Genomic DNA, 144,179 nt, shown 5'->3' with positions numbered 1-144,179 from the left:
GAAGGATTTTTAAAGAATTTATTTGCAAATTATGGTGGAAAATAAGTATTTGGTCACCTCAAGGGCGTATATTTGCTCTGGACATTGGTGGGGACAAAGTTTTTTTTTCTTTTTTTTTTGCTGCCGCCATCCTCACATGTATGTCACCCAACACACCTTCTTGCACGGAAAAAAAAGTGCACTTCATTTGGCGCTGCTTGTATCTGAACGCAGCCATAGGCTCTCACATGATAGCAGGGAAAGGCACAGCCAATCAAAATGTTCATATTTGTTTTGGGGGTGGGAGGACTCAAGGAGAGAACATTATTTATCCCTTTCTGCGTGTCTAGGTTAATGTTGACAGCACAATTTTTTTTAAAGTGGATTAAATTATTGGTGGGGACATTTTAATGGTCGGAGGATATTGTTGGGGACACATCCCCTCTGTCCACCCTAAATCTACGCCCCTGGGTCACCTACAAAGAGGCAAGATTTCTGGCTCTCACTGACCTGTAACTTCTTCTTTAAGAGGTTCCTCTGTCCTCCTCTCGTTACCTGTTTTAATGGCATCTGTTTGAACTTATCAGTATAAAAGCCACCTGTCCACAACCTCAAACAGTCACACTCCAAACTCCACTATGGCCAAGACTAAAGAGCTATCTAAGGACACTAGAAACAAAATTGTAGACCTGCACCAGGCTGGGAAAACAATTGGTAAGCAGCTTGGTGTGAAGAAATCAATGGTGGGAGCAATTATTAGAAAATGGAAGACATATAAGACAACTGATAATCTCCCTCGATCTGGAGCTCCACGCAAGATCTTACCCTGTGGGGTCAAAAAGATACCAAGAACTGTGATACAAGATACAAAGATACTGGGACCTAGCGGCTGACCTGCAGAGAGCTGGGACCAAAGTAACAAAGGCTAGCATCAGTAACACACTGCACCACCAGGGACTTAAATCCTGCAGTGCCAGACGTGTCCCCCTGCTTAAGCCAGTACATGTCCAGGTCCGTCTAAAGTTTGCTAGAGAGCATTTTGATGATCCAGAAGAGGATTAGGAAAATGTCATATAGTCAGATGAAACCAAAATTGAACTTCGTGTTTGGAGGAGAAAGAATGCTGAGTTGCATCCAAAGAACACCATACCTACTGTAAAGCATGGGGGTGGAAACATCATGCTTTGGGGCTGTTTTTCTGCAAAGGCACCAGTCAGGGACGAATGATCCATGTAAAGGAAAGAAAGAATGAGTGATAACCTCCTTCCATCAGCAAGGGCATTGAAGATGAAATGTGGCTGGGTCTTTTAGCATGACAATAATCCCAAACACACCACCCGGGCAAAGAAGAAGTGGTTTCGTAAGAAGCATTTCAAGGTCCTGGAGTGGCCTAGCCAATCTCCAGATCTCAACCCCATAGAAAATCTTTGGAGGGAGTTGAAAGTCCGTGTTGCCCAGCGTCAGCCCCAAAACATTACTGCTCTAGAGGAGATCTGCATGGAGGAATGGGCCAAAATACCAGCAATAGTGTGTGAAAACCTTGTGAAGACTTACAGAAAACATTTAATGTCTGTCATTGCCAACAAAGGGTATATAACAAAGTACTGAGATAAAATTTTTGTTATTGACCAAATACTTATTTTCCACCATAATTTGCAAATAAATTCTTTAAAAATTCTACAATATAATTTTTGTGCGCATTGTTAGACACCGTGCCCCTCCCTTCCTCTTCACACACACACACACACACATTCTAACTGAAACACTGCTCTGTCACGATTCTTTTTAAAGTTTTAAAGTGCAGATTCATTTGTTTTATTTTTACTTTACAGCAGTGATTCCGCTGTGTATGTGTGCTAAAGAGGGTAAATATCCATTTTCTTACTCTTTCTCTCTCAGCCTGCACTGTGTGTGTGTGTGTGTGTGTGTGTGTGTGTGTGTGTGTGCGCGTGTGTGTGAGTGAGATCGCGACAGATTCTCGTTTCCGTTAGTGTGTGTGTGTGTGTATGAGTGAAGGCAAGAGGAGGGGGGAGGGGCACAATGTTTAATGACGCGCACACACACAAACAGTGAAAGCTGAGAGAGAGAGAAAGAATGGATCTTTAACCTCTCTAAAGATGCCTACTTTTGCTTTACACGCGTGCACACATTATAATAAACAGTAGACGCGTGTGTGAAAGGACGCATTTTATATATAATTACACACACACATGCACACAAATACACAAACACAAAATAAAAAATGCTTTACACACACACACATCTGGTCACAGTGTTAATTATTTCAGTAAGAGACGCGCACTTAAACCGAGCAGGGGAGATGATTACCCACAATTCCGAAGCGCAAGAGAGAGAAAAACCATTGTCTCAGTTGTGATCAAGTGATGCTTGGCGTCAAAACAAGAAGCGCATGCATGCCACATTATACTCAATAATACAGTGGGGGAAATACAGTAAGTATTTGATCCCCTACAGATTTTCTAAGTTTGCCCACTTACAAAGAAATGAAGGGTCTATAATTTTTATCATAGGTTTATGGTAAAAGATTAAGACAGAATATCAACCAAAAATCCAGAAAAATGTTATGAATTAAGTTGCATTTCAATGAGGCAAATAAGTATTTATTTCCCAAGCAAAACATGACTTAGTACTTGGTAGAGAAATCTTTTTGAGCTCAACAAAGCAGTTTATCCCAATCTTTCTCTGTTCATTGGCAAACCTCAGAAGGGTCTGTACATGTGTCTTCTTGAGGAGGGAAAGCCTTGCTGCGCTAAAGGATTTCAATCAATGCAGGCGTATTGTGTTACCAATGGTTTGTTTGGTGACTGTGCTCCCAACTGCCTTGAGATCATTCACAAGCTCCTCCTGTGTAATCTTGTTCCTGACTTGCTTTGACAGCTCTTTGGTCTTGCCGATGGTGGTGAGGTTTGAATGGAAGATAGAGATCTCGTGGACAGGTGGCTTTTATACACATACCACATTGTTGTTAGTAGCACCTTCTTAAATTACCATGTCTACCACAAGAGCACATAACCTTAAGTCTTTTGAGAGGCAGAATTGTTGTTGGTTGGTAGGGGATCAAATACTTATTTCCCTCATTGAAATGCAACTTAATTCATAACATTTGTATCATGTGCTTTTTCTGAAATTTTGGTTGATATTCTGTCTCAATCCTTTACCATAAACCTATGATAAAAATTATAGACCCTTCATTTCTTTGTAAGTAGGCAAACTTAGAAAATCTGTAGGAAATCAAATACTTATTTCCCCCACTATAATTGTTATTATTATTACAATTTTTTGCTCGTTTTGTGGAACACTCACAAACCAAGTTACAGTACTCACAATCCAAGATTCCAAAATAAAGTGACCTGAGGATATAAACTCTTAATGAACATCTACAGTGTCCTTAATAGTTTATTTAAAAGAAGCAATAATGTGATATTGGAGTGGGGGCACAGAATGATCACAGTATTTAGTATGTATCTAAAATACAGTGTAGCATAATATTAAATATTTATACTGATATAAATATTTCCATTAGGATTTCCTTCATATACATAATTTACTGATTCATTTAACACCTTTAACACATTTAACTTCTGTTAATCAATCCTCATGACCTTCTTTATCCATTTTCACATGCTTGTTTTTTAGAATATGCTACAAAGTCCACCACAATACACACACACATGCACATTTCATATATAATTCATTAATTTCAATAATTTTCTTTTGATTCAGTAAAGCTGCTTTGTGAAAATGACCATTGATAAAAGTGCTATACAAATACAATTGAATTGAACTGAATTAAATTGAACATACTGCATATGAAAATTGATTATTTTAGCTCATTCAGTGCTTTTACACTTCATAAAATGATGTGCAGGTATAATTAACTGACATTTAAAGATTTTTAATTAATTACAAATTATTAATTAATTGGAAATTCTAATTAATTTGCAAACTTTTCTGGGGTTGAATCCCAAATAGTGTAATATTGAGGGTTAGTGAACTATGTAGGATGTGCAATATTCTACAAGACGGATTTAGATTGTAAAAGGTTAGCATTGTAGTTTGTGTTAGATATGAAACAGAACATGGGAAGTTTAGAGGCAATTCAGAAACTTAGAAACAACTACACTATGTAGACAGAATGTAGTGGCTGGTTTTGTATGTGGGCTTTGGCACTAGCATCTGGTAAGTTACATCCATTTTGCCAAAAAGACGTGGACGGACCATGTTGGCAAGACATTGTGACATCAGGTGCAAAAGGCCTGTATTAAACTAAAAAGCTAAAAGGCACTTTTTCACTCTTGTGTCCTGACACTTCAGAGATTTTCAAAACTGAAAGCTATAAGACTGTTAAACAGAAATATTCAAGCCACTAAAAACTGCTCTTATATATATAGTTTTTCAATTCATAGGTAAATCTCATGTTTAGTTAAATATTGTCATCTCACAAATACCAACTACAGGAAAATCACATGGATAATCAGCCCAGGTTGACATGTTAGATTTAGCTTTGCTATATCCTGTTATAACACAGTCCTCATTCTTATTATAATCATTGGGTTCTTCTCCTTTCCACCAGAACCTGAAAACACAAAAAATATTTTATATATATATAAGATTTCACACTTAGAGAAAAACTGCATAATGAGTAAATTTCAGTGCAGCAATATCTCACGCAGTGGTCAGTGGTGAACCGTCTATCCAATTAAAGGTGCCTTCTGTGGCTCTGTCAGTCAGACCAATCCAAGATTCAGTATCACCATAATATGTACTAATGAACTCCTGTAAGTGCAACAGCGTTACCTTATGGTAGATTATTTTTTTATTTGCTCTCTCTCTCTCTCTCTCCCTCTCTCTCTCTCTCACTCACACACACACACACACACACACACACACACACACACACACACACACACACACACCTGTTCTTCTGTGCTGTTTATAATCACCAGGTCTGCTCCTCTTGCTTTGCATTCATTTCTGCTCTCATCCCAGTACATCTTCTTAGTAAGATTGTAGTAAACATTTGAGTTGAAAACTCTACATCCTTGTAAAGTATTTGTACATATTGTTAATATTGATGCACTGACATAAATGCCTGTTAATAAAATTTTAATTGTTTCATAGTAGTTCAGAGATTTAATTGTATTATCAACAATTATTTTCATGAGACATGCTGCTTAATCTTGTTAATGTCACTTGTTATTCGATCAATTACTTAGAATGTTTTTGAGACCTAATTAAATTCAAATTCATATGTTAAAAAGAGTTTTAGTAGAAAAGAATTAATAAGCAGTTTTCACATACCAAGTTTCAAAATCACGTTCTGCAGTAGTGATGTCTTTTTCTGTAACTGGTCTCTTTGAAATTTTAACCGTTGTCTCTCATTTTTCATGCTGTTATAACTGACCTGTAAACGGTCTTTCTCTAGATTTAGATTGTTGTTAATGGCCTGTAACTGGTCTTTTTCTTCATTCAGGTTATTAAATTTGACCCACAGCACTATAACAGCAACCAGCAGGAGAACACACTGTAGCACCACACACACTGCACTCAGTCTGTAACACCTGCTCCATGCAGTGCCACCTGTTAGAAATACACAGACAGAAATGAGCATTTATTTTAGTCTCATTTTCACTAAACAATCAAAACAAAGGTATGTCTCAACTTGATTTTACATTTACACTGAGATCATTCTCCGGCTGCCCTTATGTAGGAGGTCTCACAGCTTAGACATAGAGGCTATATAAAACTGCTGAGAAATGATAATTACTGAAATGAAACTGATTTTAGAGGTAAATTCATGGCAACCTTGTCACACTGTACAATGAAATCTAATTCTACCCCAGAGTGTGTAATCACATGTTCTTGTCGCGTGAATGCCGATCTGTCTATTCCCATTTAAGTCACATGAACACTTATCGGATATATATCCTGTTTAGGAACACATACAAAAGTGACTCAGATCATACCTGAAATACATGGCGTTCAGCCAGGCCTAAAAAAATCTGTGTCACATTAGGGTAAAAATCTAAATGAAGTCACTTCAGGCTACTAAAGTCTGTGATGTGAACTGTGACTGAATATACAGTATGCTGTAAAAGTGATATGATTTTTTATGAAAACTAATTCTGATCAAAAATCACTTGGAGTAAACAAGCCTTAGGTATATTTTTCCTACAGCATGGACCAGAATCTCAATAAAAATTAATTAAATAAATAAAAATAGAATCCATAGCATGAAACATGTAGTGGTGTAGTGGTTAGCACTATCGCCTTGCACCTCCAAGGCATAGTGAATTTCATAGTGAATTTCACAATTTCTGAAGACATAGTGAGTTTGCATGTTCTCTCTGTGCTTGGTGAGTTTCCTTGGGGTACTCCAGTTTCCTCCCACAGTCCAAAGATATGCAGGTTAGGCTAATTGGTGTTCACAAATTGCCTGTAGTATGTAAATGAGTGTGTGTATGTGCCCTGCAATGGATTGGCACCCAGTCCAGGGTGTGCCCTGCCTTGTGCCCTAAGTCTTCTGGCATAGGCTTCAGGTCCCCGTGACCCTGAATGCAGGAAAAAGCGGTATAGAAGATGAGTGAGTGAGCATGAAATATTTAGGTAGTTCTGAAAGCAAAATGCAAGCACAATGAAACTAAGAGATTAAAGTCTCATTGTTTTTTTCCCCCGATTCTCCTCTCCTTCCTCTTTTTAACAGAGGATTTAACCGTAAACAATTTAATACTTCAGCTTTTTCTCATTGCTTAAAACTTTGGTTAGCAGCTGATAGTTTTTTCAAAACATGTGTGGCAAAACATTATTTATTTGTTATCTAGTTTATGTTACCTCTTTATAATAATGCACTGATGTCTTCATCTAGATGCTATATTAAATGCCATTTCAAGAATTCTGTTATATTTTTCTTTTACAGTACAGTATAACTAACTTACTTTAGTAGTCTAACTATTGTTGCTTTATTTGCACTCATTTATATGTCGAAGCTTCATGCAAAACTGACTGGGCAGAATTTAATGCAACTTTGAGTGTACTTAGGTTGCCCGAAGTTAAAACTGCAAACTGCCTAATGTAAACAAACATTTCATGCATGAAAAGATATTAATTAGAAAAGCTAAACTGAATATTTTTCCTTGGATTAGTTCATTTTTTCACCACTTAAATATCAGTGCTGGAGTGGTATAAGTGAATTTTAACATATCTACTTTTTCGACTACTCTTCTGTGATTAAAATAAGATAAAATAAGTACTACTTAGCGTAAACAGGGCATAAGATATATACGCGAGGCTACCTATCCTTACAAAACTTTATTTCTTTTTTTAATATAATTTTTTTTTTAAATACAGTTGTGTGCAAAATAATAGCAGTCCAACATCACTAACCTGATCTGTCACTGTTTTTGGTAGAAATTATATTTCTAAATGGCAAATAATTTACTAGTAAATGTAGTAGAGTAATAAAAAAAAATCAACAGACCCAACAGTCATGACATGCATGCTGCTGATTTTGTGTAATTAAATCATTAATTGAAAGAGGCATTTGTAAAATAATAACAGTGTGGAATTCTATCCGTGAGGTCATTCATTCTGATTAAAAAATTGTCATATAGTTTTCCATTTTTACTGACGCAGGCAGCACATGTGGTACATGCTGGTTATATGGCGTTTCTCTGTAAAAATCTGACCATAATGGGTCATTTTGAATATTATTGAGAAGAACAGCGTACTTTGTTTAAAAAACTTGATTGGAGAAGGAAAAACATACAAATAAAAGCAAAAAATGATAGCCTGTTCAGCTAAAATGACATCTATGATACTAATGCCTTACTGCTGTTTTCTTTAACTAGGTGCAAAAACAAGGTCTAGAGTGCAGCAGCAAGAGTCCACACTAGAACCAGAAGATACAAGCACATCACCCCTATCTTATCCACATTGCATTAGCTCCCTGTGAAATTTCACATCGATTTTAAAATACTACTTTTGATGTATAAAGCATTAAATGGTCTCGTGCTACAATACCTGAGTGAACTGCTAGCGTTCTACGATCCACCACGCCTACTTTGATCAAAGGATACAGGCTGCTTGTCAGTACCTCTCATTATGAAAATTATAGCAGGGGGCGGAGCTTTATCTTACAAAGTCCCAAAGATATGGAATAGTCTTCCCATTAATATTCGGGACTCTTACTTAAGTCTAAGCTAAAAACCTATTCATTTCGTCAAGAGTTTTTGTAAATAGATTAAAGGAGGAGATAAGGGGGACTCATGAACGTAGAGTATCATGGTGAACCGGTATGTTTAGATTCTGCCTTCCTCATTAATCACTAAGGTTTGTTGACAGTGAGGTGATTGGTTGGTTACATCTCAGGGAGCCCTCATGTCTGTGTTTCCTTTTGGCTCTCTCTTTTAGTTATGCTGTGATAGTTAGTCCTGCTGGAGTCCCTGCTTACACTCTAAATAAATGTTCACCATATACATCACATGACTGTTACCATACCTAACTGTTATCTCTGCTTTTCTTCTGCACTGCCTTCTCTTCCCTTCTCTTTTCTTTCTCGCTTTCTATTTATCTTACTCCTTCTCCTTCATGTCACTCCTGAGCTGCCAGTGATCCAAACCCCTTTATGCCCTCTGGACCTGTCTGACCCATCCAGGTGCTCCTCTTCTGGTTGTAGATGTCATTGCACGTAGTCATCTGGGGATGTGAGTGGGGATGGTTCCACTTTACCATGAAGACGGTTCTGGCTTCGGCTGATGCAGAAAGCTGTACTCTAAGGACTTGTGACTGGATAGTTTAGGTCGGAGTTTCATACATTTTACCTGAGCCTCTAATAACAAACTGGACTCCATATTAACTTAGACATCAAATGATATTAAACTTCTAGCCACCTTATACACTTTATTATAGTATGACTGCAGATTAATTCCTGCTATCTGTTATCACCCAAATGAGGATGGGTTTACTGTTGAGTCTGGTTCCTCTCAAGATTTCTTTCTCTTGCCATCTTAGGGAGTTTTTCCTTGCCACTGTTACTGGCAGCTTGCTTATCAGAGACAATCTGATCTTTTTTTGTTTTACACAAATTCCCATATTTTCTTTTGATTGTGTAAAGCTGCTTTGCAACAATAACAATTGTTAAAAGCGCTATACAAATAAAAATTTATTCAAAAATCTGTTTTTTTGAGTCACATTAAAGACACATTTAAAAAGAATGTTCCCTTTCAAAAGATACACTCGATGCTGCGTGAAAACGCTATGGGAACATCTTTCTGTGTTGCCGGTTGTGAAGCATGTGTGTATCAAACACGCCAAATCTTGGCATATATAACCTTGGTCAGGCGACGTCATCTGATGAAGCGCACCTGCAGGTTATAATAAAGGAGTGAACCGGAAACATTTCTCAGATCTTTTTGTCTTCAGGACCGAATTGTGATTGCGTGTGATGTGTGCAAGCGAATTTAAAAGTATTAACTCACCGATATGGTGGAGTTTGTTAGGAGATCTGTACCTCCACCCTTTTGGAGCGTGATTTCCACACCGTTGTTCCGGAAGGGGAGGAGCCTCAGCAGCGCTCTCTCTCCCTTCCTCCTTGGCAACCTTTATGACGAATTCATTTTTTCATGGAATAGCCTTATTTATCCTGTGTTTTTCGTGTGATCAACTTTGATTTATTCGAATATTGTTGATGCGAAGGCGCGGTTATATGATGATGTCCCAGATAGAAGAGATGCTTGTGGCTATCTCTCTACTGGGACATCATCCTCCCTGAAAAAGCCCTCCAATGCCGCACTGCTTGCGTGACCGACCGTCCTTTCAGACAAAATTGATCTGAGAAATGTTTCCGGTTCACTCCTGTTTATAACCTGCAGGTGCGCTTCATCAGATGACGTCACCTGACCTAGGTTATATATGCCAAGATTTGGCATGTTTGATACACACATGCTTCACAACCAGCAACACAGAAAGATGTTCCCATAGCGTTTTCACGCAGCATCTTGTCCCGCTTTTTTAGGGAACAGAGTTACAGCAAAGTAACCCGAGACGAATCGTTCATGAACGACCCATCACTATTCTGCAGAGTATTTTCATGCGGTTCTGCCCTTTGTAAGACCTGAGTTGTTACAAATACAACTAAAAATTGGTTCAGTAATTTACAAGTAAGCTAAATCTTCAAGCATTTTTAATTAATACAGTAAAGAAGAGACACAGGTACTTTTTTATAACAGTCTAATATTATTTTTTCTTTACTTTTGTAAAGATTTTGTGCTTTACTCACTTTATTAAATACACTGCTAATATTTTGAACACAACTGTATTTACTTACTGACTGTGATGGCGCTTACAGTGGAAACTTCTTACAAAAACTGTTAACTGTTAGTTAATCATTTACTTCCCTAAATATTTCCTTGGTGGGCCAACAGCAAAAAAAAACAAACAAACAAACAAAAAAAAAAACTTATGATTAAGATTTTGCTTTCTGATTAGACACAATTAAGAGGTCAACAGCATTGTGGAATAATATTCATTATTTGACTTATGTAAGCTTACACTAAATAAGCTACCTAATAGCTTGCTAAACAAGCCTTGTGGTGAATTCATCATTTATCATCTAATTACTTCATGTAACATTTAATTAAAACATACTGTCTTTGTCCTCATCTTCTTATTATTATTAATAAAACATTCATACCTGTGTGTTCATTCTGTTGTTTTTTCCTTACAGCAGTGACTTTAGATTCTTCTTTAAGCTCGTGAATTCTGAAAGATTCCGCATTGTTGTAAATTTCCACCACCCTTTCTATGCGCTCTCCTCTCTTCTCAGCGTAGTTCACATAATCAGAAACCACCCCAGACATCTTTGTTTTATACAAACCTGAAGTATAGTGTCTCTGTCTGTATCTATCAACCTCCACTATGTATGTGTGTAGGTGGTTGTGACACAGGTTACTTTTTGTAGTTGGTGTATGGGGAAATCACTATTGTGTGAACAGGAAATAAAGCAAGCACCACACACCAGTAGTGTAGAACACTACTGTTAAAATTAATCTCCCATGGAACACAGAATACATATTGTGGCTCATATCAAGGTTTAAGAGTACAGTACATTAAGTCCAGTACTGGTTCTTTACAAGGTTTTGGTCACTTTAGGGATTTCTGCCTTGCCAAAGTTGCCTCTTGTTTGTTCAACAGAGACAGGAATTTAAATCTATAACCAGATTAGTTGGGAGCTGCTTTGTGACCATATCAATAAGAAAATCTGTACTTTCTCTCAGATTTTATTATTTATATGGTCTCGAGGAGGTTCTTTTGACATTTCTATGTTATCTACAGTAGCACAAGGATGAAATCCTCAGTTGATAGTAAATAAGGAACGACTTCCCTTTTTCCCTGAAGCAATGTAACGATCAGATAATTTAATTACCGGGATACACTAACGTGGGAACTTTGATCTAATCCCTGATGTAGTGTAAATTATCATTGCCAGTTATTTTAACAATAAAGTCTGCAATAAAGGTATTATTAGTAAATCTGACAATAAATCTGTACAGCTATGCAAGCTGCAAGCTGTCTCGAATTCCTGGCTGATTACTCCAGCACTTAAGCACAGGCGGGACTCTACTTAAATGCTCGATTATTATGTTTCTTTGCCTTAGTTCTCTCGCGTTTCATGGTTTTCACATTGCCGAATTCGCCTATTTTCCCCTAGTTTCTTGTTTCACACTCCTTGTATCGAATTGTTGCTTTGCTTTTTAAATTTCCGGCTTTGAACTCGCACTTCCTCTTTTTTTGACCACAGCTTTTGTTTCATGTTTTTTGGATAGTTGCCTTGCTGATTTCCTAGTTTTGATCTTCTTGCGCTTCTTCTTCTGACTCTTTTGGCTCTGTCACCTCGCTGACTGGTTTCTCCGTTTTTTAATCCTTGCTTCTGTTTTTGACCACGCCCTTGACTAACGTTGCAATCATTTATCTACGCTTGTTTATTCAACTTGTTCTGCTTTGCCGCTTGATAGAATAATTCAGCCAGCGATATGAATCCAGCAGATTTCAAGGCGCCCTTCTCGGAGCACACCAGCAGGAGCTGCTTAGCACCAAGCAAGCCCTCGCTGATGTTACGACCCAGGTCGAATGGCTCCAGTTCTCTCTGGTGAAACTCCTACATACAACACAAAACACGTCTCTCCGCCCGACCCCCCTGTGTGAAAAAGTGATTGCCCCCCTTGTTAAAAAATAACTTAACTGTGGTTTATTACACCTGAGTTCAATTTCTGTAGTCACCCCCAGGCCTGATTACTGCCGCACCTGTTTCAATCAAGAAATCACTTAAATAGGAGCTACCTGACACAGAGAAGTAGACCAAAAGCACCTAAAAAGCTAGACATCATGCCAAGATCCAAAGAAATTCAGGAACAAATGAGAACAAAAGTAATTGAGATCTATCAATCTGGTAAAGGTTATAAAGCCATTTCTAAAGCTTTGGGACTCCAGCGAACCACAGTGAGAGCCATTATCCACAAATGGCAAAAACATGGAACAGTGGTGAACCAAAATTACCCCAAGAGCGCAGAGACAACTCATCCGAGAGGCCACAAAAGACCCCAGGACAACATTTAAAAAACTGCAGGCCTCACTTGCCTCAATTAAGGTCAGTGTTCACGACTCCACCATAAGAAAGAGACTGGGCAAAAATGGCCTGCATGGCAGATTTCCAAGGCGCAAACCACTTTTAAGCAAAAAGAACATTAAGGCTCGTGTCAATTTTGCTAAAAAACATCTCAATGATTGCCAAGACTTTTGGGAAAATACCTTGTGGACCGACGAGACAAAAGTTGAACTTTTTGGAAGGTGCGTGTCCCATTACATCTGGCGTAAAAGTAACACAGCATTTCAGAAAAAGTACATCATACCAACAGTAAAATATGGTGGTGGTAGTGTGATGGTCTGGGGTTGTTTTGCTGCTTCAGGACCTGGAAGGCTTGCTGTGATAGATGGAACCATGAATTCTACTGTCTACCAAAAAATCCTGAAGGAGAATGCCCGGCCATCTGTTTGTCAACTCAAGCTGAAGTGATCTTGAGTGCTGCAGCAGGACAATGACCCAAAACACACCAGCAAATCCATCTCTAAATGGCTGAAGAAAAACAAAATGAAGACTTTGGGGTGGCCTAGTCAAAGTCCTGACCTGAATCCTATTGAGATGTTTTCACACAGGGCCATGTAGGTTTAGATTTTTTTCCTCCCTAAATAATAAAAACCATCATTTAAAAACTGCATTTTGTGTTTACTTGTGTTATCTTTGACTAATAGTTAAATGTGTTTGATGATCAGAAACATTTTGTGTGACAAACATGCAAAAGAATAAGAAATCAGGAAGGGGGCAAATAGTTTTTCACACCACTGTATATATATATATATATATATATATATATATATATATATATATGCTTCCATGAAACATCGACAATTCGCCATTCAGTCTGGCGTTGACGTGTGTGTGTGTCACAAACTGGGTAGCGGCGTTTGCATGGCATAACTGCAGAGGCAGAGATGACGGTTTTCAATATGCTCTTTATTTACAACGTAAAACAAAACTAAAACAAACTTCACTTCTAGATCTTTAAAATATTATATCTATATATATAATCATTAACATAATTACTTTCCTTGGTTTAGGGGAGTGCTTACCTCATCTGACCGAGGTGCAGTCTGGGACATGAAGTTTCCAGTTCAACTAAAACACAAAAAAACCACAACATAAACCAGTCTTTGGCCGCTTTGCCACCCTCTAGGGGTCAACCCTTACAGTAACCCTCAACCCCTCCTTAAAAACGCTCCTCTGGAGCGCCAACAGAGGTCCAGGGCGCCCACCCCAATGTTCTGAGTCTGGCTTCTGGATCTTAAGGCTGTAGATTTGATCTGAGTTGGGCTGCGTTACCTGCCTAACAGAGTCCCTGAAGTCCAATGGCTGCTGAGCAGGCACGGGGCCAATGACCCTGAAGCTGGGTGACGGCACTAGTGTTGGAGCTTTAGAGCTAAAGTTTTCAGAATTCGGTTGCGGAACGCGCACGACGATCGCGGAGCTTGGCAGCGGAGGAGATGACACGACGATCGCGGCATTTGCCGGCTGAGGGGCTGACGTGATGTCTGCGGAGCTTGGCTGCTGAGGAGCTGGCACGATGTCTTCGGAGTTTGGCTGCTAAGGAGCTGATGCGACGCCCTCGGAAAGGTTGAGGAGGAGGAAACATGATGTCCTCTTTTTCCAATGGCGGCGGAGGAGGAAATGCTCTTTATTTACAATGTAAAACAAAACTAAAACAAACATCACTTCGAGCACTTCGAGATCTTCGATACCAGAACAACAACCACAACTAGTGCTAGACGCTTGACTGACTTTCAGTCAAGCTATTTATAATTATTAACATAATTACTTTTCCCAGTTCAGGTGAGCGCTTACCTCACCTGACCGAGGTGCATTCTGGGACCTGAAGTTTCCCGTCCAACGAAAAAACACAAAGAAAACACAACATAAACCAGTCTTTGGGTGCTTTGCCGCCCTCTAGGGGACAACCCTTACAGTGTGTGTATAATGGAGGTCGGCTCTATTCAGGGGCAAGAGGGGGCAGCGCAGTAACAAAAAGTACAAGAAGGAACAGTTTGGTCTGTATTATATATATATATATATATATATATATATATATATATATATAAAATACTTTTTCAAATAAAATTGCTATTACTTGACCCTGAAGTTTAGTTTAGCACACAAAAAACTGAAAAGTCCTTTCTGGTAAATCAACTGCATATGTAGTTTATTTATAGTAATTCATGAAAAAAATAATATACATTGTACAGTACAAGGTAAACACAAGAAAGATGAAAAAACAAACAGTGTCTACTTTATAGACAGCTTAGTATTCTGTGCGTTGAGATGCTGAAATCCCTTGCATGTTGCCCCTCAATTTTGTGCTTCCATTTCAAGTGGAGAGATATTTGACCGACAGCTTAGAACAAAAGAACTGTAGGTGTGATCACAACCCCCCTCCGAACGACCGTGTCATCAATCACTGACCTCAGAAGTTCCCTGCAATGTATGCTGATGTTTTGCAAGTATTTTTGCTAAAATATGGCACTCTCTTGAGAAGTGGTTGGAAGGTGTTATTTATTAATTATTCTCTACAAGGGCACTAATTACACAGACCAAACTGTTACCTTCTTGTACTGTTATAAAAATTCTAAATATAAACAAACAAAATACAGCTTTTTTTCTCAGAGGTAAACAGAAAAGTGAAGTTGTTCAGCTGTTTAGTGTCACTATGTCATAAACAGTGAAACAACGTGGACTCATCGCTGTGCTTGTTGTAACTGAAAAAAACGCTGCAACTGCTTCAAAGTCTTTCCACTCCATGACCGCTGAAATCCGACACGACATTACGTTAGGCTACGCCTTGACTCATTTGTATACAGACGGTGATTGGATGTTTACCGAGAGCTCAGGGGAGGTGTGTGTGTGTGTGTGTGTGTGTGCGCGTACTTCTTGTACTGTTATAAAAATTCTAAATGTAAACAAAAAAAATACAGCTTTTTTTTTCAGAGGTAAACGGAAAAGTGAAGTTGTTCAGCTGTTTAGAGTCACTATGCAGATGTTACACTCAATGTAGTTACCAAAATTTTTGGTTTAGTTTAGTAATTGAGAGCCACTTCCACATTTCCCTCGCTTTTATTACATGATTCTTATGTGAGCATAAACAGTGAAACATTCCGCAGGTTTATAATACACCGCGGCCAAGTGAACCACGTTCCCGCCGATTAGGTGCGTGGTCCGTTGCCTAGCTGCACTGAACGAAATGATGAATTGCAGTGTTTGCTTCTTTTATAGCAATAGTTTATTATCTACTGTGGTAGATCTGATTTATTCAAATTCAATATTGTTTTAGCGATAATTTCACAGAAGCGAGTTCAGAACTAAATTGCTGCTCCTGCTCAATCCGAGACGTTCAGAAGTTTCAAATAGAATGAAAAAACGAATACATTTACTAATAAAATTGAGTAGAGATTTTCTTTTTGTAGCACTCTGTGCCCCTAGATGAACAAAGGAGGAGAAAAACGGCAAAAAAAAGTTATGCCAAAAAATTTGGGTAATAATGCAAAACATGACTTTTTTTTTTCTTCTGCCATTTTTTTCCTCTTTTTGTCCCCTTAGAGACTCTGTAGTAGGTTTTCTCAGTTAAATATGAAAAAAAATACCGCTGATTATCAACCCGGGAATAAATGGTGCATTCTCCAAGTGCAAGTTGATCTTGGAGCTAAACTATTTGCTTTGGGTGAAAGCGCCATCTGGCATTCATTGTGTGTCAGCAACAGCTTCCCATTCAAAACAATAGGCGGTCAAATGACCGCTGAACCGCGTTATAAGTAGGTGACACTGGCGCGGCGCTTCTACCGTTAAGGGGCTGTCAGAAGAACTTAAAGATGAATTAGTCTCCAGAGAACTCCCCTCCTTGCTCCAAGAGCTCATGGATCTGCCCAGCTAAGTGGATTCAAGTCTTAGTGGCTAAGTGGAGGAGGCATGTTTCTACTGTACAGCAAAAAGTCTGGTCACCAACTCAAGAACTATCAAGTAAAGAGATGAAACCCTTAAGTTCAGTGGGGAGTACTAGAAGGCGCGACTTAAAAAAAAAAAATCCCAGACCAGCATCGGCTCCACCCTGTTTTCCTCATCCACAAGCAACAGTCCCACCTGGTGCAGGCATTAATCAACTCAGGCTCAGACCATAATCTTATCAATGCAGCTTCACCCACGGCCCTGAATATTCCCTTTACTTTCCTAGCCCACTTTCCTTTACCACTCACAGAAGCCCTGTTCTAGACATGAGGGCAATCATTCTGTGTAGTCCTCGCTATTCATCATGAAAGGATCCCAGGCCAGGGTTGTCCTCGGCCTGCCTTGTTTAATCTGCCAAAACCCGCACGTCAGTTGGTCTAAGAACACAATCACAGCCTGGAGCCCATCATGTTCCACAACCTGCTTATGAGCTGCCGCCACACCACGCCTCAATTCTTTTGCTATAGACAAATCGCCGGATCTCACCCACCTACCCACAGAATATCATAACCTGTTTAGCAAATCCCATGCTGTTTGGATCCCATGCTGTTTGGAAGAAGTTTCAGTGTGCAGACGCAGCAGGTGCAGAGAGAAGAGAGGCTATGTGTGTGAGTGAGCAGGATGAATGGGGGAATTCCCTTTGACAAGAGAGAAGGCGGGGTAATTAGTTAGGGAGGTGTTATTTCCTTAGCTAAAATCATGATTAGGATGTTCATGACTGATCTGGATGGCTCGTGACATCCCCACATCATGCTGGCTATGATGGGCCAATTTAATTTGCATTCTCATTAGCATGTTTTTTAAAAAGACTGATTATGATCAAGTCTATAAGTTACCGAAAGTTCGGCCAAATGCACCTGTGGAATCCCATTGAAATTTGTTTAGTAGTGTTAACGTGGTGCGTGCACAAACAGACAAGCAAAATTTTCAAAAAACATCTACATGTGCTCTATTACTCATCTTATCTTTAATGTTTACAGTTTAAACAACCTGCGATAATAAAAAAAATAAATAAAAAAAATAAACTGTATGTTTTACTTTTTTTTTTTTTCATGTCACTGAAATGTAAGTAGATTTACTGTACTAATACTGTACAAATGTTTTTACAGGAGCCAGTGTGATAAATAAAAGGTAAAAAGTAATAAAGTCAGCGGTGTTTGTATAAAGTACGTCAATGTGTTGTTGCTGCATTCTGGGCACGGTTCCATTTTACAGTACTGATTTTTTAAATTGCAGTAGTAGCAATAATAATAATAATAATAATAATAATAGTTGTAGAAGAGTCAAAGCAAACATCACTTTCTTGAGCCTATATGTTTATTAGAGGACTAAGGGAATTGTGGGTGCCTCAAATTATGGCTCTAGCACCCAAACTTTCCCAAATGTTATAAAACAAAAATCACTGGCTTTATCAGCTCACTTATAAACACAGTCCCACACCATAGATAACTCAAAGAAATTTTATTAATAGAACTCAACAGATTCATGCTTTTAAGAAGTTTCTCAGATGGCTGTAATTTCTCTGGACAACAGATCCAAATAACTCACTGATCTCACACTATGAAACATTATGAAGCAGAAATGGATTGCCCTTTCCATAGATCTCAACATAAGACAATATTCATTTTACATGACATGACCAGAGAATACAAGAACAATAACTAATTGTACACATATAATAATATTTTTTTAGTACTTTTCTCTAAGTACTAAGAAGCAACTTTTGTTCACATATCCATAAGTTCTTGTGTGAACATGGCTTGTCATTCCATTTTCTCCAGTTTTCTGAACCCACAACCTCAGCACAGTCCTCATCACCTGCATTATTTGGTTCACCATCACCCCAGTAGCTGAACCAAAGAGAATTGAAATTAGACTCAGATCAGAAATAGACTTAGATAAAATTAGATATTTGGAAAGAAATAGAGAATTGATTTCAGTTTCTTACGCAGTGGTCAGTCGTGTACCATCCACCCATTTCCACTCTCCCTCTCTGTCTCTGTCACTGAGACCAATCCATGCCTGCCTGCTGCCGAGCAGTTTAAGGATAAACTCCTGCAAATGACAGCACAAGGTCAAAATATATATGGGATGGATCTCTCTCTCTCTCTCTCTCTCTCTCTCTTACACACACACACACACACACCTGTTTCTCTCTGCTGTTTATGATCACCAGGTCTGTTCCTTTACTTGTGCAGTCCTGTCTGCTCTCACTCCAGGTTTTTGTCTCAGTAGAGATCAAGTAAAACGCAGAGCCAGAATATGTCCAACCCACTTTTACATGTGAATTTGATTAGAAAGGAGGACACATCATCTTTAGTGTACTTCCATATAAAGCAATAATATTGTATTTTAAGAAGAATGACATTTTGTTCTTCTATCCATGTTATTTATTTTTTTGGTTACATTTGATGCAATCAGACAATCAGGCATTAGATACTTGGTAATAACAGATGCTAAATGCAAATGTTCTCACATTAATCAAAGACATTTTTCTTTGTTAAATAAACAATTTTTTTTATCTGGTTATTATTGTTCCACAGGAACAAGAACGTGTTAGTCAGTTATATTAATTAATACGTTCTAACCAAATAGACTAAAAATCAACAATAACAAAGTTTTAAATTCATGCATACTCTTTGCAGTTAATTAATTGAGTTGCTCACCTGCAGAATCCAACTTCCTCTGAAAGCCATCTTTTTCCATCTGTAACGCATCATGCTGGTTCTTCATGTCATCATAACTAGCTTGTAAAATTACCATTTTGTTTGAAAGTTCCTTCAGTTTGGCTTCTTGTTGATCTTTTTTTTTATTCAGTTCATAATTAGTAGACTGCAACTGGTCTCTCTCTATAGTCAGGCTGTTGTATCTTGTCTGTAACTGGTCTCTCTCTATAGTCAGGTTGTTGTATCTGGTCTGTAACTGGTCTCCCTTTATAGCCAGGTTGTTGTATCTGGTCTGTAACTGGTCTCTCTCTATAGTCAGGTTGTTGTATGTGGTCTGTTGGTTGTTTTCTGTATTTAGTAATTTGATCCCCAGTAATGTAACTGCAGTCAGCAGGAGAAGCACCACACACACTGCAGTCATTCTGTAACACGCACTATTGGTTCCTATGACACAGAGAAATCTAATGACATTATATTTACTCAACCTCTCTTCCATGCTGCATCATTTAAAATGAAATGATGAATAGATAATAAATAGATTTTAAAAAATGACAGGAGGAGAAAACAAAAAAAGAACAATGAAAGAAAGATTCTGTGAAGAACTCTGAAGTAAAAGAGAGAAATGTTTAATAAAATATCACATTTCACCTGAAAAATTGTTTGTGTGTGTGTGTGTGTGTTTGACTGTGTGCATACCCAAGATTTTCCTGATCCTGTTAATGCCCCGGTCATCTTCTGCTATTCCATTCCTCTTGCCATTATGAAAATCAGTTAGTATGTCCTTACTGTCCTGACAATCAAACGTATTCTCAGTAATATAACTTGAATTGGCATATGTGTGCACTCCAGTCTCCATTTTGCCTTAATTGGAAATTTAATTTTGTTTGTATATTTCCTATTAGCTTTGACCCACGTATTAGTCTTTCTAACTGCCTCAGAACTTTTAAGTCAGTCAGTCTGTCTATATACCTATTTAAGTTTTGTTTCTCTGAATGAGGAAATCATGATGCTTTTGTACTTTCAGAAATCAAGGAAATTGCAGAGTCAGTAGAAACAAAGTGACCTGAGGAAATACACTCTGAATAAACATCCGTACAGTGTCATTAACAGTTCATTTGAAAAAAGCAGTAATACTGTATGATATTGGGTTGGGGTTAAAAAGTCACAAAATGTTTAAAGTATTTCGTATTTATCTAAAATGCAGCAAAATGTAGCATATTATTAAAGACAAATATTTTCCTTCATAGACATCATTTACTGCTTTAATTAACATTAATATATAATGCACAAGTTATTTAAAAATACTAATTAAAACAAGTGCTGAGTGCCGTTACAAAAACAGTATGATAAAGCGATATGACATGTCTGTCACCTAGTTACTAGTACCGTTATGTAGAACATTTTAACAATGCTTTTTTTTTTTTTTTTTTTTTCAAATCCCTGCCATTTTTTTATTGTGGGGAAGTGCTGTGTCTTATCTTAAGTATGCCTACTGATTTAAAACAATTATTTGTTTTTACAGAGATAACTGAGGGGTACAACACATTTTGCTGAATGTGCACTTCAATATCCTATGAGGCTGCATGTAATTTGCATGGGTAAGCACATACTTTGTGGAAAAGATCACAGACACACACTTTCATATTTGTTGCAATCACCAGTCAAAAATTTAAGATTTTTTTGCAACAGGAATCACTGAGTTCATTAACCTTTAATGCAGACTTCTCCTATTCTATTTCCCCCCCAATCATCCACTGTAAATACAAAACACCCTAAACGCTATTGGTTGTGCCAAACAAAATTAAAATCAAGCTTCCTGATTTGCTGGTTGGAATAGTCCTTTGATCTTCTGTGCAATTTGTGCCACATGATTAAAAACATGAAAGAGTAAATCCCTAATCGACCCACCTATCAGTCTTCCTAACTGCCACATAAATTTTTTTATCATTCAAGCTACTAATTACAACATTTCAATTTTGATAGCTGACTCAATATTTCCATCTCACAAATACAAACTACAAGAAAGTCAAATGGATAATCAGCCCAGGTCGACATGCTAGATTTAGCCTGGCTATATTGTGTTATAACACAATCCTCCTTGCCTCTACTGTATAACCGTTGGGTTCTTTTTACCACCAGAACTTAAAAACGCAGGAGAAGTCATAATGTCTGCTATTTTACATATGAAGCTTTAGACTGAGAAAAAAAAACCTGCATTACATGTCGTATGCAGTGATCAGTGATGAATTATCCCCTCCATTTAAAGGTATTGTCTGTGACAATTAGACCAATCCAAGCTTCAATACTGAGAAAATATTTACTGATGAACTCCTGCAAGTGTAAAACTGTTAACTAAATGTTGTCATGCCCTAGCCCGGAGAACCGGTCACCCTTCCTCATTTCACTACAGGTTTTCACTCAGTGTCAAATTTATTTCCTATCTGCATCTTTCCACCGACTTTCTGTTCCCTTTCAAAGGCTACACTCGATGCTGCGTGAAAACGCTATGGGAATATCTTTTCGTGTTGCCGGTTGTGAAGCATGTGTGTACCAAACACGCCAAATTTTGGCTTATATAACCTCGGTCAGGTGACTTCATCTGATTAGATGCACCTGCAGGTTATAAATAGGAGTAAGCCGGCAACATTCCTCAGATGTTTTTCTTCACCGCATTGTGCGCGTGTGTGTGTCAGCAAGCATAACAAAAATACAAAATAAGCAGAATTAAATCTCATAAAACTCACCAGATAGTATGGCGGAGTTTAGAACTAGATGTCCCCCTCCTTGTGAAAATTTCCTTTCGGAGGGCGATATGCACACATTCTGCTTTGAATGTTTGGGTGAAAAGCACGCTCTCAAAGGGCTTAATGGAGAGTGTGAGCACTGTGATATTCTCTCCATTAAGCTGCTGCTTCCCCTTTCGGAGAAACTGGCAGCGTGGAAGCTACTGCCAGGCATATCTCCCTGGGTGCTAAAGACTGTAGAGAAAGGCTACAGGATTCAGTTTGCTCATCGCTCTCCGCGTTTTAACGGCATGGTCCACACTTCCGTAATACCGGAGAGAGCGCATCTGCTAAACTCCGAACTCCAGGCGTTGCTGGAGAAGGGAGCCATAGAACAGGTTCCTCCTCCAGACAGGGAGTCAGGCTACTACAGTCGCTACTTTCTGGTTCCCAAGAAAGGCGGGGGGCTGCGTCCGATTTTGGATCTTCGCGGGTTGAACCGCTATCTCAAAAAGTACAGATTCAAGATGTTAACCATCAATATGATTGTCTCGCAAATCCAACCAGAAGATTGGTTCGTGATGATAGATTTAAATGACGCATACTTCCACATAAAAGTTTTGCCACAACACAGGAAGTTCCTGAGGTTCGCTTTTGGGGGAGAAGCTTACCAGTATCAGGTCCTTCCATTCGGTCTAGCTCTGTCACCCCGCACATATACAAAATGTATGGATGCTGTCCTGGCTCCCTTGCGACTCCAGGGCATCCGTATTCTCAATTACATAGACGACTGGCTAATCCTGGCCCAGTCTCAGCAGCTAGCGCTCCGACATCGCGATGTCATCCTAGCTCATCTCCATTCGCGGGGATTGAGACTCAACGCTACCAAAAGAGTTCTCGTTCCGGCTCAGAGGACAACATATTTGGGTGTCAGATGGGATTCGATCACTATGCGGGCACAATTGTCTCCCGCTCGTGTCGAATCCATCCTCAGCGCCCATCCTCAGGAAATCAGACTAGACCAGGAAGTGACTATCACTTTCAAAAATGTTTAGGCCTCATGGCAGCTGCATCCACGGTGATACCTTTGGGCCTTCTGCACATGAGAGCTTTTCAGTTGTGGCTAAGAGCCAGGGGATTTCATACAAGGGCCAATCCCCGAAGGTGAATAAGGGTTACCTTCGGGTGCGGTCTTGGATGGCCGTCCAGCTCAAGGGTGCTGGAGAGGTCATCTTCTCGCATGGCACATCAATTGCCTTGAAATGATGGCTCTATTTTCGAACGAGCTAGCGCATCAGGTTCTGCTCTGGGCACAGGACAAGTTCCTGTCCCTCAGGGCGATTTACATTCCAGAGCACATGAATGTGGGAGCAGATTTACTGTCCAGACAAGCTGTGACACACGGGGAATGGAAACTCCACCCCGACATAGTCAGCCAAATCTGGGAAAGATTCTTTACAGCAGAGGTGGACCTCTTTGCCTCCCAAGAGACAGCACAATGTCCTCTCTACTACTCTCTGACTCATCCAGCTCCCCTGGGTCTGGACGCGATGGCCCATACGTGGCCCAATTTACGCCTTTATGCATTTCCGCCAATATCTCTGCTTCCGAGAGTCCTGGCGAGGGTCTGTCAACACGGTTGGCGCCTCTTACTGATAGCGCCCTGTTGGCCGGCCAGAGTATGGTTCTCGGATCTAATATCTCTCCTCGATGGCTCACCTTGGATGATTCCAGTGAGGAGGGATCTTCTGTCTCAGGCGCAGGGGACAATATTTCATCCCCGACCGGAGCTTTGGAACCTTCACGTTTGGCCCCTGAACGGGACCAACTAAGTCAAGCTGGTCTCCAAGCCAGCGTTATTGACACTATTTTAGCCGCTAGAGCTCCCTCCACTAGGAAAGCTTAGGCCCTCAAATGGAATGTTTTCAAAAGTTGGTGCATGACGAAGCAGGTAGACCCAGTCCACTGCCAAATTGTTTCAGTGCTAAAGTTCCTGCAAGATAAGTTGTCCTCGGGCTTGTGCCCTAGCACCCTTAGGACATACGTGGCCGCTATCTCAGCCTGCCACGTTCCAGTCGAGGGGATTACTGTGGGAAAACACCCTTTAGTTGCCCGTTTTATTCGTGGAGCTAAATGGTTGAGGCCACCCACTAGAGCCATGACCCCTTCATGGGATTTATCTATCGTGCTCGAAGGTCTAATTGACACTCCTTTCGAACCGCTAGAGTCAGCGCCTGACAGGCTTCTGACTCTTAAGATGGTTTTTCTTATGGCCATTACCTCTCTTAAGAGGATTGGGGATCTGCGCGCCTTGTCAGTCTCCCCATCCTGCCTGGACTTTGCCCCTGGGCTATTCAAGGCCATTCTGCATCCTCACCCGAACTATCTTCCGAAAGTTCCATTTTCAAACATGCACCCTGTTGTTCTTGAAGCCTTCTGTCCTCCGCCTTTTACAGCTTCGGAGCAGGAGAAACTTCACCTATTATGTCCAGTACGTGCTCTTCGGATTTACGTCCACCGCACCTGCCAGTGGCGTAAATCAGAGCAGCTCTTTATTTGCTATGGAGGCCGCAACCGGGGGGCGGCCGCTACTACGCAGACCATGTCACATTGGGTGAGAGATGCTATTGCTCTCTCCTATGAGGCGCGTGGGCTCACTTCGCCTCTAGGAATCAGGGCTCATTCAACCAGGGGGATTGCTTCATCTATTGCACTAGCAAGAGGTATTTCCCTACAACAAGTGTGTGATGCGGGGGCTGGACCTCTCCGCACACATTTATTAGATTTTATAGTCTGGATGTTCCTGTCACTCCGGCCTCACGAGTCTTTGAGTCAGCTTCCCAGACATAGTTCTGAGACCTCTCAGCCTTGTGCGCACACGCTACACAATGCAGGGTCCAGACACTCGCAGTGCGGCGACGTTGGTACTCTCGTTCCCATAGCGTTTTCACGCAGCATCGAGTGTAGCCTATGAAAGGGAACTTTGTTGTAACCCTGTTTCCTGAAAAGGCGGGAACGAGATGCTGCGTCCCAATGCCGCACTGCCCACGTGACTGGACGTCCGTTCAGACAATCAATCTGAGGAATGTTGCCGGCTTACTCCTATTTATAACCTGCAGGTGCATCTAATCAGATGACGTCACCTGACCGGGGTTATATAAGCCAAAATTTGGCGTCTTTGGTACAGACATGCTTCACAACCGGCAACACGAAAAGATATTCCCATAGCGTTTTCACGCAGCATCTCATTCCCGCCTTTTCAGGGAACAGGGTTACAACAAAGTAACCCGAGACGTTTTCCAATCAGACAGAAATGAGGATTCTGGTAAATCTAAAGGTGGAGAAGTGTGCTTGATGAACAACAACAAATGTCTCTATCTTGTCTTAGTCCTGTTCCCCTGACCCCAAGCACATCTTTACTGTTTGGCGGCCTTTTTATTTGCCCTGCGAGTTTTCATTAGTCATTACTGTTGTTGTTTATACTATGGCACTGTGACAGCTTTAACAATACTCCATAATATAATGAGTAAACTGGATTTACCTGGATGCAGTCCTCATTGTGGGTGGGGATTTTAACAAAGCTAATCTGAAGATAGTGTTGCCGAGATTTCAACAACATATGCAACACTCATCATTAGGAAGAACAGTTACCTGTATAAAGCCGTCTCCTTACTAGCTTTTGGAAAATCAGGCCATGCCACCATTTTTCTTATACCGGAATATGAACTGAGAATAATACAGGAAGTGCCAATCATCAGAAAGGTCAGATGCTGGACTGACCAATCAGAAGCTATGCTGCAGTCAGCACTTAATGATGTTGACTGGGACATGTTCTGGGTCAGCTCTGATGATGTCAGCGTGTTTTATGGAAGTAGTGATGTACTTTATTGCTAAAATAACTGATGATATTGTACTCATGGTGTTTGTGAAAGTCTTTTCTAATCAGAAACTGTGTGTAAACAGATCAGTCCACAAGGCGCTGAATGACCGCACTGCTAATTACAAGACTGGGCTCATCACGTGTGATATAAGCACGTACAAAGCAGATTTATACAACCTCCGAAGGATAAAAGAGGCAAAATGGAATAAAGTGGAGACACAGCTTGACCATCGGACAGCAGAGATGTGTGGCCAGGGCTAAAGATAATTACGAAATACAAAGATTCTGCTATTGTTAATGGCTTAAATTCCTTCTGAGTGTGCTTCAAGGACAAGCTAACAAAAGCTTCAGCCCTCATGAGTGATGTTGAGGACTACCCATTCAGTGTCTCAGAGCATGATGTAAGGAGAGCTCTGAAAAGAGTGAACAGCAGGATGTCTGCAGGTCCTGGTGGAAAAAAGCTTGTGCAGATCATTTGGCCTCATTGTTGACCTCAGTATTAAGTAGGTCTTTGTTCTGTCCACAGTGCCTACATGCTTTTAGAAATCCTTCCCTTCCATCACAACCATCATTAATTATTCCATATCATCTGGTCATGTTCCTGCTGCTTTTAAGAAGGAAAGGTTTATTCCCATCATCAAGAAACCCTGCCTAGATCCAGCAGATGTCAGCAACTACAGTTGTATGAAAAAGTGTTTGCCCTTTTTTTTTTTTCATTTGATCCCCTGCACTGTGACTGCAGTCCACAGGAGAATGGAATGACAAATTGATACAAGGGGAAAAACAACAAGAAGAATAATTCGTGCCATTTACAGTTTACTTAAACAAATTATTAAACTACATCATGAGCCATGTTTATTTGTGATTGATTTCCATATTGTTGTCAAACAGAAAAGAGGACTTATTGTGAACTGGTATGTTAAAAAGATCCTAAAAAAAATGAAGATTTAAACAAAACTGAAGCAAAAGAGAGAAATTGTAGATAAAATTTCATATTTCACCTTACAAATATGAACTCTGGTTTATAATTTCAGTAGACTGTTAACTGCGTGTGTGTGTGTGTGTGTGTGTGTGTGTGTGGGTGTGGGTGTGCAAACAAGTAGGTTGATGGGTGGTTTTGTGCATACCCAAGATTTTCCCGAATCTGTAAGTGCATTGGTAATCTTCCTTTCATCTATTCCTCTTTCCATCAAACAGATACTTACTGACAATTCATATACCGTCCTGACAATTAAACGTATTCTCAGTAGTATAACCTGATTTGGCAGTTTCTATTCCTTTATTGGGAATTAGTTTTGTTCCTGTCAGCTTTAACCCATGTATTACAGTTCCTAACTGCCACAGAACATTTATGTAAGCCTGAATGTGGAAAATCATGATGTTTTGGTATTTTTAAGAATTAAGAAAAAAAAATTTAAATAGGTAAAAGTGACCTGAGGACATAAACTCTAAATGGAAAACTATACACTGTCCTTAATGGTTCATTTAAAGGAAGTACTGATATGTATAAAATATTGGGTTGGGGTTAAAGATTCACAGAATGTTTACAGTATTACAGTAGTTGATCAATTGGAATGGTTATTACCGTCGCGCTCACCGCCGCGTAAAAACGTCAGCGGCCAAAATAAATCATTCGTCATTCGTAAAATGGCCGCCAGGTGGCGCAAAGTGACATTTTCGCTCATTGCCGTAAATACAACAGTGACCGTTATACAGCGTATCTCTGTATCTGTTTATTGTTATTTAAGTTCTGGATTATTTCAGGTACTTTAAACACATTGTTGGGTTGCTCATGTTGGCTCATATGAGATGTAGTTTACAAATGAACACCTGGTTGGGTTATTTTGACCCAACAACTGGTTTATTCATTATTCTTTCCTTTCTCCAAATATCAGCCTGCAGAATGTTTGAAATATTACTGTTTATTGTGTTACAGGTGTAGTTTTAAGAGTTGTTTAGGCAGGAATGCGTGTGTATACAGCTCAAAACCTCCATCAGTTATTAAAGATAGCGGCTATTTAGAAAACATGCCCAGTGATTTCTGAGCTTCAGGAAATCTCCCGGCGCTCTGCGCATAACACCAGCCCAATGTCGGAAAGAATTTATAAACGGTTTCTAAACGTGGGCTTTTGTTTTTTTACTTATAATATTTGTTAATTTAATTTAAATGAGGTTTGGGCTCAGGACTTCGACTCGGCATCGTGATTCTCCTCTTTAATTTACTCCATAGTTTTAATCAGCGCTCAGCCGCATGCATGGAGTTTTCCAGAGCGCACCGGCAGAAGTAGACTAATGAATATGAACGCGTCGGGAAAACAGCAAGCAGACTGACTCTGACCATTTAAAAAAACGTTTGAGTTCATTTTCTGACGCGCTGAAAGTTCACCAAAAACAATACAGAGCAGCGCAGCTTACAACACTAACAAAATCACAACACTTACAAAATCACAAAGTTTTTTCGTTATTGTGAGTGCGCTTAAATAAAAGTTGATTCTTATAAAGGCATGTAGTCTTATATAGTTTTATTATATAGTTTTTGCACATTAATCTGACAGTTTTTTCAGCCTGTCACGGCGTGCGCCCAAATCAATATCGCTCCTCGCTCACTAGTTAGGCGTCCTCCCCTTCAGACATGCGAAGCAGCGGGACCGCAGAATTACACATGACTGGTGAGCTATCGTTGCTATCGTTGCCCGGGCTTGCACCCCGCGCTATCAAATACTCGGGGTTTGTTGGGCTACAGTGGATTTTACTACGCGCTGTGTATGCAGCGCGCGTGCAACAACGCGGAAGTGCGGCATGCAAGCAAGGCAAATGGAACGCGCCCCAGTAACTTCAAAGGAGCGAGAGGTGGGAGGGGGGCGGTCCGGCCATCCGCGGAGAGCAGAGTCAGCGCGAGCAGACGGATGGCCATTGCACTCACACCGCGTAGTAAAATCCACTGTAACCCAACAAACCCCAATCATCACCAGCCGTGCCTTATTCCGTCATGTCATGTGGGCATTATAAGCTTTGTATTGAAAACTTCTAACTAAAAAGTGGCAGCTGGCACGCCTTATTTTGTTAATAGTCTAAATAAAAACCCTCCGATTTAATTTCCTATAGTCTAACCAGCGCTCAACCGCACGCATAGTTTTCCCGAGCGCGAGGAATTTTTTTGTGCTAAATAATGTTTATGCAGTATAAGAATTCCTATTAATCCTGGGTTGTTCTTTTAGTGTCACTATAGTGCTTTACAATGCCAGACAACATTCAAATACAAATGATTCACCCTCCCCAGGTGTGAATCGGCTGTTCTCACCTATACATTCAGAGGAACTGAAATGCATTTCTCCCCACTTTAAAAACCTCTTGAATCTGAGGCTCTTCTGGAGACTTTCAGTGATTTCAATTTGTGTAATTTTAATCTCCTGGATTCTAGATTCTAAAGTTGACATTGTTACCTTTTTTAATCATTGGAATGGAAGAACTTGTTATTTTCCTTATGATAGCATAAATTGCATTGTTTTTAATCAGTCTATACACAATAATATTCTTTGGTATTTATTTATTTTATTTTATTTTTTTAACGGGTATGGGGGCTATCTTGGTTCATTAATCTCCGTGCCTGGTTTAGGTTTAGTATTCAGTGCGCATCTGTTATATTACAACTATCATAATACTCAAATACCTTTTATTGGGGGTTAAGTGACTGATGTGCCTAACATTTTTCAGCTGAGCCTTTGTTTCACTGAAAACGACCGCGACACCCCTCTCTCTCTCACACACACACACACAGAGCCGACCAAATCATTAGCACGTCCCTCCCCCAAACAGCACAGACATTTACCTTCTATCCATTCACTTACACCTGAACTGAGTTGTTTGAGTAACATGGGTCGAACCCGTTACAAATCATAACAGTCTACTGCATTTCATTCTTATAATAACGCAAAAACACAAGCGGGGCTGAAAGACCGACATCTGCTGACGCAGTAGAACGTCCTAACACTGTTTTAATTTTATGGTAATTTATTTCAGTTAATAAATCTACTATAAATTTAAAGAACACAATAAATAAGATGACACAAATCCATACACGCTTTTTTTCTAATTACAAGTGATAAAATCAAAAGGCTCACTGCCTCACTGGCTGACACATTTATTGTGCTTAAATTTGATCCTAATAAGATTTGATTTAATTTGAATTTTAGAACAGTGGCAGCTGGAACACCTAAAACAGATGCAGGATTATTTTTTTATAATCTAAATAAAAATGCTTTTTTAAACGTGGGCTATTGTTATTTACATGCAATATTTGTTAATTTAATTTAAATGGGGTTTGGTCTCCGGAATGTTGAGCATCAGGATCCTCTTCTTTACTTTCCTATGTAGAATCAGCGCTTAATCGCACGTATAAAGTTTTGTAAATTCGTTTAATGTTAAATAGTAAATAATGACCCCCGTTGCGCTGTACCACCGCTCGGAAAACCTTATGAAATACAAGTTTAGGACAATTATGATGATCTGCCACGGCGTGCGCGTGTGATGGGTGTACGCCCAAATCTACTATAACTACTCCCTCACTCCGTAGGCTCCCTGAATAGGCACCAAAGGGACGGGGCCGCTTATTTGTGCCGGCTGGCGATAATTAACGTTAATATGATCTCGGGCTTGCTCCGCATTATAAAAGCAAGGCGCGGAGGTTTGTCTGAGGTCTGGGAAGTACGTGATGTAATGGAGAATATGAAAGAAGCATGTCAGTGGGGAGATGTGACGCGGCCAGGCACTTTAAACAAGGACACTAGAATTCCGCCCTTTGATCTCCGCGCTGAGGACAGCGCGAGAAAGAGCTGCGCGAGCTCCCGCGGCACCTTCACTCCCGCACCGTGCCCGCCCTCGCAGCCCCGCTGCCGAAGAGGAAAAGGCTGCGAGGACGTTTGTGTTAAGTTTTTTTTACGTCAGCGAGGACTCGCGCTGGCCATCGACAGCGGGAGAAGCGCTGCCTCCGCGTGCTCAGTTCTGCCACTCCGTGCACCAACACTTATCGTCAGCTGTGTGCCCGCATGCCAGTGTGGCACAGCCCTCGGAACTGCACATGCACAATCTTTATCCCTTTCTTTCCTTTCTCCCTCCTTCAACACTTTCCTTCCCCATTTTACCTAAATAAATTACCCTTTTCCCGTAAGACCTCGCCTCGTGTCCGTGCTTTATGGTGCCGCCCGTGCAACATGGGTCGAATCCGTTTACAGGTCATAACAGTCTACTGCATTTCATTCTTATAATAACGCACAAACACAAGCGGGGCTGAATGACCAACATTAGCTGATGCAGTAGAACGTCCTGACAATGTTATAATTTTTATGGTCATTTATTTTAGTTAATAAATCTACTATAAATTTAAAGAACAAATTTAAAGCGTCTTTTCTAATTACACGTGATAAAATTTAAAGGCTCACTGTGTTAACATTTATTTTGTTTAAATTTGATCCTAATAAGATTTAATTTAATTTAAATTCTACATTTGTATCGTCATTTTAGTTCTGTGATTATAAATTTGTTTAACTACAATGTTTTACTTGATTTTATCCGCTACTACGTGCAGTTCTAAAACTCTGTGTCTCATTAATCCAGCAGAGAATGAACTAAGGCACGAGGCGTCAGCCTGTAGTTATATAGCGCCACTCAATGGTAAAAGCCAGCAAACGCACAAAGCCAAACGGTACCGCCGAGCGCGGCGACGGTAGGACCTACATTCCGATTGATTAACCACTGTAGTATAAGACTTCCTTCATATGCATCGTTTACTGCTTTACTTAACACCAATATAGCATGAAGAAGTTATATAAAAGTACAAATTAAAACACTTAAGGGACTGCCGTTGCAATTATTTATCATTAAGCAGTATGACATGGCTGACATGAAGTTACTGAAACCATTATACATTGTATTTTAGTATTTAAAAAATTTATTATCTGTTTTTAACAATCACATTTAAACAATGGGTTTTCTGTATGTAACATATATATATACACACACACAAATTCACAGTCTTTACATTACAGCGTTACTAAAAAAAAAAAAAAAAAAGTACTTTTCCGTTGCAGAAAATGAAAAATGATTCCTCATGTATGTTGTTTTCGGCAAGACTTTTATATAGGCAAGACTTTTATATTTTACTATCACTCAGCAAAGTTTGGCACATAATCTGTTAACTACTAATAAAGTGGAACCTTGGATTACGAGCAAAATTCTTTCCGGAAGTGGGCTCTTATTCAAGGCGCTGTGTGTGTGTTACACATTAACGGAGAGACTGTTTCATCGAAAAAATTAGCAAGGAACATTGCTAGTGAGTAATGCATGAGCGCATACTAATGGAATCACTGCTGTAACAAAGTAAGAAAATAAATAAATAAAATGAACCGGCACTTTACCTTTGAAAAAAATCGCGACAGATTTCACAGTGTTATAGTAAACAGTACACTTGTGTACTGTTATTATACCAGTGAAAGCCGAGCACTAAGATCCAGCAGGGTAGACGATGACCTACAATTCTGCAGCGCAAAAGAGAGAAAAACCGTTGGGTCAGTTGTGATCACGTGACGCTCGGCGTCAAAAACAAAAAGCGCATGCGTGATACACAATATTCGGTGCACGAAAACCAAGACAATGCTTGTTTTGCTCGACAAAGTCAAAATTTATTAAAGATCTTGTAAACCGCGTTACTCGTAATCCGAGGTTCTATTCTCACCACACAGCCCTGACCTTGTACGTAATTCCTTCCCTATTTTGTCTTTGGAGAAGTGTCTAGTATCAAATATGTACAATTATTTAAACCAAAATTGTTTGTAAGTGTAAAAAGTTTATCACAAAGAACAGTATTTGACATCTCTTCTAACAGGAATCATTAAATCAGTAACTTTTAATGCAAACATCTCCAGTTCTCTTTTATACCCAATTATACATTATAAACACAAAACACAATAAGCACTATTGTTTGTGTCAAACATGATAAAATCAAACTTCCTGAGCTAGTTGACATTTGATTCTTTGTACACATTATGAAAAATTAAAAGTTAGTGCTCTCTCTCTCTCATATATATATATATAAAGTAAATATTGATGCACTGACATAATTGACCTTGTTTCATAATGGTTCAGTGATTTAATTTTCTTTTCTCGCTGCTGTGAAATGCCCATGCTTTTTGTGCTGAATGATATCTGTTGGCACCTTACTTATACACAGATGCATTAATTAATAAAATCGCAATAAAAAATTATTCCAAACTGCCCATTCTTATCCAAATCAAATGGCCACTTATCTAATATTTATCCAATCTCACATACAAAGGTGACTCATACCCAACCTGAAAAACCTGAGATATGTGCATTCAGACAGATTCAAACCAGAATCAATAGCATAAGTTGTTCTGAAAGCAAAATTAGGTCCTTATATTCATTATTGGTATTGTTCCTTATTAGGTGGAGTGTATAATGTTGCTTAATCAAAACATGACCAATTTGTTACTATTTAAACTTAAATTGTCAGATTAAAATGAAACTATAAGACTTCTTCTTCCTCTTTTTAAAAGGGTATTTAACCTTAAGCAATTAAATAGTTTAACATAGTACTTCTTTTTTTCACTGCTTGAAACTTGGTTAGTGCAAATTTCTCAAAATATGTGTTATTTTGTGTCATCTAGTTTATATTTGTAAAGATATTTCATGTACTGTTTAGTCTAGATTTTATATCAAATGCATTTTCAAAAAGTAAACACTATTTATGTACAGTATACTCTCTATATATATTTTTAAATATTATTAAATTATTAAATTCTGTCATATTTTTAATATTTTTTCTTTAAGGCACAACTAACTTACTTTAGTAGCCTAACTTTTATCGCTTGCTAACTTTTGTTGCTCAAAGATATAAAAGTTAATGCAGTGCTTAAATCATAAACACTAAAACGAGTCTCACTTCTGTAGGGTTTACATAATAATGACAATGAATTACTGTCACATTCTTCACCATTAATATGTATTGTTAGAGTGTGGTCAGAGTTGTCACTAATCTTTAACGATTAGGGTTATTTTAATTAACTAAATAAAAATTTACAATGTACACTTAATCGACTACCTGTCCAGCGTTTAGCACAATTTAATGTATCTTATCAGTTCTGTTTATTAAGTGGCCAACGATGATAACGCAAAATCTAGTATTTAGCAATTATGAGCAAGGTAACAAGATCTGGGCAAATGTTTAGACTTTAAAATACATGACCAAGACAACAGTTCTTTATAAAGAAATTAGAATTTATTGGACTAATCTACGATACATGAAGAACTGCTACTTAAACGCATGCGTGCACACACACACACACACACACACACACATATATACCAATTGTTCGGAAGTGAAAATTCTAATACTGTTTACTAGATCAACGAAAGTCACAAGAGCAGAGTCTTGGGTTTAATCTTATGGTTTAGTTATGAAACGAGCGCCAACTTCAGCAAGGTATGCAGCTTTGTTTGTTTACTTGCGTTACATTTTGTTCTCATCCATTGGTTCGCCTCCAGTGAAGGGCATCATCGCATTGTGATTGGTTGGTGCACTGTTGTACAGATGACATCTTTCGGTCAAGCCCTTCAGTGAGGCATATTGATGCCTGGTGCCTGGTTACTTTGAGCGGTGCCTGCGCTCTGGAACTTCTCCTGAGGGTTTCTTCTTTGCAGGACTTTGCAGTTCTGGCACAAAGTTTCGTTGAGAGTTCTTGGAGAGCGGATGATGCCAGCAGTGGCGGCGTAGCACCCGGAAGGGCAGAAGCCTGAGCTGCTTGGAAGAGGTTGTTAGAGGTTGTATGTTGTAGTAGTTCTTTTGGTTATTCTGCCTCAAATGTGGTTATGGGGCTTAGCCATGCCTCACGTGGTTTCCCTCTTTTGTGCATACATTGGCCCGGTGTTTCAGCTGTCATGAGGGCTTATCCAGTTGGAGTTTTTATACCTTTGATAAAGTAATTTTGCATGAGCTCTGTTCATGCTACCAATTTTCTGTGTTCACCAAAGTTCTTCAAATCAAGCCAGATTGATATCAAACATTACATATCTTACCCACTTATTCCTCCTTAATCTAATAAAAGGGGTTTGTAAATGCTGATTACACCTTTTAAGTTATGCAGAATAACCAAACATACATACAGGAATAAAACATACTGAGTATATATATGTACAGTGGTGTGAAAAACTTTTTGCCCCCTTCCTGATTTCTTATTCTTTTGCATGTTTGTCACACTTAAATGTTTCTGATTATCAAACACATTTAACTATTAGTCAAAGATAACACAAATAAACACAAAATGCAGTTTTTAAATGATGTTTTTTATTATTTAGGGAGAAAAAAAATCCAAACCTACATGGTCCTGTGTGAAAAAGTAATTGCCCCCTGAACCTAATAACTGGCTGGGCCACCCTTAGCAGCAATAACTGCAATTAAGCGTTTGCGATAACTTGCAACAAGTCTTTTACAGCGCTCTGGAGGAATTTTGGCCCACTCATCTTTGCAGAATTGTTGTAATTCAGCTTTATTTGAGGGTTTTCTAGCATGAACCGCCTTTTTAAGGTCATGCCACAACATCTCAATAGGATTCAGGTCAGGATTTTGACTAGGCCACTCCAAAGTCTTCATTTTGTTTTTCTTCAGCCATTCAGAGGTGGATTTGCTGGTGTGTTTTGGGTCATTGTCCTGCTGCAGCACCCAAGATCGCTTCAGCTTGAGTTGATGAACAGATGGCCGGACATTCTCCTTCAGGATTTTTTAGTAGACAGTAGAATTCATGGTTCCATCTATCACAGCAAGCCTTCCAGGTCCTGAAGCAGCAAAACAACCCCAGACCATCACACTACCACCACCATATTTTACTGTTGGTATGATGTTCTTTTTCTGAAATGCTGTGTTACTTTTACGCCAGATGTAACGGGACACGCACCTTCCAAAAAGTTCTACTTTTGTCTCGTCGGTCCACAAGGTATTTTCCCAAAAGTCTTGGCAATCATTGAGATGTTTTTTGGCAAAATTGAGACAAGCCTTAATGTTCTTTTTGCTTAAAAGTGGTTTGCGCCTTGGAAATCTGCCCTGCAGGCTGTTTTTGCCCAGTCTCTTTCTTATGGTGGAGTCGTGAACACTGACCTTAATTGAGGCAAGTGAGGCCTGCAGTTCTTTACATGTTGTCCTGGGGGCCTTTTGTGGCCTCTCAGATGAGTTGTCTCTGCGCTCTTGGGGTAATTTTGATTGGCCGGCCACTCCTGGGAAGGTTCACCACTGTTCCATGTTTTTTCCATTTGTGGATAATGGCTCTCACTGTGGTTCGCTGAAGTCCCAAAGCTTTAGAAATGGCTTTATAACCTTTACCAGACTGATAGATCTCAATTACTTTTGTTTTCATTTGTTCCTGAATTTCTTTAGATCTTGGCATGATGTCTAGCTTTTGAGGTGCTTTTGGTCCACTTTTCTGTGTCAGGTAGCTCCTATTTAAGTGATTTTTTTGACTGAAACAGGTGTGGCAGTAATCAGGCCTGGGGGTGACTACAGAAATTGAACTCAGGTGTGATAAACCACAGTTAAACTATTTTTTAACAAGGGGGGCAATCACTTTTTCACACAGGGCCATGTAGATTTGGATTTTTTTTTCTCCCTTAATAACGTAAACCTTCATTTAAAAACTGCATTTTGTGTTCAATTATGTTATCTTTGACTAATAGTTAACGGTTTTTGATGAACAGAAACATTTAAGTGTGACAAACATGCAAACGAATAAGGAATCAGGAAGGGGCAAATAGTTTTTCACACCACTGTATATACGTTTTGCACTACTAGTACACTTTAAAGATGGTTTAAAATAGTGTCCATGCCATATGCCTCTTTGTTCATTGAAAGGCATGTGCTCTGGAGGTCAATGAGAGTGTTAAAGTGTGATTTGGTGGTTCCCTCCAAACTCAGGGTGAAGCTGTAAAACTCTCTGCTTTGTTTACCGGCTTGCCAATTTACACCCTTGTTTTTAGGTTTCTTTCGAGGCATCTGGTCTTAGCGTCGCTCCAGACACAGCAAAATTCCTGTCCCATGTCTTGTGAAGTTTCCTGCAGCTTCGTTTTACAGACGCTCCTTTATGTATATTGTGTAAAAAAGGCACCAAATGAAGAAGGCACCACACACCAATGGAACATAACACTACTGTAGTAATTAAGCAAGTAAATCAAGTAAATTACAAACTGCATGTAATGTAAAATATAAATAAAACAGTATTAGACACAAATATATGATATGGTAGTATATTAAATGAAAAAGCTCAGTGAGTGCTCAAATGTCAAGCAAACGCAAATATTAATGTATTGTTTATATTAAACTCTATTCAGCCGTTTAAAAAATAAAAATTCTAAAAAAATTTCTACCAGCTCACTATTATTTTCTGTTCAAATTTAAAGATGACCGTGCGTATGTACAAAAAGACGAATACAAAGAATACAAAAGTGAATAATCTTTAATAAAGTTAGCCTAATACAATATTGTTTCCAATGCTGAAGCAAACATGATTTAGTTTTAGTCTATTCGCTGAATACAACGCTTCGAGGTGACACCCAGAACCCCCAGTTCCTGTAATCCCTTCTAATCACCTTTCATTCATGATACGTGTGAAGTTATCAAACCGGTTTCGCTGATGGGAGAATTCAGAGAATTGAGGAGTTTAAAACAATTTAACAAGATTGAGCAGACGTCTCTGCATAAAATGTATTTCGCCAGCAAAACATTCTCCTTATTTATTATTGCTTCCGGAACATTGTTGTCCAAAGGTTGTATGTATATGGAAAACAGTGAAACCTAAGCACAAACAGAAAGGATGAATAAAGCAATGTACGAAACATTAACACCTTTACCGTGTTCAAATGAATAAAGAGTTACTGCATTATGTTTCAAGACATCCTTAATTTACATTTTTCTCCTAATTGAGGTGCGGTGTGAAGATCGGCACCAAGAGATTACTTATTATAAGAGCCCTGACGCAGGGCTTTAGAGGGGGTCAGTGAAATAGGAGTTGTGATCAAGGCCAGCTCTGCACAGGGGCAAGAGCGGGGAAGCGCCCCCTCAAATAAAATTTTTGAAATGTTAAGAAATTACTTGTTAATATACTCACAAAATGAATATATTGCAAGTTAATAAAATGATCTGTGGTAGCGGAAAAATTGGACGAAAAAGGGACACTACATAATACAGTATTAGATTTCCCTCATGTCTCCGCTGCGTGTATTTATTCACAGACTGCAGCGCACGCACAGGGGAATAGGAGACTGTTGTTTTTGAGTGGATTGGAAAGAAGAGAGCTGTTTATTTACTATAAAAAAAAATAACAAAAAAAATATATTTTTAAAAAGCCTATCTGCTTTAACCTAGTTTTATTTATTATTCATAAGACAACCTTTCAGTTTTTTAAATATTCTATAATGTGTTAAGTCTTATTTTAGGTTAAGCGTTTTTGGAAATTAGACCATCCAGCTAAGATAAACGTTGATTGATAAAATCTGGATTAAGGACATTTTATTTTATTTTGTTTTATTTATTTATTTTTATTTTTCAGTCCCCCCTGAGGGATTGCCACCTTATTGTGGTCAGGGGGTTTGTGTGCCTCAGTGACACTAAGATCTATACCAGCAGGAGCTTAGTCTTCAAGTGGGACACCCAAGTTGGACAGGTCTGAAGGTAGAGGCCTGACAAAGTGCATTCCACTTCTCCAGGCTTCTGATGCAGCTAACAACACAATTCACCAAGGACAATACTGTTACTATAAGCACAGGGAAAAACAGTGCTCGAACATGATGTGTACACATGATGCCCCCTTCACATTTCTCACTGCCCCCCATACAGTATGTGCCTGTCTAGAACCGGCCCTGGCTGTGAGTGCTTATGACAGACACGGGAAGACATTTTCGTTTGGAGATAGCGTGGGATTATTAATTAAGAAACTTAAAAGGAAACCAAAAGAAAACTGAAAACACAAAATAACCATAGCTCCGCCATCTACACAAGAATGGATGGGATTCTGGAAACTAAAACAAAAAACTAAAGATGTTCTCGGAGCTTATGCCCTTACCAAGGATTTATAGGAAGAGAGAGAGTAGAGTTTGTGCTGTGTGCGCTTTAACCCGAGAGCGCGCCTAACTGATGCGAATCCCTCACTTTCTCGCCGGTGTCTTAGACAGACAGGCTTCGGCTTTGCCTGTGTCTTCTTCAGCGTGCTTTGTCTTTGGCCCTGACACCTTTTAAGGGTGTGACCGAATGATCACACAAAGTGTCGCGGTATCACGACCCGGCTTGTTCTAAACAGTTAATGCGCGGCTCTGCCCCTCGCGCGAGCCCGTCGTTACATACATATCCACAAATATTTTAACAACATACACTTATCATAAATTGCATTTTATATGAATGTTACATGTGAGACGCGCGCACAAACACATACTTATATATATATAGTTCATTTATGTCTTCTGATGATGGCAAAAAATTTTTAAGTTTTAAATAAGATATGTTGGCATATTCACAAATCAGGACATTTGAATAGTTAACACTATTAGACAGCCTACTATCAGGAAATTAAATTAATTTTAATACCATTTAAACCGAGGCATTGCCATGTCTTTCATTGTTTTGTCCCTGTTAAGACATTACAAAAACTATATAAGAAACTTTTAAAGCACGAATTTGGGCATCTCATTTCATCATTATAAAAATAATATGAAGCACATATACACATGTTCATTATGAAATATCTGTTGTAAAACAAAATAAATGTAATGTTTGCTTTAGCACTGGAAACAATATTGTTTTAATCTAACTAATTATACACAATTAACCATTGTACTTGGTCCGGCTTTTAGATAAAGTCCTTCCATGCCCCATCTGGCGGATATTCAGTAAAGCACAACACATTTATTTAAATTCCCGAATGTTGTTTGCAGCAAGGTCTCTCCTGTCTCTGGTTTGTCTCGTCTTTAGTTTGTCTTGTCATTGTTTAGCTTCAGCTCCATGTTTGTTTTGTAAAGCTCTCAGCCTTGGTTAAGCACTGCACCGGTGTTTCGCTTAAGAGCCTGTGTATTGCTCAATGTCTATGTCTATTTAAAGAGCCTGTGTACCGCTCTTCCTGTGTTCAGTTAAAGAGTTCTATGTTTACATTTTTGTGGTTTTTTTTGCTTCATTATTCTGTTTTGTTAATAAAGACTTTTTTTTCCATCATCCCCTCTGTGTCTATGCCTGCCCATTTAAGCCCCAGGCAATAACATCAGCCAATACCACCTAATATCATGACAAGAGCCACTATAATATAAATAAGAACCGGAACTAACTTGTTTATCAGATGACCTACGACATTCAACATTACCTTGTACAGCTATAAAAAAAAATAAAAATAAAAAACACGTGGAGACTACTTCAATATTTAAAAATAAGGGTCATGCTTATTAAACTTTTTAGGCTAAACAGTGCATATTACAGAAAATAGAGATCATAGATTGACAGCAAAGCAAAATGTTTTTACTTGTTGAAAGCACAGCATCTTAACATACACACTAGAGGAACAAGATACAGGATGTTGTGCTCTTTTCTTATTAAGGCTTATCGGGTATCATAATAGAATTGTATTATAGTTTTAAACACAAGTGAGCATTATCATTAGAAGGTCATAAAGTATATCAAAGAACATGGACAGGGGTGAGGATTCAGCCAAAGTTCAGAAACACACAATTTACTTAGCAAGTCTGTAAGGAATCACCACTAGAGGGTACTGTTTAGTTTTTGTAGTTTTAGTTTGACAGACTCAGTTTCCCAGGAGACACCTCGGTCAGGTGATGCGAGAGCTCACTAAACCTAGGCAGGTCATTAAATCTTCCATAAATAGCTGGTTAGTCTGGGAAACTGGGTCGAGCATTGAATGTTTGTTTGTATGGACTGTCTCTGTGGGCAATTTGCTTTGTATTTTGGTTTTGTTTATTTTATATTGTTTTCCTTGATTTAACCTGTACGTCTGTAGGTCTTTTGTGTTTAAATGTGTATGTCTTGTGTGCGTATCTCCAGATTGTGTAAGTCTCCCTGTGTCTCTATTCTCTAGTGTCGCCGTAGTCCTTTTGAATGTTTAGGTATCTGGTAGGTGTAGCTATGTGATTTGTTAGGCAAAAGACATGTTTAGCTAAATTAATGTTTAGCTAATTGCCATGTTTAGTTGACTGCCATGGCTTTAGCCCTAGTCCTGTCTCTAGCCTCTGTGTCTCCCTAGTTTCCCTGTGTCTCTCGGTGTCCCGTCTCCATGATTAGCTTGTCCGTAACGTCCTGTGTGTTCGTCTGTAAGCCTGTGTTTCACTATAGGGCTTATCTTCTGTGTACCAGGTACTGTATTAGAGCCGGTGTTCTCGTCTTTAAGCTTGTGTTTGACCTACTGCATGTGTCTTGCCCTAGTGCCTTGATGTCTAATGCAGGTTATGATGTGCAAGTGTTCGTTATGTTTCTTTGTTACATAGTTTGTTATTAAAAGACCTTTTTTGGTTAAAACACCCCTCTGAGCCTATGCCTGCCTTTTATGCCCACGGCAACACCATCAGCCATTTACCACCCCAACATGACAAAGTCAAATAAACAAATGCACAAAAAACTAACTCAGACCTATAACCCATGAGGAAGACAACCGATTTCAAGATACATTAGAAAGGCCCACAAAATGGTGAAAATATAATTGTGTTCAAATCTATTTATATATATATTTTTGCCCAGCTTGTACATTAATGTTTTTTTTTTATAACATTACTAATTATTAATTAGAAAAAGAATTCAATTTAATATATTGGAAATAATATTAACATGTACACAATAATTAAAAGAAGAAGTGATATGTATGATGATGATGATGATGATATGAACCATGTAAGGGCTCACCCTTCCTGGAGTGATGTGGAGCTCAGGAACTGTAGTCATTCTAATGACATGCTGCCCCCTGCTTTTCATCTAGAAAAACTCATTTGTGTTCAACATGGTAAACTCAGATCCCTGGAATCCTCCAGCTTGAAAAACCTGGAATGCTTGCACCTGCCAGAGAGGGCCATTGAGTTTGAGGCAGGCCTTCATCACACCTTTTGAGAGGTGTGACAGGTTTGGTATGTGTGACTTTGCACAAGGGAAACTTAAAATGGAAGGGGAAAAAAAACAAGAAATTCAAATTCTTTTGTTTCAGTATGCCATTTTGTCATGGGGAGCAGCTATGTCTAATCAAATATGTATCTAATTTGAATACTTTCAAGTCCAGGTCATGTTCAGTCTGCATGGATCAGTTTAATTCTGTAAAGCTACTTTGCGACAATGACCATTGTTAAACATAATGATCGTGAAATGAAGTCTCATTTACTGTATGTGTCTAGGCTAGAAATGGGACGTACTGTGCCGATGCTTCGTAGCGTGTGTTGAAAATTCCAGGAACTACTGTATTTAGTGAAACGCGTTTTGAGGCTGGTATTGTTTTCAGCGATTGATGTCATAAATGACTTTTGAAGCCACGCTGCGATTGATGGTTTAGAAAGTGGTTCGAATCTTACCGCCATCTATTGACGGATATAAAGCCAAGGAATCTCTGCACAATATATAGGTAGTATTGTTTTTAAATAAAAGTTAATAAAGTGTCGTCCCCCCACCTCACAACCACCAGTTGCACAAACACATGCACTGCCCTTCTCTTCTTTCCACTTTTCAGTAACACTGCCTCAGTTTAAAGAGATTATGACATCCTGGTGGACTCACATCCACTAAGCACCTATAATGTCTTCTTCTTATTATTACTATTTCATCTTCTTAGTAACATTGGAAAACATCAATGTCCCTCTGTCATATGATCTAAATTATGAAATATTCATGTAATATAAGAGGGTCACTTTTGGTATGTGTGCTACTACAGTACCATGGAACATTGATGAAAATGTAACAGACATGAAAATCTTATACACCGTATTTAGAAACAAGCACATCAATAAGAGGAGACAACAAAAGGTTTAAATGGACTATTATCTTCTGTTCACAATAGAAAAATGCGTAGTTGAATAAAAATCATGTATTATTCCCATGCCCAACCTAGGAAAAGAGAGCTATAAGAGGATCACATACAGATAAAATGATTACGAACACATCTGCTTGTATTCATCAGTGACAGGTTTTGTGTGAGTTGTGTGTGTACATGTTATTTGAAATTTACTTTAAAGCCTATTATGAACATGAATAGCAAGCTACTGTTTAAAATCTTTGAACAGAATATATAGATTTGCCAGTTAGTGTAAAGAATTTGATATGCAAGTCAACGATTAAAACGCATAATAAAGAAAATTTAATTAAGGAGGGAAAGAAAAGGGAAAAAAAAATATATTTACAATAACACTTGATTTTAAGATAGATTGAGGTCATTAATACAAACCAAATGTTTTTTGTGCATTTTTCTTCTTCATAAATTGGATAAGAAGGAAATGTAAAGATAATTGTGAAATGCAAAAAAAAAAATAGTTTCCTGAATCTTGAGAGAAATCTTCAACATAATGAATCACAACAGTGAGACATCCATGTGCACAAGCCTTTACTTAAACCAGTTATAGCACCAAACGAGTCAAACTGTGATTCTGGCAAACGCGAGGCCTCGTTTGTTTTTGGTCTCTATGATGTTGTAATTTTAAGTGTTTTCTTTTTTTTTAATACCGGAGATTGCTGACCACTAATACAACTCAACTATGTCTTATTCAATTTAACTCACCGGTTAGTTGAATAAGATTTTAGCTTTAGCCAATAATGAAGGTATCATTCATTTCTAGTTCTCATTCATAGTAAAGACAAAACTCAATAAACGCTCTCATTTGTGTCAAACATGATCAGGTGGTGCCCTGTTGTATACTTTACTTGCTAAAAATAAAAATGGACAGACTGTGGTCTGGCTCATTAGTCCAAAAACATTTTGTGGGTTTTTAAACCCACAATTCACTTTTAAAATTGTGCAAATTGTAAAACTGCTATACAAAATCATCAAAGCTACTGATAGCTGCTGTTGTATACTGTAAATACACAGTAAAGAAACACAGACTCAAGCTTAACAGTTTTCAACTTAATCCCAGTTTTAGTCACTGACTCCCATGTGCTGTAAATATTTTTATTTCACAAATGCCGACTACACTACGCTGACAAGAATAATCAGCCCAGGTTGTGAGGTTGGATCCAGCATGTCTATATCCTGTTATAACACAGTCCTCGTTCCCATTATAATCGTTGGGTTCTTGTCCTTTCCACCAGAACCTGAAAACACAGAGAGAGACTGAAATGTTTGCTATTTTACATCCAAAGGATCAGACTGAGAGAAAAACTAAATAATGAGTAAATTTCAGTGAAGGGATGTCTTACGCAGTGGTCAGTGAAGAATTGTCCACCCATTTAAAAGTGCCTTCTGTGTATGTGTCAGTCAGACCAATCCAAGCTTCAGTATCACCATAATATTTACTGATGAACTCCTGTAAGTTTAATAGGGCAATATAAATATATACACACTTATTTATTTTCTCTCTTTCTCTCGTTTACACACGCACGCACACACACACACACACACACACACACCTGTTCTTCTGTGCTGTTTATGGTCACCAGGTCTGCTCCTTTCTTTTTGCAGTCTTCTCTGCTCTTTTCCCAGACGCTTTCGTTTTCAGTAGATATGTAAATCTTTGAGTTGAAAACTTTCCATCCTTTTATGTGAGTATATACATAAACACAGACATAGTCATAACAATGTAGAAATAATATAACAATACATAAAGCTTCAGAAATTCTGCAATTTCCATATAAACCCCTTGATTGACAGCACTATCATTAAGTCAGGCTGCTTAATTTGGTTAAAAAGATTTGCAATGAATACCAGCCAATGTTTATAAAGAGTTTATCTGGTTCAGTTTCTAAATCAAAAAAACTTTATCTAAATCAAGGCAAGACAATACAGGTTGAAGTAATTTGTAATATCTTATCAATATTTATTTATTCATTCATTTATTGATTTACTTGCATTTATTACATGCTTAATTAAATCAACTACAAAACAAAACAAAACACATGCTGTAGGGAATATTTGATTTTAAGTGTGTTTTATGACATTCTGTGTGCATTTCATTTTCAATGAACACATTCTATAGTAGTTTGTGTTAAAGGTCGTAAAACTGGTAAACGCTCGTAAATGCAGAGCTACTCATAAATTTATGTTCTTCTTCACCTTATCTTTTATAAACATTCCAGACCAGATGTAAACAATCCTGCAGCGTGTATATATACTACTGTCTCCCACAAAAACTTTGAACGGCTCACTGAGCACTGACTTGTGTGTATCATTGAGGGGTTCCCTGGATCCAGGCGGGACAGACAGAATACAGGCTGAGCACTCAGTAGACAAAAGGAGGTCTACCAAAATTCAAAAAATCCTTGCACATGCATTTAAACATTCAATTGTCAGAACTATCATTTGATCCTCAACTTGTTTTTCATTTGGGGAGAATTATAAGGGTATATAAGGGTAGAATAAAAATTGACATAAATATTGGTCATTAAATAATTTAATTTAATAGTATTGTAGTTTTGTATGACTACGCACCTCTCTCTCTCTCTCTCTCTCTCTCTTTCTCGCTCGTTTTCACACACGCACAAAAATCATCAAATTACTATTATGGCATTAAAAATTCAATATTTTACCCTTTTGTACCCCAGAGTCCGAACAACACATCTTGTATAATCATTAAAGCTGCCAGTCATTTAGAAAATTCCTGTACTAAATCGAATCCTTTGTTTTTATCGTGTCTCCGTTGAGAGGATTTGTGCGTATGTATCATACCTTCAGTTCTCGTCTTTTTGAAATATGTAAAAAGCTGTGCTTGAATTGTTGTTTTAGCTATTGTGAAAATGCAAGCAGCGAGAAATTATCAAATGAAATGATCTAAAGATTTAAAGATCTAAAGAAAAATTTCACTTTCATGACAAATTTTACAAAATACTCAGCATTATAAATATAAAGGGTATGGTTAGGGGGATAGTGCTTTTACAGAGGGGATGGTTTTTGTAATTTTTTTTCAACAGGGGGGAGCCCCCCCCCTCCCTCCTTAAATCGAGCAGCAATGAAATAAGTGTAAAAAATAAAAGTACAAAATCCAACTAAATATAAATCCTTATAAAATGTTGAATGAATTAATATTGCATTGTTGGTTCAACTTCTTACAGGTGGTATTTGATGAGACAAGTGGTAACATTGTGTTCTTAAACTTTGGAGACACAGACTGAATAAACAAAAAAACCCCAAATATAGTTAGTTATTAAACTTTAAATTAAGAAACCTGACCTCAACCCCTGCCAGCTGTCCAATTACAGGCCAATATCAAAACTTCAATTTATTGTTATCTTCAAGATTCTGGAAAAGGCACACCAGCTCTTTTCATATCTACATAGAAACAGCCTAAACAAACTGTATCTGTCAGGATTTAGGCCTCATCCTAACACAGAAACAGCCCTTGTTAAAGTAGTAAATTACCTCCTTTTGGCCTCTAATCAGGGTCGCGTTACTATGCTTGAGTTACTTGACCTCAGTGCCGCTTTTGACACTAGTGATTATTGATCAATCTCCTCCATAGATTAGAAAATGTAGTAGAAATGAAGGGAACAGTCCCCGTTTGGCTTAGATCTTATTTGACTGATCAATATCAGTTTGTAGATTTAAATGGTACTTATTCTGCATGTTCTCAAGTGGAGTTTGGTGTTCCACAGGGTTTGGATTTTTGGCCCACATGCAGCTAGAAGCAATATTTTTGATCTCACAGTAACTTCTTTTTCATCAAATGCAACTGTTAAAGACCTCAGTGTGATTATAGATTCCAGTCTTTCATTTGAAGGTAAAGTGGTATGTTTAGGTGCTGTTTTCCCTCCTCTTTTATTGGTTACTCTGGTTTGTTGATGGTGAAGTGATTGGTAGCTTTATATCTCAGTTAGTCCCTGCTTGCTTTTCATTATATATACATTATATCTCTCCTCTTCTTCTCCTCTCTCACCATCTCTCTCTCTCTCTCTCTCTCTCTCTCTCTCTCTCGGTCAGTGCATAGGTTGATTATCTTGGTTACTGTAAAGGGCCCGATGAAACGTGGAGAGAGCTTGCATGAAAGTGTCTTGAGGGGGATGTCCCTGTTGGGAAGCATGACTCCTACGTAATACCTGGAGTTCTTGGAGCGATGGCGGTCCGCTTGTCTCTTGTATGAAGCAATGGCTCGTAACAGGGTTCGTCTTGCTCGTAGCCATGTTTGTTTACAGCTGCGAATGAATTGTTGGGCTGAAGGGACCTACGCCTCTAATTCATTCATTTCCTCTGTTTGTCTGTTGGACTGAGGATGGAACCCGGACGTTAGGCTGGGAGTTATTCCTGACGAGCTTGAAGAACGGGCCCCTAAAACGAGAGGTGAACTGAGGGCCCCGATTCAAAACGACGTCCGTTGGAAGACCATAAAGGCAGAATACATAAAGGACTAGTTGCTCTGTGGTCTCCTTGGCAGAGGGCAGCTTAGAAAGGGAAACGAGATGCACCAACTTCGAAAAGCGGTCAACTATGGTCATGACGCAGGTGTTGCCATCAGACGGGGACAGGCTAGTAACAAAGTCAATGGAGATATGGGACCAAGGACGGTGAGGCACCCATAGGGGTCTGGGAAGGCTCGGTGATGGTTGGTTGTCAACCTTAAAACAGGCGCAGATGTTGCAGGATAACCTGGAACCGTGGGACCATTCCAAGACCTGTAAGCGTAAACAAAAGGGGACCAAGAAGCAATTTGGTCTTCTGGGTCTGCTGAACCTTGGTCTCAATGTCTAACCTCAAGGCTGCGATGAGACAATGGGATGGCAAAATAGTGTCGCATGGCATAGGATCCTGGGAAGAGGGGAACTGGCGTGAGAGGGCAACTGGCTTGGTATTCTTCTGGCCTGGCTGATAGGACAGAACAAAGTTAAATTGTGGAAAAAACAATGACCACCGTGCTTGATGTGCATTGGGTCTCTTGGCGGTGCTTAGATCTCATCGTGAGGTTGAAGTGGGCCACTTGGAGACTGCCTGGACCTTGGCTGGTTTCATCTTAAGCATGGAAGGGGAAATAACAAAGCCCAAGAACGTGGTGGAGGATGTGCGAAACTCGCATTTCTCTGCCTTGACATAGAGGTTATTCTCTAAGAGCCTCTGTAGGACCTGACATACATAGTGCTCCTCCAGGCCTTGAGAGGAAATTAAAATATCGTCCAAGTAGACGAACATGAAAGAATTGAGGAAATCATGCAGGACATCATTAATGAGGGATTGGAAGATAGAGGGAGCGTTGGCCAGACCAAAGAGGACCACCAAATATTCATAATGCCTCGTAGAGGTGTTGAAGCCTGTCTTCCATTCGTCACCCTCTCTGATACGAACAAGGTGCTAAGCATTTCATAGATCCAGTTTTGTAAAGAGCAATTCAAAGTCGGTGGCCATGAGTGGAAGTGGGTAGTGGTTCCTGACAGTGATGTCCCTATAATCACAACAGGGGCATAGGGACCCATCTGTTTTCTTCACAAATAAGAACCTTGCCCCAGCAGGGGAGGAGGGCTTCTGTGATGTATGTGTTTATGACAACTCTCTCTTGGTGTGTTAAGGAGTATAGTCGCCCTTTTGGTGGGGAAGTGCCTGGGAGGAGGTACATAGAGCAGTCATATGGTCGATATGGTAAGAGTGACATGGCCTGGTCTTACTGAAGACCTCCTTCAGATTGTGGTACTTAGTGGAAACATTGGAGATATCCGGAGTCTCCTCAGGCTTGGATGGAGTGGGGAGTGAGTGAATACAGTGTAAAGGCATGCTGTGGCATAGGAGAGGCTCCAACCCGTAATGACCAGCTTGGTCCAGTCAATCTGGGGGCCATGGAGAATTAACCAGGGGAGACCAAGTAGACGAACATGAAAGAATTGAGGAAATCATGCAGGACATTATTAATGAGGGATTGGAAGATGGAAGGAGCGTTGGCCAGACCAAAGGGGACCACCAAATATTCATAATGCCCCGTAGAGGTGTTGAAGTCTGTCTTCCATTCGTCACCCTCTCTGATACGAACAAGGTGCTAAGCATTTTGTAGATCCAGTTTTGTAAAGAGCAGTTCAAAGTCGGTGGCCATGAGTGGAAGTGGGTAGTGGTTCCAGACAGTGATGTCGGTAATCCCCCTATAATCCAGACAAGGGTGTAGGGACCCGTCTGTTTTCTTTACAAAATAGGAACCCTGCCCCCGCAGGAGAGGAGGTCTTTTGTGATTTATTTGTTCATGACAACTCTCTCTTGGTGTGTTAAGGAGTATAGTCGACCTTTTGGTGGGGAAGTGCCTGGGAGGAGGTACATAGAGCAGTCATATGGTCGATGTGGTAGGAGTCACATGGCCTGGGTCTTACTGGATGGAGTGGGGAGTGAGTGAAGTACAGAGTAAAGGCATGCTGTGGCACAGAAGAGGCTCCAACCCGTAATGACCAGCTTGGTCCAGTCAATCTGGGGGCCATGGAGAATTAACCAGGGGAGACCAAGGACCAAGGCGGCATGTGATTTATTTATAACAAAGAGACAAATCTCTTCAGAATGATTGCCCAATGACATGAGTTCTGTGTGTAATGGACAGCAAGGAGCGATGTTCTGGAAATGTCGGGAGGAGCGCCCTCTAGATCTCCCAGCCTGACTAGAGGGTGTCTCCCCTTACCGGGCAGTCCTTGAGCATATGACCTGGGCCCCCACACTAGAAGCAGGCCCTCTCCAGGCAGTGGCAGCGTCTCTCCTCCTCGAAGATGTGGGTCCTGTCCAGCTGCATGGGCTCCTCCTGATTGCTCTGAGACGGCGCGGTGTCCTGAGGGGGTGATCTCCTGGCGGGGGGTGACCTAGAACAAAAACGTGAGTCAATCCTTCCCCGCGAGATCCATAAGTTCGTGAAGGTCAAAGGGGAGGCTCCCAAGCGATTAGCTTATCTTGTCGAAGGCACAGTAGTCTGGTCCCGGCCTCCCTGCCAACGTGAGATTGGTCAAAGACCCTCTGCATCTCTCCAGAAAAGTCTTCAAAGCTCTCGCAACATGGGTCATGAGTGTCCCAGGGGGCCGTACTCTACTTCCGGGCTCTACTGGTGAGGAACGTGATCACATACGCCCCCCCGGGATTTTTTCGAGGATAATGTGGAGGCTTAAAGCTCAAAAATCAGAGAACATTGGGATAAGAAAGATCTACATGTTCCTGGTTCTCTTCTGTAGGTGGGGGACTGGTAGGTGTGGCTCTTGCGGGAGTTCTTTGGGTTGTGTTTAGAGCTGTAGGCACCTGAAGCGCTGCATCTGGACAGTGACATTAGCGATGTGACGAGTTCCTCCTGGTGTTTTCCAAGGCGCGATCAAGCTCAGTAAAAGCGTGGCCGTTTAAGCAGGTGTGCGAGCTTGGAGCCGTGAATTCGTCAATGCTGGATCCGTGCCAAGATTGGGGAGCAGAGTCGTAGAAGACTTGTGGAGAGCGTGCAGGGTCGGTGTCGTGAAATCCGTCAGCGTGGCGTTGGTATAATAGCTTGGAGATAAGCCATAATTGAAAGAGCGTGAGCGTGGGTCAGAGCCGTAAATCTGTCAGCGAAGTCGTGAATCAAAAGAGGAAACAAGAAATGAGGAAAGCTTAGCAACGTGATAACATTTGAAATAAATGTGAGAGAATCTGCTCGGGGCACTCAATAATCTGGTGAAGAAGTCGCGTGCTGCACTTCCTTATAAACTCAAAGAAATCAGTGCCGAGAAAAACAGTGTGCAGGCGGGGCGGTCCAGGGCATAGAATGTGACACGACAGCATGGGAAAACAAGCCCATGTGGTGAAGATCATGACAGCGTGCACTCTAAAAAATGATTCTGTGGCCTTGTAAATTTCACAGTTATAAAAAAGTTATGTTACCTTAATAAAATCTCTAAAAGTCACATACATGATTGTTTAAGTTAAACAAATCAAAATAAATGCCTAAAAAAACAATTATTTATTTTGTATTAAATTCACACTATAATTTAAGTTTACTTCACTAGTAAAAATCAGTATTTGACTAACTGAATTATATTTTTAACATGCACTTAATATTTTTTGATACATTTCAATCAAAATATCTGTTAATGGAGTAATTGTACTGATTAGTTTCAAGGACTACAATTATAAATTATTCCAACTCAATATTCTTTATTTTTAACAACAAAAACTTAAATAATTGAGTAAATTGCCCTGTGCAAGTGCTCATGGGAAGTCTGGTGTAACATCAGAGACCAGAAGGCTGTGAGGATGTGAGAATGGACATGAAGCATCTGGAACATTCTGGAACACTCCTTATAAATCCTGGTGAGTAAACAGCTAACACAAGTTATTGTAATAATGACTCTGTCTGCCTGCACACACAACTTTATAGTGTGTGAGTTACTGTTCTGAATCCTGTCACAGCCGAGCTCCAGAGCTAACGATAGCTAGCAACAGGCCAGTCCTGGGGTTCAGTGTGATTTAGCTTGTTTGTTCCAACCACCGAACTGCTCAGCTAAAGCGCGTTTAATACAGACACTTAAACTCTGGTGTAAAAGGAGAGATTTAACACCGAGCAGCGGCGCGTGCATGTCCGGGTTTCTTCCGGGTTTCTCGGTGTATACGGCGGCGGTTGTGCTGCAATATTTGAATTTCTCCCGCCAAATGCCATTATCGCCATTATCGAGTGAAGCATGGTACTGTTGGTCATGGATATTTAGTGTCCTGTCTTCATTTAGACTGTCATTGCTTCTTTAAGACCTGAGAAGGTCTGCACACACATTTGTATGGATCCCACAGTTTGCAGGAAACTGAAGTGTGAAGGTGTGCAATCTTTCAGATGTAAAATGTGACTCATTAGATTCTAATACAAAAGTCTACTTTCCATGTGTTAACTGTATAATACTTGTGGCAGGAGTATTGTTTCTGAAACTAATAACTAATAACATAAATTCAGCTCTTTGTTTATGATCTTGTTACATGTCATTTGCAAAGTAAACCAGGTTGAGTTTAGACTTCATGTCTTGTCAAATTTGGCAAATAAATGTTTAATTAAAATGAAAATGTGTGTATTGTTTCTTTCATTCAGTTAAAATATTTAGTAAATGTAGCACATTTGTTTATTAAATAATAGTATAATTTTCAGTATCTTCTACCTTCCATTTCAATTATATCTACTCAATTATTTTACTCATTTTCACTTTTCCTTAACTTCAAATTTTCATTACATTTACTCAATTTTGTACATCATTGTACTAAATATAGTTATTCAGGTCTACTTAATTTTTTTACTGACTTGTACTCAATTCATGAAGTATATTTTACATGATTTTTATATTTTTTTTATATTTACTCAATATTTTTAAGTGTAAAAATGTTTCACCAAAAAAATTGAGTACAGCACAGTTTTATTTTTTAGAGTGTGGGAACTTAAATGTCCAGAGGCGGAAGCGGTCTTTGATGGACGTAAAAGCGCTGGGAGCATGATTTTTTATTTATTTTTTATTTGCCATCTTGACCCCAATTTTACATCCAGCAAAATAATAGCCTCCTCTCTCAAACAATCCATAAATCTCTAGCACTAACAATCCTTAAGATATTTGACTTACAAACAGCACAATCATAATTTGCAAGTATGGCCTATGCAAATGAGCTGGGGATGGATGGGTAGGAGAAAAAAATGCTTAATGCTTAAGGTTGCTTGTGTTTGGGGGAAAAACAACAACTTTTAGTTCACATTCATTCCTTTTTTTGTGTGCAGAAGTTTTTCCTATGATAGGGTTTTAACTGCAAAAAAATCAAAACGGTCCTTTATTTGTTTTTAAAAATATACATAAAAAAAGGTTATATATAGGATGTCCCAAAAAATTTGACATCATTTTGACATCATTTTTAACAAAATAGCAAATTCTCACACAAATTATCTTAAATTGTGGCGTGATGTGTAAAAACTAACTAAGGTTAATGTTTTAAACTTAAGCCTTACTAATCACAAGATATGCTACAGCATGTTTGCCAGGAGCTGGACTACCGTGCCGTGTCACTGGCAGTGCACATATTAACATTCACTTTTACAGCTTTGTGATATCGTTGTTATACAATCTATATCTGTTTAAATATGTTTTCACCTACCAAGTTTTAAAATCATACTGTGCAGTTCAGAATTCTCCTGCTTAAACTGGTCTCTCTGTAACTGTAATTGATCTGCCATTATGGTAAGGTTCTTGCATTTGATCCACAGCACTGTAACAGCAGTCAGCATTAGAACACACAGCAGCAGCATACACACAGCAGTCAGCCTGTAACACCTGCTCCATGCAGTGTCTTCAACTAGAGGTAAATGAACACAAGTACACACACATGGAAAGAACCTATATGAGGATATATGCGCATATATGAAACCTATATGCAGTATATATGCACATATATCCTGACCTATATGAGGATATATGCGCATATATGAAGGCCTATATGCAGTATATATGCGCATTTATCCTCACCTATATGCAGTATATATGCACATATATCCTGACCTACATGAGGATATATGCGCATATATGAAGCCTATATGCAGTATATATGCGCATATATCCTCACCTATATGAGGATATATGCGCATATATCCTCACCTATATGCGGTATATATGCACATATATCCTGACCTATATGAGGATATATGCGCATATATGAAGGCCTATATGCAGTATATATGCGCATTTATCCTCACCTATATGCAGTATATATGCACATATATCCTGACCTACATGAGGATATATGCGCATATATGAAGCCTATATGCAGTATATATGAAGGCCTATATGCAGTATATATGCGCATATATCCTCACCTATATGCAGTATATATGCACATATATCCTGACCTACATGAGGATATATGCGCATATATACAGCCTATATGCAGTATATATGCATATATATGATAATATATATGCTGCATATAGGCAAAATTGAGGTGCATATATGTGCATATACAGGCCATATAGGTCTCCTGTATTGCTTCTTTATATCCACATATAAGCCCTATATGTACATACAAGATATGTCTCCTATATAGCTCATGGCAGGATCTGGTCATTTTAGCTCATATCTCACTTTGGCAACTGTCAAACATGATGCGCTCATATTTTTCTCATAGTTAAGGCAATAACTAAGAACTAACTAAATAAAAAACACATTTTAGAATTTCTGTCGCATTATCTGCTAATGACCAGAGGCAGGACACGCCCACACGCCAATCACACGGAAATCAGTCCGGCTAATTTACATACTAGGCCACGCCCCCGGACAAGGCAACTCTTCAGAATGTTCTGGAAAGTGGGAGGAGTTTACATTTACCTCAGAAGACGACTGTGTGGCCCTGACGACGAACGGGAGCATTTTGAAGAGAGAATCCAGGAGGACACACTGGGTAAGTTATTAAGTCTTATATAACTCTTATTCTGATAATATTAAACTAATATTAGTAAATATTTTCCTCACTTCAGCTAGCTCTTGTCAGCTTGTGTGACACATTGGCTTTCAATGCCATTTACATAGTTTAGGTAAATCATGCTAACATGCTGCCTTTCTGTATGTAGCACAAACATGATATTTCCCGGTGGCTAAGCTAATGCCTTATGGAGTTTACAGATGTTTATAAACGTTTTAATAAATAATTATTTATTATTATTATACTGTCTTATTATTTTTGTCCTTTCTAGATGCTACATTGAAGAAGTGGCCGGCAGCCACCCGAGGGCAGACAGGCACATCTATCAATTCAAAGCTCACGAAGCTGAGAAGGTCCTCAAAATATATATAGGTTTTCTTCCTTTTGAGTTTTTTTGTCTTATTTTTGTTCTTTTACTATTTGATTGTTCTTAAAAAAATAAAAAAATAAAAATTTCTACATTTTGGGCTTTTATTTATGTTGTCTAACAGCTATGGATTTTAATAATTTTACTAATATCTAGGTAAAAATATACACACATACACACATCTAGGTACATATATGCACATATATATGTACACATATATGTACATATAATATAGGAAAACGGCCAATTTTATATATGTCACATATATGTCTATAGGTACATATATGCACGCATATATGCACGCACGCATATATGTACGCATATATGTACATATATGTACATATAATATAGGAAAACGGCCAATTTTATATATGTCACCTATATTAAAAACCTATATCAAACCTATATTAAAACATATATGTTTTATATAGGTTTTTTCCGTGTGGGAAATATTTAGCTGCTCTCTTTAAGAGGTCGACCACATTGGATTATCCGATTCACACACAACTTTGAAACAGGTTATATAGTATATATTACAGTATATCCCAGGTAAATACCAAAAGTAATGAGCTTGCATGAACTCACAGTAGCCTTTAAGTCATAATACAATATTCTCTCTTTTTCTCTCACAGAAACACTCCTGCCCTACATTTCTGATTTGCTGCTGCTACTACATGTTTGCATGTTTCACTTTTAACTTTCTCTTTGACTTTAAAAAAACAAAAGGGAAATTACAGCTAGTCATGATGCAAGAAGCTGTAATGCAAAATTCAATATATCTCACAACATAAATGTTGAGGATGGGGTGGAGAGGTTTCATGTTCCTTTATGACTGTGGAAAAATTTTACCATACCAACCTTTTTTTCTTAAATATTAATATCTTTAATCCATTTATTTAGCCTTAGATAATGTAGACCAACCATCATACAAATTATTTTATTGAGTTTTTACTATATCTTATAACCAGTTATACTGGTATACTGAGAAAGTATCTAGCTACAGTAGTTGATCAATTGGAATGGTTATTACCGTCGCGCTCACCGCCGCGTAAAAACGTCAGCGGCCAAAATAAATCAGTTGCATTTCAAAGTCATTCGTAAAATGGCCGCCAGGTGGCGCAAAGTGACATTTTCGCTCGTTGCCGTAAATACAACAGTGACCGTTATACAGCGTATCTCTGTATCGGTTTATTGTTATTTAAGTTCTGGATTATTTCAGGTACTTTAAACACATTGTTGGGTTGCTCATGTTGGCTCATATGAGATGTAGTTTACAAATGAACACCTGGTTGGGTTATTTTGACCCAACAACTGGTTTATTCATTATTCTTTCCTTTCTCCAAATATCAGCCTGCAGAATGTTTGAAATATTACTGTTATTGTGTCACAGGTGTAGTTTTAAGAGTTGTTTAGGCAGGAATGCGTGTGTATACAGCTCAAAACCTCCATCAGTTATTAAAGATAGCGGCTATTTAGAAAACATGCCCAGTGATTTCTGAGCTTCAGGAAATCTCCCGGCGCTCTGCGCATTACACCGGGCCAACTCATGTCGGAAAGAATTTATAAACGGTTTCTAAACATGGGCTATTGTTTTTTTACTTATAATATTTGTTAATTTAATTTAAATGAGGTTTGGGCTCAGGACTTCGACTCGGCATCGTGATTCTCCTCTTTAATTTACTCCATAGTTTTAATCAGCGCTCAGCCGCATACATGGAGTTTTCCACAGCGCACCGGCAGAAGTAGACTAATGATTATGAACGCGTCGGGAAAACAGCAAGCAGACTGACTCTGACCATTTAAAAAAACGTTTGCGTTCATTTTCTGACGCGCTCAAGTTCACCAAAAACAATACAGAACAGCGCAGCTTACAACACTTACAAAATCACAACGTTTTTTCGTTATTGTGAGTGCGCTTAAATAAAAGTTGAGTCTTATAAAGGCATGTAGTCTTATATAGTTTTATTATATAGTTTTTGCACATTAATCTGACACAGTTTTTTCAGCCTGTCACGGCGTGCGCCCAAATCAATATCGCTCCTCGCTCACTAGTTAGGCGGCCTCCCCTTCAGACATGCGAAGCAGCGGGACCGCAGAATTACACATGACTGGTGAGCTATCGTTGCTATCGTTGCCCGGGCTTGCACCTCGCGCTATAAAATACTCGGGGTTTGTTGGGCTACAGTGGATTTTATCACGCGCTGTGTATGCAGCGCGCGTGCAACAACGCGGAAGTGCGGCATGCAAGCAGGGCAAATGGAACGTGCCCCACGGACTTCAAAGGAGCGAGAGGTGGGAGGGGCCGGTACGGCCATCCGCGGAGAGCAGAGTCAGCGCGAGCAGACGGATGGCCATTGCACTCACACCGCGTAGTAAAATCCACTGTAACCCAACAAACCCCAATCATCACCAGCCGTGCCTTATTCCGTCATGTCATGTGGGCATTATAAGCTTTGTATTGAAAACTTCTAACTAAAAAGTGGCAGCTGGCACGCCTAAAAATAGACGCAGGTTATTTTTTTAATAGTCTAAAAAAAACCCTCCGATTTAATTTCCTATAGTCTAACCAGCGCTCAACCGCACGCATAGTTTTCCCGAGCGCGAGGAATTTTTTTGTGCTAAATAATGTTTATGCAGTATAAGAATTCCTATTAATCCTGGGTTGTTCTTTTAGTGTCACTATAGTGCTTTACAATGCCAGACAACATTCAAATACAAATTATTCACCCTCCCCAGGTGTGAATCGGCTGTTCTCACCTATACATTCAGAGGAACTGAAATGCACTTCTCCCCACTTTAAAAACCTCTTGAATCTGAGGCTGACTTTCAGTGATTTCAATTTGTGTAATTTTAATCTCCTGGATTCTAGATTCTAAAGTTGACATTGTTACCTTTTTTAATCATTGGAATGGAAGAACTTGTTATTTTCCTTATGATAGCATAAATTGCATTGTTTTTAATCAGTCTATACACAATAATATTCTTTGGTATTTTTTTTATTTTTTTAAACGGGTATGGGGGCTATCTTGGTTCAATAATCTCCGTGCCTGGTTTAGGTTTAGTATTCAGTGCGCATCTGTTATATTACAACTATCATAACACTCAAATACCTTTTATTGGGGGTTAAGTGACTGATGTGCCTAACATTTTTCAGCTGAGCCTTTGTTTCACTGAAAACGACCGCGACACCCCTCTCTCTCTCTCTCACACACACACACACACACACAGAGCCGACCAAACCATTAGCACGTCCCTCCCCCAAACAGCACAGACATTTACTTACACCTGAACTGAGTTGTTTGAGTAACATGGGTCGAAGCCGTTACAAATCATAACAGTCTACTGCATTTCATTCTTATAATAACGCAAAAACACAAGACCGACATCTGCGGACGCAGTAGAACGTCCTAACACTGTTTTTATTTTATGGTAATTTATTTCAGTTAATAAATCTACTATAAATTTAAAGAACACAAGAAATAAGATGACACAAATCCATACACGCTTTTTTTGTAATTACAAGTGATAAAATCAAAAGGCTCACTGCCTCACTGGCTCACACAATTATTGTGCTTAAATTTGATCCTAATAAGATTTGATTTAATTTGAATTTTAGAACAGTGGCAGCTGGAACACCTAAAACAGATGCAGGATTATTTTTTTATAATCTAAATAAAAAATGCTTTTTTAAACGTGGGCTATTGTTATTTACATGCAATATTTGTTAATTTAATTTAAATGGGGTTTGGTCTCCGGAATGTTGAGCATCAGGATCCTCTTCTTTACTTTCCTACGTAGAATCAGCGCTTATTTGCACGCATTAAGTTTTGTAAATTCGTTTAATGTTTAATAGTAAATAATGACCCCCGTTGCGCTGTACCACCGCTCGGAAAACCTTATGAAATACAAGTTTAGGACAATTATGATGATCTGCCACGGCGTGCGCGTGTCATGGGTGTACGCCCAAATCTACTATAACTACTCCCTCACTCCGTAGGCTCCCTGAATAGGCAGCTAAAGGGACGGAGCCGCCTATTTGTGCCGGCTGGCGATAATTAACGTTAATATGATCTCGGGCTTGCTCCGCATTATAAAAGCAAGGCGCGGAGGTTTGTCTGAGGTCTGGGAAGTACGTGATGTAATGGAGAATATAAAAAAGCATGTCAGTGGGGAGATGTGACGCGCCCCAGGGACTTTAAACAAGGACATTAGAATTCCGCCCTTTGATCTCCGCGCTGAGGACAGCGCGAGAAAGAGCTGCGCGAGCTCCCGCGGCATCTTCACTCCCGCACCGTGCCCGCCCTCGCAGCCCCGCTGCCGAAGAGGAAAAGTGTGGTTAGGTTTTTGCGTCAGCGAGAACTCGCGCCGGCCATCGACAGCGGGAGAAGCGCCGTCACGAGGGAGCGTGCAGGAGCGCTGCCTCCGCGTGCTTAGTTCTGCCACTCGCACCAACACTTATCGTCAGCTGTGTGCCCGCATGCCAGTGTGGCACAGCCCCCGGAACTGCACATGCACAACCTTTATCCCTTTCTTTCCTTTCTCCCTCCTTCAACACTTTCCTTCCCCATTTTGCCTAAATAAATTACCCTTTTCCCGTAAGACCTCGCCTCGTGTCCGTGCTTTATGGTGCCGCCCGTGCAACATGGGTCGAACCCGTTACAGATCATAACAGTCTGCTGCATTTCATTCTTATAATAACGCACAAACACAAGCGGGGCTGAATGACCAACATCAGCTGACGCAGTAGAACGTCCTGACAATGTTATAATTTTTATGGTCATTTATTTTAGTTAATAAATCTACTATAAATTTAAAGAACACAAGATATAAGACGACACAAAACCCTACACGCGTTTTTTTCTAATTACACGTGATAAAATTTAAAGGCTCACTGTGTTAACATTTATTTTGTTTAAATTTGATCCTAATAATATTTAATTTAAATTCTACATTTGTATCGTCATTTTAGTTCTGTGATTATAAATTTGTTTAACTACAATGTTTTACTTGATTTTATCCGCTACTACGTGCAGTTCTAAAACTCTGTGTCTCATTAATCCAATGAACTAAGGCATGAGGCGTCAGCCTGTAGTTATATAGCGCCACTCAACGGTAAAAGCCAGCAAACGCACAAAGCCAAACGGTACCGCCGAGCGCCGCGACGGTAGGACCTACAGTCCGATTGATTAACCACTGTAATAGCCAGCTGTTTTAGACTTCAGAATCTATGCCTTACTTATCACTATGGAATATACACTTTTTAAAACCTGCCTACCTGTATGTTTAGTCTGTAGGCTTTTCTTAAAGTCAGTAGCTGCTTCCTTAAGGTTATGACCTGTAGTACCATCCATGCTGTCATAGATTTCCACCACCCTCTCAATGTGGTCTTCTCTCTTCTCAGTGTAGTTCACATATTCAGACATGATATTAGACATCTGTGATCTCTGAAGTATAGTGTCTACATCCAGCTTCTTCCACTTTGTGTGTGAGAGTTTTATGACACAGTATTGTGGTTAATAAGTAGAGAAATAATAATTGTGTAATCCAATTGCATGCTAACTTCCTCATTTATCAGCCAAATGCATTCAAACCCTATTGCTGAATCCAGTCCTTTTAAATAAACTTGTATGTACTGGATGGAGTTAGAAAAATAATTATTTATTCCTAGCAGATTTTGTAAATATGCTCACTTACAAAGAAATTAAGGATCTATACGTTTTATCAAAGGTTAAAGGATAGAGACAGAATATCAACTAAAATAAAAAAAAAACACAACACAAATTTTAAAAAGTACATTTGCATTTTAATGAGGAAAATAATTATTTGATCCCTAAGCACAACAGGACTTAGTAAAAATAAAACATTGTTGGGAAGCACAGAGGTAAGACATTGCATGTATTTTATTATCTCAGGAGGGAGGGATTTTGGTCCACTATTGTTTGCAGATTTCCTCTAAGTTATTTAAAACTTTCCTCCATGTCTATTGGCAACTCAAAGTTTCATCTTTCTTCATATTTTTTTGTAGGATTAAGATCTGAAGACTGGCTAGGCTACGGCATAACCTTAATGTGCTTCTTATTGAGCCACTCCTCTGTGGCCTTGGCAGTATGTTTTGGGTCATTGTCATGCAGTAATACCTGCCCATGACCCATTTTAAGGAGGTTCTCATCCAAAACTATAATAAATATAATAATTATTTTATATGAAGTCAGCCTGTACCTTCAGCAGTGAAACAGCCCCAAACCATGATGTTTCCTCCTGTGTGTTGACTCTAAGAATAGTGTTTTTAGGATCATAGTCAACTTTTTTTTTTTCTTCAAATATGGTGAATCAATTTGATGACAAAGAGCTCTATTTTGGTCTCATCTGACCACACCACTTTCTTTAGATTCTTCTTTGTTCATTGGCAAATTTCAGGCTGGCTTGTAAGTGTGCCTTCTTGAGGAGGAGGATCTTTCAGTGCAAAGGACTTTTAATCAATTACAGCATGATTGTGTTACCAGTGGTTTGTTTGGTGACTGTGGGTGCAACTACCTGGAAATCATTTACAAGCTCCTTCCATGTAGTTCTGGACTAATCCCTCACTTTTCTCATGATTATCCTTACCCCATGAGATGAAGTCCTGCATAGTGCTCCAGAACTAGAGTGATTGATGATTATTTTGTATTGCTCCTGTTTGTGAATAATTGCTCCAACAATTGTTTCTTTCTAGTAACGCATTCCAGCCTTGTGTAGGTCTACAGTCCCTGATGTCCTTTGACAGCTGTAGGTTGGTAGGGTATCAATTTCTTATTTTTCCCACTGTATATACTATATATAAAGAGTCAGGCAAACTAATTTATACACACATTAGAAATATAAAATCTTGTATAAATATTTTAATAAGATATTTATTTATTGATGTATATATTTTTCTCAAAAAAATGTAGCAGAAGCGTGCTTGTATATTTAAACACTCAAATTGTATATTAAAGTCAATTTCCCAGTGCATGCAGTAGCTAGTTGTATGGGGTGTAGGACCTTGGGTTTTGGGCTACTTTTGGAGGCTATTTTTGTATGCCTTACAGTAACATAAACTCAGACAGTATAGTCTTCATTAACCACACATAAGGCAGGAAACAAAGACACACAAAAGAGGTAACAAAAATATATTTACTTGTTTCCTGGATGTTCCACTACGCCAAAGGTTACTAATAAATGGTGCATCAGTATGTAATCATTTTTAAAGCATTGGAATTATTTTCAATTTGATGTAGTGTAAAGGGAACAAAACTTCAGGAGATGTTACGATTAAATAATGACCTTTATTATGCAGAGTAGGGGTACATCATACTTTTTATTGTTGATTATTTTCCCATAACAACGTGCATTTTTTCACTATTCTGTAAATCTATTTACAAAAATGAGAAAAATCATGACTGATATAATCAATTGGGGTGTAATAAGATATTTAAATTTGTGTTGTTCTTTGATTAATGAAGGTATTTCTTCACAGTTCTGCTGGTGATTTCCCTTTTTCGCCATCAATGGTGCAATATTGAGTTCTGTTTTTATAGCTGCATCAGTAAAAAAAAAAAAAACAGCTTACGCAATCAAAATGGCATATTACAAAGAGTTAAGTCCTCACTTTCAACATTTTAAAGTTTTTATCTTCTTCTTCTTCTGCTTTTTATTCTTCTTCCCCTTTTTAAATGAAAAAAAGTCTCAATGTGTCTCAGTCTCCTAATATATACAGATTTATTACATTGTGGGTTTTTAGTGAAAGAAAATAAGATAAATGACAGAATATATACTGCTTAAAAAATTAAGGAAACAAAAAATTTTCAATGTCAAACAAGAACTTTTCACTTCTTTAATTTTTAAGCAGTATATACCGTATAATACAACATACAGTAACTTTTGCTTTTGGCTGCTCCCGTCAAGGGGTCGCCACAGCGGAGAATCCAATGCACACACATCTTGGCACAGGTTTTACGCTAGATGCTTTGTCTGATGCAACCCTCCCATTTTATTCAGGCTTGGAACTGGCATTGCATGCAGTGACTGGGTGGTATAGGGTGTGGCAACAAACCAAGATCAGGGTTCAGAACCTCAGATTCTCAAACCAACAACCTAGCCTTTGCCGCCTGAGCCACCACAACCCTATCTATTATATATCACAGCTTAATTAGACATCTGAATATAACTTGTATTATTAAGTACCCCTAGTAACCCAGTGTAAGTATTTATTCAGTGACGGAAACTTCTAAGCATTTTTGTAAGTTGCTCTGGATAAGAGCATCAACCAAATACCTAAATGTAAATTTACAGGAATTTTTCGAGGTACCTGAGATTGTTGTTAATTAGTTTTTAACCTAATGTAGCTACACTGTAAAAAAGTGCTACACTCACAAAGTAGGTTTTATATACTTTAAATATTTGTAATTTAGTTTATTTTATTTGTTTTGTTTTTTACTAAAAAGTCTTAATATACGCCCTCTTTACTTAAAATATATCAGTTTTTTTTATATAACCATATATTGTTAATAAAACAATTGCAATTTATTTAGGTGGTTATTTGTATGTGTTTTTTGTGTACAAGAAATGTTACAAAAGTGAGTTGACATTCACAATTTATTAAAGCAGCTGCCGGTGTGGCAGGTGTTTTCATTAAATGTAAATATTTTAAAATTATTTTAAGTTGGCATTGTCCTTTTTTCACTGCCGAGAACTTTCACAGGCAGATGCAGCATTTTGCTCGGCTTTTGTTCACTGCAGCGGATCTGAATTTCAGGGACTAGTTAACACGGTAAGTTGAGCAATTTAGCAAAATGATTGGTGATGTAAAGTCAGGCGAAATTGCTTACATCACTAGGGAGCTGAGGTTAGGTCTGCAAATTGTACTGTATCGCTAGCTGTCCTAAGCTAAGCTAAGATGGCTGCACAGTGTAGAAGCAGCGTGGTCTTGTAGGCAACGTTTGGCAGACATCGGCAGTTGAGACTGTGTTGTTAATATGAAGTTAAAAACGTGCTGTGATCATGTCTACTATGTGTTTTTCCAATAATACTTTTATTCATACTGTAAGTTAGCGTTACTTTAAACTAGTGTAGAACTAATGTCAACGTGTTTTGTCTAGGACGTTTGCCTTACCGTTTAATGTCAACTATTAGTTTAAGCTAACGCTAACTAAAAAGTAAAAATAATATGATTGTTTAAATCCAAAGTAGCCTTAAAACACATTTGTTTAATTTCATATTAATGGTCTCATCATCGCCACTGTTACAACTTTTAGGACGTTTAGACGTGTTTGAAAATGCAGATACGTAGGTAATAAGTTGCACAAATGTCCTCAGTTTTATTTTTAGATTGCACAAATTTAACGTAATTTAAGCAAAACGAGCTGGAATTTGACAAGATTCTGGAATCAAAGATCATGTTAGTACACTTCTGCATTACTAAAGCAGATGCACAGATTTGACTTTAGAGATGTGTGCTTCGTAGTCTGTCTGATTTTAGAGATTTGATTCGTTTTTAATGCTGCATAGTCAATTAATGATATATAGTTGTTTGAAAAAACCCTAAAACCATTTCAAACCTTTTGCCTAAATAAGTTAAATTTACCACATATTTTTAATCTTATTCTAACATGCATTTACCTGATCTTTAGATACCCAAGCACTTTTGTTACCTGGGGTCTTTAAGCTTCACATTCAGGTAAGAAAAAATTCAGAATAGATACAGTTACAGTTATTCCCAGGTAAGTACAACTTAAGTAAACTTGCAAACAATAGTGTGGGCTCCATACAATTAGGCAGATATATGATCAGCTTTTTGTCTTTTCCTCCCCACAACAAAAAGTAAAAAACACCTAATAGAGCAGTTACTTGCCATCAGTCATTCTTTCTCTGGGGCAGTTTGGTAAGCTGTCAGTTCCCACTAACATTTACTCGAAATTTTTTCTGTGATAATTTAAGATCCTGACATGTGATGACTAAAATCCCTAATCAAGTTAAATATACTGTACAACTAAAAACTAACAGGCTTTAAAAAGTGTATCATAAAAATTTAACTAGAGAAAAAGTCCATTAAATGTGGCTTCAGCAGACAACCACAACACTGATGCCTGCATGTAGGGGATGCTATAATTGACAGGTGACCAAAATGCAATGGACCATTACATTGAATAAAATGACAGATTTCTTTAAAATTTTATCTTGTTGAAAACAGTTGGAATAATGTATATACACAGCTCATAGTATATAACTGTTTTTTTGTAGACATTTTAAAACAAAAAGTTACATATTGTTTTAAATTATTAATGTAGTCATGGCATGAGCCTGAGGGATTTCATTCTTGTATCATTCTTATCCTTAACATTTGTAAACAAATGGTGTGCCTTCACTATTGTAACTGCAAAGTTTTGGTGATCAGTGGTGTATGTATAGTACATACATAGGACCTTTAACAGCAATCTGACATCAGGCTGTGAATTTTGATCAGATTTTACTTTTTAACAGGATCCATCTGCCTCTGTGGAGAAAAGGAGAGAAGTGGTCCTGAGATGCCTGATTGAGTACATGGGGGAGAGACAGATAGACCTCATCAGTGTCCACCACGTATGTATTGCGCTTAAAGATACTTGTCTATTTTTCTGTTTGTATGTATTCATACGTATTTTGTCTCCACCAATAGAGTCATGATGAAACAGATGTGCACGCTGAGCTTGGCAGTTGCCCACTGAAAATTTACATGTGCCATCAGCCCGACACGATTGGGATCATCATAGAAGGACAGCCCGGAGTCAGAGGTGTGGCAAACCTGTCGAAAGCATGCTGGCTCCTATTTGGACTTACCTATGCCCTCGAACTCAAGTATCCCTCAAAAATGGTGTATACTTTTGAGGCTCTTTGTGGGATTGGCCCCCATACGTCCTAAGCCATCATCCAAGTATGCAAACCTCCTTACCAAGTTGTCTTAGATTATTTCTCAGTGGCATTTGGCATTGTTTGCCATCATTTGAAAAAATGCAATCACTTTGGTAGGTGAGTTTGCTAAATGCCAACATAAACGTACTGTAAATCAGATAATTTGATAATCTTCTTACCAGTATTTTGATTTGAAATAATTAGTCTTACAGATTTCTTTTGTTTGTTTTTGACCTTAAGACTCATTTGACAGATACAAGTTGCTCAGGTAATATACTTTACATGGTTATGTTCCTTTTTTTTTCATTGTTTAGTGCCTTAATTAATGTGGACTTTGGCCTGTGTTCGGTGCCAATTATTACCTCAAATACTTAAGTGTGGTGTGCACAATTTAGAAGTTTTTAAATAATAGTTGGTAAAAATATAGAAATACTGTAATCATTTTTGAAATTGCAGTTCCACTGTGGTACTCGCAAACCAAGACTTACTTGTTTTTCAACGGAACACTCGCAAACCGCGTTACTCACAATCTAAGGTTTTACTGTATCACTATGTTTCACACTTGTTCTAATTACTTTGTCAGTCTCCTGCATGGCTGAAAGTACGTCTATAGGGTCCTCAGTACTGAAAAAAGGGGAGATCAGCTGCCTGCCAAACCTTACGTTTAAAACCAGTCACAGAAGCACTGAGTGAAAAAAAAAAACACATCTATTAACATTGTCATCTTAAAGAACAGTTTATGTTCTTTGTAGCTGCTTCTAAGTCATTCCAAATTGACTCTTAACTGTGTGTTGTACCTGTCATAAGTACCATGATCTACAAAGATAATTTTTAACACAAGCCTAAATCCAAAATCCCTCTCTAATTCTGATCAGTGGCATTTCTTGGGGTGTGAGATGAGGGATTGTATATCCTATTGTATAGTGCACTAGCTTTCAATTTAATGCTATTTGGGATTCAACCCCGGAACTTGGAAGTTAGCTGATATTCTAAAGTGCAATAAGTGGAAATATAAAGGTCTCAGGACTGCCAACCACCTACAGTATATAGTTTATTCTCTGCACCCTTTGGTTTCATACTTTCACCCCTGGTAATTACACTGATTGCCAGTCACTAATTGATGGTCGCCAGTTCCACTTGTCTCGGTTAGTTAGTTCTGCAGGGGGTGGAATAATATGTGTTGGCAAAGCCAAATAATTGATTAAATAATAATAAAAAAAAAAAATCTTCAAACTCAGGTTTAATATTGTTTAATTATAATATATTTTTTTACATTTATTATTTCATATGTTTATTAGTTTAGGCATAAATCAAGAAATTGTATTGCAGATTAATTGCAGATCTACTGTATATAAGTATTAAAATGAAATACTTAATTTATAAAGTAAAAAAAAAAAAGAACTTTCAGCTATAGAGTATGAGGTTTTATGCTTTGATGATCCTTTGCTGTGATCCTTATTTTAGTTCATTAGGCATCAAGCAGAATCCTGCATTCTGTATATTTTTCTGACTGTTGGTGGTGCTGTTGTGCTGAGTTTTACAGCATTTAAAATAATCCACATTAAAATATTTTACTTAAAGCAAATAATGCTTTAAGTAAAAGTAAAGTGTTAATCTGTAAAAGACAGGGGTTGCTTTAACTCATCTAGCCCATTTATACCCGCTACTTCTGATGAAATATGATTAAAATATTTCGTTATAAAAAGAATTTAATTAAGAGAAATTCAGTTAAATAAAGTGGACTGTTACATAGGCAGCACAGTGGCTTAGTGGTTAGCATTGTAGTTTTGCACCCCCAAGGTCGAGTTTCTGAATCCTGCACCGGGTCTTTGTGCATGGAATTTACATGTTCTACCCGTGCTTGGTGGGTTTCCTCTGGATACTCTGGTTTCCTCCCACAGTCCAAAGGTATGCAGATTAGCCCAATTAGCGTACTCCAATTGCCCGTGGTGTATTAGTGAGTGTGTGTATGTGGGTGCCATATGATGGCATACACATTTTACTGTCCAGGGTGTACCCCACCTCGTGCCCTAAGTCTCCTGGGATAGGCTCCAGGCCCCCCGCAACCCTGGATACAGTATAAAGTGGTATAGATGTGGGTAAATTTGACACAAAAGACATGGGAATAGCACAGCTGGTGGAGTAGTTGAGTTGTAAAAGGTAATAATCACAGACCAGTGATTATTAATGTTCTGTATTCTGCATACAATATTTAATATTCTAAAGTTCTTAGCACAGCTGATGATAACACATATGATAACAGGAGCTTGTGTGGCTGACCTTCACAACATTACATCCAGCTCTGAACAGAGTCCTTTTCTGTTTAAGCTGGAAACTTCTAAGGTTTAAAAATATATTAAAAAAGAGGATATCATTGGAAAATAATTAACTTCAAAATACATCACACCACTATGTCTTTAAAGGTTAAAGGTAATTGACAGTAATGAAAGTAATAAACACTAGTAGACACAAACAAGAATAATTTCACACTACAAGCAAGAGTGAAAAAGTATTCTTCCTGAATTCTTTTTTTTTTTTTGCATATCTGTCACACTTAAATAATTAAGATCATCAAACAAATTTTTGTGTTACACAAAGATAATCTGAGTAAATGCAAAATGGATTTTTAAATGATGATTTCATTTATTAAAGGTAAAAAAGCTGTACAAACCTACCTGGCATAGAAAAAAAAATACCCCTAAACCTAATAACTAGTTGTGCCTGGTGACAACAACAGCAATTAAATGTTTGTGATAACTGGTCATCGGATCTCAATCGAGCTTAAGCCTTTGATCAGGCTTCTTCAAAACAATTTTTTATTTTTATTTTTTTTACTGTTGTATACAGTACCCAAGTGCGCTTGAGGTCATGAACTGATGACCAGACATTCTCCTTCAGGATTTTCTGATAAAGCACAGAATTTATGGTTTCATTTAATTGTGGCAAGTCATCCAGGTCCTAAAGAGCTGAAAAGCTCCAGACCATCACACTATCATCACCATGTTTGACTGGTGGTATAACGTTCTTTCTCTGAAACACTGTGTTGGTGCCATTTTTGCCCTGTCTCTTTCTTATTGTTGAATCATGAATACTGACCTTAACTGAGCAAGTGAGGCTTGCAGTTCTTTGGATGTTGTTTAGATGTGTTCTTTTATGAGTTGTCGTTGTGCTGTTGGAGTAATTTTGATAAGGCAGCCAATTGTGTAAAGGTTCACCACTGTACCAAGTTTTTTTCATTTGTGGATAATGACTTTGTGTAACTGTGGTTTTCTGGAGTCCCAAAGCCTTAGAAATGGCTTGGTAACCATGCATGATACATGTCAACTACTTTGTTTTTCATCTGTTATTAAATTTCTTCTGATTGCAGCAAGATGTGCTGCTTTTTGAGATTTTTTAGCTTGTTTCACTTTGTCAGACAGGTTCTATTTCTCTGCTTAAACAGGTCTGGGAGTAATAAGGCCTGGATGTGGAAGATTTAAATGACCCTTTCAATAAGAGCAAGGTAGGCTTTTTTCCCTTAATAATTGATAAATAATAATAAAAAAAAAATGCATTTTGTATTTGTAATTTATACATAAAAAAGAAAGCAAATACTTTTTACAGCACTGTAACCTGTCAAACATCTCAAGCAGTAAGATGTTTCACATTAGGTTGCTGTGGTCATGTGACTTTTTGGAAGTTAGGGAGAAAGGGTGACATTAATATTATCCCAGTTTACTAGCAGAAGCAGTACTGTAATAATGTTACTGTGCGCAGTAAAAGTTCTTTCTTGAAGACATGGTTAGAATTCATTACAAAAGATGAATATATTTAGCTTGACTTATTTGTAAATGTTTTTAGTATTTTACTTCACTGCTATTAGATTCAACACGCTTCTCACAGATCCAGCCTTGTTTATGAGAGCATGGTCTGTCATTCAAGTCCTGTTTATCTGGAAAGCCAATCTCAGCACAGTCCTCTTCATTGAAATTATCTGGTTGACCTGGACCCCAGTTCCTAAAATTGAGATAATCTGATTAGGTATTCCCGTCAGTTCCACAACTTTAACTCAATGATCTTAGTCTGTGTTATCTAAGACAAATAAGATAATTTAACAGGACATAACATTTTTCGAGCTTTATTCATCTTATACAGGCTTAAATGTACAAGAAATAAATGATTGTTGATCTACACATGTGGTCTTACCCAGAGGTCAGTGGTGTACCGTCCACCCATTTCCACTCTCCCTCTTTGTCTCTGTCACTCAGACCAATCCAAGTCCGACTTCCTTTCAGCTGTTCAACAATGAACTCCTGTCAATTTGATAGTCGAATAAGAGAACATGAACTCTTCCTCTTTCAAACACACACACACACACACACACACACACACACACACACACACACACACACACACACACATACACACACCTGTTTCTCTTTGCTGTTTATGATCACCAGGTCTGCTCCTCTCTCCCTACAGTCCTGTCTGCTCTCATCCCAGTTCTTCATCTCAGAGAAGTAATAAAGACTGGAGCTTAGGTTTTTCCATCTCAGCTTGTCCTGCATATCTGATCACACAGTATGACATGTGATATAACATTTAACAAATTTACATCAAGTAATTAGTGTATTCCGATAAGCATTCAAAATTTCTTTGAAATGAAAGCATAAAAACTGACATTTATAGAAGACCCCAAGCACATTACTGCGATTAGACTTTAAGCTGTACACCCGTGAATGAAGTGGCTTGCAACCTACTGCAGTCATTGCCAAGAACAGTTAGCAAACGGAACAACTGATCATTAAAAATCAATGGATAACTTGTGAGCAACTTACATAAGAGATGCTTCAGTCTTTATGCACACCATTATATACCAACAGCATTTGCACATTACATTTGCAGTTATTGCCACATCCCTAGTACAGTCCTGACTACGCTCCAAACCATTTCCACATGTTTGAGCCATTAAAGGAGTTCCTGGGAGCCCAGCATTTCAGGAAGTCTAATCATGACTTGGGTCTACTGAGAAAATCTTCCACCTTGATGCTATCTGTCACGGCATGCGCCTGTGATGGGCATGCACCCAAATCTAATATCGTTCCTAGCTCACTCCTCGCTCAGGCACGGCTGGTGAGCCATCTATGCCAATGATCCCGGGCTTCTCTTCTTCTTCTTCTTCTTCTTTGTCTTTCGGCTGTTCCCTTTCAGGGGTCGCCACAGAGAATCATATGCCTCCATCTAACCCTATCCTCTGCATCCTCTTCTCTCACACCAACTAACTTCATGTCCTCTCTCACCGCATCCATAAATCTCCTCTTTGGTCTTCCTCTAGACCTCCTGCCTGGCAGTTCCAACCTCAGCATCCTTCTACCGATATACTCACAATCTCTCCTCTGGACATGGCCAAACCACCTCAATCTGGCCTCTCTGACTTTATCTCACAAACATCTAATGTGGGTTGTCCCTCTGATAAACTCATTCTTGATCCTATCCATCCTTGTCACTCTCAAAGAGAACCTCAACATCTTCCGCTCTGCTACCTCCAACTCTGCCTCCTGTCTTTTCTTTAGCGCCACTGTCTCTAAGCCGTAGAGCATCGCTGGTCTCACCACTGTCCTGTACACCTTTTCTTTCATTCTCGCTGATACTCTTTTATCGCACAACACACCTGACACTTTTCTCCACCCATTTCAACCTTCCTGTACCCGCCTCTTCACCTCCTTTGAACACTCTCCGTTGCTCTGGACCGTTGACCCTAAGTACTTAAAATCATGCACCTTCTTTACCTCTGCTCCCTGTAGCCTCACCGATCCTCCTGGGTCCCTCTCATTTACACACATGTATTCCGTCTTGCTGCGGCTAACCTTCATTCCTCTGCTTTCCAGAGCATACCTCCACCTCTCCAAATTTTCCTCCACCTGTTCCCTGCTCTCGCTACAAAGCACAATGTCATCTGCAAACATCATAGTCCATGGGGACTCCTGTCTTACCTCAGCTGTCATCCTGTCCATTACCAGAGCAAACAAAAAGGGGCTTAGAGCCGATCCTTGATGCAGACCCACCTCCACCTTGAACTCTTCTGTCACACCTACAGCACATCTTACCACTGTCTTACAGCTCTCATACATGTCCTGCACCACTCTAACATACTTCTCTGCCACTCCAGACCTTCTCATACAATACCACAGATCCTCTCTCGGCACCCTGTCATGCGCTTTCTCTAAATCTAAAAAGACACAATGCAACTCCCTGTTACCTTCTCTGTACTTCTCCCTGCCAGCATCCTCAAAGCAAATACTGCATCTGATGTACTCTTTCTAGGCATAAAACCATATTGCTGCTCACAGATGCACACCTCTCCCCTTAACCTAGCTTCCACTACTCTTTCCCACAGCTTCATTGTCTGGCTCATTAGCTTTATACCTCTATAACTGCCACAGCTTTGCACATCTCCCTTGTTCTTAAAAATTGGCACCAATACACTTCTCCTCCATTCCTCTGGAATCCTCTCACTCTCCAAGATCTTGTTAAACAAACTTGTCAGAAACTCTACTGCCACCTCTCCTAAGCACTTCCATACCTCCACAGGTATGTCATCAGGACCAACAGCCTTTCCACTCTTCATCCTCTTCAACGCCCTTCTCACCTCACTTCTACTAATATTTGCTACTTCCTGTTCCACAACAGTCACCTCTTCTACTCTTTGTTCTCTTCCATTTTCCTCATTCATCAACTCCTTAAAGTACTCCTTCCATCTTCCCATCACCCTCCTGGCATCTGTCAGTACATTCCATCTCTATCTTTAATCACTCTAACCTGCTGCACATCATTCCCATCTCTATCTCTCTGCCTTACCAACCTGTACAGATCCACCTCTCCCTCCCTACTGTCTAGCCTAGCATACAAGTCCTCATATGCTCTTTGTTTGGCCTTTGCCACCTTTACCTACACCTTCCTCTGCATCTCCCTGTACTCCTGTCTACTCTCTTCAGTCCTCTCAGTGTCCCACTTCTTCTTAGCTCGCCTCTTTCCCTGTATACACTCCTGGACTTCCTCATTCCACCACCAAGTCTCCTTGTCCACTTTCCCCTTACCTGATGATACACCAAGTAGCCTCCTACCTGTCTCCCTGATCACATTGGCTGTAGTTGTCCAGTCAACTGAAAGCCCCTCCTGACCACCCATAGCCTGTCTCATCTCCTCCCTAAAGACTTCACAACATTCTTCCTTTCTCAGCTTCCTCCTTTTTGTCCTCTGCTTTGCCTTTGTCCTCTTCGCCTTCCTCACCACCAGGGTTATTTTACACACCACCATTCTGTGTTGTCTGGCTACACTCTCCCCTACCAACACTTTGCAGTCACTGATCTCTTTCAGGTTACAACGTCGACACAAGATGTAGTCGACCTGAGTGCTTCTGCCTCCACTCTTATATGTCACCCTATGTTCCTGCCTCTTCTGGAAGAAAGTATTTACTTCTGCCATTTCCATCCTCTTTGCAAAGTCCACCACCATCTGTCCTTCTGCATTTCTGTCCTGAAGACAATACCTGCCCATCACATTTTCATCACCTTTGTTCCCTTCCCCAACTTGTCCATTGAAGTCTGCACCAATCACCACTCTTTCACCTCTGGGGATGCTCTGCATCACTTCATCTAAATCACTCCAGAATTTCTCCTTCTCTTTTAACTCACATCCTACCTGTGGGGCATAGCCACTAACAACATTGAACATTATCCCTTCAATTTCCAGCTTCAGACTCATCACCCTATCTGATACTCTCTTCACCTCTAGAACATTCCTTACAAACTCCTCTTTCAGAATAACTCCTACTCTATTTCTTTTCCTATCCACACCATGGTAAAACAATTTGAACCCTGATCCTAAGCTTCTAGCCTTGCTACCTTTCCACCTGGTCTCCTGGACACACAGTATATCCACCTTCCTTCTCTGCATCATATCAACTAACTCTCTTCCCTTCCCTGTCATGGTCCCAACATTCAAAGTCCCTACCATCACTCCTAAACTCTTGCCTTTCCTCTTCCCTCTCTGCTTTCGAACACGCCTTCCTCCTCTCCTTCTTCGACCAACAGTAGCCCAATTTCCACCAGCACCCTGTAGGTCAACAACACCAGTGCCGGTCGTTGTTAACCCGGGCCACAACCGATCCGGTATGGGATTTATATTCGTGATTCGCATTATTGATTTGGCAAATGTTTTACGTCGGATGCCCTTCCTGACACAACCCTCTGCATTTATCCAGACTTGGGACTGGCACAAGAAGACACTGGATTGCCCCCCCCGCTTCTCTCCACGCTAAAAAACACTGCGTGGAGTGTAGCTCAGGGTCTGTTGGGATACTGGACTTTCTGGAGCGGAAAGTGCCACACGCAAGCTACAACACGGAAGAGCGGCAAGCAAGTGGGGCAATGAAACAAGCCCCAGGGAATTCAAAGAGGCAAGTACGCCTTTGTTCTCCGCAGCAAGGACAGCCGCAAGCTCACTGCCGGAGCTCCCGCGGCTCTTCAGCTCTCTATGGAGCCGGATATCATGACCCTGCCACCGAGGAGGAAAAGGCCACAAGGAGGATCACGTCATGGCTCCTGTTCCCGGCCGAGGAAAGCCGCCCAGCCACCAGATGTCAGAGAGGACTCCAATCTGAGGCCGCGCCCTCAGAGAGAGCTCCCCCGAGAGGAGAGGCAGTGCAAGTGAACTACGCAGGAGCAGCTGTCCACGCTGCCACTCTGCCCGCTGTCCACCACTCACCAGCCTGTGCCCGCATGCCTGTAGGGCACTGCCCACCAGACTTGCACGTGCACAACATTCCTTCCCTTTCTTTTTGTCCTCGCTCCTTTAAGCCATTTATTCTTCATTTATTCCTTAATAAACAGGGTGTTATATAAAGGGAGCTTTAACTTTCATAACTGTGCTTTATTATTCTGCATAATCAAAAGTCCTGGATTGAGTTGAACACCCCTCATTGTCAATTAATTAAGACTGTAAAATTTTATTCTTTATTATTTTACAAAATCAATGCTCTGATATTAATGGATTCATGCACTTTTGTCCCAGCTTACAATATTTGCTCACCTAAAGCATCCAACGTTTTCTGGAGTTCATCTGTCTTTTGCTGTAATTGTTTGTTTAGGTGTCGTTCTGTAATGAATTTGAATGACAGCACTGTGATGGCAGTCAGCAAAAGAACAAACAGCAGCACCACACACACCGCTTTCAGTCTGTAACAGCCTAGGAGGAAAATTAATTACTTCAGGTATGCCTTTAAAACTTATAATGCAACTTAACATGTGGAATAATTGTCCACAAAATTTCTTAATTTCTTCAAAACATCTGACAAATAAATTTTAAAGATCCACTCATCACAGGCTTATTTTGAGCTTATTGCACGTTTAAGCCTTTTTTTCCTTTCCCGATTTATTTATTTATTGCCACTTTCCAGGAAAACACTGCATAGTTACTTTTTTTTCTAAAAAAAATATATCCTGCATATGGCTCTGTATATACTGTAGCAAATATAACATGCTCTAAATTGGGCTTGGTAAAGTCTTTGAGAAAACTTGCTTAAATAGATAATGCATTTATTATGAAAATTCTCCAAAGCAAAATAAACATATTCAATTACATAAACTAAAAAAAAACTTGTTGCAATAAAATGTTTCTGCATTGCAATTTTATCTGAATTCGAACAATCCTCACAGCATTTCTAATGCTTGAAATTTTTGCCACTGCAATTTATTGTGGTTGCATATTTCAAATGAAAATGTAACTCGAGCATTTAAAATTCATTATTGATACAAAACATTTGAATATTAAAATATTGAACATTTTTAAATTGCTGCTAACAATATTTACAAGTGTTGAATTTCATCTTCATTATTTTTCAACCACACAAATTCTGGCTGCCATAATTCAGTTAAAAAATCCAGGATGACAAAATTCAGGTATTAAAATTCAGGTTAAAAAAAAATCCAGGTCTTTACAGGGATATTACAGGAAGAGCAATGGATTGCCAATTGTAAGGAAAAGAAAAACTATTGCTCTTGCATTTGAATGAAAGAGCGCACCGGCTTTGCTTCGAATAACGATTACGGCGGCGATGGGATTTTAGCATGTCACACCATTTATTTAGCCAGTTAAGTTAGAAGTGCTGCATTCTGATCAGCAAATAGTACCTTGCACTACCTGGGATATAACACGTTTTTGTTCAGTTCATGTAATTCAACATGCTATTTTACATGAGTACAATGAGTTCTAAAACTATAAAGAAATGAACATATTAAAGCCACAATAATAAACGACCCAATTACAATGCAGGCAAATGTCTAATATTTTTGGCTTGCCATAGTCAACAGTCTAGTCTGCTGATCCAGAACATGGCATGAAAAAGATTCTATGGTGAGTGTACAGGTGGTATGTCGTATATGTGGCATGATGGTAGTGGACCCTGACAGTATCCTCAGAAGAATTTTGAAAAATGTGCTGACCACTATTTTTTATGTCAATGATGCTGTATGTTATCTTTAACATGCTTTAAACCGCCCCTGCAGCTGAACTGAACATTTCCTGTCCTTACCTTTATGCTGACTCATTAACAGTCTTGTATAAATTATTAGCAAGTAATACTTCAGTAAAAGTAGTATCTTACCAAGTACCAGCTGAAAAGTAGTTACCTTTTGGAATATTACAGGAATAAAACTCTTAAAGTAACTGATATTTACTGTATTTAAGTTTCAAAAGTAATTATTTGATATTACATTTACTAACAGAAACAAGTCACCATAGCTTAGATTATGAACTTTATTGTAGGTAAAGTAAAACACATCAGGGTTCCCAAGCCTTGGTGTCAATGATGTCAGTAATTGTCATAAATTAATAATGTAGGTGAAAATATGCCTGTATGCTAATCAGTTATGTATGCGAAGTTAGTTATCACATTTTAGCCTGGCCATGATATTTGCTAGATATCTGAACAGGCTTATATTATTAACTACCTAAATAACTAAGATTAATTGAAATGTAAATGTAAAAGACTTTTAAGAACAAGGGAGATGTGCAGAGCTGTGGCAATTACAGAGGCATAAAGCTAATGAGCCATACAAAGAAGCTGTGGGAAAGAGTAGTGGAAGCTAGGTTAAGGGTGGAGGTGAGCATTTGTGAGCAGCAATATGGTTTCATACCTAGAAAGAGTACATCAGATGCAGTATTTGCTTTGAAGATGCTGGTGGAGAAGTACAGACAAGGTAATAGAGTTGCATTGTGTCTTTGTAGATTTAAAGGAAGCGTACGACAGGAGCTGTGATGTTGTATGAGGAAGTCTGGAGTGGCAGAGAAGTATGTTAGAGTGGTGCAGGACATGTATGAGAGCTGTAAGACAGTGGTGAGATGTGCTGTAGGTGTGACAGAAGAGTTTAAGGTGGAGGTGGGTCTGCATCAAGGATCAGCTCTAAGCCCCTTTTTGTATTCTCTGGTGATGGACAGGATGACAGATGAGGTTAGACAGGAGTCTCTATGGACTATAATGTTAGCAGATGACATTGTGCTTTGTAGCGAGAGCAGCGAACAGGTGGAAGAAAAAAAAGAGGAGATTTATAGATGCAGTGAGAGAGGACATGAAGTTAGTTGGTGTGAGAGAAGAGGATGCAGAGGATAGGGTTAGATGGACGCAGATGATTCACTGTGGCGACCCCTGAAAGGTAACAGCCGAAAGACAAAGAAGAAGAAGACTGTATATGATAATATTATGATAATATTATGATAATAATAATATTATTAATACTATATTAATCTAATATACAGTGGAACCTTGGATTGTAAGTAACCCGGTTTGCAAGCGTTCTGCTAGACGAGTAAAAAAATTTTAAATAAATTTTGACTTAAAAAATGAGTGTGCCTTGGTTTAGTGTTATCAAGCATCATGCAGCACGCATGATACTCGATGACACTGCATCGCTTTTGGTTTTGTGCGCAGACATACGCGTGTTATAATAAACATATGGGCAAAGTAAAAGCAAGTATCATTAGAGAGGTTAAAGTTCCATTTTCTCTCTCTCTCTCTATCAGACTGCACTGATTCCGTTAGTGTGCGTGAGCGTGTGTCATTAGACATTGTGTCCCTTCTTTTCTCCTCTCGCCTTGACACTCACTCACACACACACACACACACACACACACACACACACACACACACACACTCACTCTAACGGAAGCACTTCTTTGTTGCGATTTTTTTTTTAAAGGTAATGTGCAGGTAAATTTGTTTTATTTCCACTTTACAGCAGTGATTCCGTTAGTATGTTCACGCACTTAAGTATCATTGGAGATTTTTCTTGTGAATTTTCCCCATAAAAATGTCTCAGGTAACTTTGCTGTAACCCTTTTCCCTGAAAAATGCGGAAAAAAGATGCTGCGCGAAAACGCTATGGGAACATTTTTCTGTGTTGCCAGGTGTGAAGCATGTGTGTATCAAACATGCCAAATCTTGGCATATATAACCTCGGTCAGGTGGTTAGGACGTCCAGTCACGCAAGCAGTTGAACGCAGCATCTAGTTCCCGTTTTTTCAGGGAACAGGATTACAACAAAGTAACCTGAGATGTTTCCTTTCAAAAGCAACACTCGATGCTGCGTGAAAAAGCTATGGGAACGAGAATACTAATGCCGCTGCACTGCAAGTGTCTGGACCCCCAAGGCTGTGTAGCGTGTGCACACAAAGGCCAAGGAGGTTTTAGAGCTAGCTTTGGGAGGTTGACTCGAGGACCCATTAGCCTGGAGTAGCATGAACATTCAAACTATAGAATCTCACAAATGTGTGTGGAGAGGACCAACCTACCGCATACACACTTGCTGCAGGGGAACACCTCTTGCCAGCGCAATATATGAGGCAATCCTCCTGAATGAATGAGTGCTGTATCCTAGAGGCGAAGTGTGACCACGCGCCTCATAGGCTAGGGCAATAGCATCTCCCACCCGATATGACAGTGTTTGGCATAAAAAAGACTGCTCTGACTTACGCCACTGGCTAGTGCGGTGCACTTCAATCTGAAGACAGTAAGTGAAACCTTTCCTGCTCCGCAGCTGTAAAGGCAGAGGAAAGAGGCTTCGAGGAAGACTGGGTGCATGGGCAAGACTGAAAATAGTTTGGGTAAGAATGCAGAATAGCTCTGACTAGCCCAGGGGCAAAGTCTAGGCAGGACGGGAGGCCTGCATATCTTAAGTTCTCTTGAAAGAAGTAACTATAAGAAAAACTCTCTTAAGAGTCAGAAGCCAGACAGGCACTCTAGTGGTTTGGAAGGGTTGTCTACCAGACCCCATCAGCCAGAACATGACAAGTCGAAATAGCGGCTATGTACATTCTGAGGGTACTAGGGCATAAGCCCGAGGACAACTTTTTTCGTTTTGCCATGCACCACTTTCAAATACCCTCACCCTGAGGGCATAGTGCGTAAAGGTTCCAGGGCTCCCATCTTCATATGCCCTGGAATGTAAATTGCCTTGAGGGACAGGAACTCTTCCTGTGCCCAAAGCAGAATCTGGTAGGTTATTCTAGCGGTGCGAGCACAGTCCGCTCTGGCGATTATATACGAGGCTACCGTAGTGTTGTCCAATCGTACTAGGACATGGTATTTCAGCAGGTGATCAACATCCTGAAACATGGCAGGAAATAACAGAAAAACTAACATTTCTTGGAGAGTGTCCGAAACACCAGTGGTGGCGGAGCAAGAACACTGACCTCCTGGGGGTGCCAGGGAGAACACTTCATCCTTGAGAGGAATTCTATGCCAGCCACAGTCCTGGGGGAATAAGCCTCAGGACTTCTTCTTGACTTCTACGTAAGTCTGACTTCTTTGAGGCGAGTTGCGAAGCGTAGCACCAGTCTTACGAGGGGGTGCCCGGCTCATAACACTCTCTCTCTGTGCTTCACGCCTCGTGAGAGTCAGACCCTGTCGGGACTGGGTGGCTAACAATCCCGACTCTTGAGCACTGCGGGGAAGAAATTTCCCGAAGGCTTGTTCATATAATTTTACCTCCCCAACCTAGTGGCGATGTTAACGGTGTCACCAAACAGGCCAGAGGGCGGGATGGGGGTATTAAGGAGGAACGCACGATCCTTATCCTTGATTCCCGTGAGATTTAGCCACAGGCTACTCTCCGCTGAGCACCATCGCAGCCATAAAAACAGACGATAGCGCAGGCCGTCTGCTTTGTTGCACGAAAAGACAGGTCTGTGGCTCGACATAATTCCAGGAACGCCATTAAGGAGCCCCGCCAATGCTCAAGTCATTTAGCAGGTCAGCCTGGTAAGCCTGCAAAACCGCCATGGTGTGCAGTAGAGCACCAGCCTGATCAGCTGCCCGAAAGCTTTTCCCCACCAGGCAAAATGTCCGTCTACGCAGCTTGGTGGGAAGTGTGTGCTTTTTCAGGAAGGATAATATCCCAGGAGAGAGATAGCCCACAAGTGTCTCTTCTATCTGGGACATCATCATATAACCGCGCCTTCGTATCAACAATATTTAAATAAATCGAGGTTGATGGCATGAAAACCACGGGATGAATAAGGCTATTACATAAGAGAGAGAGAGAGAGAGAGAGAGAGAGAGAGAAAGAGAGCCATATCGGTGAGTTAATACTTTTAAATTCGCTTGCACACATCACACGCAAACACAATACGGTCCTGAAGACAAATAGATCTAAAGAATGTTTTTAGGTTCACTCCTATTTATAACCTGCAGGTGTGCTTCATCAAATGACGTCACCTGACTGAGGTTATATATGCCAAGATTTGGAGTTTTTGATACACACATGCTTCACAACGGGCAACACAGCAATATGCTCCCATAGCGTTTTTGCGCAGCATCAAGTGTAGCTTTCGAAAGGGAACAGTGTTTCCATTAGTGTGTGTGTAAAAGTCAGGACGCGTAGTAGGGCTTCTCTGTAAAATTGGGGGGGAGGGGGGCGGGGGGTCATTCCTCCTCTTGTCTTACTTTAGCTTCACACACACAGCACCTGTGCACATAAACACACTAATGCAAACACTTATCTCTTACTCAATACCATGCTGCATTTAGACAGACCCTGCATTCAAGGTCACGGGGGCCTAAAGTCTATCCCAGGAGACTTAGGGCACAAGGCAGGGTACACCCTGGAGAGGGTGCCAATCCATCGAAGGGCACATACACACTTACACACTACAGGCAATTTGGGAATACCAATTAGCCTAATCTGCAAGTCTTTGGACTGTGGAAGGAAACCCACCAATCATAGGGAGAACATGCAAACTCCATGCACACAGAGACAGGAATCAAGCCTGGCTGGGAATCGAACCCAGACCCTAGAGGTGCAAGGCGACAGTGCTAACCACTACACCACTGTGCCGCCCAAACACTTATCTGTCTGAATTTATTTTTTAATTTTTTAAAGGTTTTAAAGTTGAGATTAAAGGTTAATTTGTTTTATTTTTACTTTATATTTTGTATGAATTCTTTTTATATATTTCATTTCATTTTGGGTTGTGGAATGAATAATCTAAGTTTTCATTGTTTCTTATGGGGGAGTGTTTTGATGTACAAGAACTCTTCCGGAACTAATTATGCTCGTAATCCAAGGTTCTACCGTACATTATGCTATTTTTCCTTTAATAAAGTGTGTGTATATTTTTTTTCTCTGTATGTACAGTTCCGACATGCACCTGTGATGGGCATGCGCGTAATCTGTTATCGCTCTTCGCTCACTACGTCCCTATGCAGACGGCCCCCCTCCTGCAGATGCGCAAAGGGGGTGGGGTTGCCAGGCCAGGCCGGCTGGTGATAATTAACATTTAATGGACCTTTGGCTTTCTCCGCATTATAAAAGCGAAGCGCAAAGTTTAGTCCGGGGACCGAAAGCACAGCAAAGTCGCGCGGTGAATTTGTTAAAGAGAGTGGCACGCAGACATAATATACACACATTTGTGCATGCTTCTTAAATATGTTTACCATGTCACCTATTTCTTTTCTTTTACATTATTCATTTTGTATATTGTATGCATATAAGTCTTAACTGATTTTTGAAGCCAAATTTATAGAGTTGCCACATTTCATTTCACTTGCACCATTGTACCAGTTGCATATCTGTATGTAACAAAAATAAAAATAAAAAATAAAAAGGTTGGTCTGGTCTCAGTAACTTAATTGGTTCTCTTTGCTACAGTACAATGCTGGGAAAAGTGTTGTCATGGTTTAGAAATATAGTCATATTCTTATATAAAACCACACATTTATAGAACTGGGGCATTATAACTATTCAGTTCTGTTTCAATGGAATAATTAAACTTTATATTCAGGGTATTAATCTACCCATAACTCCCCATAAAGCAAATTTATTTTAAATTTATGAACAGTAGCAAGCAATTGTTCAGCTGTCCTCTGACTGTGGTTCATGCTGTATGTTCTATTAAAGGCATTGTGGTTTAAAATGCCTGTCAGATGTCTGTCTAAAAAAACCTCAAAGTTAAAAAGGCCCAGTTTTAAAATAACAAGGAAATGTGGGAAAGGGGAAGTGAACTTTTTAACAAAAAGACAAGGGTTCTAAAAAAATTAAAGCACGATTGAGACATGGGCTTTAGCCATCGGTTACTACATCTTTCAAAGATGGTCAGCATTTTTCTACTGATATATTAACAATCTTTTATCTGAACATGTCCAAACCACCTCAATCAGGCCTCTCCAAAACACCTAACATGGGTTGCATCTAATGGACTCATTCTTGATCCTATCCATCCTTGTCACTCCCAAAGAGAACCGCAACATCTACTATACTGAATATTATCCATAAACATAAGCACAGATATTTAAAATTATCATTGGAATGAAGCTAAGAAACGCTCATACAGGAATGATGAAAGGTAAGGAATGCTCTACAAGAGGCCTAGATGTGTACAAAAAGAGCTTGGCAAGAGCATCACGAGTAAGGCAGGAGGGAATGATGGTAGCACTTAATTATTGTTAGAAGTGTAATTAATTAAAACAATTACATTATTTTCTAGATTCATGATGTTTAGTAATAAGAGGCTACAAACTGCAAATTTCACACTTGGATTATTTTCCTGATTTCAGGCCATTTCAGACTTGAGTTTGGCACAATTGTAAAGAGTGAACAATTGTTGTATGAGGGTGGCAGAGGAGTATGTAAGAGTGGTGCAGGACATGTATGACAGCTGTTAGGGAACAGGTGGAAGAAAATTTGCAGAGGTGGAGGTATGCTCTGGAAAGCAAAGGAATGAAGGTTAGCCGCATTAAGATGGAATACATGTGAGTGAATGACAGCAACCCAAGAGGAACAGTGTTGAGCAGAGTTAAAGAAGGTGCAGAACTTTAAGTACTTAGGGTCAACGGTCCAGAGCAACGGAGAGTGTGGAAAGAAGGTGAAGAGGTGGGTACAGGCAGGGTTAAAATGGGTGAAGAAAAGTTTCAGGTCTGTTGTGCCATAAAAGTGTATTAGCGAGAATGAAAGAAAAGGTGTACAGGACAGTGGTAAGACCAGCGATGCTCTACGGCTTAGAGACTGTGGCACTGAAGGAAAGACAGGAGGCAGAGTTGGAGGTAGCAGAGCTGAAGATGTTGAGGTTCACCTTGGGAGTGACAAGGATGAATAGGATCAAGAATGAGTTCATCCAACCCATGTTAGATGTTTTGGAGATAAAGTTAGAGAGGCCAGATTGAGGTGGTTTGGACATGTTCAAAGGAGAGATTGTGAATATATCGGTAGAAGGGTGCTAAGGTTTGAACTGCCAGGCAGGAGGTCTAGAGAAAGACCAAAGAGGAGATTTATGGATGCAGTGATAGAGGACATGAAGTTAGTTGGTGTGACAGAAGAGGATGCAGAGAATAGGGTTAGATGGAGGCAGATGATTCGCTGTGGCGACCTCTGAAAGGGAACAGCCAAAAGACAAAGAAGAAGAAGTAAAGAGTGAACAATGTTTTCGAGTCCAAAAAAAAAAGGTTTGTGATGTTAGTTTTGGCTTAAAAAATATTTTTTTAAAAGTTGCAACTTGACGCCTGCCATTTAGCTTGTTTTAAAAAGATGGGACTTCTGGATTGTGTTTGGTGTCTGTCATGAGGATGTTATCAGTAGATCCTATGGGTGCTGTTGATTGCAGCGTGGTGCGTCAAGATGTTTGATCAGATTGAGATTTAGCGAATTTGAAGGCTGGATCAACAACCTCGAACTGTTCCCTGTGGTGCACTTGGTGTCCTGGTGGTGGTGCTAGTGTTGTGATTGAGCAATTTATATAATTCTTATTATGATACATTATGTAATACATCAGTCAACACCAACAGTTCAATGTTTTGCTATTCATGTATATGAAAATTAATATTATACAGCTAGAGAGAACGCAGACATCTACTTGGTGCTTTGAATTCAATACCAGAATACAGTATAACATATTGATAATTCTTTACAAGGTGACATTTAAAAAAAAGCTATTAAAGTGACTTTTGTAGACAATAGCAGTAAATGTACAGTATAATGTGTGCACATGTATGTGAGTGTGTGTACCTGAGGTCGTAGTTTCCTTATGGCACCTGGTCACCTGAGTCTCAGGAACGGCTTCATTCACATAAATGTCTTCATATGAGTCTTTTGAGGCAACTGATCTATTGTCTGTTCCTGAGTTTGCATAAACATTTTCATTCATTTGTTTCATTTTCCCTGAATAGCCTACAGTCTGTGTAATGCTCAGGTCTGTTCAGTCTCTGCTGCAACTCTCAGAGTGACTCTGTCTGTGTAGTTGTGCCGTTGGTAAAAGTCTGTCTCTGTTCTCAGGAGAGGAAGTTATGTCACAGCCAATAGAACCATGCAGTGCTTTCAGAAGCCTATTTCTGTACATGCTTACGTCAGTGGGTCACTGTTTAAGAATAAGATCCAACTTTTCTTAACAGGTTCTGATGTATGTGTGGCTGTGCCCAGTCTGTTAATGTTCATGTCCTGTGTCTGAAGATCATGGTCTTTAAAAGGGTTATTTCACCATTTCTTCTCTTCTATGAATCCTAAATGGTGAACACATCCATGTTACAGTTCAAGTTTTATAGATAGATAAATGATCCCGAAGGAAATTCCAGAAGAATACATATGTGGAACAAGAATATATGTTATTTACTCCTAATGGTGATTATACCCCCTATGTTGCTCGCTTTCTGTCAGTGACACAATTATCATTGTGGTAAAAAAGAAACTGAAACTCAGTGTGGTTTTCTTTGTAAGGTAATACTGGCCCATCACACATGCACGCGCGCATGTGTGCAAGCATACACATACACATGCGAGCAAGCATGCGTTCACACGCCGCACTCACACTTTACGTTATCTTTCATTGGATGATAAAAATTACACTAAGTTAATACAGCTGGATAAAACAAAAACTTTTTCTTCATTTCAGGCTGCAAAAAATGTGATTATTTTAAAGGAGGGTGATTATTTTCGCATGCTTAATGTTAATGTTAAATATAAATATATTTGCCACCCAAGGGTCACCTATGCTTGGAGGGATCAAAGGCCAGACTGTCTGGTCTGATCCCACAGAAAAGCCAATTAAGCCAAGCACAAATCATCAAAAAAGTAAACTTTGGTCATGATCAAAAGGCACCAGTTGCACAAATTTTTTCTTAATATACATGCTTCCCTTGGGTAACAATATCAGAAAACATCGGATTAGTTTACATTGTTATGCTGATGATACCCAATTATATATCTCAACTAAACCAGATGAAATACGTAAATTGTCTAGACCCGAGGTGCCCAACCAGTCGATCCCGATCACAGACTGCTTTCCAGACAATCGTGAAAGTAAACTGCCTATCTCTTTCTTCACTGTGATCTTAAATACATAAAATATTAACATTAGCCGGAGCGCCATTTCAAAACTGTGCACAAAAGCTGCGATGCAGATTTTCCGGCTAAATCAGCTCTACGCACCCGAAAAGTCCAGGAATTAAAGAGACACTTAGCAGCACAGCAGTCCATTTTCACCAGGCCAAACACCAAGGGTAATGCTGCATCTATAGCATCTTATCGCGTCAGTCACATTCTTGCAAAACACAGGAAGTCTTTTAAGGATGGCGAACTTGTGAAAGAAGCTTTTGTCAAGACTGCAGACATACTATTTGGTGACTTCAAGAATAAAAGTGATATCATAGCTGCCGTTAAGGACGTCCAATTATCCCGTGGCACTGTTACATGGCGATGTGAGGGAATGGCAGAGGATGTCGAGGCGCAGTTAAGGAAGGATATTGAAGGATATTGAACAGTGTGAATGTTTTTCTCTTCACGTCTCTTCAATTTGATCTCTATCACAACGGATGGTGCTCCAGCAGTGGTGGGCCGTACTAATGGGTTCATTGAATTGTGCAAACAGAATGAATATTTCCCAGACTTCCTTAATTATTACTGTATAATCCACCAGCAGGCATTGTGTGGTAAGAGTTTAAACATAAAAGAAGTGATGGATGTTGCAATGAAGATTGTGTGTTCCGTTTGGGCCAGAAGTCTACAGAGAAGGTTATTCCGTAATCATTTGAAGAAGACCGGTGCAGAACACACAGACCTGCTGCTGCAAACGGATGTTAGATGGCTGAGTAGGGGTAAATTTTTAGCGAGTGTAGGGTTTTATAACATTGTAAGACACTGTAATCTAATAAAAGAAGATTCCTGTGCTCTAAGATCAGACCTCTCACTGTGCTTCCTCATGCCTTCTGTGGTAACACCTTCTATATCCTGTATCCAGACAAGGATACATCCAAATAGCTCTTGTCCTCTAGAACCCTTTTGTTTAATCAGGAGAATGCAAATGTATCTCCTCTCACCTGTCTGTCTCCAGGTCCCTCTATGACTGACATGTTAACGACTGGTTCTTTTAATGTTCGGGACATAGCACCGTTTAAATGTGCTCTCTTTGCTGAGAATAAACAGAGATCTTCAGACATCATGCCTGCGTGTGTGTGTGTGTGTGTGTTTGTCTCTCCTTTTCGATCGGGCCTGGACCGCTAAGTGTATCAAGGTGCGGCGGACACAACAAGAAATAATTCTCCTTCTCTTAGCTTAAAACTTAGCTCGGACACAACCAGTGTTGCCAACTTAGCGACTTTGTCGCTATATTTAGCGACTTTTCAAATCCCTCTAGCAACAATTTTTTTAAAAAGCGACTAGCGACAAATCTGGCGACTTTTTCTTGTGTTACTGGAGACTTTTGGAGACTCTGATGTGTCTGTACTGACTCTTCTCAACTTGCCACAGCAGCTGCCGCCGCCGGCCCCTCCCCCGTCCCAAAGCACTCACAGACAGGCCTGTCCTCTCGCAGAAGTCCCCCCCCCCCCAGCTGCTGTTACAGCAGGAGATGCTCACTCCTACGAGTCTCGACTGCAAATGAATTGCTCATGCGCGAATCCGCCGTTAAGTGATCCCGTCCTGGCTTGTAAGCGGGATGTAAATTCAAAATATCCTGTTCCGATGCATATTAAAAAATGTTCTTTGTCTAAAATAAATTGCTGCACAAGAATAAATCGCTGCATTTGACTTAAACAGCCTCATTACTTACCTCATCCACTGTGTGTGTGCTTCTCTGTGATTTTAGCATAAACATATAGCTCGCTAGTTCATCATGTCTCATTCAAAACTATACTCTCAGAAATTCAGAAAGGAGTGGGAATCAAATCCTGGATGGTTGAAGCCTTTTATTAGAGATAATACACGGGCATACTGCCTGTATTGCAAGACAGATTTTTATGCCAAACTATGCAATATAAAAAACACATGTCAACTCAGAAACATACACAAAAGGCAAAGCCTTACAATAGTTTCACACAAAACAAACTGCAATTTATGGTAAAAAAAAATGACTCTTCAAAAAAAGCTGAAGCCACCATGGCATTAGTTATCGCTGAACACTGTTCTATGCTGGCATGTGATCACATTGGAGAAGCATGTAAAGCTGCTTTTTTACACTGTGCAGCGTGCATTATGCAAATTACGTGATGATGTAATCATCTAGCGACTACTAGCGACTTCTACGACAGCCAATAGCTACTTTCCTTACTGACGAGTTGGCAACACTGGACACAACTTCATTATCATTTTAAATTTAAAGCGGTCATACAGGCCTACATGCACTTTTTTAAGCTGTTTGGACTGAACTGTGTGTTAGGAGAGTGCGTACACAACCACTCTACGATGATAAAGAGCCGCCCAGTGGTTTTCTTTTCATTTATTACAATAACATGCCCCTTCTGAAAATCAGGCCAATCGCAAATGCCTGTTGATGTGACGCCACACCACAAGAGGGCGTTCCTACACAAGTTGATTGACACTGGTGTTTTAGCAAAGACCCGCCCCGAGTGAGAAGACGCTGTCGGCCATTGTTTTTCGCCGCTGGAGCAAAATGGCGCCTAAGCGAGTGTTGTGTACAGTTGTTGGGTGTAATAGCAAACACAGCAGTCGTCATTCACTACCTAGGGTTAGTGACCTAGGGTACCTACCTAGGGTTAGGTATCTGAGCCACTGAGGACGCTGTGGCTGTATTTAGTTTTTAAAGCTAACGTCCCCGCCGATTTACCTAAATGCGTTCATGTTTGCGATAATCATTTTTCACCAGACTGCTTTATAAACGCGGGTCAATATAAAGCAGGTTTTACTAGGAAGCTGCTCCTAAAAAATCGGATCTGTACTAACGCTTTGTGTTCCTGCTTCATCTTCACCAGGCTCGGTGAGTGTGATTCCTGTTACTATGACTCTTTGCAGATCGCCTTTTCTAATAATCACGATGAATGCGGAGTGTAAGTTAACTTATACTCTAATAGAACATGGTTATGGCTTCTTCTCTATGTACATCCGTCTCTATATAATCCCTAATCGCCCGTTTATAATAAACAATGCATTAAGGTGATTGTCTAGTTGCAAACTGTGTACGTAGTCGGCAAACTATATTATGCTTACCTTTGTTACGTTAGATGGTTTATAACGATGTCTGTTGAAGATTAAGAAGTCATGTAAACACATCAGTAAACACATCGCGTCCGTATCTCTCTCAGTAAGCTTCTCCGCTTTATGTTGTTGTTGCTCGCGGCAGCGTAACAGCCGTTAATTCATGCACATGCAGTGATGAGAAAGACAAATCGAGTCGATGCATGTCCATTCTTTTAATTTCTGCGTTGTCAGGCGATATTAAAAACTTCCGCGTAGGTTCCGTACTTAAATCAAACCAAAAACGACTGAAGAAAACAGGCTCGGGCTCTATATTCCAGCTTTTTCCAGTTTGGACTGCATTACCCACAAAGCACTGCATTGTGAACGTTAGGGGCGGGCTCATCAGAGTTTATGAGCATTTAAAGGAACATGCACTGAAATAGGTTGCTGGGAACAGAGCTCGTTTTTACCAGGTAAAAGTAGTGTTTTTTTTACACAATCCTTTTGAATTTTTAATTAACGTACAATACAAACTTTTCATTAGGACCCTAAAGATCATATTAACATTTAATGAAAAATGGGATGTGTAGGACCGTTAACAATTTGGGGGCTCAGTCCAGTCTTCCCTCTCAGAGGAAAAAGTAAGTGTTTATTTTGCTCTTTTTGATTTTTTCCTCGGTCAGGGAAGATTTTGTTCTCCTGAGATTTGGATAAAATAAAGTTTAATTCACATTATGTTTTATAAATAAGTTTTGTTTACCGTAATTAATTCTAATCGTGTTGTCTGAAAGGTTTTGTTTTCTGGAGCAAGTTTTATATAACTTTTGTCACGTCATGTTTAAAGAAACATCCGCTGTGTTTTAAATTAAAAACCTTAATTGTGGTGTCATTTTCGCCGTGTTTTATACAGTAGAACCGTTGTTTATTTTTAAACTAAATTCGTTCAGAGTTTCGAGTTGCGCTTTAAACAACTCTTTCAGTCTTTTGGTAAAAACAATTAAAATGGATATAGTATTTGCAAATGTTTATGACAAACAGGCGAACTACCCTGTTATTTACAACAGCTCAGTACTTAGTGAAATAGAAACATTACAACGCTTCTGTCACTAACTTACGTCATCAACCCGCGTCCATGGTTGCTATGGGTTACTAGACGCGGGCGCTGACCTGCTGTCTGTGTTATTTAACTGTAGGCGCTGTAACGTGCTCAGAATGCCGAAATAGGCAAATTTACATTCAGATGTGCAGTTGTTTTTCATTAAAATATTCATGATAACTGTTGGCTTGCTTGTAGTTAGCTTTGGCATTATTCCATGTTTTATTTCCATCAGGCACTGAATGCAACATTTGGATCTATTGTAGTATTATTTAATTGTAGGGTTGTATTACTGACAGTAAGTGTGCTTGTATTGTTTTGTTGCCATGCAATGTCACTGCTGGAGCAACATCTGTCTGTTAAGGGTATAATCTACAAGTGTACATGGAGGATATATACTACATGCAAGTTGAGTTTTAAAACAACGGTCATTAACAGGGACTGTTAATGCAGAGTGTGTGGATTGTCACTTTGATAGTTGTTTGGCTGGTTATATCTGGAGGGCTTCGCTCATTGATACTCGTAACCAGTAGGTGGCAGTGTTCCAGTGTGGTGCTTTGTTCCTGGTACTAACTTGGCCTAGCTACTGTAATGCTGTACAATGTTGTCACTTATTTGGAATGTTACAACCTGAAATCTGGAGTGACACTAAAGATGGTGCAATTTGCTTCGAGAGAGACCAGAATGGACAGGATTTGGCATGTGTATATTGGAGGAACAGTGCAAGTAGGGCAGTTTAAAAACAAAGTTAGAAAGGCCAGATTAAGATGCTGTGGACATGTGCATAGAACGGATAATGACTTTATCCAGAAGTGACTGTTAGAGATGGAGTACAGGCAGAAAGAAGATTTTGAACAGTTTTGTGTACATACATTTCAACAGTTTTTGAACAAGTTCTCCATCTAAATTGGGCATCACTAGACACAAAGTCTAGCCACATAACATTTCAATTTGTTTTAAGGTTCAATAGATTCTGATCCTCAAAAAAAAAAAAAATACATAAAAGTGAATAAATACATTAATAATATTAATAAATTAATAATAGATAACTATTTTTGTTCATGGTCATGGTCATGGTTTGGTCATGGTTTCCATGTGGAGAGAAGGAATGGAGATGCAGGGTGAATGAAAATATGTTTGTTTAATGAAAAAAAATAGGTCAAATGATTGAGCAAAACATGGAAAAAACTGAAAACAGAGAACCCAAATGGCTTGCCACTTCACCAGGCTGGGTCTGCAGGCGGGTTTTCTTAAAGAAATAACAAACAAACAAAACCAAAGTTCAGGGACGAAGTAGGGGCTGCTATTCTTTCAACCTACCCTTGACCTTGAGGACTACCTTCCACGCAAAACCGCCTCGCCTGCAGATACCACTCAGTGGTGGGAGAGAAATAAACACATAGTTTTAGTGCAAGTCACGACAATGGTACACAAACAGTGAACAGACGAAGTGATACGGGTTCGGCTGGAATAAATAGGGAGACACACGGGGTCGACACAGGTGAACTTGATTTGGTGCTAGTGAAGTTTAATGGTGAACAACACACATGCAGACACACTAGGGGAGACAAAGCTTCGGCTCAGTAATCTGAAGAGCCAGATTTTACTCCCCAGGGCTGAGGAGGCTCAGATGTGACACTATACCTGAAATTTAAGAAGTCGCGTTTATTAGTTTCCGTTCCTTTCATAGAATAGTCAAATTAATTTAAATTCTCTTCGGTAATTCGGGGCATATGTGGCGAATGTATTCATACCATTTGTAGGGAATATTTAATTTCTAGTGTGTTTCATGATATTATGTGTGAATGAAAACAGAGTGCTTTCTTTCTTTGACCTTGACATGCTGCACTACCAGCAAACACATTCCTAAGTATAATCTATGTTCAGGTCATAAAACCATTGGAGGCTCCTAACTAAGAACAACTCCTAAGCTCCTGTTCTTTTCTATGTTATCTTTTATAAACATTCTGGACCAGATGCAACCGCTCCTGTGACCTCCTTTTTGGTTCTTTGTGTGTGTGTGTGTGTGTGTGTGTGCATATATATACTTCTGACTACCCTGGCATAGCGGCACGTAGGTAACAAATTAAATATTAATTAATTTATTAAAATATCTATATTCCTTAGAGTGCGGACTTTGGAACAGGGAGCGGCGTGCAGTTGCAGTTATACACTTACGATGTGCATAATTTAATTTTTTGGCGGGTATTGCTCTCCTTGTCGTAGTTACGTGCGAGATCAGCCAGGTGCAACCGAGGCTCGTTTCACTGAGCAGGTGTTCTCAGGAACAAGACAAAATGGTTAGGGACTGCTGAATGCTTTGTTAATTCACAGTAGTTGCATTCTAAATTGCAATACTAGTTTTGGATAAATATGTAAATCCCCACCTTGGTTAGAGGACATGGACTTAGTGTAAGGCTAAGATCCATTTCCAGGAACGGAATTGGACTCTTTCAACAAGGTGTTGGAGAAGAGAACATTGTCCAAAATAAGGTCAATACTTGACACTCCTTCACACCCACTACACTATATGATAAGCAGCCACAGGAGCTCATTTAGCAACAGGCTAAAACTACCACGCTGCACTACTGAGAGACACAGGAAATCATTCCTGCCGGTCGCAATAAAACTATTTAACTCGCATACCTGATCACACCAAACCATAAACCACACACATATGCACAATTCACCTTAATAACCATGTATACTGTGTATACGTCTGTTGATAATAACAATGTCAATATAATTTAATGTCCATATAATTGCTGCTATAGGTTTTACTTTTATTGGTTATTGCTGCTATAGGTTTTACTTTTATTGGTTATTGCTGCTATAGGTTTTACTTTTATTGGTTATTGCTGCTATAGGTTTTACTTTTATTGGTTATTTGACTATTTTTTTTTATTATTTTTATTTTTATTTTTATGTTTATATTATTCTATTTTTATTTGTAATATTTTTATTTTAATTACTTTATTGTTTTATTTTTATTTAAATCTTCTCTACCATCTTTACATGTCTTCTTAAATCTTTATTTTCATCAGGAGTTTGTTCTGTAATGAAAGAGAATTTCCCCACGGGGATCAATAAAGTAATTCTGATTCTGAGCATTTCTCAGGAACAAGGTGTGGTTGTAAGGGTCCACCACCAGAGGTCACTGTTTTTTATTTTGTAGTTTTTGTTGGCTGACTCAGTTTCCCAGCAGGCACCTCGGTCAGGTGATGCGAGTGCACACCTGAGCCGAGGTAGCCATTAAGCCATCTATAAAAAGCTGTTTAGTCTGGGAAACTGAGTCGAGCATTTTTGGTGTCACCACTGTCACTTGTGTGGGCATTTAGTTTCAGTTTGTTTCAGTTTGTTTTTGTTCAGTTTATATTTTGATTTAAGTTGTGTTGACTTGGGCTCTCTTTTTGGCAATGCTTCTGTGTATGTTCTGTGTCTGTGTTAGTGAAGCTGATTCAGTCCTGTCCTAGGTGTATGTGAGTACTGTGGTTGTTGTCCTCAGGTGTTCTTGTGTGTTTAGCTAGAGTCAGGTAAGTAGGTAGGTGTGTGTTTGGCTAGGAGCGTGTTTAGCTAAAATCAATGTTGAGTTACAGTAACTAGCATGCTTCTAGCCATAGCCCCTTTGTGTCTCTAGCTGTCCTGTGCTTCCTCTCCCCCTAGTGTCCCAGTGTGCCTAGCTTTAGGGTGCCACCCCTCCTAGCTTTGGAGTACCGATTAGCTTGTTAGTGCCGCCTCGCTTAGCCTTGGAGGGCCGCCTCGCCTAGCCACTGGGTATCCTCTGTCTGTGTTTCTGTGCCCCCCAATTCCCTAGTGTGTGTTGAGCTATTAGGTAAGTGTAGCTTGGTGCATGTTGGGGCTGAAGACATGTTTAGCTAGGTGTATGTGTAGCTGACTGCCATGGTTAAGAGCAATCTTAACCATGTTTAGCTAAAAGCCATGCCTAGCTGACTGCCATGTCTTTAGCCCTCGTCCCGTCTCCCTCTAGCCTCCAGTTTCAACTCCACGCATAGTTTGTGTGTCCTGTTATGTGTTTGTCCTCCCTCTGCCTGTGTCCTGCCAGAGAGTCCTTGTTACTACAGAGTTCAGTATTGTTTGTTTGGTTCCTTTGTGTCTTTATTTATACTTTGTGTTGACTGTTCATTAAAGACTTTTTTTTTTTTTTTTTAATTACACAACCCCTCTGCCTCTATGCCTGCTCTCTCGGCCCACGGCGATCAACACCTGCCTTTACACCCAGTTCGTGACGGTGGTGTGTAAATTACAGTATTTTATTTTATATATATATACACACATGAACACTTTAAGCTTGTTTCATTAAATTATTCCAAAATATATATTCTGTAAATATTCTTAAAGTGTCTGTAATTAAACTGACCATCTCAAAGTGTCCGCCTAACTTTGATATACTACAATTTACCAACAATCAAAGCATGCTTATGAAATTATTAAATTTGTGCACACAATGTAACTACTGCAGTAACAAAAATAAGTAAGCAAATAGATCAATTCTTGATTAAGAAATAACTAACTATTGGCACAAGTTGGTTACCAAATTATGCAGCGTTGAGCTCCGCTGCTCTAAATTAAGCACAAGACTCAACTTGGGAGCTCATGACAGAGCGGCATGCACTCCTGACACAGACAAAGAACTGACTGACTTTAACTAATATTCAAACTAACACAACTAACTTGACAAACATTTGTACAGATTCTATGTGACAAAGATTCATGTCTTTCATGTTGTATGTGACTGCGCTCTTGTTTACCCATAACTATATTGCTTTTACAGAAAAACAGCAGCAGCAAAATTTAATCCTAGTTTCCTTAACAGAGCAAAAGTACACTGGAAGGAAGCAGCAGCATAACAAATCGTTATAATGTGTGAGGCCATTGAACAACCGTCTCTTTTATTTCAGAAAACGGAGATCGAAGAAGAGATCGGCTTGGAAGACGACTTGGATGTTTTGGACACTGATTTTCCTCACCTTACCTTATTCACATATAGTAAACACTGCTGTATTAGTCTGAAAACACACATGGCAGAATTGTACACACATTACAGATTGTATTTAGGTATGATTGGCACATGTTCCATCTGATGTACAGGTAGTTTAGTCAGACTTGAAGTCTTTTACTCTTTCCTAGTCAATTGTGGAGAGAGATGTTTGGCTTCATGCTTTGGGGAACTGGTTTTGAATGGAGTCTATTGATAAAAGACCAGAAGGGCTGGAGATGGCCGGCTGAATTATTAAACGGAGGTTTGAAGTTCAGGGCTCTGTCTCTAGAATTAAATATTACACTCACAGAGAGGAAGTTCATTATCAGTTCCTGTAGCTTAATAGAACCACAGGCATCATGAGGACACCACAAAAGGGGGCATATCTTCTCATTCTTTACACAGGCACAGGGTTTTGATTAGTTACATTTTTTAAATTTGATTTTGTTAATCTCTTCCATGCCATAAATTGTAGTAAATTCTGTTAGAATTTAAGGGGGCACTGTAAGGTTTTATAACATTGTAAGACACTGTAATCTAATAAGAAGATTCCTGTGCCTTGAGATCAGACCCCTCACTTTGCTTCCTCATGCCTTCTGTGGTAACACCTTTTATATCCTGTATCCAGACGAGGATACATCCAAATGGCTCCTGTCTGCTAGAACCCTTTTGTTTAATCAGGAGAATGCAAATGTATCTCTTCTCACCTGTCTGTCTCCGGGTCCCTCTATGACTGATATGTTAATGACTGGTCCTTTTGATCTTTGGGGCGTAGCACCGTTTAAATGTGCTCTTTCTGCTGAGAATAAACAGAGATCTTCAGACATCATGCCTGCGTGTGTGTTTTTCTCTCCCGGTCGATCGGGACCGGTAAGTGTATCAAGGTGCGGCAGACACAAGAGAGAATTTTTCTTCTCTTAGCTTAAAACTTAGCTTGGACACAACTTCATTATCATTTCAAACTTAACAGCAAGATTCCGGGAGTTTCTGCCTGACATGATTTCCTGAAACTTTCAAAACATGCAGAATACGCCCAGCTAGAGGACCACCAGTGGCTATTGGATTTAGCATTCCTGAACGATCTCACTGACCTGCTGAATGATTTTAATTTGGAGCTGCAGGGTAAAACCAAACATTTAATCAACATGATCAGTTCAGTAAACACATTTAAAAGCAAGCTACAACTTTCAAGTAGGCTGCAACACTGTGACCTGCGAAACTTTCCTCACATGCAGGCAGAACTTCGGTGTCAGGGCAAAGACTTTGCGCAGCTCGACAGTGCACGTTATGAAGAGCAAGTTCAGAGCATCTTGTTAGAATTTGAGAGGGGCTTTATAGATTTTGCATTTATTGAGCCTGTTGCCAGCTATCTGTGTTTTCCATTTGGTCCAAGTATTGATGTGATTAGTATTGCCTCAAAAATTGTATTACTGTTTAACTTAGATAACTCTGCTGTTGGGGGCTACGGTTCGGAAGATCCCAGGTTCAAACCCCACAACCACCAAGTTGCCACTGTTGGGCCCTTGAGCAAGGCCCTTAACCCTCAACTGCTCAGATGTATAATGAGATAAAAAAAAATATGTAAGTCACTCTGGATAAGAGCATCTGCCAAATGCCTAAATGTAAATATAAATGTAAACTGGCTCTCTGTTTGGACTGGTAGATCTCGGCACACTGACAAATTAAAAAGTAGATCTTTGTTCAAAAAAGGTTGGGCACCCCTGGTCTAGACTAACTGAGTTCGTCCAGGATATAAAAGATTGGATGACTGATAACTTTTCTTTACTAAATTCAGATAAGACAGAGATATTTCGTATTGGCCCCAAAACCAGTACACTACAGCTTTCACAATTCAGCCTGCGTTTGAAAGGATGTACTGTAACTACCAGCTCGACAGAAAAAGACCTGGGCGTAATATTAGACAACAAACTTGTCATTTGAAAATCATATTTCCAATATCACAAAAACAGCCTTTTTCCATCTTAGAAATATTGCCAAGCTTAGGAGCATCTTATCTGTATCTCATGCAAAAAAAGCTGGTTCATGCATTCATGACCTCCAGACTGGACTATTGTAATGCATTACTAGGTGGTTGTCCTGCATCCTTAATAAACAAGCTTCAGTTAGTCCAAAATGCAGCCGCCAGGGTTTTCACTAAGCCAGAAAATATGATCATATAACTCCAATATTATCATCACTGCACTGGCTACTAGAGCTGGGCGGTATGACCAAAAATTTATATCACGTTTTTTTCAAAATGATATCGATGTCACGGTATTTGACGGTATTTTTTTTTCCCATGCATGATTAGGTGTTAACCCCATTTCCTAATAAATTAGTAAATAATTACTTCAGGATATTGGCTTACATTGACCGGACTAGTATTAACCCAGGTTTGATTGGTCTCACAAAATGCTGCTGTTCACAAAGAGGGGACAGTGGCACTCATAATTGTAATGAGGTGAAGAAATCAGAATTCATGACTTGCGGTCAAAATACACAACACTTTATTGTGCAAGTTTTGCAACTTGAAAACATCTTTAAGCTGCTACAATGTAAACAATATGTCCCCATAACTGCAAAAGGAAAACCTTATTCACTGCACTTTTATTAAGGCAAATGACCTGAAACGGGTAAATACAAAAGGAGTGAAACTTTTCACTTTGTGAAACATTAATAATACTGTATTACTTCAGTATTAATATTATTAGAGTATTAAGCGGTACCATGTCTTTAGCTAAGTGGAAAGAAATAGCGCTGGTAATATCGTTCCACCATTTGCTTTTCTTGTCGTAGGCTGTCCCCTTGGTAAACGCGTCTTTGAGTGACGTCTGAGTCGCGTTTTGTGTTGCAGTGCCAACTTTATCATCACCTGCAGATGTGGAAGAGGATGCAGATCTTAAGTTTCATTCTTCATATTCCAGGACATGTTTGTAACAGAGGTGGTGAAGCAAATTGCTTGTGTTGCCTCCTGCGGCTACAACTTTAGCCCGACAACATTTACATACGATGGTTGTTTAATCAACGTCAGATTTTTTAAAGCCGAAGTATTTCCACATAACCGACATGGCTCCTCTTTTCGGAAGAAGTTTTTCTTTGTCTGTGACATTTCTTCGTCAGTGCTGTTCACCGCTCAACACACAAAGGCCGTGCTTCCACCGCTCTCATGCTCACGCTCTCTCAGACGCATACGGTTTGTTTGGTACCACTGCACAACAATCCCCCTCTCAAACAATGTCCCGCGGCGGGACGTTCCACCGCTCTGTGTTCCCGACGCTTTTTACACACACTCACCGGTATTGGGGTATATGAAAAATTTATATCATTTAAAAAAAAAACACCGGTATTCGGTATGAAAAGTTATACCGCCCAGCCCTACTGGCTACCTGTTTAGTTTAAAATTAATTACAAAATATTACTACTTACATACAAGGCTGTAAATGGTTTAGCTCCCACAAACCTAACCAGTCTTTTGATATGCTACAATCCACCATGTTCCTTAAGATCACAAAACTCCGGACTTCGGGTAGTTCCCAGAATTTTAAAATCTACAAAAGGGGGTAGGGCATTTTTACATTTGGCTCCAAAGCTTTGGAATAGCCTTCCAGACAGTGTTCAGGGGAGCAGACACAGTTTCCCAGTTTAAAAGTAGACTCAGTACTACCTCATACTCCAGTACATCTATCCTGAATGGCAACTATGCTAATTCTTTTAATCTGTTCTTTATTTTTTTACCCATCCCGAGGCACCCGAAATTGTGCCACCTTCAGTAGACAAAGGCCAACCCTGCGAGGATCCTGAGGCATCCAGAGAAGGACCAGCTCCAGCGGGATCCTGCTTTATGATGGTTGGAGCTACTAGCGCATTATAATCTGCCACATCTGCTTTGCTCAAAAGATGCAAGCTGCTTGTTTCTCCTTTTCTGCCCTCCCCTCTCCTATTCTCTCTCCCCTCTTCTGTTCTCTCTCCCCCTCTCTCTTCTTCCCTCTCTTTCTGTCAAGCTACACATGTCGTTCCTGAGCTGCCATTGATCCAGACTCCCTCTGCCCTCTGGACCTGTCTGACTCATCCTGGTGCCCCGCTCCTGGTTGGAGATCTCGTCACATGGATGCCCCGTGTGTCTCTTTGGGATGCATCTGGTGTCTGGGGACGGTTTCACTCTACCATGAAGACGGTTCTGGCCTCAACTGATGACTTAGCCCCACCAATTAGCCAACGTTGGGCCAATAGACAAATGACATTGGGCCAACCACTGATGCCAACATTTGCCTAATGTATGCCCTGCCATTGGCCCAGCGTAGGTTTTGTGCTTGCTCTCTCTACATCTATCTATCTATCTATCTATCTATCTATCTATCTATCTATCTATCTATCTATCTGGCTTACACTCACTTACTCACTTACTCACTTAATCACAGACACACACACACACACACACACACACACACACACATGTACTTAAATTTTTGCATAAATAAAATTCAACTATCCTTACATAATCAGTGGCATGTGAGAACATGGCCACTTACAAAAGAACGGCAACATCACAAGATGTTTTCTCTGTAATACTTGCTGCTCTAGATTTCCTGTGTTCATGTATTGTGTATAATTGTGCTTTCCTCTTACTTTGATCCTCATAATGAACATTTTATTTATAAGAATATCTTGACATTGACACTTTATTTTATTTGACCGCTTCATCACTTGCTGTTCGTTTTGTGTCTGTTTGTTCATTGGTGATTTAATGCATCTAACACTGTTTATAAATTTTTAATTCATTTATTTAAATTAAGGTCATAACCTAATTGACGTAGATGGACCAAATACATTTTGTGGTGTCTTGTAGTATTTCCTGCAACTATTTTTTTACATTGACAAGTTAACATTTGTGGCACTTCTCTATTTAGAAAAATATGCAAGAAAAAACGTTGTAACTTTTTTCTTATTTATTGCACTTTTAACTAATTTATTTAGTTACTCGCCATTTATTACATAAATATTCTAGAATTTCAGGGTGTGAGGATTGCAATGATATGAAAACGCTTCAAAAACTAACACTTCTGCATTTAAAAATATAAGGATACACTCTGGTGGAGCTGTTCTGTTGCATTTCTTAAAGTGGTAACTCACACTACAAGCTAAGATGCATCTTGTGGTCCAGGTGCATACATTATGGTGTACAGGTACAGACACGGCAGTTACTGGGATGTGATGACAAGACAGACATTTTTAAACAATATCAAATATTAAATATTTATTCCTGTTGATGGACATAAAAAAAATAAATAAATCTTTAGATAAGATGGAGACAGTGTAGCAGTATGAAGAGATGAGACTGAGAGAAGTACGACCTGGCTGTAATCGTGTGTAAATCCGAGGAGACCAGCGATTTTGCTAATACTTAAATCAGTCCATCTGGAGTCCATCTCATGCCATGATTAAAGTCACAGAAATCACACCACATTTGATGATTTACACCATGGTTGATGCAGAAACATTGAGTTTTTGCACCAAAATATTTACATACAGTGGTGTGAAAAACTATTTGCCCCCTTCCTGATTTCTTATTCTTTTGCATGTTTGTCACACTTAAATGTTTCTGCTCATCAAAAACCGTTAACTATTAGTTAAAGATAACATAATTGAACACAAAATGCAGTTTTTGAATGGAGGTTTACGTTATTAAGGGAGAAAAAAAACTCCAAATCTACATGGCCCTGTGTGAAAAAGTGATTGCCCCCCTTGTTAAAAAATAACTTAACTGTGGTTTATCACACCTAAGTTCAATTTCTGTAGTCACCCCCAGGCTTGATTACTGCCACACCTGTTTCAATCAAGAAATCACTTAAATAGGAGCTACCTGACACAGAGAAGTAGACCAAAAGCACCTCAAAAGCTAGACATCATGCCAAGATCCAAAGAAATTCAGGAACAAATGAGAACAAAAGTAATTGAGATCTATCAGTCTGGTAAAGGTTATAAAGCCATTTCTAAAGCTTTGGGACTCCAGCGAACCACAGTGAGAGCCATTATCCACAAATGGCAAAAACATGGAACAGTGGTGAACCTTCCCAGGAGTGGCCGGCCGACCAAAATTACCCCAAGAGCACAGAGACAACTCATCCGAGAGGCCACAAAACACCACAGGACAACATCTAAAGAACTGCAGGCCTCACTTGCCTCAATTAAGGTCAGTGTTCACGACTCCACCATAAGAAAGAGACTGGGCAAAAACGGCCTGCATGGCAGATTTCCAAGGCGCAAACCACTTTTAAGCAAAAAGAACATTAAGGCTCGTCTCAATTTTGCTAAAAAAACATCTCAGTGATTGCCAAGACTTTTGGGAAAGTACCTTGTGGACCAACTAAACAAAAGTTGAACTTTTTGGAAGAGGCGTGTCCCGTTACATCTGGCGTAAAAGTAACACAGCATTTAAAAAAAAAAAGAGCATCATACCAACAGTAAAATATGGTGGTGGTAGTGTGATGGTCTGGGGTTGTTTTGCTGCTTCAGGACCTGGACCTGGTGCTGCAGCAGGACAATGACCCAAAACACACCAGCAAATCCACCTCTGAATGGCTGAAGAAAAACAAAATCAAGACTTTGGAGTGGCCTAGTCAAAGTCCTGACCTGTGAATCCTATTGAGATGTTGTGGCATGACCTTAAAAAGGCGGTTCATGCTAGAAAACCCTCAAATAAAGCTGAATTACAACAATTCTGCAAAGATGAGTGGGCCAAAATTCCTTCAGAGCGCTGTAAAAGACTCGTTGCAAGTTATCGCAAATGCTTGATTGCAGTTATTGCTGCTAAGGGTGGCCCAACCAATTATTAGGTTCAGGGGGCAATTACCTTTTCACACAGGGCCATGAAGGTTTGGATTTTTTTTCTCCCTAAATAATAGTCATCATTTAAAAACTGCATTTTGTGTTCACTTGTGTTATCTTTGACTAATAGTTAAATGTGTTTGATTATCAGAAACATTTTGTGTGACAAACATGCAAAAGAATAAGAAATCAGGAAGAGGACAAATAGTTTTTCACACCACTGTATGTTGTAAAATATGTTAAAAGACTTTATTTTATTTGTAAAAGACCTGGAGGGTCAGTGATCAGAGTTTATTTAAGCTTCAGATTAAATATTATGTACACAGTGGTTATACTTATATAATTCTAAAAAACTAATTATTCTTCTTGGTAAGCCACTCAAATGTTGATCAAGGTGTGATTAATATTATTGCAAGATTTTGGAATATACCCTATTACTTTGCTTTCTCGGACAGTAAAATATTTCACGATAAATTCTGGTGTATATAGATAAATAGTCAGGCCATTAGGCAATAAGGTATCTGGGTTATAGCTGTGGCAGCAAGAGGAACTGAGGAGGTAGGAGAAGCCCAAAGGAAGCATGTAATGCAGTGGGCCTAAAACTGAATCATCAACATTAAACTCCACTTGAGAACATGCAGAATAGACACCATTTAAATGTAAAATCTGATAATAATCAATCAAATAGGATCTGAGCCAGGAGACTGTCTAATCTATGAAGGAGATTTTCAATCTCCTTTTTGAATCTATAAAGAAGACTACTATGATCAACAGTGATGCGTTAGAGTACTTGGATTACTTTTTTGATGTAACGAGTAATCGTATGCGTTAAGTCCGCCATTTACAGTAAGTACTTTACTCACAGTAAGTTATTTAGTTATATTTTCAAAAATGTAATTCGTTATTTAGACTATTTATGTAATCCATAAGCGAGGCAGCGGTTATTCCCAAACTGTTATTGTGTGTGTGTGTGTGTGTGTGTGTGTGTGTGTGTGTGTGTGTGTAAAAGTCGTCTTACAGGAACTGCCCCTGACAACCCGCCCTCCTCTGTTATTTCTGCTGTTATACCCCTATCTCACCTATGCGGTTTAACTATGCCAAGACCGACACACAGCACCAAGACTCTAGTATTATTATATAGTATTATTATATAGGGGTATTAGTAATTAAGAGATTATGGGCCAAACTTCACTGAGTGATGATAAATAATTAAGTAAAATAATTATGAAAGTCTTGACTAAAACAACATGCATGTGAAATCACAAAGGAGTTTTTATTTTCTGCAAAGGAATATTACTCTAATATTACTCGTTACTTGTATCAGAAAGCAACGCTGTAATGTAACATTGGAAAGCAGAAATGGATCGCCTTTACTGAAGATCTCTACATTAAATAAGAGTTTTAAATGACCCAACAAGAACAACGACTAATTGTAAACGTTTTATAATTTTACTGTATTTTACTTAAAGTACTAAAAAGTATTTAAAGAAAAGTATTTTAATTAATAATTATTTCACATATCCATAACTCTTTGTTCGAGCACGGCCTGTCATTCCATTTCCTCCAATTGGGAAAACCCAGGATCTCAGCACAGTCCTCGTCACCTCTATTATTCGGTTCACCATGATGCCAGTACCTTAAACAAAGAGAATCAGAATTAGACTCAGACCCATACAGTAGCTTTAGCAAAATCTAAAATTTCTGCTGGTGATTCCTGAAATTTTTTTATATTTTTAAAAAAGAAAAGAAAATTGATTTCAGTTTCTTACGCAGTGGTCAGTCGTGTACCATCCACCCATTTCCACTCTCCCTCTCTCTCTCTGTCAGTCAGACCAATCCATGCACGCCTGCTGCCGAGCAGTTTAATGATGAACTCCTACAAATGACAGCACAATATATGTTGGTTTGAGCGCTCTTTCTTGCTCTCTCTCTCACTTACGCGCACACAAACACACCCACACCCACCTGTTCCTCACTGCTGTTTATGATCACCAGGTCTGATCCTTTACTTCTGCAGTCCTGTCTGCTCTCACTCCAGGTTTTTGTCTCGGTGGAGATCAAATAAAATGCAGAGCCAGAATATGTCCATCCCACTTTTATATGTAAATTCAATCACAAAGTAGAAAACATCATCTTTAGTGTACTTCCAAAAAACACAATGATGATGATGTGATTTAGGAAAAATGACATTTTGTTTTTCTGTCCAATTTATTATTATTTTTTGGTTACATTCAATGCAATCAAATACTAATAGGAAATTTACTAACTATTACAAAGTGATGACATTACCTAAGTAAATATTAAATACACATCTCCTCACAGAGCTTATCAATGCTGAGACATTTTTCTTTATTAAATAATTTTTTGTTTATTATTGTTCCACGGAAACAAGAACTTATGAAATTAATCAACATCTTCTAACCAAACAGAATCTGATCCTGTAAAAGCTGCTTTTCCACAATGACCACTGTTAAAAGCGTTATACGCTTAGTCCCCAATTTACAAACATTCAAGTTACTAATTTCCACAGATTTGAACGCACCAATGTTCGTAGATGTGAACAAATCACAGAAGTAGCTCACATGTATTGTCCAAAAATAGACACCATAGCAGTGCACCATATCAATATTTACAATTATATCCAATATTTTTAGTGTGTAAGTGAATGTAAAAAAAATTCTAAAATCTAATATATTGTATCTGTGTGCATGTGTGGGGGTGCGGGAGAAATAACACCGCCTCACCTGTTTCAATGAATCAGTCCATAAACACAATAATAGAAAATGTCTGTCCTGTTAAACTGTCCTAATGGTGAATAATTCTAATTTCGGGAAGATTCTCAACAAAATAGAGTTTACTGTCCAATACAGTGGAAAACAGGTCTGAGACAAAATGGCATCCGGGATTCCCCTCAAATTGTAATGGCACAGAGACATCGCTGTGAGACAACGTCTCAGTGTGTGAGATTAATTTGGTTAGGTACAGTTACGGTTTTTGGCCACATGTGGAAAAAGGGGACAGATTCAGTCAAGTGGATTGGTATGCTTTACATTGTATATTTATGTCAAAGGCATTTGAGACTCATTTAGTTAAACTTATGAACTTCCTCCAGGTAAGGAATTCATTTGTATATAAGGAACTACATGTACTAATGAATTAAGTTGGATCTAAAAAATAAAATCAGTAGTTAAATGTTTTGAATTTATGCAAACTATTTACAATTGCTTAATTGACTTCTTACCTGCAGCATCCAACTTCTTCTGAACGCTGTCCTTTTTCATCTGCAACACATCACGCTTGTTTTTCATGTCATCGTAACCAGCTTGTAAAATTACGATTTTGTTTGACAATTCCTTTAGTTTGGCTTCTTGATGATCTTTCATCCTATTCAGTTCATAATTAGTAGACTGCATCTGGTCTCTCTCTATTATCAGGTTGTTGTAACTGGTCTGTAACTGGTCTCTTTCTAAAGTTAGTTTTTTGTAACTGGTCTGTAAGTGGTCCCTTTCTATAAGCAGGCTGTCATATCTACTCTGTATTTGTTTTATTTCTATAGCCTGGTTGTTGTATCTGGTCTGTAAGTGGTCTCTCTCCATAGTCAGGTTTTGGTAACTGGTCTGTAACTGCTCTCTCTTCATAGCCAGATTGTCGTATCTGGTCTGTAACTGGTCTCTCTCTGTAGTCAGGTTGCTGTAACTGGTCTGTAATTGGTGTTTCTCAATAGTCAGGTTGTTGTATCTGGTCTGTAACTGGTCTTTCTTTAGAGTCAGATTGTTGTATCTGGTCTGTAACTGGTGTTTCTCCATAGTCAGGTTGTTGTTTCTCTTCTGTAACTGTTCTCTTTCTATAAGCAGGTTGTTGTAACTGGTCTGTAATCGGTCTCTCTCTATAGTCAGGTTGTTGGAACTGGCCTGTAACTGGTCCCTCTCTATAGTCAGGTTGTTGTAACTGGTCTGTAATTGGTCTCTCTCTATAGTCAGGTTGTTGGAACTGGTCTGTAACTGGTGTTTCTCCATAGTCAGGTTGTTGTTTCTTGTCTGTAACTGGTGTTTTTCCATAGTCAGGTTGTTGTATCTGGTCTGCAACTGGTGTTTCTCCATAGTCAGGTTGTTGTTTCTCTTCTGTAACTGTTCTCTTTCTATAAGCAGGTTGTTGTAACTGGTCTGTAATTGGGCTCTCTCTATAGTCAGGTTGTTGGAACTGGCCTGTAACTGGTCTCTCTCTATAGTCAGGTTGCTGTTACTGGTCTGTAATTAGTGTTTCTCAATAGTCAGGTTGTTGTATCTGGTCTGTAACTGGTCTCTCTTTAGAGTCAGGTTGTTATATCTGGTCTGTAACTGGTCTCTCTTTATAGTCAGGTTGTTATATCTGGTCTGTAACTGGTGTTTCTCCATAGTCAGGTTGTTGTTTCTCCTCTGTAACTGTTCTCTTTCTATAAGCAGGTTGTTGTAACTGGTCTGTAATTGGTCTCTCTCTATAGTCAGGTTGTTGGAACTGGCCTGTAACTGGTCTCTCTCTATAGTCAGGTTGTTGTAACTGGTCTGTAATTGGTCTCTCTCTATAGTCAGGTTGTTGGAACTGGTCTGTAACTGGTGTTTTTCCATAGTCAGGTTGTTGTATCTGGTCTGCAACTGGTGTTTCCCCATAGTCAGGTTGTTGTTTCTCTTCTGTAACTGTTTTCTTTCTATAAGCAGGTTGTTGTAACTGGTCTGTAACTGGTCTTTTTCTATAAGCAGGTTGTTGTATCTGGCCTGTAACTGGTCTCCATCTGTAGTCAGGTTGTTGTATCCGGTTTGTTGGATGTTTTCTTTATTTAATAATTTGATCCCCAGCACTGTGACTGCAGTCATCAGGAGAACACACAGCAGCACCACACACAATGCAGTCACTCTGTAACACTTGCCCCCTGCACCATTGAGTCCTATGACACAGACAATTCTATTGACATTATATTCACTTATCCTGTCTTTTGTGCTGCTACATTTAAATAGAAAATAAATCACCAAAAAATGACAGAAGGGAATCAGAAAAAAAAATTACAGTTTACTTAAACATAAAAACTTAACTACACTGAAACATGTTCATTGCTTTGTAAATAATCCCATATTTCTGTCAAACAAATATGAGGATTTTAAATGTAAAAAAGGTCCTGAGAATTTTAAGTTTTTTCGTCATTATAAATGTACCCATACAGTATATAGTGCATGTGAAGAAATCTGGTTTGTAACTGTATGGTAGACTGTTTACCATGTGTGAGTTTGTGTGTGTGGGTGTTTGTCTGTGTACATACCCAAGATTGTCCTGATCCTGAGAATGCCATCATCTTCTTCCATTGGATTCTTTTTGCCATTGCTAACTATTGGTATGTTTCTATTGTCCTGAATGTCAAATGTTTGTTTAGTAGTACAGCTTGACTTGGCATAAGCACCCTCTCGACTCTCCATTTTGCAATTTTAAGGAATTCAATTTGTTTGTATAGTTCCTGTCAGCTTTGACACATGTATCACAGTTCCTAATTACCACAGAAGTCAGTCTGCCTATTTAAGTTTTTTTTTCTCTAAATGAGGAAATCATGAACTTTTTGTACTTTCATAAGTGGAGGAAATTGCAAAATCAGTAGGGAGAAAGTGACTTGAGCAAAAAACTCAGAATAAACAATTTTACAACGTCCTGTAATAGTTTATTTAAAAAGCTGTAATATTTATAAGATATTAAGTTGGAGGTTAAAAGGTAAAAGCATGTTTACAGTATTTATCTAAAAAGCATTAAAGTATATTAACGTATTAGGTAATAATACTGTTATGATGATTTAAATCATGATGTCCTTTATATACATTATTTACCTTTTTAAGAACACATATCATGAACAAGACATTTACAACTACAATATAAAAGAGTGCTTTTTACAAAAAAAGGGATTTATGACAAAGCAGTGTGACATGACTGACACCTAGTTACTACTACCATTATTTATTATATTTTCTAACTATTTTCTAGTTTTATTCTTTGATTGTAATGATAACATTTTAAAAATACACTTTTTAATGAAATTCCCTTTATTTGGTGGAAAAGAACTGTGTCTAATATCAAATATGTCTACTAATTAAAAAAAAAAGTAATTTAAAAAGACAGAGAAACAGAAGTGACTGAAACACATTTGTGCTGAATGCACACTTTATTATCCTGTAAGGCTTTCTCTAATCTGCATGACTAAGCATATTCTTTGTTGGTCAGATTACAGTAACACACTTTCATTTGTGTTGTAATTATTAGTCACACATGGATTTCACATTTTCTTGTAACAGGAATCACAGAGTTAAGTAGCTTCTAATAGCTCTAGTTTTCTTTTTATATCCAATCGTTTATTGTAATGCAAAATAACAACAAACAAAAAACAAAAACAATAAACACTATAGTTTGTGCCAAACCTGATAAAATCGAACTTTCTGGTTTATAGTTAACATAGTAATTCGAACTTGTGCCTTTTGTTTAAACAAATAAATAAATTAATAAATAAATTGAAAAATAACAGAGACTAAGACACAAAGTTAGAGCAAAGTAAAAGTGGGCAGTATATTATTATAAGTAAAGTTTTTTTTTAACTCAAGAGGGTCCAGAGGGGACTTCACCAGGGGACGAGGTGTATCCAGAATCAGTCTCTCAAACACCTTCATAATGTGTGATATAAGAGCGACAGGCCTGTAGTTGCCCTGGGCACAGGAACACGGTACAGTATTTTGGGGGACCGGTACGATGCATGAAGTTTTCCACAATGCAGGGACTTTCTGTAGAGACAGACTCAGACGAAAGAGGTACCAGAGGACACCACAGAGTTGGGGAGCACATGATTTCAGGACTCTTGGGTTGATTTTATCTGGCCCTGTAGCTTTTGTAGGGCTGAGCTTAAACAGATCACTTTTGACCTGATCCTCTGAGATATTGATTGAGGGGAGAGCAGAAGTAGTGGCTGTTTTCTGTGTGGTGGAGGACGTGGGAGCAGGGACATCAAATCCATTAAAAAAATTGTTGAGATCGTTTGAACGTTATTAAAGAAAGTGTTGTATTCACGATGCTACTATGTATTTTACTTAATAAGTATGTCCAAGGTTTATTTTAGAGCCAAAAAAATAAAAGAAAGATAACTCGATGCTTTTTCACACAGATAAAACAGTAACCTAGCTCCTGATAGCTTCTGTTCTGCTGAATATTTTCATATGCAGTTATGTAGTGATGTCTGGTACAAAAGGCCTTTATATAACTAAAAAGTACTGTATTTACCAATAGAATCTTATGAATTCTTTGAAAGCTGTAAGACACAGACACGAAAAATTAATTCTGTTTTAAGTTATAGTTGTTATAAGCTGCTTTTGAGAATATATAGTTTTTCAATTTTCACTATTGACTCTTATGTGTTTGGTTCTGCATAAGTAAATTACAGTGCAGGGATGTCTTACGCAGTGGTCAATGATGAACCGTCCATCTATTTAAAAATGCCTTCTGTGTCTGTGTCAGACAGACCAGTCCAAGCTTCAGTTTTGCCATAATATTTACTGATGAACTCCTGTAAGTGTAACAGAATTAACTGAATAAAGATTCATTTTACATTATCTCTCTCTCATTCATTTGTTCCTCTGTGCTGTTTATAATCACCAGGTCCGCTCCTCTCTTTGCAGTCATTTCTGCTCTCAGTCCAGCTCATCTTCATAGTAGGATTGTAGCAAACATTTGAGTTAGAAACTCTACATCCTTGTGAAGTATTTGTATTGTAAATATTGATGGACCGACATAAATTAATTTTGGTAAAATCATGATTGTGTCAAATTATTAAAAAAAAGATTTTTATATTAACTTTATGAACAATTATTTTCACTTAATTGTTGTTGGTCCTTGGCTGCTCCCGGCAGAGCCCTTCCTGATGCAACCCTCCCATTTTATCCGGGCTTGGGACCGGCACTGCATCCAGTGGCTGGGGTTTAGGCACTGGCTGGGAATCGAACCCAGGCCTTCCGCATGGCAGGCGAAACACCTACCACTGAGCCACTTAATTAATGACTTAATAACAATAATGAATTACAGTAGAATAATGACTGTGATGCTTAATTAAATGTAAATCTATATGTATAATCTACATTTAAATGTAAGTGGTTTTAGCTTTCATATGAATATAATTATTAATCAGTTTTCACATATCAAGTTTCAAGATCATGTTCTGCAGTAGTGATGTCTCTTGCTGTAACTGGTCTCTCTGAAATTTTATCTGCATTTCATAGGTGTGTGTGTGGACGGAGAGTTTGTGTGTATGTGCGCGCATTTCATATGTAGTTGTTTGAGCAGTTAGTACTATATTTGTATGTGTGACTGTTTCATATACAGTATGTGTACAGTATGCAATTGTTTTATATGTGTGTGCATGAGTGAAGTTTAATTTAAGCCCAATTAGTCAGCCTGAAGTTTTTTTTAGACTTATCATGGAAAGTCCATCATAATTTATGCGCAAGTCCCTATTTCACAATTACTGTAACTATCAAAGTAAAAGAAAAAGAAGTTAAAGTACAAAGATGGCAAATAAAAAAAACAAAAAACAAACTAGTATCACTTTCAATCTCTCTGTTATGAGAGATTTGCTGGATTCTTAGACGATAGCCCAGATGCTATGTAGAACTGTACAGAAAATCTTATATCTTTATCAAAGACAAGAGCCAAGAACATCTTTAAATAAAAGAATCCCATAATTTGATGATAGATGTAAGGATATCAACAAGAAAAGCTAGAGAAGATTTATCTCCATAGCATCAGCAAATACTCCATCTAATACTTGGAGCCATAGCCTCTTATAAATTAGTTCACAATTTTTTAAAACAAATTTTTAATTAGCTGAATTTGTGTTCTGAGTTTCTGTCAACACCATCAGACATTTCTAAAAAATAAATAAAGTCAGGCAATCTTGTGGTCAACCGAAACTTTGAGGACCTCTTCGTGAAAAGAGTTTGATGCTAAAACTTGTTTACATTAAAAATGTAGATGAAGATGTGAAAATTGATTCCAAAGTGTTAAATATTGCATAAATGTTTACAATAAATGTAATAGTGTAAAAGTTTTGAATCTGTAAACACTTTGAGATCAAAGATCTCTTTTCTTATAACTTATTTGAGGTTACCCATGGCTCTGCCCGTGTACATAAGGTTTATCCACGGCTCCCCCTGCATGCAGATCTTAAAGCCTGTGTGCTACCATAACATGCGAATGAAGGGTGTGGTCAGTTTGCTGCCGCTTCTCACACTGCTCCTAAGTTTCGGCTGGCATTACTACTGCCTGTTGGTGTGGATGCTCTACAGTCTGATCGGGGGTTTTTAATAGCCCTGGGCTTGGCCTGTAGTACCTTTAGTCACTTTAAATGACCCTGTCTACTATTACATTCAGTAAGAAAGGCCTGTGATACTTTCACAGTATGATGTAAAAGTTGATGATGGTTCCACCTCTACGGAACCATCTATATATATATATATATATATTAACATTACTACTTTACTGGTAAAAAGCAAGAGATTTTTGGTGTTCGTGTATATATTGTATATATATATATATATATATATATATATATATATATATATATATATATATATATATTAACATTACTACTTTACTGGTAAAAAGCAAGAATGGACTTTTCATAATAAGGAAGGAAGCCAATTTTTAATCCTAATTGAATGCTATTCAAACATGCTGCATTAAAAATTTTAAAAATTAAATGACAGTTACAAATATATACTCTATTATATTCTGTTATATTATATTATAGCATATTATAGTATCATTTTTATTTTATAATAAATAAATAAAAACACTTGGTTATTAGACAAAACTTAAGATTTAAATGCATTCTTTAATGTCTGACAGTTTTGACAAAAAAAAATCCTGTATGCATTGAAAAGGTTTTATTTATATAAATACAGAACCTTTACATAACCTATATTTTTCCCAAATTAAAAACTTTTGTCCCATTTCTCAAGAATGACTGCTATATTAAATTGTGGTTTGATTTCCAAACTCCTAATTAATCCAAAACAGATTGTTTCTAAACATATAAAGTATCATATCAAAGTACTGCTTAGTTAAATACTTTCATTTCACAAATGCCGACTACAGGAAAGCTACAAGGATAATCAGCCCAGGTAAAGAGGTTAGATCCAGCTTTTTTATAGCCTGTTATAGTACAGTCCTCACCAGCTCCAAAATTATTAGGTTCTCCATTCCACCAGAACCTGAAAACACAGAGTGAGCCAGAGTGTTTGCAAAGCTTCAGACTAAGAGGGAAAATTAATGCATAATGAGTAAATTTTAATGCAGTAATGTCTTACGGAGTGGTCAGTGCTGAATTATCCACCCATTTAAAGGTGCCTTCTGTGTCCTTGTCAGTCAGACCAATCCAAGCTTCAATACTGCCAAAATGTTTACTGATGAACTCCTGTAAGTGTAATAGTACAGTAGGAATATATAAATGCATTAATTCTCTTTCTCTCTCTCGCTCTCTCTCTCTCTTTCTCTCTCTGATTCACACACACACACACACACACACACACACACACTGGGACAAAAAGATACTTAATCGGCCACCAATTGTGCAAGTTCATCTTTTTCCCAATTAAAAAGATGAGAAAGGCCAATAATTTTCATCATGGGTATACCTCAACTATGAGAGACAGAATGAGGAAAAGAAAATTTAAAAAATCATATTGTACCCTGGTGGTGTGTTTGCGATCACTGTCATGCTGAAAGACCCAGCCATGTTTTATCTTCAATGCCCTTGCTGATGGAAGGAGGTTTTCACTCAAAATCTCATGATACATGTCCCCATTCATTCTTTCCTTTACAGAAATCAGTTATCCTGGTCCCTTTGCAGAAAAACAGCCCCAAAGCATGATGTTTCCACCCCCATGCTTCACAGTACGTATGGTGTTTTTTGGATGCAACTCAGCATTCAGCAGCTTCCAACCACGACAAGTGGATTTTTTACTAAAAAGTTCTATTTTGGTTTCATCTGACCATATGACATTTTCGCAATCCTCTTCTGGATCATCCAGATGCTCTCCAGCAAACTTTAGATGGGCCTGGACATGTACTGGCTTACGCAGGGGGACACGTCTGTCACTGCAGGATTTGTGTCCCTGGTGGCGCAGTGTGTTACTGAGGGTAGCCTTTGTTACTTTGGTCCCAGCTCTCTGCAGGTCATTCACTAGGTCCCCCTGTGTGGTTCCGGGATTTTTGCTCATAGTTCTTGTGATCATTTTGACCCCATGGGGTGAGATCTTGCATGGAGCCCCAGATTGAGGGAGATTATCAGTGGTCTTGTATGTTTTCCATTTTCTAATAATTGCTCCCACAGTTGACTTCTTCACTCCAAGCTGCTTACCTATTGCAGATTAAGTCTTCCCAGCCTGGTGCAGGTCTACAACTTTGTTTCTAGTGTGCTTTGACAGCTCTTTGGTCTTGGCCATAGTGAAGTTCGGAGTGTGACTGTTTGAGGTTGTGGACAGGTGTCTTTCATACTGATAATGAGTTCTAACAGATGCCATTAATACACATAATGAGTGGAGGACAGAGAAGCCTCTAAACAAGTTGTTACAGGTCTGTGAGGGCCAGAAATCTTGCTTGTTTGTAGAAGACCAAATACTTATTTTACAGAGGAATTTACCAATTAATTAATTAAAAATCCTACAATGTGGGGCCTCAGAGTAGCGCAGTGGTAAAGTGCTCGCCCTATCATCCGGAGATTGCTCGTTCAATCCTTGGGTGATGGTGTAACCTCTTACAGCCGGAAGTCTAGAGAGAGCTGATTGGCCGAGCTCTCTCAGAGGGAAGAGATGAGAGGTACTCGTGATCCCACATTAATAAGGCTCTACAAACCAATCAGGGGCGCCTGTATGCTCACGTAAGCGGAGGGAGCGGATAGTGCTGTCCTCCGAGTGTGTTACTCCGCCCCCAATGGTGCGTGAGCGAGCAGTTCGAAAAGAACCATGTGATAGTCTGCGGCCCTCCCGACTGAGTGGTGGTAGAAGCTTAATGTGAGAGCCCCCTACTGACTGGAAGGAATTGGACACTACTAAATTAGGGAGAAAAATCTGAAAAAAAATTTGTGTTTCATAGTTGAGATATACCTATGATGAAAATTTCAGGCCTCTTTCATCTTTTTAAGTGAAAGAACTTGCACAATTTGTGGCTGACTAAATACTTTTTTGCCTCACTGTACAGTACATGCACACACCTGTTCTTCTGTGCTGTTTATGATCACCAGGTCTGCTCCTCTCCTTTTGCAGTCCTTACTGCTCTCAAACCAGCTGGTTTTGTTTTCAGTGGAAATGTAAATCCTCGAGTTGAAAAATCTCCATCCTTTTTTAGAGTACATATCTAAACATTGATGTAGTCATAAGATAGCAGAAGATAGTAAAAATAAAATAATTCATAATGCTTTAGAAATTATTAACTTTTAATAATTAATATTACTTATTAATCAATTAAAAATAATTTAAAATGAATAAAAACCAAGGTTCTTAAATAACTTATCTAGTGTAAAACAAGGTTGGAAGGATTTTTTAATTATCTTATCAATATTTATTTATTTATTGCTGCATTAATTACAGATATTCTCTTAAATGTTTTTATTTACTAAAATGTCTTATTACATTTGGCTTTCCGAGCCCCGCCAGACTGACCAATTTTTCAACTTTTTTGTACTCTTACGAAGAGTGAACATATAACAGATGAGTATTTTATAGTATCTTTTAATATATTCAATCAAAACGCCTATTATATCGTTATGTTTTAATTGTTTTGCAGAACACCGCTTTTAGCCGGCATTAGCATCGCTAGCCCGTTAGCCCGGCTATCACAAGTTTGTTTACGCTCTTTCACACCGGTTATCTCTGTTTCTATACACCATGTCGGTTGTGTCTCTGCCTCTGAGTGCAGGTGAGGAGACATTGGAGCTGCACTTAGTGGATTTGGAACTGGAGGCCGTGGAGAAGCTGATCCGCGACCTACAGGTGAAGCTGGCCTGGCTACAGCAACGGAAAGCCACGCTGGAATCGTCGCGAACCGACGCTCACCTGTCCCAGGTAAATTCTCGGTGTAAGAATTCTCCTACAACCTCAACCCAGCGTGTTTCTCTGCCCAGGTCCAATGCACCGAGGACGCAGCCCGCCCAGGTTTCCTTTACCCCGGGGCCGGGATACCACGAGGCCTGGAAACTGCAGCAGCGGAAGACGCGCACCAGCCCCGGGCGAGGACCTCTTCTCCTCCGCCACCACCTTTCTTCGAGATCGCGACCCAAAACCGCTTCGCTCCTCTCCGTTAGATGGCACACGACGCGCCTGTCATCGGAGACTTTATCGTCCTGCAGGTGCGTGCTACCACGGCTAAAGGTAAGGCGTACACTCGCTGTTTACCTGGTGCATGTGTTCTTGATGTTGCTGCACAGGTGCCTGCGGCCCTGAGGAAGAACATTCGAGCTGTGGTTCTTCATGCTGGCACGAACGACACCAGGCTGAGGCAGACAGAGATCCTAAAGAAGGACTACAGGAGCCTGGTCGAAAAGGTCCGCAGCACATCACCCACGACAAAGATCGTCGTATCTGGACCGCTTCCCACATTTCAGCGAGGAATCAAGAGGTTCAGTAGATTATTTGCCTTTAATGAATGGTTACAATCTTGGTGTCAACAACAGAGATTACCCTTTGTTGATAACTGGAATGTTTTCTGGCACCGTCCTAGGCTCTACCACACAGACGCCTTGCACCCTAGCAGTCCTCTCTGACAACATCTCCAGGACACTACAAACCATCTGACTGGCAGTAAGTCATACCTTAGATTCTTTAGATATTAGCCACAATACAACTCACCATACTAATAGATGCACACACATAGCTTGTCCTATAGAAATTGTGTCTGTTCCCCGAATAGTGAGAAAAAAAAAAAATTCGTTTAATCCAGCCGAAACAATCTGATAACCATTAAACCAGAAAAAGGCCAAATAAGTAATCGAAATCTACCTCTAGAAGTTTGGACTTCTCAACATTAGATCCCTTGCACCTAAAGCACCTATTGTTAATAAAATTATATCAGATTATTGCCTTGACGCACTCTGCCTCACTGAAACCTGGTTTAAACCAAATGAGTTTATTGGTCTGAATGAGTCTACTCCGTCAGGATATTTTTATAAGCACGAGCCCCGTCTAACTGGTCGCGGTGGTGGTGTTGCCACTATCTACAATGATGTACTCACTGTTACTCAGAAAATAAGGCCTAGGTTTAACTCATTTGAAGTGCTCATCATTAATGTTGCACTCAATGAAATACATAATAAACCATTGCTATATTTTACCCTGGCCACCGGGTACAGACCCCCAGGGCTATATGTCGATTTTCTTAAAGAATTTGGACATTTCCTATCAGACCTAATTGTTAACTCTGACAAAGTGTTAATAGTAGGAGACTTTAACATTCATGTAGATGATGCTTACGACGCTTTAGCCTTCGCATTTATGGACTTACTAAATTCCTTTGGGGTTAAACAAAATATAAATGGAGCAACTCACCGCTGTAATCATACGCTAGATTTAATTATATTTCATGGTATAGATGTCTCTAATGTAAAGATGATATCACAGGTCATCACCTCCTGATATATACTCTACCTGTAAAACAGATTAGGTGTGTCTCCCCATGTTATCGATTTGTTAGAAATATGAATCAGACTACTAAAGACAGATTCACAAGTAATCTGCCGGATCTGTCCCAATTTTTTATTAGACCCCTAAATGCAGACGATCTAGATGAAGTGACTAGCAGCATGGCCACTATTTTTACCAGTACATTAGACACTGTTGCTCTTATCAGATTAAAAAAAGGTTAGAGATAAAACACTTGCACCTTGGTACAATGGTCATACTCGCGCCCTAAAGAGAGCAACCCGTACCCTCGAGCGAAAATGGAGAAAAACTAAATTAGAAGTTTTTCGAATTGCGTTTAAAGACAGTATGTGCAGCTATAGACATGCTCTAAAAACTGCTAGGACCGAGCATCTTAGCCAACTGATAGCAAGAAACCAAAACAATCCCAAGTTCTTATTTAGTACAGTGGCTCGCCTAACAAAACCTAAGATGCAGAGAGTACTCCACAACATTTTAGTAGTGAAGACTTTATGGACTTCTTTATGATAAAATCGATAGCATCAGGAAGAAAATAACGGAGGTTCAACCTCTAATAGCATCTCATGATCTAGTTCAGCCTAAAGCTTCACATGTTTTTCAGTGCTTTACAGGTATAGGACAGGAAGAGCTTTATAAAGCTATCACCTCAGCTAAATCAACAACGTGCCTGTTAGACCCAATACCAACCAGATTTTTAAAAGAAGTGATGCATATGGTTGGTGAGCCACTTTAAAACATTATTAATTCCTCATTATATCTAGGTCACGTCCCTAAACCTTTTAAGTTGGCAGTTATTAAGCCGCTTCTTAAAAAATCTAATTTGAACGCGAATTAAATAACAAATTACAGACCGATTTCAAACCTTTCCTTTATATCAAAAATATTAGAAAAAGTAGTATCAGCTCAAATATGCACATTCTTGCAGGAAAACAACATCCTTGAAGAATTTCTGTCAGGTTTCAGGCCCAATCATAGTACAAAAACTGCACTAGTTAAGATTGCAAACGACTTGTTTTTAGCTTCAGACCAAGGCTGCATCTCAATACTAGTCTTGCTTGATCTAAGTGCTGCATTTGACACTATAGATCGTAATATTCTCATAGATCGCTTACAAAATTCATGACTTTTCCATGAAGGTGGTCCTGTCCTCGACTGATGCAGACAGCTGTTCTCTGAGGACCTGTGACTTCAGTCGCTCAATAGTTCAGGACTGGAATTACAGACAGTCTACCTGAGCCTCCAGGAACAAACTGGACTTTAATCTTACACATCTCCTCTTATACTGAACTTCCAGTCTCGCATATTATTATGCACATCAATCCCTGCTATCTGTTTTCACCCAGATGAGGATGGGTTCCCTGTTGAGTCTGGTTCCTCTCAAGGTTTCTTCCTATTACCATCTCAGGGAGTTTTTCCTTGCCACTGTCGCCGTCGTCCTAGGCTTGCTCATCAGGGACAATCATATAATTTTGATTCATACACATTCACATTTCATACAAACTTAATTCTTTTGATTGTGTAAAGCTTCTTTGTGATGTAAATCGATAAAAGCGCTATACAAATAAAATTGAATTGAATTGAATTGAAAATCACATAGGTATACAGGGACATTAAAATGGTTTAGATCATACCTGTTTGATCGATACCATTTTGTAGATCTAAATGGAGAACCGTCTGGTGTAATGCCAGTGAAATATGGGGTCCCACAAGGGTCAGTTTTAGGACCTCTGCTGTTCTTAATATACAGGTCCTTCTCAGAAAATTAGCATATTGTGATAAAGTTCATTATTTTCTGTAATGTACTGATAAACATTAAACTTTCATATATTTTAGATTCATTACACACAACTGAATTAGTTCAAGCCTTTTATTGTTTTAATATTGATGATTTTGGCATACAGCTCATGAAAACCCAAAATTCCTATCTCAAAAAATTAGCATATTTCATCCGACCAATAAAAGAAAAGTGTTTTTAATACAAAAAAAGTCAACCTTCAAATAATTTCTTGTTTGAAACTGTGACACCCACAGCACAGAGCACGTTGCTCATTCTGCAGCACCTGTGTGTTTGGAAATGGGGCAGGGCTGGATGATTTACCTGTGGAGCACAATCAGTTCTCACCTTTCGTCTGTATCGGGTGGGCTATAAAATTGCCACGGAACCCTCAACTGGTAAATAGATTCTTTCTAAACGTGCTCATACCCATTTTTTATTTTTGTAGTAAAGACACTCATGAGAAATAGTTTTACACATAACAATACGTAAGAATTTCTTTATAATTAATTAATTAATTAATTAATTAATTAATTATGCATTCTAACACAGGTCCAGGTTTTTTGTTAAAAAAACCTGTTTCAATATTGTTAAAATTTTACAACTTACCAAGTTGTAAAATCATACTGTGCAGTTCAGAGTTCTCCTGCTTGAACTGGTCTCTCTGTAGCTGTAAATCCTGTCCCATTATGGTCAGGTTCTTGTTATGGGTCTGTAGTCGACTGTTCTCCATATTCAGGTTGTTGTATTTGATCCACAGCACTGTGACGGGAATCAGCAGGAGAACACACAGCAGCACCAGACACACAACAGTCAGTCTGTAACACCTGATCCATGCAGTGTCTCCTCCTAGAGGTACATAGACAGAATGCAATATTTTTGTTTAGGCAACAGTGTTACTTTTAAGGCACGGATCAGTTTTTAACTTTAGTCTATCAAGCATTTACACTTACAGCATCTGGCAGACAGTCCTTATCAAAAATGACTTAGAAAAGTGCTTGGTAGCCTTCAAAGCCAAAGCATATAGACACACAGCTACAGGTCAGATTAATAACCAAAACTATAGTGCCAAGATAATTAACTAAATATAATAATTCTTTACAATTATCACTTGTCACACTGTATAAAATAATCTCAATAAATTGCTATGAAAGGCTGTGATAAGTGGCTTCTCCTTGAGAAGAGCCTGTAACAATATGTTCTTTTTTTTATCCCATGTTTTGTTTTATGTGGTCACTACTGTCCTTCGACATTCTTGCATCAGTGGCTTTTAGATGAACATCACATTTAAAGATTTTAATTCAAGTGTATAAAAGTTTCAGAACTTTGTCTTTGCCCATCACAGTGACACAAAATCGCTTGCTGTGATAACTGCATTGCATATTGCATTTAGTTTTAATTCACAACAACTTAACTTCTTTACGTGTAATATTTTTGTCTGTCACACTAAAAATCTGACTGAAAAATCATAGAGCGTGAAACCATATTTTGGTGCCTGCTTAGCAGCACTTTGACTACTGAGGACTTTCCTTGCATAAATATTAATGCAACGTACACTGATTAAAACTAAAGCTTACTATAATGAGATTTCTGTACTGTAAGGACTCATCAGCTGAGCATTGTTTGAATGGTACACCCTAACTGAACATTATTGCTGACCATGTGTATTTAACTTTATTGTAATGTGTAATTATGCTTTATATTTATAATCACTATTCAATACAATAACTAACGATCTGCTGACTGTTAATAAGACTCGTTGAGAATGGTCTCATCACATAAGTCCAAATATTTAATAACAATATTGATTCGCTAAGAACAAAAGTGGCAGGGTTCAGGGCGCACGATGATGCACCCTAAAGATGATTTGAAAAAATCCAACTAGAGCTTAGCCTTAAATCACATGCTTTTTAAAAATGTATGTGCCTACATAGACACTTGTTTGTCCAGCCCCCCACGTACACAAACACAAATGAATGTAATACAGTTAAGGTTATTTTGTTTTATAATTGTAAATAAATTATATTAAGAAATACAGCGGAATATTGTGACTAAATTACTTTATTTCATTATTAAAATAAATAATTATTATGTTAAATAATTACATGGTAAAATAGCATTCTTCTCTGCCTAACTTTAAGGGGCGTCGCCCCAGCACCCCTTATTTACTGGCCCCCACTGGAGTAGTTATTTCAAAGGAGTAGTTATTTCATTTAAAGGAAATCTACTGTATGATCATAGTATAGTGTATCTAAAAACACCTCGTCACCAAATGATTGTAATTTCTTTCTAAACACACAATGTCATTTCACACATTATCATTAAGATTAACTTGTGTTAACATGTGTATTACAGTATATGTAATTAATTAATTATATATTTTGTAATGTATGTATGTATGTAATTTTCTCACGGAAAAAAAAAACATTTAGCATATACTGTATAGTAGAAATATCCCAGGTAAAATAGAACCCCTCCATTTATATTCTTACTTGAGACAATTTGCTTAGCTTTAAATTTACATAACTATTAAAAGTACTGAGCCTAAATAAGAACATGACTGAGGAATCATGGGAAAATATTCTCTCTCTTTCCCTTCCCATCTATTTCTGATGTCATACTCCTACTACATGATTATTTTACATTTTACATACACAATATTAATTTTCGTCAGCAGGTGACAGTATTATTGTCTAAAATTATGCAACAATGTGATTATGCAATGAAAATGGCATGGCAAGTTTAATGTTGCTAAACAGCTTCTGCAAAAAAAAAAGTTAGTTCCTGTTATTGCTTATTTTCACAGAAGTACTAAAACTAAAGTACTAAAAAAGTATTTTTTTACCTTGCAATGTAACACTAAAAAAAAGGAAATAACAACTATTTATGATCCAAGAAACTGTAATGCAAAATATAAGCCATCCCTCAAAATAATCATTTGAAGGAAAGAAAAACACAACAACAACTAAAAAAAAAGCTTTGCAGCTTTATGTATAAATGTGGGAAGGACTGACACTGGAGCCTTTGCCTAAAATGCTAAATAAACAAAAAAATCTAAAATTTCATATTAACAATTGAGTATTTTTTTGTTTCTTCGATACCAACATAAGTTTTAATCTGTTTTTTGGCCTTAGATTGTGTGGACCACAAGCCCTGTGCTTTTATTAGTTCATATTATGCCTTTTAACCAGTCCACCAGTGAACCAGTTTCTTACTTACCAGTATAGAATGTTTGTTTTTTCTATTAAAAAATACCTGTTCAGGTCAGAAACAGCTGACTATTAGCTAGATAACTTGTCAGGGTAACAATGCCTGAAAGACTGCCTACCTGTGTGTTCAGTCTGTAGGCATTTCTTTATGTCAGTGGCTTCTGTCTCTTCTTTAACTGCATGTTCTGTAATATCATCTATGCTGTCATAGATTTCCACCACCAGCTCAGTGTGTCCTTTGCTCTTTTCAGTGTAGTTCACATAATCAGACATGATATCAGACATCTCTGCTCCCTGATGTACAGTGTCTTTGTCTACATTCAGCTACTTCCACTGTGAGAGTTGTGATGACAAGGTATTGTGGTTGGTGAGTAGTGAAATCGTAATTGTGCAATCCACTTGCATAATAGCTTCCTTGTTATTATTAATCAGTTAATCAGTGTACAACTAAATGCAGTCCTTGCAATTGAACTTTTATAGAATGGAGTTTACTATATATATATATATATATATATATATATATATATATATATATATATATATATATATATATATATTTTTTTTTTTTTTTTCTTTTTTTTTTTTTTTTTTATATATATATATACTGTATGTATATCAAGGGGAAGAAAAATCCTTGTTTGACTTGAATGTACAGGGACTTTTTCAAGCCATATATAAAATGCAACATACGGTATCTATCATACCCGTATAACCTGTATTATTTACTAACACTAGACTGTGCTAAGCACTAAACTATGTGCTGCTTGGCATAAATCAAGAAATTGTAAACATTCTATACAAGTCTGTATATACAGATATATATATAATATACTTATTTGAAAAAATCTGTTTATGGAAAAAATATATATATATATTTCAGCTACAGAGTGTAAGGTTTTATTTTTGATAATGAGAAAGCTGTGATCCTAATATAAATTCACTAGGCATCAAACAGATTTCTGTTATGCTGTTGTTTTTGAGTTTATTAATATTTAAAACACTCCACATTAGGTGCTTTAACTCAGCTGGCCAATTCATACCTGTCACTTCTGATGAAATAGGATTAAAACATTTGCTAATAGTAAAATAAAAATTTGATTATGGCTGCATTATAAACAGAGTTTGATTGAGAGAAGTTGGCACAAAGCACATGGTAATCACACCAGAAGCTTCTGGTTTTATTGAGTTGCAACAGCTAAAAAACATCTATCTGATAACAGGAGCTTGAAAATGCACACTTATTATATGCATGAAAACCCAAGTTTGAATTCTAGCTTTACCACCCACACATTTTTTTTTCAATATTAAATTGAACCATACCCAATAGCCTGTCTGTTTTACCTGATAAAAATAAAGATTTTAGTGAACATACACATGGATGATATACTCTCACACAGACACAAACACATCTCAAAAGTTTATGTTTGCATGCATAAAATAGTTAATTCTTGATCCTTAGTTATTTATAATTTTTTTTTTTTTATCATTTATATTTTTATGGTCAGAAACAAAAGAGACTCAAAATAATATGCGCTTAAACTATACAGGTATTATACGTATCTTGGCTGACCTAAGGGACTCCGTGTACAGTATGTGTGTATGTGTGAGATTCATGAGTCCAAGAACTCGGTTGATTATAGAGATTTGTTGAGCACCCTCTAGTGGAATGCCATAGAAACAGTACAGTCATAATCTCTACTGACTCACATGACTCAAAGGACTTGTGAAACTCGGATCCATTCCATACAGTGGGTGATTTTGAAGTATTTGAATCCTAACTTGATTTGGATGTCTCATGTCTACTTTTTAGTCACATGACTAGGACTGAAAGGCTGAAGGGGCTTCCTTTTTTATTTTTTATTAGAAACTTAAAATTTGGACTTCTATTTTAGATCCTAACACAAATGCACAACGCAGCACCAGGATATACAGTAGCTCATACATGTCACATAAGGCATATTTGCACATGCACTGTTTACTTTAATGTATATACATGCACATATACATAGATATATAGTTTTTAGAGGGGGCCACACTTCATGTCACTAAACTATTGTACCTGTTGCATAGCTGCAAAAACAACATATTTGGCACTTTAGTTTAATTAGATTGGTAAAGGACATTTTTAGCGTGTTTAGAGAGATGATCTACTGTCTCCAACAAAAGGCTGGTCTTATCTCAATAACAGCTCTTTTTTTACATTGCTACTTTTGTAAAGCTGGGAAACAAGTTGTCATGGTTAAGAAATATAGTTATATTCTTATATAAAACCAGACATTTATATTACTAAGGCATTGTGACTTTTCAGAAAGGAACATGGTGCTTTAAAGACAATAACCATTATATTCAGGCTATTCATGTATCCATAACATGGATACATGAATAAATTTGTGTTTTGTACAAATTTATTTCATGTTTCGAAATTGACATGAATAAATTATGTTGTATTTGCATGAAATTTAACAACTTAACATGTATTAGATTTAATCATGTTGAGATAAACCAAAGAGATCTTGTCACTATGAAAACCGAATAAATATCAGATCAAACATCCCGAGAAGACATTGTGAGAAGAGAACACAGCGTGTTGAGAAGACAAACATTTGGCGGGCGTGTGGAAAAGGTAAGCAGGAATTAATCTTTTTAAAATAAAAACGAAATACTGAATATAAGTGTCACCTGCTGTTTACCGATGTTTAGTCACGTTATTTTGGTTTAAGCTATTTCTTGTATTTTTAATCACACTTAAAATACCGACGGTTATATGCGCGTGCTTAATCTGCGGTTCGGTTCTGGTTTCGGTCTGTTCTCATGAGTTGTGGAGCGAGAGGAAGAAAGTATAAATATTGTTAATTTGCTAAATTAAGTATCATAAATTTTAATGCAATATCTATCTCTATATTTTTTCACAGAAGTTTGTGACTGAAAAGTGTCCTGTCTGCATCTGACTTCAGGAGTTTCTGACCAACCGTATCTAACGGTCATATTTACAATATAAATACAAAACGATTCTGTTGGTGTTTTTTTTTTTTTCTATGATTAATACTTATTTGTGATGTTTTATGTTTTGTACATCTTTTCAAATTGAGACCTCATTAAGTTGCTGCTGGTGTAAAAATAAAAATCTCAGTTTTATCCCGTTTGTCTTATGCTTCCTTCCTTCACAGAATTCTGTTAACCGGGGCTTGAAATTTAAATTTACTTGGGTTGGATCGACTTAGTTTACAACTAAAAAATTTGTTGTACCAACGCTATTCATTTATGTTAACAGTATTAAATTATGTTGGACGCAGCTGTAGTAAATAAGTTAAATGAACCTAATAAAATTAATTTGACTGAACCTACAAACATTAGGTTGGGCCAACAAAATTGCTTAATGCATAAAAAAAGCCATTAAATCAAGTGGAAATTCTTTCCATAATTTAATTATGTTTATTCAACAAGTTATTTTGTTGAGTGTAGCAGCCAATTTTCCAACTGTTCTTTGACTGTGGTACTTGCTGTATGTTTTAATAAAGGGCCTGTGGTTTAAATGTCTGTCAGGTGTCTGTCTAAGAAAACCACAAAATTTAAAAACACATTTTTAAAGGAACAAGCTAACGTTAGAAGTGGGAAGTGAAATTTAACATCAAGACAAGAGTTATAAAAATGAAAGCATGGTTGAGACATAGGCTTCAGCCATTAGTCTCTGACTAATAGTCTCTACACTTTCACTGGTAACGCAAATTATATGGTGACTTTACTGTTTCATCTCTATGCTACTATACTGTATATAATCCATGCACATAAGTATTGAGTACACTAGATTAAGGCTGAGAAGCAATCATACAGGAATAACGAGAGGTGATGAGTGCTCTACAAGAGGATATATTTCTTGTAGAGCACATATACAAGGCGAGGTTGGCGAGTGCATGAGGAAGATGCAGTACAGAGAGAACGATACTAGTACATTGACAAGTGTAATATATATATATATATATATATATATATATATATATATATATATATATATATATATATATATATATATATATATATATTTTTTTTTTTTCTCCAGATTTGAAGGGTTTAGTAATAAGAGGAAATTGTGGCATGATGCCAGGAAGTCATATGGCTCTACTGTTAGGTACTAGTTTGGACTAGAAACTTAGTTTCACATTTGTTCACTCAAGTCCATTTTAGCCCTAAGTTTGGTACATTTGGTAAAGTGTGAACAATGTTTTCAAGTCCTGGTTTTTCTACATGACAAGTCCTGCATCCAAAAAAAAAAAAAACATTTTTTGACATTTTTTTAAACAATTATTGTCACCTAGGTTTTAGCTCAAAGAAAACAATAATAATTAGGGTTTGATCTAGCAATCAATCTGTCTATCTAATACCATTATGTCTACTGTATTTATTTGCACCCATTGTACATTTTTTTATTAAAATGTTTAGCAAATCCAGCTGTTATTTTTGGAGAAATGTTTAACAATTTTATAAACTAAATGAGCTAATTTTAAATTTGATGTTTGCTACAGGCCTTAAAAAGTTGGGACACGGGCATGTTTGGGCATGTCAAAGCACTTTGTTGTTGCTTTGTTGTTGTTTTTGTTTGCCCATTTGCACGTGCAATTGTTGTCTGTTGTCTGTAAAAAAAATCCCTGTAGATAGTCTTCCATAGAGAGTTAGTTTTTGTTAATTTATGTTGAAATTTGTGTTAGGTCAATCTGTCTTGTCTCTGCTAGCCAGCTAACCAGGCCTCTTAGTTAGCTAGTTTAGTTTTTGTGTTAATTTATGTTGTAAAATTATGTTGCATGTAGCACCTTGGTCCTGGAGGAACGTTGTTTCGTTTCACTGTGTACTAACTGTATATGGTTGAAGTGACAATAAAGCCTACTTGAACTTGAACTTGAACTTGAACGTTTACCATGATGTAGCTTCTTCAAACAGTTTGAAGAAGTTTGGGGATTGAGGTTATAAGTTTCTGGAGTTTTGGTGTTGGAATTTTGTTCCATTCTTGCCTGATTTAGGTTTCCAAGAGTTCGTGGTCATCTTTGACATATTTTTGGTTTAATGATGCACCAAATGTTCTCTATAGGTGAAAGGTCTGGACTGCAGGCAGGCCAATTCAGCACCCAGACTTTTCTACTACAAAGTCCATTTTAAATGAGCCTTGGCCTACAAGACATGATTGCGCTTCTGGACCATGCTCACATATGGCTTCCCTTTTGCATGATAGACTTTCAGTTGGCATCTGCAAATGACACAGCATTTACCAACAGTGGTTTCTTGAAGTATTCCTAGGCCCATTGATGCCAGTGACCCAATCATGCTGATGAGTGATGCAGCATTGCCTGAGAGCCCGACGACCACGAGCATCCAACAAAAGTCTTCGGCTTGGTCCCACATAAGCAGAGATTTCTACCGCTTCTCTGAATCTTTTAATTATTTTATGCCATGTAGATAAGATTTGCAAAGCCTTTGCAATTTGACACTGAGGAACATTGTTTCCTCAAGTATTCCACAATCTTTTTACACACTGCTTCACAGATTGGAGAGCCTGTGGCCATCTTTACTTCTGAGAGACACTGCATCTCAGCTAAATCTTTCAAAATATCTTGCCTTTTCAGCCATTTATTGCCCCCGTCCCAACTTTTTTGAGACCTGTAGCAGGCATCAAATTTAAAATTAGGTCATTTACTGGGTAAAAGTATAGAATTTCTCAGTTACATTTTTTATGTTCTATTGTAAATAAAATATTGACTTGTGATTTAAAAGTCTTTTTAGTTTCGATTTAAATTTAAATTTAAAAATCGCCTCAATTTTTCCGGAATTTGTGTTGTAGATGGTTATAACAAGTCATTACAGAAGGTTATACTACTGTAGCAGCCCTGGCTGCTCGGTGCATGACTCCAAACACCTCTGTGTTGTGTCATGGTGTCTGTCAACAGGATGTTATCAGCAAATTGTATGGGTGTTGCAGGGTGGGGCCTCCATTAATCTAATTTATTTGCCAGGTCGGATTATTAACCTTGAACTCTTTGTTGGATTTTTTTTTTTTTTTTTTTTGATTATCTCCCTAATTTTTTTCTTTTTTGGGATTTTCTTCCTGATTTTCTTCTTAACTCAGTTGTATCCAATTCTTAGAGGGAATCCCCCAGTAAAGCTACTACTACCAGTCAGGGAGTTCCAAATACTTTAATGTGCTTCCTCTGAACCATGTAATCTTTTAGAAATGCTTGCTCATGCATTGGGGGCTGATGTAACACACTCGTAGGGCACCATTTCTTCCACTTGTATGAGCTCACAGATGCCCATGACGCCAGCTCTTGGCTGTGGAGTAGTGATTGATGTAAGAGTGCTACTGCATCACCCAAGAATCAGACTAGAAATCTCTGCATGGTAGGACAGGCACTTTAGCACTGCACCACTCCGAGTTGCATTGGCTTTTCTGTGAGATTGGCTAGCTATTGGTTCCAACAAGAATATATGATGTTTCTTCAAATCACCTAGGGGTGGTGTTGATGTGGTGACTAATTAGTGTATATCATTCTTATTATAATACATGATGTAATACATTAGTCAACACCAACAGTTCATTGTTATGCTACAAAAAAATGAGCAGTTTACAGCTAGAGAGAACACAATCATGTACTTGCAGCTTTGAATTACAATACCAGAAAGTATAACATTTATGATTATCTTTATAAGGTAACATTTGAAAAGGTATTAAAGATATTAAAGCGACTGTGGGCAGAAGCAATACATACCGTATAAAGTGTGTCTGTGTGTGTGTGTGTGTGTGTGTGTGTGTTTGTGTGTGTGTATTGTGTGTTTGTCTAGGTGTATGTGTGTACCAGAAGTTGTGGTTTCCTTTTGGAACCTGGTCGTCTGAGTCTCAGGAACGCTCTCATTCACATAAATGTCTTCATATGAGTCCTTCGAAGCAGCTGATCTGTTGTCTGTTGAAATTCCTGAGTTTGCATAAACATTTTCATTCATCTCTGTTTGGTTTTCCCTCAGTGGCCTATAGACTGAATAGTACTCAGGTCTGTTCTGTCTCTGTTGCAGCTCTCAAAATGACCCTGTCTGTGTGTGTGATGTTGGTAAAAGTGTGCTCTGCTTTCAAGACAGGAAGTTAAAATCAGCCACATAAACCAGGCAGTGCTTACAGAAGCCTGTGTCTGTACATGCGTACATCAGTGTGATATGTGTCACTGCTTGAGATATAGATCTCATTTCCCTGTACAGGTTCTCAATCTATGTGAATGTGCTTTACACAGTCTCTTAATGTGTATTTCCTTTTTTTTTTTAGATCATGGTCTTAATACAGTAAGTATCACCTCACCATTCTCTGTCTTTCATCAATCATCTGTCATACTGTGGTGAAACAGAAACTGCAACTTAGTGTGGTTTTCTTTGTAAGTTGCCACTGGCCCATCACACACACACATACACACGTACGGAAGCATGCACACACATCTATACACACGCACATACACACACAGTCAGTCCTTCAAATTTATGACTAGCAGCAGGATCAGGGGGGAACAATTAACATTAATACGGAATAAAAAATGATAGGAAGTGCTGGTAATAATAATTACTGACATTTAATGAGTGGCAATTGATGTTTTTTGTAAGTCAATACATATGAAAATTGATCATATGACATGACAAGATGTTTCCCATAGTGTTTTCATGCAGCATCTCGTTCCCGCCTTTTCAGGAAACAGGGTTACAGCAAAGTAACCCGAGACGTTCCCTTTCAAAGGCAGGGAACGAGATGCTGCGTGAAAACACTATGGGAACGAGAGTGCCAACGCCGCCGCACTGCAAGTGTCTGGACTCCAAGATTGTGTAGCATGTGCGCACAAGGCCGAGAAGGTCTCAGAACTATGGGGCCGACTGTGGGTAGCTGACTCGAGGACCCGTGAGCACGGAGTAGCATGAACATCCAGACTATAAACGTAACAAATGTGTGCGGAGAGGACCAACCCTCCGCGTCACACACTTGCTGCAGAGGAATACCTCTTGCTAGTACAATAGATGAGGCGATCCTCCTGGTTGAATGAGCCCTGATTCCTAGAGGCGGATTAAGCCCACGCGCCTCATAGGAGAGGGCAATAGCATCTCTCACGCAGCTTGCGGCCCCAAAACATGTAAAAGCTGCTCTGACCTCCGCCACTGGCTGATGCGGTGGACGTAAATCTGAAGAGCACGTACTGGACACAGTGAGTAAAGTCTCTTCTGCTCCGAAACTGTAAAGGTGGAGGACAGAAGGCTTCAAAACAATAGGATGCATATTGGAAAATGTGTGCGGAGAGGACCAACCCTCCGCGTCCCAGACTTGCTGCAAGGGAATACCTCTTGCTAGTGCAATTGATGAGGCGATTCCCCTGGTTGAATGAACCCTGATTCCTAGAGGCGAAGTGACCCCACGCGCCTCATAGGAGAGGGCAATAGCATCTCGCACGCCGCTTGCGGCTTCAAAACATTTAAAAGCTGCTCTGACTTACGCCACTGGCTAATGCGGTAGATGTAAATCTGAAGAGCACGTACTGGACACAGTAAGTGAAGTCTCTCCTGCTCCGAAGCTGTAAAGGCTGAGGATAGAAGGCTTCAAAACAATAGGATGCATGTTAGCAAATGTGTGCGGAGAGGACCAACCCTCCGCGTCACATACTTGCTGCAAGGGAATACCTCTTGCTAATGCAATTGATGAGGCGATTCCCCTGGTTGAATGAGCCCTGATTCCTAGAGGCGAAGTGAGCCCACGCGCCTCATAGGAGAGGGCAATAGCATCTCTCACGCAGCTTGCGGCCCCAAAACATGTAAAAGCTGCTCTGACTTACGCCACTGGCTGATGCAGTGGACGTAAATCTGAAGAGCACTTACTGGACACAGTGAGTGAAGTCTTTCCTGCTCCGAAGCTGTAAAGGCGGAGGACCGAAGGCTTCAAAAACAATAGGGTGCATGTTGGGAATGGAACTTTCGGAAGATAGTTCAGTGAGGATGCAAAATGGCCCTGACTAGCACAGGGGCAAAGTCTAGGCAGGATGGGGAGACTGACAGATCTCCAATCCTCTTAGAGAGGTAAAAGCCATTTAGACAAAACATCTTGAGGGTCAGAAACCTGAGGCACTGACTCTAGTGGTTCAACAAGGGGGCACAAGCCCGAGGACAAATTTTCCTGCAGAGACTCCAGCACTGAAACAATTCGGCAGTGGACTGGGTCTACCTGCTTCATCATGCACCAACTTTCAAATGCATTTCATTTGAGGGCATAAGCTCTTCTAGGGAAGGCAGCCCTAGCACTTAGAATAGTATTAATTACGCTGGCTGGAAGACCAGCTTGACTTAGTTGGTCCCGTTCAGGGACCGCCAAGGCGTCCAGACCTAGGGGCTGGAAGAGTCAGAGAGTAGTAAAGGGGACATTTGCTGATCTTGCGAGGCAAAGAGGTCCACCTCTGCTACATAAAGTTTTCCCAGAATGTAAATCACCCTGAGGGACAGGAACCTGGTGCGCTAGCTATTTAGCAGCATGAGCACAGTCCGCCCTGCCGATTAATATATGAGACTGCCATAGTGTTGTCCACCCGCACTAGGACATAGTAGTCTCAACTGCTGGAGAAAGTGCTTTAGGGCCGGAAATAGAGACATCATTTCGAGGCAATTGATGTGCCGCGCGAGAATATGGCCTCTCCAGCTCCCTTGGGCTGGGCGGTCATCTAAGACCGCACCCCAGCCCATGAGGGAAGTGGTTGTCGTTAGCATTTGCGATGACAAGATGAACTTAGAGTGGGACCCAGAGTCAGAAACCGGGGTCTGAACCACATAGGAAGGGTACAAAGCACCTGGCGTGTAGCTCTTATTGGGGATTGGCCCTAGAGTGAAATCCCCTGGTTCTTAGCCACAACTGAAATGCTCTCATGTGCAGAAGGCCCAAAGGTGTCACCGTGGATACAACTGCCATGAGAGCTAAGATCTCTGAAAGTGATGGTCACTTTCTGGTCTAGCTTGATTTCCTTGAGGGTGTTGAGAATGGATTCGACACTAGCGGGAGACAGCTGTGCCGGCTTCTGCTCGAATTCCATTTAAAAAAAGAGAGCACGCTTTCATGGCGTTGGATCTCAATCCTAAGAAACAAAGATGAGCTAGGACGACATGCTGATGTCGAAGCGCTAGCTACTAAAACTGGGCCAGCCACTTATGTAATTTAAATACGGATGCTCTGGAGTCGTAAGAGCCAGAACTACATCCATGTATTTTGTGTATGTGCGGGTGAGAGAGCTGGACCAAATGGAAGGACCCGATACTGGTAAGCTTCGCCCCCGAAAGCGAACCTCAGGAACCTCCTGTGTTGTGTCAATATTTCTATTGATTTATTTTTAGATAGCGATAAAGCCCGCAAAATCTAATAATTGGACGCAGCCCCCGTACCTCTTGGGAACCAAGAAATACCGACTGTAGTAGCCTGACTATCTGTCTGGTAGGGGAACATGTTACATGGCCCCATTTCCCAGCAACTTCTGTCAGCAGATGCGCACTTTCCGGTTTCATGGAAGTGGAGACCACGCCATTGAAACGCGGAGGGTGAATCCTGTAGTTTCTCTCTACAGTGCTTAGTACCCAAGGAGATATACTTGGCAGTAGCTTCCACGCTGCCAGTTTCTCAGAAAGGGGCAAAGTCTCGGCGGCTTGGTTAAACAGGGGGGATGTTAGATGTTCGGCATCCTGAAACATGGCAGGAAAAAAACGAAGAACTAACATTTTATTGGAGACTGGTGTTGCCTGAAACACCAGTGCTGGCGGAGCAAGAACACTGATCTCCTGGGGGTGCCAGGAAGAACACTTTATTCTTTGAAAGGAATTCTGCGTGCTTCTCCCAATTGGGGGGCCACCCCCCACGGTCCTGGGCACATGAACCTCAGGGCTTCTTTGTGAAGAAGACAATATGCCAGTCTGACCTCTTTTGAGGTGAATTGCGCGACGCACCCAATCTTACGAGGGGGTGCCCGGCTCAAAAACACTCTCCTTGCGTATTTCATGCCTCGCAAGAGTCAGACCTGGTCGAGACTGGGTGGCCGACAGTCCCGACTCTTGAGCACGGCGGGGAAGGAATTTCCCGAAGGCTTGTTATATAACTTCGCCTCATGAACCTAGATGCGACTAAGTTATTGACATTGCCAAGTAGGCCGGAGGGCGAGATGGGGTCATCAAGGAGGAATGCACAATCCTTCTCCTTGATGCCCCTAAAATTCAACCACAAGTGCCTCTTCGCGGAAACCATCGCAGCCATAAAACGGCCAATAGCACGAGCCGTCTGCTTTGTTGCACGAAGAGACAAGTCTGTGGCCCGGCGTAATTCCAATACGCCCTACCTTGAAAAGCCCCACCAATACTCAGCCAGTTTCTCAGCAGGTCAGCCTGGTAGGCGTGCAAAACCGCCATGGTGTGCAATGGAGCACCAACCTGACCTGCTGTCTGAAAAGCTTTTCCCTCCAGGGAAGATAAAAGTCTACACAGCTTGAAAGGAAGTAATAGCTTTTCAGGAAGGATGATGTCCCAAAAGAGAGATAGCCTGGAAGCGTCTCTTCTATCTGGGTGTCATCATCTAACCCTCTGCTAATAAATAAATAAGTTCATGGCAGGAAAACACGGGATGAATACAGCTTACTCCATGCTAAGAAAAGGCCACCCGACAGAACCTGCCGTCTATGTTGTTTTTTTTTTTTTAAGTGCTTAGAGGCTATTACCATCTCCGCGGAAGCAAGACTCGAAGCTTCTCAAGGAATGCAAAGCGCGCGTAGCACTTAATCGAAGCAGTAAAGTGTAGAGATCGCCCTTCGATATGGATTATACACATCGAGGGACATCTCGTTTAAAACTCTGCCATTATCGGTAAGTTAAACACTATTTTGCTGGTTAGACACAGACACACACACAACTAGGTGAAGACAAGAATCTGTGGAATGTTTCCGGTTTACTCCTATTTATAACCTGCAGGTGTGTCTTATTAGATGACGTCACCCGACCGAGGTTATATAAGCCAAAAATTTGGCGTGTTTAATACACACATGCTTCACAACCGGCAATATGACAAGATGTTTTCCATAGCGTTTTCACGCAGCATCGAGTGTAGCCTTTGAAAGGGAACAAAACGTCTGAGTTTCCATTATTTCTTATGGGGAGAATTCACTTCGAAGGGGACAAGTGTTTTGATATACAAGCATGTTTCCAGAACAAATTACAGTCCAAGGTTCCGCTTTATGAACAATTTAATCACCAGTAAAGCTACTGTACTGTATGTAGGTTTTAATAAGCGTGTACTATTATGTAGCTTCAAAGCCAAATATCACAAGGGAAAGACGTAATACACTGACTGGGGTGTGTGTGGTGCTTCTGTGTGCTCTCTTCCTGACTGCAATCACAGTACTCTGTATCAAAATCATTGATTGGGGGGATGTGTCTTTAGGGGGTTAAATGGTGTATCTGCCTCCTTACTCCAGCGTTTTTTCTCCAGTTGTCCCCTCCTTACATAGGTGAATCCTATATATTAACTAGCTAGTCCTAAAAAAAAAAAAGCACATACCTGATGTAGAAATGAACAGGCCCTCAAAGAGAGCAATCAATTTATCACATTCCAAAACCCCTTTCCCAGCTGAATGGCGCCATCCCACTAATTATTTTATCTGTGACATGAAGAAGCGGAAAACTTAACCAAGCATGGGAAAGGAAATCCGCTGTGCCTGGAGCCACAGCAAGTCCAGTTGACCTTGAGTATAAAGGTGTGCAATCCGAATAAATATAGAAAACAGTTTTATATTTTCGGGTAGGGGAAAACCCTCCCCGACTAATACCACTGGCAATCTTGTTGACCACTGGAGCATATGCCTTTCTGTCACGGTTATCCACCAGAGGGCGCCATGCTCCCGGACTCCATTATGTGTTCTTTTGTTTCCTTTGTTTTCCTTGAACTTCATTTCCCAGAATGCACCTCGGTCAGGTGATGGGAGCACACATGAACCGAGGTAAGCTAATTAGTTTAGTTATAAATAGTCTATCTCAGCTTAGTTCCCGTTGTCTGGCATCTGTTGTTAACTGTTTAGTTAAGTGGGTCTTTGTGTCTCTTCATTCTCTGTGTCATGCCATTTCCCCCTAGCTTCTGGTTTGTCCTATCCTTGATTTTGTTCTGTTTGTATCTCCTAGCCTGTGTTATGTCTTAGTTTTGTTCATCCCCTAGCCTTGTGTAGAGTCTAGTCCCGATTAGCTCTTGTTTAGCTTAGCTTGATTACCCCTGGTTTAGCTTAGCTTCATTACCCCTGATTTAGCTTAGCTTGATTAGCCCTGGTTTGTCTAGTGTAACCCCTTGTCTTGGTGTCACTTAGGTTCGGTCTGGCTCTTTTAGTTTAGTTATTGTGTAGTTTAGATCCTGTTTCATTTGGCTTTGGTTTCTCTTGGACCCTTTGTTGCTGTTCCTTATTTCCTGTTTGTAAGTGTTTATGTTCTGTTTTCCTGTATTAAAAGACATTCCCCAATGATTGCCTATGTACCTTTCTAAAAGCCCACACACAGCCCACACCCATTACACTTTCCATGAACAAAGAGACATATGGCATAGACATTGTTTAAAATAATCTTTAAAGTGTGTCAGTAGGGCAAAATTTATCTACATATATTTACCTAGAATGTTTACCCTGTCTGTGTCTGTTTGATTATTTTGTCTAACCTAAGAAATGTTATTAGTGTTTACAAACCTCTTTTTTCGTAGAAGAAGATATGAATGAGTGTGCAAGATATGGAATGTGTGATATTAATTGAAGGCTTGTTTTATTCAAAGAACATTGGTGTACATGGAAAATTGGTAGCATGAACAGAGCTCATGCTAAAATACTTCATAAAAGGTAGTAAAAACTCCAACTAGATGGCCCCACGTGACAGCCAAAACATCAGGGTAATGTATGCACAAAAGGGGGAACCCCATGAGGCGTGGCTAAGCCCCACAACTACATCCGATTGGACTGCAATGCAAGTTGTTTAAAGCTAAACTGTAGTAAAAAGTAAAGATTTAAGTCTTGCTTGTTCTTCTATTGTTCTCTTATATTATACAATGATATAATATATTATATTATTATAATTAAATATTTTTATCATATATTTTATATTTAAGCCCAAAATGAGCCCGAACCTCATAAGTTTTCCTTTTCTCAATCCAGGTGTTGATGGCGCTTTTCCTAGTGTTTGACTGATACAGTGACAATTGCTTTCACGGTGCCTTTCACCCTAACCCTATTACAAAATATCCTGTTATAGGGTGTTTCTCTCTGGAGCACATGTCAGGACAGAATAAAAATTGTTGAGGCAAAATATTGTGAAATTCTTGAGAAAAATCTGCTGCTTTCTGCCGGAAAGTTGTCAATGGGAAGAAGGTTTACCTTCCAACATGCTAATGACAAAAAACACACTTCAAAACGAAATACACGGGTAATGGAGAAAAAGTTGGGACATAAAACCAAATTGTAACAAAATGGCCACAAATGTGCAGTTATTTCCATGGTATATTATGCAAAGAATTATCACATTAACCCTTAAGGTTGACAATGCCAATATTTTTTTTTTCTCTTTACAAGTGTTTTTTGCTATATTGTAGCAACACAAAAAGTTTATTGGCAAATAAATGTTTGTTATTAAATTAATAAGATTCTCGTGTCCACATACATAGGAGACCTGCCCCACACTTTTCACATGCAAGATTTATGTAAACAATTTTATTCAGATGTAAGTAAATGCTAATTGCTGTGTTATGTTGTAGTGATGTGCTAATGCATGTCCATTTTTAACAGAACAGAAAGGGCTTGAATGAAGAAACGTTTCATTTCATAAATCCACATGAAGCGGTTCAGGTTGTTTTATAATAGTAATTATTATGCTTTTTTGCTGATTGTGTCGAGCATTAAATAATTATTTCATAATAAATGTCTGGAACATGGTTGTGAATTTATGACTGAAGTAAAGTTGCTCACAATTGCCGCTCACTTGAGTATATATTTGTGCTATGTTATTTTTCTGGGGTACTGATTTTAATTTTTTTCTTCTTTTCCAAAGTCATCCGTCTTTGTGATCTGAATATATTATGACTGAAATAAAGCTGCTCATATTTAATAGGCAGTGTTTTCCCCCATCGCATGTTGGGGCTGAAGACATGTTTAGCTAGGTGAATGTGTAGCTGACTGCCATGGTTAAGAGCAATATTAACCATGTTTAGCTAAAAGCCATGCCTAGCTGACTGCCATGTCTTTAGCCCTAGTCCCGTCTCTCTCCTGTCTCCCCTAGTCTGTCTCTACGCGTCTCCCTCTAGTGTCCAGTTTCAGCTCCAGGCGTAGTTTGTGTGTCCCGTTACGCGTTTGTCCTCCCTCTGCCTGTGTCTCGCCACAGGGTGTGTTCTTCGTCCCTCTGCCTGTGTTACATTACAGGATGTGTGGTGTTCATCCTTCTGTCTGTGTCTTGCCAGAGAGCCCCTGTTAGCACAAAGTTATTAAGTATTGTTAGATTTTTTTTCTTTTGTTTGTTGAGTTTTTACTTATACTTTTGTGTTTACTGTTCATTAAAGACTCTCTTTTCGTTACACAATCCCACTGCCTCTATGCCTGCTCTCTCCGCCCACGGCATTTTACACCAGCCATTACACTCAGAACGTGACACTACTGCTCAGTTTAAAGAGGTATGCATGCATGGTGGAGGTAACTAGTAAACAATGGGTCATCACTGTAGCACAAGAAAAAAAAATAGTACTAAAAGACGTTTATTCATTTTCATTAGTTTGATGACATTATAATGCATTTTAATTTGCAATTAATTTTAATTATATAGTCTAGTAATTAAAAAAACTGCACAATAAAAAGTCCTTCATACAACTTGTAAATTTAATTTATTTACAAGTTATATTAGTTTCAACAGTATACATTTTATAATATAAATTTTTATTTCAATAAATATTCAATATTAAGTTTCACAGTATAAAATGTCCACAGCAGCAACAAGTATTCGGTGTGCTTGCACATCTGCAGTGGTGGCCAATTTCTCATTACTTTCTCGTAACTGCCATTTCTTGCACATAGAACTGGGAGTATTGTGCACCCATTGATTAACCTGCAGCTAGGGTCTTCAGCTCAATTAGGGGAATTTTCAATGCTGTATGTTTACTTAAAAACACCTATGGATGTTTCATATCTTTTGCATAATTTAAGTGTTTTTCAGGTCTATGCCTAAAATTTGGTTTTATATATTTATTTTGTCTCAAACATCTGGTAAAATAGATCAGTGTTGAAGTAGAATAGAAAGTAAACAAATTTCAACATTTCAACACGTACTGTGTTAGCAAGTTTTTTTTGTGTGTTTAATTTTAAAGTAATGCATTTAAAAGATATGTATTCTATCTATTTTTAGCATTTAGCTCATATAGAGACAACTTGTTGCCCCAACACTGATATTTACCAAGTATCAGTGATTTCAAGTTAACATATGCTAATCAGTTGTGCTCTCAGCTTAAGAACTAATGGAATGCAAATAAAAAACAGGAAAGTAACTGGCTCGGAGTGTGGACTTAGGAAGAGGTGAGTTACATGAAATTAGTCTTTTAATAAGGTAATCAGAACATACATAAAAACACACAAGGGAACTAAAACAATAACACTGGAACTAGGAGAAACCAAAAGAGCATTGGGTAATTAAACTTAAACAAGAACTAAGGGGATTGGCAGAAGGCCTATACTTTTAAACATAACTTCTTAAACTTCAACAGAACTTTCAACATACAGGAGTTAACTTAAACTAGCAAAAATCTAAAAGCAAAACATAACAGGAGCTAAACATAACAATGGTTAAACTAAACAGGAGAAAAAAACCAGGAGATGATCTAACAAGACAGAACCTGACAGCATGACGCAGAAACAGGGTATTCACAAAAGGTCACTCAACAAATGCACGACAAAGGACCAACAAAACACACAACTACTTATAATCAAACTAATGAGCCTCCTTGGTTCAGGTGAGCGCTCCAATCACCTGACAGAGGTGCATTTTGGGAAACGAAGTTTAACATAAAGGAAAACACACAGGAAACACAAAATGGAGTCTCTGCGCATGGCGCCCTCTGATGGTATTCCCTGACATAATGATACTTTTAGAAAAGTCTCAAAAAACACTGAGGCATATTTTGTTTAGACATTTATAACCTGCTTATAATGTTTGAATACAGTAAGCCAGCCTACTCATGGCTGCCATGGAATGCTAATGGTAAATAAAGGATCTGCTGAAGTAACAAGAGGAATACTTCCTCTGATGTGGTCATTTTGTATGGTCTAAGCGTCACAGAGTAGGAAATCCCTGCTAAGTAGCCAATTTTTATTACCATTTTGGTCCTACTTTTAGGAGTAGGAAAAGGCCTATAGTTTAACATTCATAAAGTAGGAAATCACTCCTATCTCCTCCAAAATGTAGGAGAGCTCCAGAGGTGTCCTAACTAGATAGGAGTAAAGATAGTTTAGCCAGGGTCATCCATGAAAGAAAGACATTTTATTAACACTAAGTGACATAGAGCTCATAAAAGTTACGATTGGACAAAAATGTAATTTTTTTTTTTTTTTTTTTAACATTGCATGCAGTAAAGTATGTAACTGGTTAATTAGCAAATATTCCATATTCTGTCTATGGAGGTGACTGATCCTTTTTTTATTATTATTTTTCTTTTTAAAACCAGTAAAGATTCAGCATTGAGACAGTTCAATGCTGCATCTTTACAGTCGACAATGTCCGAATCAATCTAAAGCACCAACAACAGTAAAATAGCACAGATCATGCGCAGATTCATACATTTCCACACCATGCAAAATTAAATCAATGTCAAAACAACCTGCATTCATGAGTTTTGGGGATCATCCATGACATACACATTAAAATATTGACATTTTACATTAAATTATTTGAGTGTACACAACCTTTTTTTGTTTTTTTAGATTCTCTGTCACTTGATTGACACTGTGTACCTCTATATTTCATACTCCTTGAGACTATGTGTGGTAGACTGACAAGTGGCATTAATAGTTAAACAATTTGCTGTCTACGCCCTTTTAATCTTTAGAGGTAGTAGGGCATAATTTTGCTTAATATATTATATATTTACACTTCACGTTCTCCTCCACAAGCAAAATACTCTTTTATTCTCTCTAGTTTCACTTTATTTTTGAAATAATTTTAATCAGATGATGACAGGCCCACACAGCTCTGTGATAGGAACCTGAAACAGTTGTAATTAAATCAGTTTGATACGAATAACATAATGGAGCCAAGTCACACATCTATAAGTATTGTCTGTGCACAAAGCTTTCATACATCTGGCACTGATTTCTCTTTTTCCACTGTTTAAAACTAAAAATCTGACTAAATAACAACACACACTATACTATGTAGCCTACTTTGCATCTCTCAGTGTCGTAAACAGCGATGTCATGTGCTTTCCTAAGAGCAATCCTACTCCTTGCTGAAATATTTATATTATATACTATACAGTTGTTGTTGAATTCTACCTACTTGATTATGAAACCCTAAGTGTAAAAAGATGAATACTCTGTCTGTCAGATGTTCTTAAATATTATGTAAAATCTAAATGTTGCTGTGGGTAAATTAAAAAAATAGTCATTAACAAAGTATTTGCAAACATGGCCTTTTTCTGCTTTTCTACTTGTCTTTAGAGCAAGATTTCCCAGATTGAGGGAAAAAACATATTGATGCTTCTTGTAGGTGAAGGTAAGTTTGAAGTGGAACGTAGTATGCATTTGTGGGTTTGTTTATTTGTTTTAGTTGCTTATTTGCTATGCTGAGTCTAATGCTACTGTAGAATATTACCAGGATGCTAATATCTAATATCAGAAATGTACAACAAAATGGAAAGTTTCATAATAATATCAGAAAAAGTAAAACAAAGTTGAACAAGAGGCTTTGGTTTAGTTTTCTTTGTTTTGTTTTTTCCATCTCCCAAAAGCATGTTAGTAAGCAGGCTTCTCTAAGTGTGTGTGTGTGTGTGTATACTGCTCATCCTGTATACAAGGGCAGGGTGCCAATCCTTGGGCTCCTCTGCTGCCTGCAATTACACTGAATAAGACCGCTTATATTAAGCAAACATTTAAAGGAATTTTAAGTTATTTTAGAAGTATAAAAATATAACTCTACAAACTGAACTACTACATCATTTTATCGCACTGTTCCCTAAATATAATTTTTCTCACAGACCCATAATTTCTTATATGTGCATGGCATGTTTTTCCAGCCCTTCTTATTTGGAACAGTCGAAATCTCAGCACAGTCCGCATTATCCTTATTATTCGGTTCCCCCTCATCCCAGTACCTGAAAAGCAGAGAATTAGTAACAGATCAGTTACTTTTAATTGCAAGAAAACAGTCCAGTTAAATTAACTACACTAGCAAAATTAGTAAATGCCAATCTCTTACGCAGTGACCACTGGTGTACCGTCTATCCACTTCCATGCGCCCTCTGTGACTTTGAGACCAATCCAAGCCCAACTGCTGCAACCCAGCTGTTTCAGGATGAATTCCTGTGAGTGATAGTAAAATAAAAAAGTATTTATTTTTTTCAATAAGTTCCTGTAATTATAGAAACATGAATGAATGAAGTTAGATACTTGTTTATTCTCTCTCTCCTTCTCTCTCTCTCTCTCTCTCTCTCTTTTTTACCTGTTCCTCTTTGCTGTTTATGATCACCAGGTCGGCTCCTTTATTTCTGCAGTCCTGTTTGCTCTCATCCCAGGTTTTTGTCTGAGTTGAGATGTAGTAAATCCTTAAGTTGAAATATTTCCACCCGAGTCTGAAAGCTGCATCTGGTCACACAGCATATAATTCAATTATATCACTCAATACTATATTCAGAGTTGGGTAAAGATTTAATACTGAAATATGCTGTCAGACCTCAGATGTAACTACACACTCTAAGAGTTGGGCCTGTGAGCTTAAACCATATGAGTGAAACACAGTTAATCAGTCTCAGGTTGTCACGGGGCGCTAGAGGGCGTGATGGATCCAAGCGCAGAGTTGGACCTGTGATTAGTGGTAGTGCTTGTGTAGCAGACTGAGCCGGCCGAGTGGATCAAAGAGAAAGTGCCGGTTAAGCTCTGTGCTGTGGCGTGAGCAGAGTCTCGCTGGAATGCGGAAGCGCGTGTGAGCGCTCTGTGTGCAGCGTGGACCTGTGAGGAATGCTAAAGCGCCGCGAGTCGGCGAGAGCGCCTTGTGTGTCCTGTGCAGGAATGCGGAAGTGCAAAGAGCCGGTGAGGAAACTTGGAGTGCAGCGCGATTCGCGCAGTGTTGCAGAGACGTGGAGAACCGGCAGGCGAATGGAGACGCCACACAGGTTGGTGGCTGGTTTTGCTAAGCTTTATCGTGGTCGAAGGTGAGCAAGGTTCAGAGCCAGAGAGACAGGAGAAGGTCCGTGATCCGAATTCGTGGTCGTTGAGGCAAATCCAAGGGTCGATAACAAAACTCCGTGAGCGTGAAATCCAAACGTGAGACAGTGGCGTGGTCAAGAAGAAACGAAGCGTGGTCGGTAACAGGTAGTCGAGACATGAAACTAACGCTGGAAAATTGGGCTACGAAAGGCACACAATAATCTGGCAACGTGACTGTGGCAGAGCGTGGTTTAAATAGGTAAGGAGGATGATTGGAGATAACGCACAGGTGTGTTGAGAGCGGAAGGTGAGGTGGCAAGAAGCAAGGGGTGGTTGGGAACGTGGAGCAGGAGTGCTTATGTGATCATGGCAGAGCTGTAGCTTGACGGGTTGTGACAGTACCCGCCCCCCCTAAGAACGCCACCTGGCGTTCTAGTAGGCGCCTCAGGGTGGAGTCTATGAAAGTCAGCGATTAGGGAGCGGTCCAGGATGAATTTGGCTGGTACCCAACTCCGCTCCTCAGGGCCATAGCCCTCCCAGTCCACCAGGTACTGGAGACCACGACCGCGGCGGTGAGACCTGAGGAGTCTACGGACTGTGAAGGCTTCACCTCCGTCTATGAGTCGAGGGGGGGGAGGGGGTTGGATGGGTGGAGATAGTGGACAGGGGACCAGTCGGCGGATCTGGGAAACGTGAAATGTAGGATTGATTCTGCACATAGAGAGTGGTAGAGCTAGTCGGCCGGAGCATGGATTTATGACCGGGTGATGGTGAAAGGTCCGATGAATCTTGGTGAAATCTTCTTGGATGTGGTCTTGAGGGGGAGGTCACGTCCAGACAGCATGACCCTTTGGCCGACAAGATATCTAGGGGCTGGTGACCGATGACGATTAGCCTGGCTTTGGAAAGCACTTACGGTGCGCCGTAGCTGGTTGCGGGCACGCTGCCATGTTCTCTTGCAGCGCCGTATAAAGGTCTGGGCTGAGGGGACGGCTACCTCCTCTTCCTGGGTCGGAAAGAGGGGTGGTTGATAGCCCAGGCAACAGTGGAAGGGGGACATGCCGGTGGAGGAGGTAGGAAGCAAGTTGTGGGCGTACTCGACCCAGGGTAAAAAGCGGCTCCAGGAGGATGGATCCCGGGTGGCCATGCATCTTAAAGATTTCTCCAGCTCCTGGTTGACTCGTTCCGTTTGGCCGTTAGTTTGGGGATGGAAACCGGAAGAAAGGCTGGGGTTAGCACCGACGAGGTTGCAAAAGGCTTTCCAGAATTGGGCAGAAAACTGGGGGCCTCTGTCCGAGACGATGTCGACTGGGAGTCCGTGAAGTCGGAAGACGTGGTTGATTAGCAGTTCAGCTGTTTCCTTCGCAGATGGGCGTTTCGGTAGTGGTATGAAATGTGCAGACTTAGAGAAGCGATCCACAATGGTCAGGATGCAGGTATTGTTTTGGGATGGTGGTAGGCCGGTGACGAAGTCGATGGAGATGTGGGACCAAGGGCGGTGGGGAATGGGGAGCAGTCCAAGGAAGCCCTCTGGAGGGTGGTTGGTGACCTTGTTCCTGACACAGGTGTCACAGGACGCCACAAAGTTCTTGACATCCTCCTTCATCGTGGACCACCAGAAGCGCTGTTGAAGGAGGAAGAGAGTGCGTGCTGCCCCAGGATGGCATGCCAGTCTGGAACTGTGAGCCCAGTCTAACACCTGTGGTCGTACAGAGACTGGAACAAAGAGCTTGTCAGGTGGGACGGTGCTTGGGCCTGGTTCCCGTTCAAGGGTCTGCTGGACAAGCTGCTCCACAGTAAGCCGGGTTATTGCCACAAGACATTGGGGAGGAAGGATAGTCTCCGTTGTGGATGCGTCCTTAGAGGTGGAGAATTGGCGAGAGAGGGCGTCAGGTTTAGCGTTCTTGGAACCAGGGCGATACGACAGCATGAAGCGGAAACGAGAGAAGAATAACGACCACCGTGCCTGGCGTGAGTTGAGTCTTTTTGCCGTTCTTAGATATTCTAGGTTTTTATGGTCAGTCCACACAAGAAAGGGGTGGTCGTCCCCTTCCAGCCAATGCCTCCATTCTTCTAGGGCCAATTTGACCGCCAATAGTTCACGGTCCCCAATGTTGTAGTTGCGTTCAGGGGGTGTGAGTCTGCGGGAGAAGAAGGAGCATGGGTGAAGTTTGTTGTCTTCTGTGGACCTCTGGGACAGGATGGCCCCCACCCCAGTCTCGGACGCGTCCACTTCCACGACAAACTGGAGAGAGGGGTCGGGAAAGATGAGGATAGGCGCAGTGGTGAAGCGCTGTTTAAGATCCCTGAAGGCTATGTCTGCCTGGTGGTTCCATTTGAATAAGATCTTGGACGACGTGAGGGTCGTAAGTGGGGCTGCGACCATGCTGTAGCTCCGGATGAAACGGCGATAAAAATTGGCGAACCCTAAGAAGCGTTGGAGTTCGCGTCTTGATGACGGTACTGGCCAGTCAGTGACTGCCTTCACCTTGGTGGGGT

At 39.2% G+C, this 144,179-nt stretch overlaps 7 protein-coding genes across 11 annotated transcripts; all 7 read right to left on the bottom strand.

Moving 5' to 3' along the window:
• Nucleotides 1–3,226: 3,226 nt before the first annotated feature.
• On the bottom strand, nucleotides 3,227–10,907 carry LOC128508682 (CD209 antigen-like protein E). Its single transcript, XM_053480113.1, has 5 exons — nucleotides 10,691–10,907; nucleotides 5,302–5,580; nucleotides 4,917–5,041; nucleotides 4,670–4,776; nucleotides 3,227–4,576 (listed from the first exon to the last, which is right to left on the bottom strand). Exons 1-5 carry the CDS (start codon nucleotides 10,854–10,856, stop codon nucleotides 4,420–4,422), a joined length of 834 nt encoding a protein of 277 aa, XP_053336088.1. The 5' UTR covers nucleotides 10,857–10,907; the 3' UTR covers nucleotides 3,227–4,419.
• Nucleotides 10,908–18,046: 7,139 nt separating this feature from the next.
• Nucleotides 18,047–20,243, bottom strand: LOC128508704 (C-type lectin domain family 4 member M-like). The gene is made up of 5 exons (XM_053480149.1): nucleotides 19,963–20,243; nucleotides 19,267–19,710; nucleotides 18,747–18,874; nucleotides 18,549–18,655; nucleotides 18,047–18,450 (listed from the first exon to the last, which is right to left on the bottom strand). Exons 1-5 carry the CDS (start codon nucleotides 20,120–20,122, stop codon nucleotides 18,303–18,305), a joined length of 987 nt encoding a protein of 328 aa, XP_053336124.1. The 5' UTR covers nucleotides 20,123–20,243; the 3' UTR covers nucleotides 18,047–18,302.
• Nucleotides 20,244–43,682: 23,439 nt separating this feature from the next.
• Nucleotides 43,683–60,256, bottom strand: LOC128508323 (hepatic lectin-like). Its single transcript, XM_053479600.1, has 5 exons — nucleotides 60,077–60,256; nucleotides 53,118–53,315; nucleotides 44,513–44,637; nucleotides 44,303–44,409; nucleotides 43,683–44,197 (listed from the first exon to the last, which is right to left on the bottom strand). The coding sequence occupies exons 1-5, from the start codon at nucleotides 60,234–60,236 to the stop codon at nucleotides 44,026–44,028; spliced, it is 762 nt and encodes a 253-aa protein (XP_053335575.1). The 5' UTR covers nucleotides 60,237–60,256; the 3' UTR covers nucleotides 43,683–44,025.
• A 9,052-nt stretch (nucleotides 60,257–69,308) lies between these two features.
• On the bottom strand, nucleotides 69,309–84,450 carry LOC128508324 (CD209 antigen-like protein A). Of its 3 annotated transcripts, none has more exons than XM_053479601.1 (5): nucleotides 84,237–84,450; nucleotides 74,776–74,931; nucleotides 70,116–70,255; nucleotides 69,892–69,998; nucleotides 69,309–69,702 (listed from the first exon to the last, which is right to left on the bottom strand). In XM_053479601.1, the coding sequence occupies exons 1-5, from the start codon at nucleotides 84,382–84,384 to the stop codon at nucleotides 69,543–69,545; spliced, it is 711 nt and encodes a 236-aa protein (XP_053335576.1). In that variant the 5' UTR covers nucleotides 84,385–84,450; the 3' UTR covers nucleotides 69,309–69,542. The 3 variants fall into 3 exon arrangements, with proteins under 3 accessions (XP_053335576.1, XP_053335577.1, XP_053335578.1); XM_053479602.1 differs by having other exon boundaries at nucleotides 69,892–69,980; XM_053479603.1 differs by having other exon boundaries at nucleotides 74,776–74,841.
• Nucleotides 84,451–102,866: 18,416 nt separating this feature from the next.
• Nucleotides 102,867–107,086, bottom strand: LOC128508313 (C-type lectin domain family 4 member F). Its single transcript, XM_053479583.1, is given in 5 exon segments — nucleotides 102,867–103,190; nucleotides 103,324–103,430; nucleotides 103,520–103,647; nucleotides 104,796–106,475; nucleotides 106,845–107,086. Coding segments are annotated over 5 exon segments (2,208 nt in total). The 5' UTR covers nucleotides 106,999–107,086; the 3' UTR covers nucleotides 102,867–103,051.
• Nucleotides 107,087–111,481: 4,395 nt separating this feature from the next.
• Nucleotides 111,482–128,310, bottom strand: LOC128508322 (C-type lectin domain family 4 member E-like). Of its 3 annotated transcripts, none has more exons than XM_053479599.1 (5): nucleotides 128,082–128,310; nucleotides 118,643–118,882; nucleotides 113,817–113,959; nucleotides 111,913–112,019; nucleotides 111,482–111,816 (listed from the first exon to the last, which is right to left on the bottom strand). In XM_053479599.1, exons 1-5 carry the CDS (start codon nucleotides 128,224–128,226, stop codon nucleotides 111,663–111,665), a joined length of 789 nt encoding a protein of 262 aa, XP_053335574.1. In that variant the 5' UTR covers nucleotides 128,227–128,310; the 3' UTR covers nucleotides 111,482–111,662. The 3 variants fall into 3 exon arrangements, with proteins under 3 accessions (XP_053335574.1, XP_053335572.1, XP_053335573.1); XM_053479597.1 differs by lacking the exon at nucleotides 128,082–128,310 and adding an exon at nucleotides 121,362–121,546; XM_053479598.1 differs by lacking the exon at nucleotides 128,082–128,310 and adding an exon at nucleotides 121,362–121,546 and having other exon boundaries at nucleotides 113,817–113,941.
• Nucleotides 128,311–140,490: 12,180 nt separating this feature from the next.
• LOC128508264 (CD209 antigen-like protein C) lies at nucleotides 140,491–142,399 on the bottom strand. The gene is made up of 4 exons (XM_053479493.1): nucleotides 142,105–142,399; nucleotides 140,977–141,119; nucleotides 140,734–140,837; nucleotides 140,491–140,629 (listed from the first exon to the last, which is right to left on the bottom strand). The coding sequence occupies exons 1-4, from the start codon at nucleotides 142,397–142,399 to the stop codon at nucleotides 140,491–140,493; spliced, it is 681 nt and encodes a 226-aa protein (XP_053335468.1).
• Nucleotides 142,400–144,179: the final 1,780 nt, after the last annotated feature.

Source organism: Clarias gariepinus, chromosome 20, assembly GCF_024256425.1.
Source record: "Clarias gariepinus isolate MV-2021 ecotype Netherlands chromosome 20, CGAR_prim_01v2, whole genome shotgun sequence".
Taxonomy (NCBI): domain Eukaryota; kingdom Metazoa; phylum Chordata; class Actinopteri; order Siluriformes; family Clariidae; genus Clarias; species Clarias gariepinus.
Note: the sequence above shows the minus strand (reverse complement) of the source record. Positions and strands in the feature narration are given on the sequence as shown.

Coding starts and splice junctions, on each gene's coding strand:
- LOC128508682 (XM_053480113.1), bottom strand. CDS start 10,856: ATGTCTGGGGTGGTTTCTGATTATGTGAACTACGCTGAGAAGAGAGGA. Junction 5,581..10,690: donor ACAACAGAATGAACACACAG/GTATGAATGTTT, acceptor TATTTCTAACAG/GTGGCACTGCATGGAGCAGG. Junction 4,777..4,916: donor TAAACAGCACAGAAGAACAG/GTGTGTGTGTGT, acceptor TTGCACTTACAG/GAGTTCATTAGTACATATTA.
- LOC128508704 (XM_053480149.1), bottom strand. CDS start 20,122: ATGGAGACTGGAGTGCACACATATGCCAATTCAAGTTATATTACTGAG. Junction 19,711..19,962: donor CAGGATCAGGAAAATCTTGG/GTATGCACACAG, acceptor TCTGTGTCATAG/GAACCAATAGTGCGTGTTAC. Junction 18,875..19,266: donor GAGGAAGTTGGATTCTGCAG/GTGAGCAACTCA, acceptor CACATGTAAAAG/TGGGTTGGACATATTCTGGC.
- LOC128508264 (XM_053479493.1), bottom strand. CDS start 142,399: ATGTGCAGAATCAATCCTACATTTCACGTTTCCCAGATCCGCCGACTG. Junction 140,838..140,976: donor TAAACAGCAAAGAGGAACAG/GTAAAAAAGAGA, acceptor TATCACTCACAG/GAATTCATCCTGAAACAGCT. Junction 140,630..140,733: donor GGTACACCAGTGGTCACTGC/GTAAGAGATTGG, acceptor TCTGCTTTTCAG/GTACTGGGATGAGGGGGAAC.
- LOC128508324 (XM_053479601.1), bottom strand. CDS start 84,384: ATGAAACAAATGAATGAAAATGTTTATGCAAACTCAGGAACAGACAAT. Junction 69,999..70,115: donor TAAACAGCAAAGAGAAACAG/GTGTGTGTATGT, acceptor TCAAATTGACAG/GAGTTCATTGTTGAACAGCT. Junction 69,703..69,891: donor GGTACACCACTGACCTCTGG/GTAAGACCACAT, acceptor TCTCAATTTTAG/GAACTGGGGTCCAGGTCAAC.
- LOC128508323 (XM_053479600.1), bottom strand. CDS start 60,236: ATGTCTAATATCATGTCTGAATATGTGAACTACACTGAGAAGAGAGAA. Junction 44,638..53,117: donor CAGTATGATTTTAAAACTTG/GTAGGTGAAAAC, acceptor CTCACATAAAAG/GATGGAAAGTTTTCAACTCA. Junction 44,198..44,302: donor AATTCTTCACTGACCACTGC/GTAAGACATCCC, acceptor CTGTGTTTTCAG/GTTCTGGTGGAAAGGACAAG.
- LOC128508322 (XM_053479597.1), bottom strand. CDS start 121,527: ATGTCTGATATCATGTCTGATTATGTGAACTACACTGAAAAGAGCAAA. Junction 118,883..121,361: donor CCTACAGACTGAACACACAG/GTAGGCAGTCTT, acceptor ATGTACCTCTAG/GAGGAGACACTGCATGGATC. Junction 112,020..113,816: donor TAAACAGCACAGAAGAACAG/GTGTGTGCATGT, acceptor TTACACTTACAG/GAGTTCATCAGTAAACATTT.